The sequence below is a fragment of the Schistocerca gregaria genome, chromosome 3, assembly GCF_023897955.1.
Source record: "Schistocerca gregaria isolate iqSchGreg1 chromosome 3, iqSchGreg1.2, whole genome shotgun sequence".
Classification (NCBI taxonomy): Eukaryota; Metazoa; Arthropoda; class Insecta; order Orthoptera; family Acrididae; genus Schistocerca; species Schistocerca gregaria.
Window position 1 is genome coordinate 460,865,393 of NC_064922.1, and position 130,877 is coordinate 460,996,269.

Below are 130,877 nucleotides of genomic sequence, written 5' to 3' on the forward strand. Positions count from 1 at the left end.
GCTGCAGAGTGTAAATCCCATCCTGGAATAATGTTGATTCACTGCACCGTCGAAAAACATGAGGTGTCAACTGACACTGCAGTCCAGATCAGAAAATGTGGAGCATTATTCTTTAACTTTTCATAATAAATAATATCATGGCATACCAAAAATCAAGGGCAAAGACATACGTACTCTCCTTCATTGTTTTAAAAAAAGCATATGATTCGATTGATAGAGAAGCTCTATTTTCCGGAAGAAATCGGTCGGGATAAGAATGCAACTAATCTCCAAAAGCGACCATTACAAATACATTTCGGAGAGTTAAATTTATGGGGGAATTATCGGAACACTTTGAAATAAAATCGGAAGTGCGACAGGGGGATGGGCTCTCACCGTTGCTGTTCAATTGTGCACTTGAGAAAGTAGTCAGAGAATGGAACACAAATATTAAAAGTGGTATAAGACTGTGTTGCAAAAAGAAGAACGTTAAAGTAAATTGCATTGCTTTTGCAGATGATATGACCCTGTTTGCTGAAACAATGGAAGAAGCGCGAGAGGAAACTCTTGAACTAAAGAAAGAAGCAGCTATAATAGGTCTTCACATCTCCTTTGAAAAAATTCATATATTGACAAACATCAAGCACTCATGTAAATACCTCGAAGTTCAAGAACAAAACATTGAATAGGAAAGAATTCAAATATCTCTGACAATGGTTTAGTTGGAATGCTGGGAAAAGCAAATCAGTGGAATCCAGAAGAAATAACCTTGAATTGGCCTTCCAACTAAAAAAAATACATACAACAAAAAATCCCTTTCATGTCGGTCCAAAGTTACACATTACAAGACCGTGATTAATTCAGGAGCACTGTATTCAGCAGGAACACTAAACATGAATTTCAAAGGTCAAATGGAGAAACTTGAGCTAAAGGAAAGAAAAATTTTAAGAAAAATCATAGGACCAAAATTTCAAGACAATAAGGTTATATACATCAAAAATGAAACTCTCTACAAGAAAATTGGAAAACTTTCAGATACTATGCGAAAAAGGAGGATAAAGTTTTATGGGTCATCTTCTCAGAATGAATTTCAACAGATTAACCAAAGAAAACCTTTGACTTTTTCCGTAACCGCAAAACGAAACCCAACTTGTTTAAAGAAACTGAAAAGGACCTAGTACAATTAAAGATTCAGAAAATTGACTTATTGATCGAACAGCTAAATTAATTACTAAAGATGAAAACATAAAGCTCCAAGACAAATCTACACAACCCCTAATCTCGGAGGAAGAGAGGGAAAGAAGATCAGAAAGAATGAAGAAATACTGGGTCCTAAGAACAGAACAACGCACAAAAAAATGATTGTTCCAGCGTACCCCAAAGAGGGTGAAACAAAAGAAGAAGAAGAATATGGGTTGTTCTTGCTTCAGAAAAAATACCCTTATTCCGATAAGTCGATAAATTGCACATTCGTCTGAAAATAAAACTTTGCCCCGCTGTGGGAGTGTCATAAACACATTGAGTAATCTTGAGGAAGCTTCGTGTCTTCGCCGCATGTGCTCATCACGCAACTATTTTACGAATGTTGGCCAAAAAAGATCTTAATTACACATCTTTTTCCATGTATATCAGCGTAGTCGTTTTTGGAATTACCGATTCAGCAGATCTTTTCCGCAATAATTCTATAGGAGATCTCGTCACAGATACCGTCACTTCTGCACATGTTCGTTGTCTTGTTCATTGCCGTGCCGATCTGTTCTCTTTCCAACCAAAATGGATAAAGTTCTGAAGAGTTTCTATTTCCATTATTCGATTTTGTGGACTTATTTATGGAATCGCGCGGCAAAATCCCGTTGCACATCTCTTATGGTTTTCCCGGAATGTGGACGAACATGAACCGATGCACATGCCAGAACTAGTTCTCCTCCCCCTCCACCCCCACCCCGTAGGTATTTGTGTTTGCCAGTTGAACAGAAATGAGAGATAAATTGGGTACAAATATACAACATGGCCAAGAAAGGGGGGTGGGTGGGTGACAGGGCTTTCAGACCTTACTGTACAGGACTCCTTGATGTGGCAGCATATTCAGGTGGATGGTTACTACCAAGCAAGGGATGTGCAGGCCGGGCACCAACGTAATTCTTTAAATGGGCGCTGTAATAGTGGTTGTGCAGCAGCCCCAACGCAGTGTTTTGCCGCCGGTGGTTGACTGGGCTGCTACGTGGTTTAGCACATCGCAGCGTTACTGTACTCTATTACATGATGGCACGTTACTTCCTGTCCTAAGATACTTTCCAGATAAGAGTATAAATTTGATGTTTGAAACTTCCCCGGCATACTGATTGTTCCATAAAAACACAAAGTCTTTTGGCCATCTTTGTGCCGAAATATCGCGGCAAGATGTTACTGACTTACGGCAGTTGTCCCATGTTTTTCTGGAACAGGAGTATAAATGCTACCATTTCAGCCTGCAGCAGAGTTTGTTCGCCTAACGCAGTCTGCGCGAAGTCCATCAGAAGCTAAGCGACACCAGGTTCATCCAGCAGCATCTGGCTCTGCATCTACATCTACACGATTACTCAGCAGTTTACATGCTACTTCTCTACAGTTTCACTCCCGAGCAGAGCGCAGGAAAAACGAACAGTTACATGTTTCCCAGCGAGATATAGCTGTTTTGAGATATTTGTGACATCTGTTCGAAATCTGATTCCGTATTTCAGTGGGGTGATATGAGTTTTTAGTATGGATCTTTACAAATTCTGTATCCGACTGTTCTGAGACAGACAACTCATTATGTAGAAGACACCTTGCATGTTTTGTCTACAAATCGAAACGAACAACGTAAATGAGTCTTCGATTGCAGAAAAATTAAAGAAGAACTGCATGAAAGACGGTAATAAAAGTCATGCATTGCGATCCCTCAAAGCTATGTCATTCAGAGGGCCGTATTGAGTCGAAAGGCAACCTCTCCACTGCGAGCTAGCGGCTGGAGCCAGTCGCTGGATGTCCTTCTCTCGTGTCCTCCTGTCCCGACTCCAGAGCGTGTGCCCGCCGTTGCGCAACTCCAGAGTACACAGTGTTATAGGCGGTCGGGACCCCTGCCGCCCTCCAGTCTCCCTGGACAGAGATGGGCGTGTTGGTCGCGTGCTGTGCCGCGGTGGGCTACGCGCTGGCTGGCCTGCTGGCCTTCTGCGCCTGGCTCTGGCTGAACCGCCCGCGCACCGACATCCCGGGTCCGCATCCGCTGCCGCTGCTCGGCAACGTCCTGTACTTTCGGAAGTTGCCAGTGCTGCTGGAGCACTTCCGAGAACTGCACCGCCGCTATGGAGACGTATTCAGGTGTGTCAAGCCTCACGAGTTCTGACTCTAAGAACATGACGTCGGTAGAAGTGACGTTTTTGAGCTGTTTCTTTTCGCTGTTTTTCTGCTCGAAAATGGTGTAGGATATAAGGATACGTTAAAGAATCGATCACGCGGATAATGTGGTCAGATGCCTTGCAGAGATGATTAGTTAACTTCGTATGTGTAGTCCAGGGCCGGCCACGGCGTACCAAAATTCACGCGTGCACGGTGTGCGGGCCGCGCAAGCACCAAGGTCTGGCCTGTCTCGGATTTGCTCGGTCCTCCTCGGAAGTACCCAGAATGGAGAAACATTTCACTGAGTATTGTGCTCTTCAGTTAGGAAGAATCGTTGTGTCTGCGTTGTTCACCCTTGGCTATTTGTGTTATAGAGTACGTTCACAAATCCAATGGCTGTTTGGACAAGAGACAGGCTAGCGATCTGTCATCACAAGCCTTTGAAAATGAGTGGGATTGAGAGAAGAGAGGGGTGAGAATTCTAAGTTTAAGCGACGGGTACTGCGAATTGGTTATGAAACATTACGATGCAACTGTTGTTGAAGCTTTCGGCATGTGAGGTCCTGATCCAAGAAACTGTTCCCGTCGTTTCGTCCAGGACTGCGTTGGACATCCTCATAGGCGCTCCTCCGACTGACCGGTCGGACGTCCGAGAGCGACATAAATACCAGAAAAAAAAACAGAAAAAAAACAGCTGTAGCGTTGAATGCTCATCAATCATGAAACTACGAAGTGAAGTTTTCTGAAACATAAATTTTATCTAAAACGTCACATTATTATCCACGACTATATAGAGAAGCCATTGACTTCTAAAAGCAACAGGATAATTTTAATAGGAAAGAGGAGACAATGAAATTTAGCGACATATGGACAGTAGCTCTGCAGAGTAGATACACAGTTTTATCTTTGCCAAGACAAGACAAGACAAGACGCCAATTGATAGTTAAGGTAATGGAGGGTGAAGCTTTGACAATGACAGCCGCTCATGCTAGCGAAACGTCAGTAAAATCATCAGACGAACGTCGGCTGAAGAAGCCGAGACAGAAGCAAATAGGCAGTTTGTCAACAACGGGCCACGAAATCATCAACAATTTTGTAAGTTTTATCTCTGAAAAAGATTATCCCTGCACATCACCTGTTACTTTGACCACGTTCCCTTTTCTACAGTATTTATGTTGTTCTCGGACGATCGACCGGTCAGTCGACTAGACACAGGGCTGAAGCGCCTCTGAGGATGTCCAGGGCAGTCCTGGACGAAACGTTAGGAATAGGGGAGTTTCGTGGACCATGGCCTCATATCCCGAAAGGTTTACCAACAGCTATGCCATACAGTCGTGAAAGCCATCATTCACTGTACATTGCGATAGCACGGAGAAAAATTTAACGATATACCTGCCAACGAAAGAGCAAAATATTACAATTATTGACACATGACATTCATTGTTCTAGCCCTCAAGAAGCTCTATGTGCTAAATTTGTAGGCATGGAAAACGTGTAGGAACTGGTGGTACGAATAGTAAAATTCCTGACCCCGCACGGATTATTCTGCTGTCAGATGTAATAGATTTCGATGGAACTGAACGATGAGTATGGAGACTTCATACATTACTGCAAAACACGTTGGTCAAGTCAAAGGGCATGCCTGGAACGATTTGTTGATTTAAAAGACGATACTGTTGAATTTATCAAGGAAAAGGGAGTGCGGGAACGAACATAAGCACATTGCAGACGTTTCGTTTTAAGTGGACTTGACTGTACACTGCCCACAGTAACACATCGCAAGCAGATAAACAACTTTCTGATTTGATAGGGATGCATTTAAAAAGAAAATGGGTTTGTAGAATGGACACAGTCTGACGCACAGTCCAGTTACCTAAGATAACTGGCGTTAAGAAAAGCCGGAACTTTGAAGAATTCATTGTGACCTTCAAAGTAATACAAGGACAGATAACTAAACGTTTTGAGGACCCTGCCACTTCTTCATTTGGTTTCGAGACCGCTTGCTGTTTCCGTTGAAAGAACACCTGTGCATATACAGATTTAACTGATTGATGGGCAAGGTAAATGGCTTTTCGAAGACAAATCCCTATAGTGTTAAAACTATCCTGGACGTCTACATTGCTTTTGTCAGGTAGAGTTTCGACGTTTCCATAATGAGGTTGTAGTAGTGCTACAATATTTAGACCAACATATATGTGTGAAAGACGAATTTTTAGGTTATAAAACTAAAAATGTCACGAACACCTGGCAATCCGTGAGTGAAAATTTGTGAAATTCTCGGAGTCTGTCCATATGGCGACAGTTTATACCAGATGAAAATTATATGACTTCAGCACGCGAAAAATAGTTAAGTAATACTGGAAATATGTTTCGTTTTTAATTTATGTTGTTGAGAAATGTGAAATATAAAACCAAGTCGTAGACAGTGCGATTTCACTGCTATTCAAATGCAGCACGTCCCCAGTTTCCCTCTCCTCGCATTGAGACAGCGTAGTGTGCCCGTGGGGGAAACGGGCCCGACAGGTGCAGCGCTATGGCTCTCGTGCCGAAGCACAGCAAGCTAGCCAAATTATTGGCGGCCCCTAGTGTAGCCCATAGATCCACATGATCGTTGAGTAGTAAGCAGCGAGACAATACAATTGAGCGTTCTGACGCCGGCCAGCCAAACGGAATCGACCAACCCTCGTGTCATCCTCTGCCAGTGGCGACACTGGAAGCAGTATTGGGGGGGCCTGTGCTCAGCACACAGCTCTCCCTGCCGTTGTTGGGTGTCTTGACCTCGCAAGGGCTATTTCTCACTCCTTTATGGTCCCACGAGGCCGAATGCACTCCGTTACAGTTATCCTACCAAGGAAAAACCTCTTCCTGTACTGGGAATCGAACACGGATCCTCCGTATAGTAGCCAAACACGCTGTCCATTAAGATACGAAGGCGAACTGAAACAGTAAAGAATGAGCATAAATTCTTTCTCTGGCCACAAAATTATTTTCAGAAACTGTTCTGCATAATGGTTAGCGGTCTGTTGCAGATTATAGCCTAACTCATAAAGTTTTTCATGGATACACTTCCACATGTGCTCCGTTTTTTGCCCATAGAACGTTACAGTATATCCCTTAATACGTTTGTGTATATTGCTGTTATATGTGCGGATATACTGTACTGTAGGTGCAATTAACCATGAAAAGGAAACAATTATTGTTTGTATACTATATATATTTATATATTATAACTTGAAGGTAATAGAAATCTACCAGTGCCTGAATCTGTGTCTACTGCTCTAGGCTTGTGTCGTGAATAAATAAAAACTCTCTTGCTAAAGTTTGAAAGTCTTATTTACTAGAGCACGAAATACTGTTCTTAATGTACCTCCACAGTCTTACGGACATGGGCATATACCATTCAGTCTTCAACAAAAAATGTCCGATGATAAGATTTTAACCTAAAAAGAATATTGAATTTGTAGTGGTGAAATATCGTTGATCTCGTAGAGCAGAAGCAACTTTCGTTATCCTCCGGTCACCTGTAAAACTTTTACTGTTTATGAATAGGAAATTAGATGGGATCCTCGGATACTGATTCTGTATGACTGAGTCCACATTTGGTTATATAATGCGGAACCGTTCATAGATTTCTATTAATAACAGGAAACACTTCAAAATTCCCTTCAGTACCCCAAAAATTTGGACATTATTCGTGTTTACTCTCCCGGAGAGGGGAAAAGTTGCTTCATCGAATGCTCGATTCGTTCCAGCATGTCACTAGCAAACAGCACGTCTGCGTCTAACAATTCGATACGAAGCTAATGTAAGTTCCTCTTTGTATGCGTAGTAATGCAGCCTTTCGTCGTTTCTGTGGAAACTCGTTCCGTCGGTTTCCGCGGACTGCGCTGAAATGCAGCACCCACGTTACCAAGAGCGTCGTCGCTCGATTCAGGTCTATTGTTTTCTGCTTGTCACCAACACTGCCAGTCTTTTTAAACTTCTCTTCACCATGCTCTTCACTTCGGATGGATCTCAACCGTAGGCACTTCGGAACTGTCGTTGAACGCAAGGGGAACCATGTATCCCCAAGCCACAAAACACATTGCGCTTTCTCCCATGCAGACGCCATTCTAACTGCACCATGCCTAAATTACGCTACCGTAACAATATAGAGAGGAAAGAAATCGGATGCTGTCAAAACACATTCAGAAATATACCCATAAAATACTTCACAAGTTAAACCACCATTTGCAACAAACCGCAAACTGTATACAGTTCTCTAGAAATAAATTTTTGAAGTCAGGGAAGACTCAATGCTTACCCTGTACTTTTATACTCTGATAGTTTTTTACTTAGTCAATACGCAGATCGTGAACAGATAAAACAGAATGTGAATACCCACGACTGTATCCATCCCATCAAGCTCTCTCTCTCTCTCTCTCTCTCTCTCTCTCTCTGTCTGTCTCTCTCTCACTGTGTGTGTACGTGTAAGGTTTTCCTTTTTTCCCGTCAAGCAAGGCCATATATAAAGAGGAAAGGATAAAAGCATTACACTCATTTCATCCAAAGGTAACGGTACTCATTTGACGCTCGTGTTGGAGCATTGTGGATGTTTCATTTCTAAGTTGGTCTGATCAACTTTTATGGGTTGCAAGTATGGCAGTATCTATCAGAAGATACTATATTTTGGTCGGTCGCTATGGAACAGCGAATACATATAGATAAAATATGCAGAATGTTCTCTATAACTGTTGTCCAGCGTCCAGTATCAAAATAAACCATGGTGAAAACAATTATGAAGTCTGACTGGTTCTCTAAAAGCTTGTAACTCAGAGGAAAATGCAGTAGCTAGTTGACAGGTGACTAATAAAGAAACAGTGTGCAAATGTGAAACAGTGAGAACACGTGTGAATACCGAACACACAGTGGAGTCTGAATTCTATTAAGTCACATGGTTTCTGTTTTTGAGGCTATCACTTGGCCACTTGTGCCTTATTCTGACACGTTGGACGACGGAAGACTCTTACGAATATAACACAACGAATTGAAGTTCCACCCACAAACAAAATCTTTCAAACTTGAAGCGAACGGACAAAGAATCCCATTTACGAACTAATGAGACATTATTTCAAAGGATTCCGAATAATCCATAACTTGTTATCTCTATTCTGATGACTGATGAATTCAACTTTCTGTTGAAGAATTATTTCAATGAACCGAGTATTCTGTATTGGGTTTATGGATGATCATTAAGAAATGCACGAATATTCTGTGAGGTTGATGTACCAGGACCATTTTTTCCGACCCGAGATCGTTCGCGAAATGGAAACAACAGTGAAAATCAAAAATATTTTGCTGCCAACACTCCTTCCAGATACTTCTCTACCTCGTCGTCATTCCTACTTTGACAGCTGTAGTAGCGTGGTACCAATTTTCCAATACCCTCGTCATAGAAAGCAGCCGACTGTGTTACTTTAATTCACTACGCCGGTCTTCAGTTCGTTGTCTCTGCATCTATTTGCCTGTGTCAAAACGCTATTCTTTCAGCGGTTCATATCAATGAGCGGATGAAAATCAGAGGGAGCGAATGAATGGGCAGATGAAAATCAGAGGGAGCGAGGGCCGAGCCGTATGGGTAACACTTAACGTCGAAAATGTTACAGGTGCGCCATTGATGCACCTACAGTATTCGATTGAGCATTATCATGAAGAAGGAAACGCCTGACAGTTACTTTATGTGGATTGCATGAAACCGGGTAGAACCCCTCTAGAGGCATTACAATTGGATGGAGACTCGACTCTTCTAAGCATTTTTACGTGCTCACGTGACACAATCGATAGGCAAACTAGAGACACTGCACAATAGATCTGTGCGAAGCTTCACCGGATTTTTGCTGTGGTTTTCATTTTGCGATCAACTGGAGAATGAAAAGAAATGTAGCATTCGTATATTCAAAATGTCCAGTTGTGGCGAGGGGTGTGTACTAGGAATTTTGAGAGAATAACCAACTAGTAATCGTTAACATATACGTTCAAAAATGGTTCAAATGGCTCTGAGCACTATGGGACTTAACATCTGAGATCATCAGTCCTCTAGAACTTAGAACTACGTAAACCTAACTTACCTAAGGACATCACACACATCCATGCCCGAGGTAGGATTCGAACCTGCGACCGGTTCCGGACTACAGCTCCTAGAACCGCATGGCCACCGCGGCCGGCAACATGTACGTGATCAGTATAGTACGATACATAGATTTTAGCCGGAAAATATTGTACCAGAGTTTCAACGTAGAAAGTTGAAGCTTCACATTTTATTGTTTGAACTGTGTGTCAGCACAGAATAAGGTATTTTTCCTGAGTCGTACAGTTTATATTTTGAGGCTGTCACTTGACCACTTGTTACCCTCGAACCCTCCATCGATAATTATGTGTTATGAGACTACTTTGATCCTAAGTTTACTCAGGAAGTGGTGTTTTGGAGTCGTTATAATGTAGTTGCAGCTTTCGTATATTATAAACGGAACACATTCGTGGAATCTTCCCTCTTACGTGAAGATATTACAGTAGTCTACAAGTGGTGTTCGGTCAGTCAAGTCGGTCCTATTTTCTGTGGTACAGGTAACCATTTGAAGAGAATAAGCATGTGTAAGGAAGAATGTTGTTCTCACAGCTCATATGCGAGAATTAGCACTATAGGCATGATTGTAAAATATTAAGATACGAGTACATTCACATTCGTCCTCCCAATGCCTCCATACGGTCTATACCGTAGGGTAATTAGTATAGCATTATCGTAAGTGCACTCGCAATGGAAACATGAAATGATGGCTGCCTGCTTAAACTTAAGCTCTTATTATACTGTCATGGTAATTGCGCGGTAGGTACTAGGAGAGTGTCATATGTACTTCTCCTCCTCAGGGATGGGGGCGATATCGCAATTTTGGAAGGAAAATTTTGCTTCATGCATTAGTCTAATAATATGTTTCACTCGAACTAGTTCTAACTAAATAAATCTGTAACGAATCGTGGGGTATTTTGCACTATAACTCATGCAGTGTGGTACGGACCACAGTATGAGAAATTGATGACGAGAGTTTTGTTAGCATAATTCTTCTTGCATTAGTTTCAATTCTATTTTAATCTACTGAACCGTGGCATGGTTTTTTCCCTATAATTATACATGCCTGTTGATTTCTCCCCTGTAAGTGACACTGATAGTGTACTTTGTATACTACTGATTAACAAATGGAATTACCATGTATAATTGTTTTCCTCTTTTGATTAATTGGTCAAATATTCACCACCGCATACCCCACTGTAACCATTATAAACTGACCAAGTGTATTCAGCTGTCGTCCTCATAGCATGCACACTGAGATTTACTTCACTGTTACACTGAAAAGAAAAACCTTTTATCACCTAAAGCGTTAAGTCGCTGTTACTATCTAAATGTTATATCTTTGTTACAGCCTCGAATCACTAACCCCACATAGAGGATCGCCTTCTTGCATGCAGTACGTTTCCTCATAGCGTGAGACAGCAACCACTCAAACCGTGGCACTGTGACTGTTAATGGATTAATTCTTCCCCCATGACGGCGTTTCCGGTCATACATCATTGCCTGTCTCATAATCTTTGAGCAAATTCAAACCGAAAGAAAACAAAACATAGGTCACAGTACTTTTAGACAACGCTTATGAACTCTCAGTGAAGGTGTCACTTGATACCAGCAGTGGCATTTATGTCATTTATGTTACCACATCTATATGTCCACAAAATCGCGCCATTCAGGTTTTCGTTAACGCCATGTAATAAAACGAACAATTGCGAGATTCTAGGAGTTCAGTAGATGGTGGAAGGCGCCACTGGGATGAGGCTCTAGTAGATCTATTTAGCTACTGACACGCTCTGAGTATCCCCTCCCAAGGCGCTAGTCCCCTGCCAAGGTCCACTTGCAGTACGCAAAGAAATAGTGCGCACGGAAACGGAAGGAAATTGTTGTCCCTAACACGTGGACTGTAGTTGTGTGCCATGATTAAACTATCAGCTACTGTAATGACACAAAAGTTGCAAGTGACGTACATTTTTGGTTGTAAATTCAGTGGTTGCTATGAGCAACCAAGAATCAAATACTCATCGTGCGTATACAAACATGAAAATGTGATAATTGTGGATTTTCATGAGCATAAGGACCGGAAAAAGCTCTCATAAAATAGAGTAAACAAACCAGAAATTGTGTTAACTGCCTGCTAATTGCGAAACTGAAGTTTTGATGATAGCTGCAAAGGAAGGTTTGTGAGCAAAGAGAGATAGAACCTCTAAGAGTAAAATCATGGCCGAAAAGTCACCACACAGTGACTGGTCTATTAATCCGAACCATCGCACCTATCATCTCGCACGAACTTCGTACGCCATTTCTGCGACAATTACATCATTTGTGGGAGACGAGGCGTTGTGAGGTCGCAGGCGGGGTCAGACGCTGGCTTGGCGCGGCCGGTCTGCAAGTGAATCCTGTTCCACTCGCAGTGACGAAATCTGTTCTCTACGCCTCTCAGTGACCAAGTGTCCTCTGCTCTTCTCGACGAGAACGTCTATGTACTATGGCTCCTGGTGGAGAAGAGCGTGTGATACTTTGCCCTTCGCTCCTCCGTGCTGTGAACCCACTAAAACTGCCATTTCGACCAATCTGAAACTGCGTATTATGTTCCACCAACCTGAAACCTCATAGCAATTTTGTTCTCGAAAGTTTTGGTCACTTTTTAGAAGATTCCAAACGCCGCACGACTCACGTAGGGGAATATACATAATGACTGTACGAATACAAATTGCAGGAGCATGGTTGACGACATATGAAAGTTTGGATGTGGCCATGAGTCGTGCACGAATAGTCAAATGGTAAAGCGACCGCTTGAGATAAACGGGAACTCCGGGTTCGAGTCCCAATCCGGCACAAATTTCCCCTGTGGCATTCCACTCTACAGCTGATGGTTGTCCATATTCGCTATTGCGAATACATTTGATGTAATACGTTGGACGTCATTTAACGTGGAGCCTATTTTATTGTTCAAATTCATTTTCCAGGGCATAGTTACTGCCAGTTATTTATGTAACAGGCTGATAATGATTATGCTTCATAAGACTCATAGTCATTGGCTACAATATTTTTACGTTTCTTTAAGTGGACAGATTTTATTCCACTGGAGCAAAACTGAGTTACTTTTTGCCACTTTTAGTACTTTTCGTAAGATGACCTTATACAAATACGTACTGCAGCATTTAATTTCCAAATATATGGAATTTTATAATATTTATCCTTTTTGTCAGTAACTAATTGATTATGTCTAATGAGATGTTCAGTTTATGGAATATTAATTGCGACAAAGTTACTTCAAGCTCAGGACAGCATTGTGGCGTAAATTCTAAGATGGGGAAAGTGAAGATAAACTCCTATGTTAAAACAAAATGGGATGATCTAGTGTTTCTTTGACACACAGGTACAAATTTGTTACAAATGTGGCAAGTTTTATGATTATTGTACATACACAGAAAAGTATTATTCACAAATTTGGCATAAAACCGGTAAGAGCTATTTTTCTAATATTCTTAAAAGCCAAATAATTATAGACCCATCCTGAACATCACTGCAACAAACAAAAATGAATGAAAAGCGAAACTTCATTAAACAAGGTAACCAACGAAAGCTTTTAGATATTTGATTACACAAGGGCTCAACAGAACTAAATGAGGAAAAAAAACAGGAAACAAAAATTATATTTAACACAATGTCCTTTAAGAAAAGTAATTAGTTGGAGCATTTAGACATTTACTTACAAGTTAAGTGGTAAGAGAGAAAACAAAGTAATGACCCATTAATACAATACTTTGTGTAACTGTGTGTTATAAACTGACGGAAAAAGATCGCAACAACCAAAAGTAATTAATGGAGAGGAATTAATTTCCATATGTAAATGATTAATTCGCTTGCTCACAGGTTAAAATAAGCGACATATAAGCCATTGCAAATATGATATGCTGTTTAACCGATGTAACCTTCAGAATGTTGAATGCAAGCATGAAAACATACACGCGTTGTGTTGTACAGCTGCTGGAAGTCAGCTTGTGTGTTGGAGTTCCATGCTTCTTGCGTTTGGTCGATCAACACAGGGACGTTTAATGGTGTTCGTGGATGACGCTGGAGTTGTCGTCTCATGGTGTCCCGTACGTGCTGGATTGAAGACAGGTCTGGTGATCGAGCAGGCCAAGGCAACACGTCGACGCATTTTAGAGCATGTTGCGTTACAACAGAGGTACGTGGGCCAACGTTATCCTGTTGGAGAACAGCTCCTGGAATGCTGTTCATGAATGGCAGCACAACAGGTCGAATCACCAGACTGACGTATAAATTTGCAGTCAGAGTGCCTGTGGTAACCAAAAGAGCGCTCCTGTTGTTATACGGATTTGCACTCCAGATCGTAGCTCAAGGTGTAGGCATAGTGTGTCTAGGGCACAGACAAGTTGGTTACAGGCCCTCATCTCGCCTCCTTCTAACCAACACATGGCCATCACTGGTACCGAGACAGAAGCAGCTTTCGTCAGAAAACACAACAGACATCCACCCCGACCTCGAACGACCTCGGGACCGATGACCGTAGCAGTCTGGTCCCTTTAATCTCCCAAACCAACCAACCAAATCGAACGAGCTCTCGCTTGACACTACTGATGTCGGAAATGGCGGTGGTTTGGGCTTAGTGGAATGCACGATACAGGGGGTCTGTCTCGGAACTGTCCTTGAAATAACCGATTTGTAATAAATCGTTGTGTCACTGTAGTCTCAACTTCTGCTCAGGTTGCTGCTGCATATGTAGTACGATGCCCCAGAGCAATGCGCCGAACACGATGGTCTTCCCTCTCGGTAGCACCACGTGGTCGTCAGTACTTCATTCTGATCACCGTTATCAACAATCATGTACAATGGCTAGATTCCTACTAAGTCTTTCTCTAATGCTGTGAAAGGAACATCCAGCTTCCTGTAGCACTATTACATGACGTCGCACAAACTCAATGAGATGTTGGTAATGGCGTCTTTTTGGCCATAAAGGCACTCTTAACTAACATCAACTCACCATGTCTAGTCTCAAAAGAAACAAACGCTCAAGACCGCTACAGCGTGTATTTCCTGCAAACCGGATTTGCAACCTCATACTGACGCTACTAGCGCCACTCTTATGTGACTGGCGCGAAAGCCCAACATACAGGGTGTTTCAAAAATGACCGGTATGTTCGAAACGGCAATAAAAACTAAACGAGCAGCGATAGAAATACACCGTTTGTTGCAATATGCTTGGGACAACAGTACATTTTCAGGCGGACAAACTTTAGAAATTACAGTAGTTACAATTTTCAACAACAGATGGCGCTGCAAGTGATGTGAAAGATATAGAAGACAACGCAGTCTGTGGGTGCGCCATTCTGTACGTCGTCTTTCTGCTGTAAGCGTGTGCTGTTCGCAACGTGCAAGTGTGCTGTGGACAACATGGTTTATTCCTTAGAACAGAGGATTTTTCTGGTGTTGGAATTCCACCGCCTAGAACACAGTGTTGTTGCAACAAGACGAAGTTTTCAACGGAGGTTTAATGTAACCAAAGGACCGAAAAGCGATACAATAAAGGATCTGTTTGAAAAATTTCAACGGGCTGGGAACGTGACGGATGAACGTGCTGGAAAGGTAGGGCGACCTCGTACGGCAACCACAGAGGGCAACGCGCAGCTAGTGCAGCAGGTGATCCAACAGCGGCCTCGGGTTTCCGTTCGCCGTGTTGCAGCTGCGGTCCAAATGACGCCAACGTCCACGTATCGTCTCATGCACCAGAGTTTACACCTCTATCAATACAAAATTCAAAAGCGGCAACCCCTCAGCGCCGCTACCATTGCTGCACGAGAGACATTCGCTAACGATATAGTGCACAGGATTGATGACGGCGATATGCATGTGGGCAGCATTTGGTTTACTGACGAAGCTTATTTTTACCTGGACGGCTTCGTCAATAAACAGAACTGGCGCATATGGGGAACCGAAAAGCCCCATGTTGCAGTCCCATTGTCCCTTCATCCTAAAAAAGTACTGGTCTGGGCCGCCATTTCTTCCAAAGGAATCATTGGGCCATTTTCCAGATCCGAAACGATTACTGCATCAGGCTATCTGGACATTCTTCGTCAATTTGTGGCGGTACAAACTGCCTTAGACGACACTGCGAACATCTCGTAGTTTATGCAAGATGGTGCCCGGCCACATCGCACGGCCGACGTCTTTAATTTCCTGAACGAATATTTCGATGATCGTGTGATTGCTTTGAGCTATCCGAAACATACAGGAGGCGGCGTGGATTGGCCTCCCTATTCGCCAGACATGAACCCCTGTGACTTCTTTCTTTGGGGACACTTGAAAGACCAGGTGTACGTCCAGAATCCAGAAACAATTGAACAGCTGAAGCAGTACATCTCATCTGCATGTGAAGCCATTCCGCCAGACACGTTGTCAAAGGTTTCGGGTAATTTCATTCAGAGACTACGCCATATTATTGCTACGCATGGTGGATATGTGGAAAATATCATACTATAGAGTTTCCCAGACTGCAGCGCCATCTGTTGTTGACAATTGTAACTACTGTAATTTCGAAAGTTTGTCTGCCTGAATATGAACTGTTGTCCCAAGCATATTGCAACAAACGGTGTATTTCTATCGCTGTTCGTTTAGTTTGTATTGCCGTTTCAAATATACCGGTCATTTTTGAAACACCCTGTACATCATATGTAGAAACACGCCTACCAAATATCTTTTACGTCGCACAACTTTTTGGTCTTATGATTTTTTTCCGTCCGTGTATTTAAAAAAAATATTTTCCAAAAAATCTGCAAACAAAGTTTTTTCATCTGAAAACAAAATGGCTTGGTATGATGTGTACTTCTAGCTACCATCACTAGCGGCAGCACTATGCAGGAATGCACTCCATCAGAGGTGTGTGCTGAAAGCTTACCCGAGTTACAGTATTTGAGGGGAAAAAAGCCTGTTTTTACAGCTTATTAAGAAGGCATTGCTAAAATTTGGACTAGCTATGGGCCGATAATCTTGCATTAATGAAATCTTTCTTGCAACAACAACGTCTGTGAAAATCGAGAGCGCCGGCCGCGGTGGCCGTGCGGCTCTAGGCGCTGCAGTCCGGAGCCGCGGGACTGCTACGGTCACAAGTTCGAATCCTGCTTCGGGCACGGATGTGTGTGATCTCCTTAGGTTAGTTAGGTTTAAGTAGTTCTAAGTCCTAGGGGACTGATGACCTAAGATGTTAAGTCCCATAGTGCTCAGAGCCATTTGAACCAAAATCGAGAGCCCACAAGTCATAACATTCGCTAGGTCAGTAATAAGAGACATGCACATAAACGAATATCTCTTGTATCCCGAAAACTACTTCTATGAAAGATTCTGCATCCAGTATTATGTGCACAGTCATATTGGTCAAGGAACTCAATTGAGTAGAAAAAACTGTTCCAAAATTTCACACAAACTGGTTTCTTTGCTAGACGTTTATGTGGTATACAACCAGTTACTTTCCGAAAATCTAGAAATACCTAATCCACCTGGTCATCTGTGGATATGACAATTAGATCACGTATGAAAAATACTTTACACATGTATTGCTTTTTTTTTTTTTTTTTTTTTTTAGAATTCATGTTGATAGCTCTAAAACCTTAATTCGGTTCCAAATTTGTTATATTTGAAGTGAGGAAATGTCACAGAACTACGAAGGTCAGTGAAACAGTGTTGGCCTGAGGAGCTCAGCATTCGTTTGCAGGATATGAGGTTGGTGAGCCTAGGGTTCATGAGTTGCAAACTGGGAGGTGCTGGCACTCCTCTGTCACCGTAAGCTCTGGGCATTCTTCAGCGAGTACTGTATGGCGCGGCGGTGGATCGTTGGGTGTCGCAGTGAATGGATATCTTTGCTAGACCATCTGTATCGTGAGAAAGTTAAAACTCTCTATAAAGAATCCCTCGTGTCGAGATGAGCTGCGCGCCGATGAGATGCATGGCTGTTGACTTGGAACAGTCATTAACAGGCAACCTCTGGGAAACTGCAGAAGCTCAGTCGAACAATGCTTACCTAGGCACGCGGGGCTCTGTCTAGGTGGACCTATATTTCGTCAGTTGCTCTTGGGACCGAGATAGAAACGTCGTAATTCCTCTCCTCTGAGCAGTATGGATGGGCAGCTGGTAAGTACTAGCATCCAATCAGACAAGAGGGCTCATGTAGCCAGTTTTTCGGCCTCGGGGATTACACTGGGCTCTTGATGGAATAACACCTAACAGAGCGAAAGCTGCGTTCAAAATATGTTTTCGATTGTGAAACGGAAAGAGAGAAACTGTAAGAAATTTTCGTCTTTTTACATTAAAAAAATTGGAGGGCATAGCAGGTAGACTAAAACCATTAAAGCTACTGAGTAATAGAACACTGTTGGTTGATGCTGCTAGTTCCCAACAAACGACTAACCTCCGGAAGAATAAATGCTTTGCAGAACGTGCAACAGAACCGACGCTAAACAACTTCATGAATTGTTGCAGAGGAGTAGTGTCATGTAGAGATCTGGTCGACCCTCCTAAGGAGGAATTGAAAGACGAGTGACCTCAAGGAGGGATGGCTGGCGTGCAAAATGTAATGAAAAAGGTCGATGGGGATCTAGGAGTAGAGCCCGTGGTGTAAGGTCAGCCTGCCTTTAGCGGCCGCCCAGTGTGGGCGTGCCGTACTTCCGCCTGCGAAGCGTGCCAGCTCGTGTTAGTTTACATCGTGACTCAGCCTGCGCGCATTGAGAACATGGTAAATAAGTTCAGGAAATCAACATACCGTTTCAACTTTTTCCCAGAATATGAAAGACGGAAAGCCCTAGATGTGGAATGCTTCCTCCGTGAGGAGCCTAAGATCCCGCCATCAGCAACACCGTTTATGTTAAAATAATCAATGGCGCTGCGTGCGAGCTCGTTTTGAAAGCGACCAAACAGGGACTCCGTTACCGTCACGCTGACGGTAACGTAGGCATGGTCGAAGTCGAACATGCGGGACTAGGTGTTAGAACTATTCGCATATTCGAACCGCTATTCGAGGTATCTGCAGAGGACGTCATAGCGGCTTTCCAGCCATATGGCGCTGTTCATGATCGTAAGGCAGAACACTGGGCCCATTTACGCACGTGAACAGTTCTTAACGGGGAGCGTCGGATCACAATTGATCTACTCAACCATGTTGGGTCTTTACTGACCATTTGCTGATGTCGGGCCATAATGATGTACGACGGACCGCTGCTTATTTGTTCTGGGTATAGAAAAGAGAGAGACATCAGATCTCAGTGTCTGCAGCGAAGGATAACACAGCTACCAACTGTAGGACTGGTACTTCCTGCGTCGTCTACGGTACTTCCGATCACAGATGCGATGGCGGTTCTCAGAGTCACATGAACAGTTTTCCGAACCTTCCTGAACCGATTGCGGACTAAGTGACTGACAATGGGACTTCAGCCAAGTCCTCAGTTCAGGGGGGTTGCTCCTGCTGCGTCCGTTGCCGACGCTCATGTAGAAGGTCGACTCTCCGATTATCCCGACGGCCGCCTTTCTGTCTGAGTGGCCCAACTTTCCCCGCCTTCGGTTACGGAAGGATCATTACGTAAACAACGCTCCCATAAACGATGCAATAGTGGGCGTCGTACGAAGTCGGAACGGGACTCTTCGTCCTGTCCAGATGATACACTAACTGTTGAGGAAATCAGCGTTTCAGCATCTGAGACCGTGGACGACGGCGTCGTCAGTGCGTCTTTGAAACGGCGGCCCTCAGTGGCTCTCGTATCGACGAAACGGGATGTTCCTTTCTCTGAAGCGCGCACTGAAGGAGGAAAGCTACCAGCTGATCTGGCAGTGTCGGCAGCCCTTGAATATGTGGACACCATGGCGACGGAGTCACCAGGACGGGGAGCGAGGATTTTGAAGGAACAGCATATTCCGGTTTGCTGATGTCGGCTTCTGCCACGTGAGGGGCACCAGTAGCACCTGCCGCCCTGTTCCCGCGCATCTTCATGGCAGCGACCTGCAGGTTCCCACCCTGGTTAGAGCACACCTCCATGCACACCGTATTGCGACGCTGAATGTCATTTCTTCTGAAAGAAATGATACGGGCTTCGGAACTAGACACTGCACTGTTACAGGAGCTGCATTTAGCAGCACTATTCCGGATAGCAGGATACGGCTTCTATGCCTCTCATGGCGATTACCTTGACCGTGTAGTGGATATCTATGTACGCGGAGGCATCCTGATTGATGACGTCATGTATCTCCCGTCTGCCAAGATATGATATTGGCGATTCACTCCACACATGTTGTAGCCTTCCAACAGTAAAAATAATTATAATATTCACATTTAGTGTAATTTCCCAACAGAAAAAATCTAGTTAGTTCCCAATAGATAAATTTCTGTCCAATAATAAAATCTCAACTTTTAATGTGACCTTCCATTAAAGACTGACTGCATATCGAGAATAATGAGTTTTGACGTCAGCAGCGCTGCGCCATGGCCTTGTGAAATCACCCCGAATAAACTGAAAATTTTTTACCTCACAATGATGTCGCCGGGTAATACTATATATATCTGTGCCTATAAGAAAATTTTCGCACAGCCCAGTGAATTGCTGGCCATTAGATTTTCATTTGTAGGAAAACAACTGATTTTCTTTTGTTTAATCAACATGAGTATGCACAGGAAAAATTCGTAGTGTCTTTAAACTCAGATAAATGACTCACAAAAGTTTTCTTGAGAGCAGAAGTTATTATTAAAACATTTCTGCAAGGAATTACATGGGATTTTAACATTGCAAATGTGGTAAAATCAGTTGTGGCAATTAACATAGGCGCGCGGCAACAAAGAGCAATAATATTTTTTTTTCCTTATACTACATCGCTCAGGCACTGCCATCATTCTGAATGACCGCGCCAACACCAGTCAACCGGTGCACTGCCCTGTCCGAACTCCATAACTCAAGTGCTCTGTGCGAGCTACAAAACACGACTGCTCTCTGCGAGCTACTAAACATGGCTTACTGACAACACTGCTCTGACCTGCGATTCTATTGTAGCATAGATATTCCATATCACAGGCAGCGCGTGAGTAATCCATCGAAAATACATCTGCTCAAGTGCGCTAGCGAATAGTAATGAACACCTAATGAACCCCTTACAGTGTTTATGCATCTTCTGGTACCGGGCGTCGGGGTGAAACAGCACCATTTTATGCGGAGGAGATTCCAAACTGTTCTTAGGCCGTCTTCTTCTAGGAGGGGACTTTAAGCGCGTTCTCGGCCGGGAAGATCAATACCAGAATTTTACACCGTGCCGGGAGTTGCGCCTTATTGTTCATGATCTAGCCCTATGGAATACGTGGGAGGTACTGCGCGCAGGCGACCCGGGATTCACATCTCCTACAAGTCATTCGGCAAGTCGGTTGGACCGCGTCTATGTCTGCCGTAGACTGCTTGATGTTGTGCTCACTGTCGAGCGCTCGCCTTTGGTGTTCTCTTATTACTGCGCGTCATGCGTACATTGCTCCTTTCCCGCCAGGAGGTTTGGAGGTGACCATGGAAACTTGTCTCAGCAAGTGCACGATCCTGATTGTCGCCAACGTATCACGGAGGCGTCTCCGATCCTTACCCATCCATGAGGGACTTACAGCATGGAGGTAGCCGCTTGACACAGGCACACTACAGACCTCTTCTTCAGCGCCCTCCGTGACCTTGAAGGCCAGCCACCTTCCCCAGAAGTGAAAACTGAATGCACCATTACTAAGGCGAAGCTACTAGCGATTACTCGCCGGAAACTACATGGAGTTGTGGTGCGAGACCGCAGACTCATTGTGGTGATGCAGAAGAACGTCTCCATGCATTATATTGTCCATGATCGCAAGCACTGCAAGTGAAAGTTAGTCACCGAACTCGTAGACCACCGTGCGCAGCGGGTCACCTGCCAAGCGGACATCGTCGATAGCTTTGTCGAACGTTATCGCCGAATCTACCGTGGCGATGATGGGGCCGTCCTAGACTACGATTCTATCGCCGTGGACGTTCCGCGCACCCTCACGCTTGAGGAGAGGGTTACGTTAATTCCACCTCCGAGGAGGTCACTACCGCTACCTTCAGTGGTGCACTGTTCAAGTCTCTAGCATCGAGGGGCACCCTAATGAATTTTATCGTACGTGTTGTGGTCTCAAGTCTACACGATGGACGAAGACGTGTAATGAACTAATCACGTCTGCAACTTCGACTGCGCCAGCATATTCGAGGGTATTAGGGTTCCCGTTATAAACCGACGCTTGAAATTACTACGAGCTATTACCGCCCTATCACCTTATTAAATAATGCTTACAAGATTTTTGCGTCGATGCTGGCGGCGCGCTGCAGACCCCTCTGCCACCTATTCGCTCCACCATGCAAACTACGCCAGGTGGCACAGTTAACGTTCAGACAACAACTGGAGACTGTCGTGAGGTGATTGGGCTGGCAGAGGCGGGCAGACGTAGAGCGGAGATCGTAGCTGTAGATATTGACAGCGAGTATGACAGGGTTCTACATGTCATCCTGTATTCTGTCTTAGAACGGGTTGGCTCCCCTGGTCGCTTCAATAGCGTCCTTCGGCGCCTCTTTAGCAGCGTGCATTCATTGGTCCAGGTCAACGGGCGCGTGGCGAGTCCGGTACAGATTCAACGGTTGGACCATGTACCTTTATGCAGTGGCGATGAAGCCGCTCATAAGTCTGCTGACAACGCAGTTGTCTGGACTCTCCTTACACTTCCGATCTCATGGATTCTGCTGGTTCGTTCTCGGGAGGAGGTCTCATGGATCCTCGACACCATTGCGGTTCTTGGAAGAGAGGGTGGAAGTGTGATGAATGTGCGCAAATCCACGGCACTATTTATTGGTCGCGGGCTACTCCCGGAAAATATGGCGCCCGTGCACAACGTCCATCGTCTAAGCTATATTGGGAACACCCTTACGTCGTCAAGGCACCATACAGCGGCGGTCAGCTTTCGTCAAGTTTTGAGAATTACCTCTATGGTAATCAGTCACAGTTCACTACGCCGCCTCGATATTTTGTAGCGTTTTGTCTAACTGAATGCCTATGTGGCATCTAGATTGGTTCATATTAAGCAAATTCCACCACTGCCGAGTACGACAGGACCTTATATCAAGCGGCATTAGGGTATTGTCTGACGGTTGGGCCCATCTTCAAACTACGCAGTAACAATCTTACTCACCCCCTTCGTGCAGGAGGGCTTGGTCTTTCGAATGTCCGTTATCGTGTGGCAGCACTTCACATGGCCACGATGCGTGAACAATGGCACAATGGCGAGGCCTCCTTTACGCCTGATTTACTTGCCGTCTTTGTGCCAGTATCCCTCTCCCCAACGGTCCCTGTCGGTAGCGTCAGGCTTGCGCTGCCGCACACCGTGGCCTTCTTTCTGCAACTCAGTTATGCTCTTGCCGAACTTCCACGAAAGCACCGGCCGCTTACTGTCACCCGTGTAGTAGATCGCAACTTCTCATTGTTGTGGCGGACTGTGATTTATCGGCAGATTCATAAAAGCTTCTTTCCGACGCATATCTGATGGACTTGATATTATGCGACCTGTGGGAAGTATCGAAATAAACAGCGGGTCCATACCTTAGGGTTCACGGACTCTCCCTCTGCGCCGACTGTCGTAGTGTAGACGATGATCACTAGCGATTCAACTGTGTATCTGTTGCGGATGTCTCGCTCTTGGAAGGGCAAATGGTCGCGTGTTTTTTACGAGTGTCACCGCATGTTCTTAACCCAGAGCCCTTTCTGTACCCAGTGGTGCAATATTTTCTTTCAACAAAGTCTCGCGAGGTTCTCTGGATAAACAGCAGGACTTCGCTATATCTATACGGAAATACTCATAACTTGCTCTTTGATTTTTGGCAATACTTGCAGACTCCACATGCGAAGATTGCGCGCAGTTCACGTTATCACGCTTATATTTCCAATTATCTTAACAGCATTTTTTACCACTCCTCCACTAAGTTGGCGTATTCCCGGCGCGGCAGGTGCCCATCCGATACGGAATAAATCACGCCCCGCCTATAGCTTGGATTCTGCCCGCCTACCATCCTTCATCACTTGGCGGGATTTCAAGCGCTCCAGTTGGGTGGATTGGTTTTAATGTGTTATACATGTGCACAAAAAATTAAATAAATAAATAAGTGAAATTAATATGAGTGTGAGGGTGCAGCACGGCGGCGGGAGATGGGATGCATTGCCACGCGGAGTGGCTGCCTATTTCGAGGTGCCACGTCACGGACTGCGTGGCCGCTCCCGCCGGAGGTTCGAGTCTGGCCTCGGGCGTGGGTCTATGTGTTGTTCTTAGCATAAGTTAGTTTAAGTAGTGTGTCAGTCTAGGCACCGATGACCCCAGCAGTTTGGTCTCTTAGGAGTTCACATATAGCTGAACATTTGTGACGCATTGTGGCCAGGCTTCGGGATTCGACCCCTGTTTTCCTTGTCTCCTTCCACCTGTAGCTGACTGTGGCCCTCACAAACCGAAAGTACAAAATAAATAAGTAAACCAACAAAAACTAAGGAAAGGAAAAAGCTAATTAAAATGAAAGATGTTTTCCTTACTTCAAGTATTGAGAAATTGTAAAAAAAAAAAAGAAGAATGTCGGTAGCCTGAAAATCAAGAGGTATACGTCGCACAATGTGGCAACCAATTCGCTGGTACGAATTCACTACATTCCATTTTTTTAATTTGTCTTTCGGTTGTCTGCGAAAAAGCTGTCTGATGAAGCTCAAAAATAATTCCCTATAGAAAAAAGGGTTGCCTCTTTCATTAGTAATCGAAACGACCTCATTCCCGAGTTTGAACCCCGGTATCCTTTTAAATTTCGAATAAAAATCGACACCAATGGCGGCAGAAAACTTCGGGCATAAGGTCACACTCATTCAGCCAATGGCCTTGTCAAAGGGTGCCGAGGAGCGGACAGAGGTTCAGTGCACGCTGTTGCCCTTGGGGTGGGAAACTGCACATAAAGGCGATGATCAACGGTATGAGGATGCAGAAGGCAAAGGAAATTAATGAATTAAAGACATATAAAGTATATCCACACGACATGTGGCCTCTAAGTGAAGAAGTGTCGTGATGATCTCTCGTTTGGCAAAAGATTCTCGACTAGTTCTCCATTCGGATCTGCGGGAAGGGACTGTCAAAGGGGAGGTGACTATGAGACAAAGACTGAACAACCAACAAATGGATTACGTTCCACGAGTCGGGGCATCGAATGTCAAAAGTTTGAACCTAGTAGAGAAGATGGAAAAATCTGTAAAGGGAAATACTAAGGCTCAATCTAAGTACAGGGGGGGTCAGTGTAGTGAAATGGAAAGAAGACAGGGAATTCTGGTCAAATGAGTATAGTGTAATATCATCAGCAGCAGAAAATGACATAACGAAAGTAGGATTCGTTATGAATAGAAAGGTAGGGAGGAGGGTGGGTTAGTGTAAACATTTCAGTAATAGGGTTGTTCTCGTCAGAATCGACAGCAAACCAACACCGAAAACGATAGTTCAGGTAGACATGTCGACGTCGGAAGCCGAAGATGAAGAGATAGAGAAAGCTTATGAGGATATTGAACGGGTAATGCAGAACATAAATGGAGATGAAAATCTAGTAATCAAGGGGCTGGAATGCACCCGTAAGGGAAAGCGTAGAAGAAAGGATTACGAGAGAATATGGGCTTGGTGCTAGAAATGAGAGAGCAGAAAGACTAATTGAGTTATGCAATAAATTTCAGCTAGTAATAACGAATATTCGCTTCAAGAATTGTCCGAGGAGGAGGTACACTTAGAAAAGGACGGGAGATGCGGAAAGATTTCAGTTAGATTATATCATTGTCAGGCTGAGATTTCGGAGTCAGATATTGGACGAAATGACTACTTCTAGAACGTGAAGAAATCGTAAAAAAAATGGTTGTTGGAAGGACTAACTCCATATACCCGTAACGTCAGAACAGCCTTCGGTTAAACTGCAAGCAAAGGTGATAAAATTACGGATGCAACCGGAATTCCAGTATTAAATGAAGAGGAGAGAGCAGATGGGTTGGAAAAAATACTTTGAAGGCCTTTTCGAGGGGAAGGTTTGTCTGATGTGACAGAAGAGAAAACAGGAGTCGATTCAGAAGAGACAGGGGATCCAGTCTTTCGCTCACACTGTTCAAACTACAAATCAAGGGAAAAATGACGGGAATAAAAGGAAGGTCCAAGAGTGGGATGGAAATTCAAGTTGAAAGGAAATGAGTGATAAGACTCGCTTGTGATATTACTATACTCAGTGAAAATGAAGAAGAAATAAAGCACACGCTCAACGAAATGAACTGTCTAATGGCTACAGAACATGGATTGAGAGTGAATCGAAGAAGACGAAAGTATTAAGGAACTCTGATACCTGGCACGAAAACACGAAGGTAGCCCAAGGCCAACGGAGGAAGAGGGACATAAAAAGCAGTCTAGCACTGAAAAAAAGGACACTCCTATTAGAGAAGTCTACTAGCACCAAACATAGGTCTTAATTTGAGGGAAAAAAATCTGGAAATATACGTTTTGAGCATAGCACTGTATGGTAATGAAACAGTGGGAAAACTGTAAAAGAAGACAACGAAGCATTTAAGACCTGTTGCTACAGAAGAATGTTGAAAATTAGGTGGACTGAAAATGTATAGAATGAGGTGGGGAAAGGAAATTGTAGAAAACACTGGGAAGAAGAAGGCACAGTATGATGGGACATCTGTAAAGACACCAGGGAATAACTTCCTTGGTACTTCAGGGAGCTGAAGCGGTTAAAAATTGTAGGCAAACGCAGAGATCAGAGTGCATCCAGAAAATAACAGAGGTTAGGGGACCCAAGTTGTAAGTGCAATAGAGGAATTCATGGCGGGCCAGATCAAACCAATCAGAAGACTGATAACAAAAAGATCCTAAATAAAAAAAGGCAACGTAGTATAATCTGACTCCTTTACATTCAATAGCATGAAAATCCCAGGGCATACCAGGGCAGGTTTCCTTCGCCTAAGCATACGGCCCTATGTTCCAACCGAATGCGCTGTTTTAAATGCCAGCGCTTTGGGCACATCACCTTAGGTTAAAATGGCGAAACCACTTGCGGCAAACATGCCAAAGCCACCCACGACGGAGACGGTTGCTCATCTCAAGACTGAAACAACGAAACGCACTGTGTAGGCACGTGGTGACACCATAAGATCTATAAGACCATGCAGCTTTCCACATTCACTACATTATTTTTTTCAACTCTTAAAAAGCCTGTTTCCAGAGCCAGAGCTTCTAAATAAACAGAAGTTTCTAGTGTCAGCACTAGTACCCGCGTTTGTCAGAGGATTTGTCAAGCTGCATTTGTTTCAAAGCTCATAGCCATCCCAAAAACAACAGATATAGTCATAGTAGCACCATTACAGAGCTGCTGACACCTCCAAAGACAGAATCAGGTGAAAAATCTGGCACAGCTTCTATAGCGTCTGCAGTGGTTCCTACAAAGCCCTCCCACACAAAAAGCAAATCGAAAGCTCCCATCACAGCGAAAACAGGCGGTAGATCATCAGACTATGTCAATGTCGTTCGACATGACGATTCTGCTGCTTCTGCTACAGAGCCAATGGAATGGGAAGTTTGCTCAAGGCAGCCATCTTTCTCCAAGGCTGAACCTCCACTTGCTGCGCGCTCCTCATCACGGCGGAAAGACATGGTGAAAGCACAACCTTCGTAACAATTGGCTCACATACTACAGGGGAACATAAATGGGTTGAGGACACGTGTGGAGAAACTGAAACTGGGCACAGGCACACACCTCTGTGCTTGAGTTTGCAGGAAATTGGTTTTAATGACACTGACGCCCCTGTGTTATGGGACTATGCTCTCGACCCAAAGGATGACCTGACTGGGGAAAGGGCCAAGGAAGAGATTGCTGTGTTTGTTGATAACACACACCACTCTTCTGCTCTTTCCTTGGTTACTGACCATCAAGCAATAGTCATTGCAGTTTTTGTGAAAAAAGGATGCGATAGACTCTGAGGCTCTCACAAGTTTTATTACACAATTTCACCACCCATGCCACCGAAATCGGTGGTCAGCAGAACTAACTGGATGCTGTTCATCCAGATGGCTCTATTTGAACACCGAAACCGAGTCCAGAGTCACACGAGTGATTCATCATGGCGCTAACTTATTCATTCCAAATACTTCGGGTTATCTTGAGGGACAGTTGAGTGTCGCAGACTCGCCATACCGCACCCAGTCACTACCAAATCCGATATTGCATGTATCGACATTTACCAGCAGTGTCAGACGAAATCCTCCTTGAACGTTCGAATTTGATATGGCAGGCATGTCACTTTTCCGAACTCGTGGAGACGGGCAATTTTGAGATGTCTCCTTAAATCAAGAAAGGACAGCAAATGTCGCAGTAGTTACCGGATCGTCGCCTTAACGAACTGTGTAGATAATATCCTGGAAAGAATGAATAATGGTCGCTTGGCCTCTTTGTTAGGGACAAGGGAACTCCTTAGCTACTCACAGTGTGGATTCCGGAGATTTCGGTCCACTGCCGAGAACGTGACCCTACTAAAGGCGGCTATTCAGCAGGCTTTCTTATGTAAGCATCACCGTCTCGGTGTATTATTTGATATCTGGTGACAAGCTATCGATTCGTTTTGAGTAGGAGAGAGTTGTCGCTCAGGGTAGCATTTTTCCGTAGCCATAAACAGCATCACATATACGGTAAAGAGCCCTGTGCAGTGCTCCTTATTTGTGGACAATTTTGCTGTTTTCTGTTCCTCTTTAACTTTTGCGACAGCGACTCTTCAGCTGCAGCTTACAGTGGAGAGGTTAGATGAGTGGGCTGCAAAGAGGTATTTCAGTTTTTTGCTGATAAGTGTGTCTGTGCTCGAGTTGATCGCTCTTGTCGTATTTTTAATTTATCTGACTTGCATATGAGGGATATATTTCTACGTTTTAAAGAGCCAGTGAGATTTCTGGAACTGATTTTCGGTTCCGAATTGTCATGGTCACCACACCTGAGAGACCTAAAAGCCAGATCCAGAAGGCACAGAGTACTATAAAGTACACTACTGGTCATTAACATTGCTACACCACGAAGATGACGTGCTACAGACGTGAAATTTAACCGACAGGAAGAAGATGCTGTGATATGCAAATAATTAGCTTTTCAGAGCATTCACACAAGGTTGGCACCTACAACGTGCTGACACACACGAGGAAAGTTTCCGACCGATTTCTCATACACAAACAGCATGTGACCGGCGTTGTCTGATGAATCGTTGTTGTGATGCCTAGTGTAAGGAGGAGGAATGCGTACCATCACGTTTCCGACTCGGTCGGATTGTAGCCTATCGCGATTGCGGTTTATCGTATGGCGACATTGCTGTTCCCGTTGGTCGAGATCCAATGACTGTTAGCAGGATATGGAATTGGTGGGTTCAGGAGGGTAATACGGAACGCCTTACTGGATCCCAATGGCCTCGTATCACTAGCAGTCGAGATGACAGGCATCTTAACCGTATTTGGCGATATCGCGGTGAATGCACGTTGGAAGCCTGTATTCGTCATCGCCATACTGGCGTATTACCTGGTGTGATGGTATGGTGTGTTGCACGTCTCGGTCACATCTTGTTCGCATTGGCGGCACTTTGAACAGTAGACGTTACATTTTAGATGTGTTACGACCCGTGGCTCTACCCTTCATTCGATCGCTGCGAAACCCTACATTTCAGCAGGATAATGCACGACCGCATGTTGCAGGTCCTGTACGGGCTTTCCTGGATACAGAAAATGTTCGACTGCTGCCCTGGCCAGCACATTCTCCAGATCTCTCACGAATTGAAAACGTCTGGTCAATGGTGGCCGAGCAACTGGCTCGTCACAATACACCAGTCACTACTCTCGATGAACTGTGGTATGGTGTTGAAGGTGCATGGGCAGCTGTACCTGTACACGCCATCCAAGCTCTGTTTGACTCAATGCCCAGGCGTATCAAGGCCGTTATTACGGCCAGAGGTAGTTGTTCTGGGTACTGATTTCTCAGGATCTATGCACCCAAATTGCGTGAAAATATAATCACATGTCAGTTCGAGTGTAATATGTCTGTCCAATGAATACCTGCTTATCATCAGCATTTCTTCTTGGTGTGGCAATTTTAATGGCCAGTAGTATAGTTAGCCACAGATCTTGAGGAGTAGATATGGTAGGTCTTCTTACCTGGAGATAGTTGATGCTATCCATCATGAGGGGATGAGGCTGGACATGGATGCTTACAGGACTAGTGCTATACCCTATCTGTGTGCTGAGGCTGGGGAACAGCCGCTCACCTTCAGGCGGCAGCTCCTTATTGTGCGCCAGGCTTGCAAGTTCCTCGTAGCTCCGACTTGACCTGCATACCACACTATTACTCGCCCGCCATTGGAATGCTTTATCTTCAATCATCCACTAGCAACAGTGCCGTCTGGGACCCCATCTGCAGTGTGCACTGGGATCATTTCGTGTGAAGTGAGTATAGCCCCAAATCCAGGGCTTTAACCACCTGCCACCAAGGTTACTGCAGAGGTCCACACCAATTTTAGGTGTAGTGCACTACAGACGAGATCGCACTCCTGCATAAGTTTTTAATACTTTATATTATGACATATTAACTGAGCACCACAATTCTGCAGCTGTCTTTACGGATGACTTAAAACAGAAGGACTTCGTTTGTTGCTCTGTTGCTTCCCTTAATCGTATCCTCAAGCTCCAATCGCCCTGGGAATTTATTGTCTTAGGGAAATGTTCTTAATGTGTTAACAGGGTGACTGGCCTAACCCTTTTCTTCTGAGGGTTAGACCAGTTATTATGTTTTCACCGCAGGTGTAGAGCTTTCACTAATTTTCCTTTGTTTTACGGCGTGTGATATGGAGTGATTGTGTAGATCGACCCGAGTGAGGTTGGAGTGAGTGAGTCAGTTGATAACGTTTGCAGCCCTTTTATCCTCGTTAGTTTCTTTTAATATTTGTGAGTGCGCTGATAACCTCGACGTTTGGCGCCTGTAAACCCATAAAGCAACGAACATGATATAGGTTGTAGTTCTGTTGCTTTCTTTATATCTGAATGTGATGTCAAATATTTTTAAATTTCTGAAAACAGTTCTCAGATCAAGGAATTTGTGATGAATTGTGGTTACGAATTGAGGTGATTCACTTGAATATGCCGCAGAGAACATTACGTTATAAAAGGTAAACATTTATGCAGAGCGACGTGTATAACTGGTTAACGCAAAGAATACTGGGTAATCGCAGCTTCTTTCGCAGGTTCTATGCCGGTCCCAAACTTATTGTTGTGGTGACAAGGCCAGAAGATGCCAAGAGGCTCCTGGTAGGAGTCAAGATGCGTGGCAGGGACGCTTACGCAGTTACTCCTCTGCTCCCGTTCACAGGAAACGGACTTATCACCAGTAAAGGAAACATCTGGAAGGAACACCGCAGACTCATTGAGCCAACGTTCCACTCTGAGGTAAGCATAAAGAACTTAACCGTGACTAAAGGCAGAGAAAGGTAATTTATGTACTATGGTAAGGAGGACAGTTAGTGAGATACTATGCAACGAAAGTTTGTTTTCTGCGTTGTGCACTGCACACACTGTCTAAATTGTTGCTTCGGTCAAACAAGCCAAAAATTGAGTCAATCATAACTTCGTCTTTTGAATGGAAAGATCACATACCTATAAAAGTATTTTTTGTGAATATTACAATTGTTGAGTCAGATCTTTGTGGGTCACAGCTTTTACATATATAGAAAAAAAAGTATTCTTAATATTATTAATTATATTCATTCCAAAAAAATTCTCCTTGCGCATATAAATAGGTGTAAGTATTCCTTAAGAGTGAGAGCCGATTTAATTTTTGTAATAGCTTTTTATTACTATGAATTATCATAAATAATAAAGCACATCATCATTCTAAATATTTCCATCTTTACAAGAACACTTCCATTTTAATTGCATCCACTGTGCTTCAAATGCAATAAATATATACATACTTCTTCAATCACTCCCACACAGTGGACGCAAGATTTATTTAACTGCGCCACTTATTTGACTGCCAAATAATTTAACGATCCCGCCTGCTAACAGCAGTATTCACCTTAACAGCCCTATCAACGTCACACCGTTATTTTTTTAAGCATACCCAACCAGTGACTGCGATATCTGTTTAAGGCTCTACAAATGTGACTGAGTTGAGGTTTTGTAATCACCACTGCCCTAATTCTCATTTTACACACACCTTACGTTCATAAAGAAATGGCTCTGAGCACTATGGAACTTAACTGCTGTGGTCATCAGTCCCCTAGAACTTGGAACTACTGAAACCTAACTAACCTAAGGGCATCACACACATCCATGCCCGAGGCAGGATTCGAAGAGTGTAGGCCGGCCCTTACGTTCATAATCATAATATATAATAACTTCAATTATTTCTTCATCTGAAGTACAATCACTATAAATATACTCGGCTTCATTATATACTTTCGATACCACTGTTCTTGCTTGCCCACTCTACAGTTTCCTAACATTTTCTCTTAATCTCAGTACAGAATAAAATTAGCTGTATGGAAACATACACCACTTCTTTTCTTCCAGATACTATCTGATTATTCTGTATTCATTATGCAGTGCCTATACTGTTGATCTAACCAGTAAAGTCGTGCTCATGGCGGCTGCAGTGTAACACGTGTTAAGTTCGACTCGCGAAATTTAGTCGAATTCGAAGGTGTTCTCGCAGGTGGTGTTGTCTAGTACAAGTGGAAATCGTGTAAACAACAGTGTCCTGTGCAGTAGTGCTATTTTTTTCTGTGCTCCGCCAATATCTGCGAGAAAATGGTAAACAGAAGAATCAACAGCAGCGCGTCCAACAGCGGGGAAGCAGCAGGTGCGGCGGGCCTGCTCCTGGCGGAAGGTGCGGCCGCGGCTCCCGGTATAGCGGAGTTGGTTCGCTCTGAGGTAAACGCTGCGCTTCGCGATAAAAACAATCTCGATCTGATAGCAGGCACCATATCAGATACTGTAACGGCAGCAGTATTGGCCAAAATGCGTGAAACTGTTGAGGCCAATACTGCCGAAATTACAGCACTAAAAAAGTCTGTGTCTGAATACGAGAAAAAGGCACGAGAGTTGGAAGTGAAACTATCTGCCGCCACAGACGAGCTAGAACAGTACCAAAGGCGAAATAGTCTACGACTGTTTGGAGTAGCAGAAAATAAAGAAGAAGACACGGACAACCTGCTTATACAGGTTGCGCGTGAAAAATTAGGCGTCGAAGTGACCAAGGCAGACATTGACAGGAGCCACCGGGTGGGACGAAAACTACCAGGTGCTACCAAACCTCGTCCAATAATTATTAAATTTGTGTCGTACCGAAAAAGGGCTGAGATCTTTACCCAGAAGAAGAAGTTAGCAAGGACAGGGATTACAATAAGGGAAGATCTGACACACGAGCGGCTAAAGATTTTAAACAGTGCCATATCCCATTTCGGTCTTCAGAATGTGTGGACTCAGGATGGCAGAGTAATCATTAAGGCTGCAGCTGGAAAGAAGACAGTCACAAACATGACAGAACTAAATAGTATTAAGTGAACCTACTCGAGCCAAAAGTCAAACTTAACACCATTTTCAAATTTTAACAGTCCTATACTCAGATATAGTCTTGTAATTGTATTAACTTTTTAATTATTTGTACCTTCAACTAATTGTTTTTGTAACTTATTAACTTTTCAATTATTTGTACCTTCAACTAATTGTTTTTGTAACTGTATTAACTTTTTACTATTTTTGTGTCTTTAGCCGTAGCCATTGCTTAGTTTTAGTTACTGCTAATACTTTTTTCATTTTCTCAGTTTATTCTCTTCCATTCTGTAATAGTTCTATTGCAATTATTTGTCTCTCCTTTAGTTCATTAGTCAACCATCTCTTCGGTTTAAATTGTTCATAACAAAAATTACTATCAGTATCACTTTAGCAAATTTCAATTTAATTCTAGCTTCCTACGATACTCTATTAAATATTAAGCTTTCTTCTCTCTGCTGGCAGCATCGGCCTCTTAAATCACTCCTCTTTCCCTTATTTCCACCCTAAGCTGTTTCAAATACTCTAATTACACTTTTCCTCTTACGACATAGGATACTCAGTGACACACAGCTGTCACCATTTTGGTCATATTCTCCCTGCACCGAATACCACTAATCCATTTTCTATACTCCCGCAACATCAGGAAATCTCTTGCAGTCGCTTTTCTTTCGGCTCTCGCGGAGTCACAAACAGGGCGCGCAAAATCTCGGACACCCCTGGAATATGTCACTTGGCGGAAACACCGGTCAGTGCCCCTCGCGGCAGGTAGTGCCTAACAAAGGGACAAACCAGTCTGCCACCCTACTCCAGGCTGCTCAGCGGAACGCGTCCGAGCTTTTAGCAGCTCACTGCAACATTCAGTCTTTACCTGCGCATTACGAAGAACTTAGCCTCCTCTTCCACCAACTAAACTACCACGTAATCCTCTTATCCGAAACGTGGTTGAAACCACACATATCCTCTGCATCTATTCATCTCCCAGGGTACACATTTCTTAGGGCAGACAGATCAAAAAAGCGAGGTGGCGGGGTCGGCGCATATATACGAACAGATCTCAAAGCGAAAGTCTTATGTACGTCAAATCCTGCTGAAGAAAAAGAGGCTGAATTCATGTTCATTGAAATAAATATACAAAGTCGGAAATTCTTGACTGGCGTCGTGTACAAGCCGCCAAAAATAAGCTCAATGAGTTCCTTCCAGTCGGAATTACATTCACTTCAGTGTCAATACGAACATGTCATCGTAATGGGTGACTTGAACATAGACCTGCTAAGAGACACTCCCTCCGCAATAAACCTAAGAAGATTGTTTAGTTGCAATAGCATGAACATTCTTCCATTACAACCTACACACCATACGGCGCACAGTCATACTCTTATAGACGTGATCGCAACGAAACAGACTGACAAAGTAAGAGATGTTGGTCAATCATCGGCCCCTGGCCTCTCAGCACATGATGTAATATTCCTGGCCTACTCTGTGCAGCCCCCAAGGATCAAATCGCGTTACATAACTTGTAGAACATGAAACGTATTGACCTTGACGCTCTAACAGCCGATTGCTCAGAAATCTCATGGCATCAAATAATCAGAGAACCTACAATCGACGGCAAAATTAATGAACTTGGTGATAAACTCACTGCCCTCTATGACAAACATGCACCTGTGCGCACAGTCCGTGTAAGAAAATCTCCTGCTCCATGGCTGACAGCTGAATTACGTCAAATGATGACTAATAGGGATGCTGCCCACAGGCGTTTCAAGGCAGATCCGAAACCCGAACGTTTTGAAGAATATAGAAAGCTACGGAACAGAGTGAAACAATGCATTCGCAATGCCAAAATCAGGCACGCTCGCTCCCTCGTATGCAGCGATCTGACACCCACGACTCTATGGAAGAATCTCCGTAGCTTGGGGGTCGGAAAGGCAAAATCGGAAACTACTTTTCATGTGTCAGCTAACGAATTAAATGAATTCTTCTCTGCACCTCTGAATACCAGCACGGCTGATGATTTCCGTCCACAAGAATCCCCAAACAGGATAACTAACAACGATACCTTTCATCTAAAACATGTAACAACAAATACGGCAAGAAAAGCAATAATGAGAATCTCTTCTGATGCAATAGGCAACGACAGTATCGGTATAACCATGATTAAGAATGTTGCCGATATCTTAGTACCTGTCTTAACTGACATATTTAATTTTTCCCTCGTGAACGGAATATACCCCACCACATGGAAAAGAAGCATAATTCGACCCATCCCTAAGATCGAAAACCCGCAACTGCCTAGTGATTACCGACCAATTAGCATACTGCCTGCTGTTTCCAAAGCACTGGAATATATTGTTCATGACCAAATCACTGAACACTTGCATGAATTCAGTCTATATGACAAATTTCAATCCGGTTTCCGTAAACATCACAGCACAAACACTGCTCTAATTAAAGTAACTGATGACCTGAAATATGCCATCGACAATCGAAAGACAACAATATTGACGCTACTGGACTTCAGGAAAGCTTTTGACACTGTTAACTTTGACATATTACTCAGAAAAATGCAACAGCTTAATTTCTCTGATAGTGCAATGAGATGGTTTGAAAGCTACTTAAAAGACAGACAGCAATGTGTTGTCTGTGCAAATGCAAAATCTTCCTGGAAACATGTTTCTTCGGGAGTGCCACAAGGATCAGTCTTAGGACCACTTTTGTTTTCTTTATATGTCAACGATATTTCGTCGGTTTTGTCCTCCTGTAAACATCATTTCTATGCCGACGACCTCCAGCTCTACCTCAGCGTCAGACCTGAAGACGTAAACACTGCAATCGCTCTGATGAATGATGATCTGTCTTCAGTAGTGACATGGGCGAAAAACCTGGGGCTTAAATTAAATGCAAAAAAGACGCAAGTAATCTTAATAGCCCATCAGAAATTAAGAAGTTCAGATATCCGCTAACGGCTACCTCCTATTCTGCTCGAAGGTACTCCAATACCATATCAGAAAACAGTGAAGAACTTGGGTGTAACTTTGGACGAGCATCTCAACTGGGCGGAGAATACAGTCGCAGTGTGCCGAAAAACGTCTGCTTGTCTCTATGCTCTCAAAAAGTTTCGGAACATATTCCCACAAGACTTGAAACGCCAGCTCGTGCAAGCACTCGTTCTACCGAACCTCCACTATTGTGATGTGATTCAACAAGGCATGAGTAGTGAAAACAAAAGACGGCTAGAGCTAACCATGAATGCCTGTGTGCGTTACACCTGCAACATTCGCCGATATAATCATGTTAGTGCTTCATACTCCGAGCTAGGGTGGCTGCGGCCGGACAAACTGCGTGACTACCACACTCTATGTCTACTTCACCGACTCCTCATCGCGCAAGCACCCCAGTACCTAGCTTCAGAGATTAAAATCCTGTCATGCCATCATAATCGAAACACGAGGTCACTCTTATCTGGTATCCTAACTGTGCCCACTCACAAAACAAAAACTTTTGCAAACTCCTTCTCAGTTGCCGCTGTCCGCCTCTGGAACAAACTGCCCCTTACCTTGAGGAAAATTCAATCTCCTGTTGCTTTTAAGAAGAAGTTGAAGCATTTCCTACTATCATCCGCATAAAATTCTCCACAAAATTAATGTGCAAGGCAAATCCTCTCATCTGTCAAATAGCAAAGCTAGTGTCTCCTATCTTGCTCCTGAGATGCCTTCCTCTTCATCTATCTCTATTAGACACGCAGTCTCCTTTTCCTTTATATTTTCCTTAATTATGTTTCATCATGTCTCTCTATTCTTCTCCTCGCTTCACCATGAGTCTCCCTCATACTCCCTGCTGCCAGCACTCCTATCTTAAATCGTTCTCTTCAATAATGTATTTTTCGAGGTGTACCTTTCTAATTGTTTATCTCACTTTTTGTATTAGATGTAGTTTAACATGCCTACTGAAACATATGACTGTAAAATAAGTAGAATGCCTGGTTAGATGTAAGAGAGGGCCTGATGGCCCTAATCTTGCCAGGTTAAATAAATAAATAAATAAATAAATAAATAAATAAATAAATAAATATCTTCATCTTACATCGCGATACCAAATTACGAGAATGGGAATAAATCTTCTGTTCTGAACATATAATTCCATTACATAAGACACTTTTTTCTTAATTATGTATTATCATTTATCACTCCTCCATTGTGTAACTCATTTCAGACGGTGGTAGTGGACATAAAGCTTCCACTACATGAATTTAAGTGTGCTAATATAATTTCATTTAGATTGTCTTAAGACATAATAGACGGTTTACTCTCAAGGCAACAAGCTTCTTACAAAATGCAAAGATCATCTTTCATGCCAATCCAGCTTTTCTCGTATTTACCGTTAATATTTAATTACTTTGCTGTTCCAACATTTCGAAAGTTTCGTGCCACTTTGATATACTAAACAGTTCCACAATAGAGGCGACATGCTCCTTTATTATACACATTCATCAAAGCAACAACGAATTCATCATACTGCTATTCAAAATGTGTCTGCAAGAATTTTGCTTAAAATGATGCTTTATCACTGTTGTCCTAGACCAAGGATCCAGTTATAACAACTACGTTTATGCTACAGCAATTAAAACACAGTTAAAGACTAACAAAATTTCGTGGAATGCGTATATTTAATTTCTTTCGAAATCATTCATCTTTTTGAACAGTAAATAAATAACTGAACAGCTAAAGCTACATTACCTTAGAGAAGTTAATAAAACTTTCAAACTTAGATGCATGTTTGTCCGCCCCTACAGATGAGTGGTCAGCGGGGCGGTTTGTCACGTCCAGGGGCCCGGGTTCGATTCCTGGCTGGGCCCGAGATTTTTCCGCTCAGGGAGTGGGTGTTATGTTGTCCTCATCGTCATTTCATCATCATCAGTAGAAGGCAACGGGAAACAACTACTGGAATCACTTCCCCAGAAGCTCATGCGGTGGACCTCTCTGACGGGGCTTCCCCCATGACAAGACCTGCCGTAAGGTAGAAAACAAAGCAGAAAGTTTTTTTACATGCATGTCTGAAAGATCAGACACCGTTGACGATCCACAGCCATACGAAACACTTCGAAATTAATTCGCTGCCTGCGAATTCCTTGATATCCGCTGTATTAGGTATCGGTCCGTGCACAAAAGCGCACGGTATCAATTCGTTCCACACATCCGCGTGCGCAACTGAGATTTTCAGGGGTAATATGTTGATCACAGACCCAAGGGATCAAGTTTTTTGGTCAGTCCTTAACCTTGTGACCATTATTGTATCCATCGGAAGATCGAGAATACTGTAGTGATCCTACAATACAGGAAAACTAAACAAATCGGTTGGTGCTTTTGCATTAAGTATGGTACAGGATAGGTTCAAATGGCTCTGAGCACTATGGAACTTAACATCTATGGTCACCAGTCCCCTAGAACTTAGAACTACTTAAACCTAACTAATCTAAGGACAGCACACAACACCCAGTCATCAACAGGATAGGTCTAGGCGGCTTATGTATCAGTTATCCATGAGCGGGTCCTGGGAAAACACCGAAAAACCCTGATTTTTGGTTACTATAAATACCAATTGTGGTGATGACCATTCCATAATGTCTGTTCAAGACAAACGATCAAAAGTTTTACTATATGTCCTTAAAATGATGTTTTCGGGGAACTTCGAAACCTTTGTCGGTATCACTATCCGTTACCGAGATCTAGAGGTTCAAAGAGAACCGCAAAAGTTGGTTTCTAGTTGCTTTTGTACCATGGGCTGCACTTATCTGAATAAATAAACACAGAAAATGCCTCAAATTTTAATTTTACTACCTTCAGAAATTTAACTCGAAACACCATTTTCCCGTTTTTGAAAATCTTTGTCCATTATCAAGATACACGCAAAAAACGTGATTTTTTCAAATTTCGAAAGTACCATCTGTGGGATGACCACTTCTACATATTCATGAAAAATCGTCAAAATTTTTGCCATACATTCTTCAGATGATGTTCTCGGGGAACTTCGATTTTTTTAAATATCATTATTCATTACTATCATTATCCCTTATCGAGATACAGTGGTTGAAAATTACAGTACTTGTGCACGCAAAGTATGCAGGTACTTTTGTGGATGAGAAGTAAATGCTGTATTCGCTGATGTAGTGAACACATGGCGTGGTTCTGGGGTGATCGCAAGGGTGCTGAGGCCACCTAGCTATGTTTTTAATTGCCATTTTTGCTCTTTGTAACGGACACTTCACGTCTATCCAGGCTGTAGTAACTTGGAAATTAATCTATGATGCCACCTGACCGCGTAATCAAGTTCAAAAATTATTTTGTCATACAAAATTTTTCGTACTTACAAATCAAACACCGATTTTTTTTTGTATACTGTAGGTGTAGCCTAAAACTGTTGTCCATTTTTATGTTAAGTATAAGGTGAGCTTGCGTTCGATGGGAGATGATTTTGTGTTAATCTTGTATTATGATTTGAGTCAAAGCATGCAAATGTGTCGAAGCTGTCAAAACCTGACTGACCTACGGAATTAGTTTTATATAAGCATTACACCATGCTGTGTCAGGTAAGAGAAAGGAAGTAGCGAAAAATACTCCTGTCGGAGCACAAAAAGAATTGTTCCTGTTCAAAATACTCTGACAGAAAAATGAAAAACCAGCTGCCTCTATTTCCATGTCGCCTTCCTTAACAACAGTTTCCGTTTGCGAACATATTCACGCTTTTTTGTGTTGAAAGAGAGTAGCAGACATCAACGGTGGAAGAGAGAGGAGACAGTGCCAATGGGAGAAGAAGAGAGAGGGCACAGTGATGATAGGAGACAGAAAGTGGCAGTGCAAGAGAGATTAATGGAGATAGTAGTATGGGAGCAAAAGAGATAAGAGACAGCAGAAACGAAAAAAAAGCTGAATGGAGACAATACCTATGCTTTTGGAGTCTCGATCCCCACTCCAGATAGGCGAATTTTACCACAAAAAAATTTGTCCACTTTCCTGCATCTGCCATACACACGTGTTAATGTTTCCCGGTCTAGGGGTCAAAACGCCGAGAAAACCATCCCCAAGGACATGTTGACGAGGAGGCAATGATGGTCGAAGAAAAAGACAGCAGCAAAACAAGCGTAAAAGAAATAGATAGTGGCAACAGGCTCCATTCAGCAGCTTCATATCTTAAGTGACCAACAATGATTGTAATTATGTTAACAAGTGTTTAAAATTTAGAAAATATTCCCTCAAGCCATTTAGAAAATGCACCTGGATTTGTATTTCCTACTGGATCGTAGGTGATCAATCTACGTGACGCTGTTTCTCACTATCCCTTTATTAACCACAGATCTAACTGTTTTTTAAATACTTTAGGAACTAATTCGTTTACTGACATCATTGATAACGTTGTCCTATGTAATCTAGTATAATGAAATTTTGAACACGCACTAGTTGTCATCCAAACTTAACTATAGTCTCCTTCTTAAGGTGTTTCAGAATTTAAAACAATCCATGAAACATTTACTTTTTTATATCTAGCAGATACATCCCTCAGACGTGTTGCTTCTACTGACTGTGGTGCACCACTAACCCTCTAAAGCTCTGCGATTGTAAAAAACAAATGATTCTTACTAGTGACCTAAATTCAGGTACTTACGTACTACTGTTTCACTTACAGGTGCCCAATCTTTAAGGTTTCGTTGACAGTTCTTTGCCATCTGTTGGCTACTAGCACACAGAATTTTCCTTACTACTTGACTGTTTTCTTTTTATGACGTCTCTCAACATTTGACAGATTTGTTTCTACAAGAGCTCTTAAATTTTTTAATTTCCTAAGGCAGATTTCAGTTCCTTATTAACACAACAAAAAGATTGAATAACCAACGAAAGGATAACGTTCTATGAGTCGGAGCGTCGAATGTCAGAATATTGAAAGTGGTAGAGTAGCTAAGAGAACCCGGAAAGGGAAATACTAAGGCACATTCTAGATACAGTGGGAGTCAATAAAGTGGAATGGAAAGAACGGAAGGATTTCTAGATGAATATAGGGTAATGTCGTCAGCAGCAGAAAAGAGTATAACGGAAGAAGGATTCTTGTTAATAGGTAGATAGGGCAGAGATTGAGTTACTGTGAACAGTTCAGTGATAGGGCTGTTCTCATCTGAATCGACAACAAACCAACAGCGACAATACTTCAGGTATATTTGTCGGTCGCAAGCATACATAGAAAGTATATGAGATTATTGAACGGGTGTTCAGTACTTCAGGGGAGATGAAGCTCAAATAGTAATGGTGGACTGGAAAGAGGTTGTATGGTAAGGAGCAGAAGAGAAGGTTACAGGAGGATATGGAATTGGTGACAGGATTGAAAAAGGCAAAAGACTAGTTGTGTTCAGCAAATAATTTCAGCTTGTAATAGCGAATACTCCGTTCAAGAATCGCCAGAGGAGGAGGTGTACTTGGAAAAAGCTGGGAGATAGGGGAGGATTTCATTGATTACTTCATGGACAGGTAGAGATTCCGAAATCACATACTGCTTTGTAAGGTATACCTAGTTATACACCCAGATCACAATTTAGTAATGATAAAGATTAGGCTGAAATTCAATAGACTAGCCAGGAAGAATCAATGCGCAAAGAAGTGGGTTATGGGTATGGTAAGAAAAGAAGGAATACTCCAGAAGTTCTCCGAGGCTATAGCTACTCTTCCGGAGGCATTTTAGTTGAAGAAGAATGGACATCTCAGAAAAGAGCAATCACGGGAGTTGTAAAAATAAGACGTAATTACAAAGAAGGTAGCTACGAAGAGACCATGGTCACAGAAGAGATAGATCAGTTTATCGACGAAGGAAAGAAGTGCAAAAACGTTCAGTGAATTACAGGAGTACAGGAGTAAAGGTCTCTTACGAATAAAATACACTACTGGCCATTAAAACTGCTAAACCAAGAAGAAACGCACATGATAAACGGATATTCATTGGACACCTATATTATACTAGAACTAACATGTGATTACATTTTCACGCAATTTGGGTGCATAGATCCTGAGAAATCAGTAGCCAGAACAACCACCTCTGGCCGTAACAACGCCCTTGATACGTCTGGGCATTGGATCAAACAGAACTTGGATGGCGTGTACAGGTACAGCTGCCCATGCAGCTTCAACACGATACCACAGTTAATCAAGAGTAGTGACTGGCGTATTGTGACGAGCTAGTTGCTCGGCCACCATTTGCCAAACGTTTTCAGTTGGTCAGAGATCTGGAGAATGTGCTGTCCAGGGCAGCAGACTACCATTTTCTGTATCCAGAAAAGCCCGTACAGTACGTGCAACATGATGTCGTGCATTATCCTGCTGAAATGTAGAGTTTCGCAGGGATCGAATGAAGGGTAGAGCCACGGGTGGTAACACATTTGAAATGTAACGTCCACTGTTCAAATTGCCGCCAATGCGAACAAGAGGTGACCGAGACGTATAACCAATGGCCCCCATACCATTCCGCCGGGTGATCCGCCAGTATGGCGATGACGAATACACGCTTCCAATGTGCGTTCACCGCGATGGCGCCAAACACGGATGCGACCATCATGATGCTGTAAAAAGAACCTGGATTCATCCGAAAAAATGACGTTTTGCCATTCGTGCACCCAGGGTCGTCGTTGAGTACTCAATCACAGGTGCTCCTGTCTGTGATGCAGCGTCAAGGGTAACCGCGGCCATGGTCTCCGAGCTGAAAGTCCATGCTGCTGCATACGTCGCCGAACTGTTCGTGCAGATGGTTGTTGTGTTGCAAACGTCCCCATCTGTTGACTCATGGATCGAGAGGTGTCTGTACGATCCATTACAGCCATGCAGATAAGATGTCTGTCATCTCGACTGCTAGTGATACGAGGCCATTGGGATCCAGCATGGAGTTCCGCATTATCCTCCTGAACCCACCGATTCAATATTCTGATAACAAATTCAAAATTAACAGCCTCAGTTGCGGAGTTACCTAGATTTACCTAGGTTTCAATTAGGATATGACGACACTTGGTGTATTTGTATTTTTAGTTTGACAATGTCCATTATGGACAAACATTAGTAAGTGTAATTCTGAAGAAGGTTGGGTTATCCCAATTGAAACCTAGGTAAATCTAGGTAACTCCGCAACTGAGGCTGTTAATTTTGAATTTAATATTTATACAGTTGCTGACAGGGCCGCGAAATGCTGGAAGTATTGCAATTCTGATAACAGTCATCGGATCTCAACCAACGCGAGCAGCAATGTCGTGATACGATAAACCACAATCGCGATAGGCTACAATCCGACCTTTATCACAGTCGGAAACGTGATGGTACGCATTTCTTCTCCTTACACGAGGCATCACAACAACGTTTCACCAGGAAAAGCCGGTCAACTGCTGTTTGTGTATGAGAAATCGGTTGGAGACTTTCCTCGTGTCAGCACGTTGTAGGTGCCAACCTTGCCAACTTTGTGTGAATGCACTGAAAAGCTAATCATTTGCATATCACAGCATCTTCTTCCTGTGGGTTAAATTTCGCGTCTGTAGCACATCATCTTCGTGGTGTAGCAATTTTAATGGCCAGTAGTGTAAATAAGAAGTGCTGGGAAGCTAAAGCTAAATGGTTGCATGAAAGTGTGAAGAAATAGAAAAAGAAATGATTGTCAGGAGTGAATCAGCACATACAAAAGTCAAAATCTTCGGTGAAATTAAAAGCAAGGACAGTAACTTTAAGTACGCAATGGGAATTTCACTGTTAAATGCAGAGGGGAGAGCAGGTAGGTGCAAAGAGTGCATTGAATGACTTGTCTGATGACGCGATAGAAGAAAAAAAAGGAGGCGATAAGGAAAAGACAAATGGCTCTCAGCACTATGGGACTTAACATCTGAGGTCACCACTCCCCTATAACTCAGAACTACTTAAACCTAACTAACCTAAGGACATCACACACATCCATGCCCGAGGCACTATTCGACCCTGCGACCGTAGCGGTCGCTCGGTTCCAGACTGAAGGGCCTACAACCGCTCGGCCACTCCGGCCGGCGGGAAACGACAGGGGATCGAATAATCAAATACGGTGGAAGGAGTAGTTAACATTCCATCATAAGTTCTATAATCATTTTGGGAAATAGCAACAGAACGACTATTCAAGTCGCTGTGACTAGAACTATACCATCAAACTTCCGGAAAAAACATCATCCACACAATTCTAAAGGCTGCAAGAGCCAAGAAGTGTGTGAATTAATACACTATTATCTTAACAGTTGACAAGAATAATATACAGAACAACCGAATAAACATTGAGGATATATTAGATGACAATCGGTTTGGCTTTAGGATAGATAAAGGCAACAGAGAGGAAAAAGGGGGATAAGATATAGAGAAAGACAGGAAATGTACAATATGTACAATAAGGGTGGAAGAGCAAGAACGATGTGCTCGGATTAAAAAGGGTGAAGGAAGGGATACGGTCTTTCACCCCTTCTGTTCAGTCGAAGAAGCAATGATGGAAATAAACGAAAGTTTCAAGATTGGGATTAAAATTCAAGGTGAAAGTGTATCAATGAGAAGATTCGTTGACGATATTGTTATACTCAGTGAAGGTAAAGAAGAATTACATCTGTTGAATGGAATGAACAGTCTAATGGATACAGAATATGGATTGTGAGTAAACCGAAGGAAGACGAAAGTAATGAGAAGTAACAGCGATGACAGCAACGAGAAGCTTAACATCAGAAATGGAAATCAAGAAGCTGCCAAAGTTAAGGAATTATGCTATCTAGGAGACAAAATAAGCCAGAATGAACTGAGCAAAAAGTATATAAAAAGCTGAATACCAGTAGCAAAAATGGCATTTGTGGTCGAGAGTAGTCTACTAGTATCAAACATAGGTCCCAATCTGAGGATAAAAAATCTGAGAATGTACGTTTGGAGCACTGAAACATGGACAGTGAGAATACCGGAAAAGAAGAGAATCGAAGCATTTTAGACGTGGTGCTACAGAAGAATATTGAAAATCCGGCGGCCTGATAAGGATTGGGGAAGTTGTGCGGAGAAACGGTGAGGAAAGGAATATATAGAAAACGGTGACAAGAAGAAGGGACACCGATTGTATAACGTCTGTTAAGACATCAGGGATTAATTTCTGTGGTACTAGAGGGAGCTGTAGAGGGTAAAAACTGTAGAGGAAGACAGCGCCGGCCGCGGTGGTCTCGCGGTTGTAGTAGGCGCGCAGTCCGGAACCGTGCGACTGCTACGGTCGCAGATTCGAATCCTGCCTCGGGCATGGATGTTTGTGATGTCCTTAGGTTAGTTAGGTTTAAGTAGTTCTAAGTTCTAGGGGACTGATGACCACAGAAGTTGAGTCCCATAGTGCTCACAGCCATTTGAACCATTTTTGGAAGACAGTGAAAATAGTAAGGATGTAGGCTGCAAACGTTTACGTTGTAGAGAAGCTGCTGTGCCCATGAGCTACTAACGCTCTTGTCCGCTGCCGCTAAACACCCGCTATGTGCAGGCTGCTTCAGCGGCCACCATAAAGCACTTTGTTAAGAGGGATACGCTGCTCGCTGCCGCCGCGAGTGAAGCGTGTCGGCGACCCTCTCACTCTTGATAAGTTCTGGATATAGCACGAACTCGCTCATACTGCCACAGTGAGCTAGGGAGCTAATCTGCTCATCACCCGCCTTACGAGTATAGCAGTTGAATGGCCATAAAGACTGCGCTGTCGAACCTTAGACCTCAGTCGAAACACCCAGCATTGAGGCGCCCATCCCAAAATCGCCAAGTGCGACAGCATTAGTCGCGCAGAGATGAGTTAAGAAGCACGTAGAATCTGAAACGTTGTGCCGCCGATCATATACTCGCCTCCATTTTCTTTTCATTACCACAAATAGAAATCACAGAAAGATTTATCACACATAGAAGTGCTTACCAAGGAGGGTGGTGGGAACGAGGTTTAGAACACAACAAAGACTTGGCTCAGTCATCAGTCTTCTGACTGGTTTGATGCAGCCCTCCACGAATTCCTCTCCTGCGCCGCCCTCTAAATCTCAGGGTAGAACTTGCAACCTATGTCCTTAATTATTTGCTGGATGTGTTCCAATCTCTATCTTCCTCTACAGTGTTCAACCCCTACTGCTCCCTGTAGTACATTAGAAGTTACTCCCTGATGTCTTAAAAATGTCCTGCCATCCTCACCCTTTTGCTTGTCAGTATTTTCCATGTACTGCTTTCCTCGCCGATTCTGCGGTCAACCTCCTCATTCCGTATCTTATGAGACCAAATGATTTTCATCATTCTTCTGCAGCACCACGTCTGAAATGCTTCGATTCTCTTCTTTTTCCAGCCGGGGTGGCCTAGCGGTTCTAGGCGCTACAGTCTGGAACCGCGCGATCGCTACGGTCGCAGGTTAGAAACCTGCCTCGGGCATAGATGTGTGTGATGTCCATAGGTTAGTTAGGTTTAAGTAGTTCCAAGTTTTAGGGGACTGATGACCTTAGAAGTTAAGTCCCATAGTGCTCAGAGCCATCTGAACCAATCTCTTCTTTTCCGGTTTCCACACTGTCCATGTTTCAGTACTATATAGTACTGTACTCTAAACAACATTCTCAGACTTTCCCCTCAAATTGAGACCTACGTTTCATACTAGAAGACTAGTCCCGACCACAAATGCCATTTTTGCTACTGGTGTTCAGCTTTTTATATCCCCTTTGTTCATTTCAGCCTGGGTTATTTTTGTGCCTAGATATCAGAATTCCGTAACTTTGTCAGCTTCTTGATTACTAGTTCTGATGTTAAGCTTCTCTCTGTATTCATTGCTGCTACTTTTCATTACTTTCGTCTCTCATTCGGTTTACTGTCAATCCATATTCTGTATCCATTAGATTGTTCATTCATTTCAACAGATGTAACTCTTCTTCACTTTTACGGATGATAAGAATATAATCAGCGAATCTTGTCGTTGATGTGCTTTAATCTTGAATTTTAATCCACCTCTTGAATCTTTCGTTTATTTCCGTCATTGCTTCATCGTCTGAAGAGTAGAGGCGAAAGACTATATTCCTGTCTTACACCCTTTTTAGTCGGAGCACATCGTTTTTGCCTTTCACTATTGCTATTCCCTTTTTGCTATTTTACAGGTTGTGTATTACCGTCTTTATCTATAGCTTATCTACATTTTTCACAGAATTTCGAACACCTGGCTCCATGTACCTATGTCCAACACCTTTTCCAGCTCTTCAAATCCAATGAGCGTCTACTGATTTTTTTCAATGTTGTTTCTATTATCTACCGTAACGACAAAACTGCGTCTCTGCTGCTGCATTTACCTTTCCTAAAGCCAAACTGATCGTCATCTACGTAGTCATCAGTTTCCTTTTCCATTGTTCTATATATTATTTTTGTCCGTGACTTGGTTGCAGGAGCTGTTAAGTTGCATGTGTGATTAATTCCCGCACTTGTCAGCTCTTGCAATCTTCAGAATTGCGTCGATTATGTTTTTCCGAAAGTCAGATGCTGGTATATCGCCAGAATCATATGTTCTACACACCAACGCTAATAGCCATTTTGCTGTTACTTCCCCCAAGGGTTTGGAAATTCTGATGGAATGTTACTATCCCTTCTGACTTATTTGGTCTTAAGTCTTCCAAAGCTCATTAAAATTCTGATTCTAACACTGGACCCCCATTTGTACTGTAGTGACGCCTGTTTCTTCTTCTGTCATGCCATCAGACAAGTCCTGTCTCTTACAGAGACTTTCGATGTATTCCTCTCACCTGTCAGCTCACTCTTGTGCATTTAACAGTGGAATTCGCATTGCGCTCTTAATGTTACCTCCCTTGCTTCTAATTTCATACAAGGTTGTTTTTACTTTTCTATACACTGCATCAGACTTTCCGACAATCACTTCTTTTTCGATTTCTTCACATTTTTCATGCAGCCATTTCGTCCTAGCTTCCCTACTGCGACTCGAGTTTCTCAAAAAAATCTGTCGACTGCCAGTATAATCGTGACAGGAAGATCACCAATATGGCCTTTTTCATATCGGGAGGTGTGCAGGAATATCAAAAAACCTATCTGCTCTGTTATTCAATCTGTATATTGAGCAAGCAGTAAAGGAAACAAAAGAAAAATTCGGAGTAGGTACTAAAATTCATGGAGAAGAAATAAAAACTTTGAGGTTCGCCAATGACCTTGTAATTCTGTCAGAGACAGCAAACGACTTGGAAGAGCAGTTGAACGGAATGGACAGTGTTTTGAAAGGAGGAGGACATAAGACGAACATCAACAAAAGCAAAACGAGGATAATGGAATGTAGTCGAATTAAATCGGGTGATGCTGAGGGAATTAGATTAGGAAATGAGACACTTAAAGTAGTAAAGGAGTTTTGCTATTTAGGGAGTAAAATAACTGATGATGGTCGAAGTATTGAGGATATAAAATGTAGACTGGCATTGGAAAGGAAATCGTTTCTTAAGAAGAGAAATTTGTTAACATCGAGTATAGATTTAAGTGTCAGGAAATCGTTTCTGAAAGTATTTGTATGGAGTGTAGCCATGTATGGAAGTGAAACGTGGACGATAAATAGTTTGGACAAGAAGAGAATAGAAGCTTTCGAAATGTGGTGCTACAGAAGAATGCTGAAGATTAGATGGGTAGATCACATAACTAATGAGGAGGTATTGAATAGAATTGGGGAGAAGAGGAGTTTGTGGCACAACGTGACAAAATGAAGGGACCGGTTGGTAGGACATGTTTTGAGGCATCAAGGAATCACAAATGTAGCTTTGAAGGGCAGTGTGGAGGGTAAAAATAGTAGAGGGGCTGCCAAGAGATGAATACACTAAGCAGATTCAGAAGGATGTAGGTTGCAGTAAGTACTGGGAAAAGAAGAAGCTTGCACAGGACAGAGTAGCATGGACAACTCCATCAAACCAGTCTCAGGACTGAAGACCACAAGAACAACAACATCTGCTCACACACCATCAATCCTGATTGGCTGTAAAAATATTCATTTCTTCAACTCAGGTGAAACTATCCGCATCAGGGGCCTAATATTTAAGTACATGGAATTTGCACAATAGATTGTTAAGCCGAAATATTCATTGATATGCTCTGTCTCTGTTTTAGTTCCAAAAGCACTTCTTGATTATGCTAACGTAAAGATCAGCTTTCTCTCGGAGATGAAGCCTCTTTCTAAGAATAATTATTTTGGCGCTTCTCCTAATTATTTTCCACGTTAAAGGAAAACAGTTGGGCATATTAAACTTCAGTTCAGTAATCTCAATGCAACACCATCATCCAGATGTCTTGAAGTTACTAGCAGAAACGAAGCTAAACTGCTGTATCAGATTTTAAACACATTTTCAGACAAAAGTTACGTGATACATTTTCTAGAGGTGATGCCACACAGCTCTTATATGCTTGAAAAGTGTCATATTGCCACCTTGAGCCGCTGGTTAATTCAGTATTTTCAGTGTATTATTCATGGTTTTATTACCAGACGATAGCGGTTCTATATTTTGCCTAACATGATGCTGTCACTATGCATGGGTTGTTTCTTACATTTCCACCAGTTAACTGATTCGTGACAGTTCAAGTCTACAATGTTACTTACGTAAAATTTTATTTCAAATATATTACTGCCCCTCGTATATCCGTACCAATTTTTTAAATGATTCGCCGGCCGGAGTGGCCGAGCGATTCTAGGCGCTACAGTCTGAAACCGCGTGACCGCTACGGTCGCAGGTTCGAATCCTGCCTCGGTCATGGATGTGTGTGATGCCCTTACGTTAGATAGGTTTAAGTAGTTCTAAGTTCTGGGGGACTGATGACCTCAGCAGTTAAGTCCCATAGTGCTCAGAGACATTTTTTTTAAATGATTCATTTTTCTTCAAGATTCAATTCAATAAGACGCTTGACCTGTCCCAACATATAGCATAACGACTGCTATTCAGTTACGCAGAACAAAGACTGACGAAGTTTTTCATTATTATCAGGACTTCATAGCAACATTGACGTTGGACAATCCATAGGAGCTGGAGTATTGTTCCCCGGCTGCCACCAGACACACGATACTGGACGTGTGCTATATTTCTCCCAGCGCTTCCTGATATTACATGCCATCGGAATAATTCTTTGTACAACACATTTTAGCACGAAGTAGCACATGACACAAACTACACTCGTAACACAATTGAAGGGGCACTTTTCGTAACCCCGTATGTGTTGCTCACTTCGATATAGAAGTCTGAAATTTGGCACAAACATGTCTACGATCTTCCTCTGCAACGATGCGAAAGCGTGGCACCCTCAGACTTTACTCTCGGTCTTAGAGATGCTTCAGACAGCGGGGTGTCGACACAAGCGAGAAAAGACCAGAGCTCAGAAGTGCATGAGAAATGTAAATTTGATTAATTATGTCACACTGAGACCAAATTCACCACAGTTCTGCCCAGCGCCAGGATGGACGTGTCACACGACAGGACCCCTCTTATTCACATTTCTCCGCTCCTTTTGACCCCTCTGTGTAGTTCAGAACCACGGCGTCTAGCGTCGCTTTCTTGTGGTTTACCGAGGAAAACACTTCAGGTAAACCACTGCTCAGAAATGATACGAAAAGGCTAGAGGATTTGGCCTTTACCCTCATGTAGAGGGTGGGAAAACAAGAGAGCTTCAGAAATATTCGACAAAATTTGAACGTTATCTGAGTTAGATGCTTTTCCTCCCCACACGCTTCGCGCCCTCCTGTGGAGTGGTCATGGGGGGCGGGAGGGGTGTTGGATTGCTACATATATTTGCGAAAATGAAACGGCAAAGACTCCCTCTAAGGGCTACCAGTTCGGCAACACCCCCGTTGCCACCTGCGCAGCTTTGTTGTTCACTTGAATGATGTCCCTATACAGCGACAGCTATTCACTGATTACTGGCGCCAGCGCGATAGGCAACCATTTCGACACACCTCACGTGAGTGGCACTACGTCTTTGAGTTAGCCCTTGCCGCATGTGAAATTTAAGGGGTTTCGAAAGGGGTGCTTGTCACACCGGCGCCTAGGAATCAATGAATGACTGTTTCTAAACAGGGCCATTTTTTAAAGTGTGTAGGTGTGTTGTGTGACTAGCGCTTCCCGTCGGGTAGACCGTTCGCTGGGTGCAAGTCTTTCGATTTGATGGCACATCTGCGACTTGCGCGTCGATGGGGCTGACATTATGATGATTAGGAAATCGAACCTGGGCCCTTAGGATTGACAGTCTGTCGCGCTGACCACCCAGGTATCTGTGCGGACATTTATGAAGTGAGTAACAAATGTATGTGGGAAGCACCAAGGGTACTGCCGAACTAGCGGCTCTTAGAAGGAGCTTTGCCGTTTTTTTCACGTATGTGACCATGTAGTATGGCCACCGCTCCCCCCCCGCATCATCACGCAGCAGAAGGGTGTGAAACAGGAAGGCTGAAAAAGCATAAATACCCTTTGTTGTTTCGGATCACGTTCAAATATTATCGAATGTTTTTGAACGTTCCGTTGGGGTTCTACCCTGTACATCGGTACAGAGGTTGCTGTGGCACTACACCCCAAAGGAATGCGATCACACTCAACGGGGTTGCAGGCCCACGATGTCCTTAGAGTACGGTTGAATCATCCGGGAAGTGTCAGCAGTGTCAAATGTCTTCAAGAATGTCGTCGTGTTGCTCGTCATAATGCCGTTTTCGGTCTCAAAATGTGTGAGAATCAACGCCCCAAAAGACCGGGTGGTGTTAATGACATCCTTCCGTGCCTTCCGTGCCACGCCTTTGACGATTCTGAGCAGCGGTTTGTCTATAGTGTTTCCCTCCGCCACACGTAAGAAAACGCCATGATTTGACTTACGAGCGTCGTGGTTCTGACCTCCAACAGAGAGGCATCTAAAGAAGGGAGGAAATTTGGGTAAGAGGGGATGTTTTTGAATGTGCCGGCACCTTGCTGTTTGAAGCGTCGCCGAATCCAAGTGTGACGTCGCAGGACGCCACGCTTTAGCACTTTTGCAGAAGACTGTTGCAGGCACATTTGAGCCTAATTCCACTCTTCTTTGTTGCAGTGGATACAATCATGGGATTTCTAAAATGTGATCCGTTAAATGTGTTCCGCAGTGTACATCTACATCTTTTTCGAAACACCACAATTTTCATTATAGAACGTGTGTTCCCATTTTCTGTTCCAGTAGTTAGTAGTGCGCAAGGTAAACAATTTTTGGTGAGTGTCTGTAGCAGCTCGAAACTCCTTAATTTTTCCATGACAGTCTCTTGACGACGTAGAAAACATTCTTCTACCAGCATAACCCATCAGATTTTTAACAGCAGACAACATTGTGTTGCAGAACGCATCTGTCCTAGCGTCTGCTACTGGAGTTGCATGAGCAACTTATTGCCATTGTCTCTTACTACACATCAATGTAGTGAAAGAGACTTCTCTTGTTTGGATGTGATTTATTACCTGGCCGTGCGGTTCTAGGCACTACAGTCTGGAACCGAGCGACCGCTACGGTCGCAGGTTCGAATCCTGCCTCGGGCATGAATGTGTGCGATGTCCTTAGTTAGGTTTAATTAGTTCTAAGTTCTAGGCGACTGATGATTTCAGAAGTTAAGTCGCATAGTGCTCAGAGCCATTTGATTTATTTCCTCTGTCAATCTTATCTGGTAAGGGTCCCAGACTGATGAGCAATACTCAAATATTGGTCAAACGAGGGCATTGTAAGCTGTCTCTTTCGTAGGGGAACAATGTTTCATTAGGACTCTGCAAATGAATCACAGTCTGCCACGTTTTATGTAGTCGTTCAATTTTAAATCGCTCCATACGAGAAATGCCACACATTCGATAGATGTGGCTGCTTTTCGCGACTGTTCAGCGATCGTGTATTCGTACAATAACGTGTTTTCTCGCTTTTTTACGGACAATACATTACACTACTTTCTGTTGCGGCTCAAATGCTAATTCCGACATCAAGTGCTATTCAGTTGTAGGTCTTCCTCCAATTCCTTACAGTTTTCTAGCGCTGAAACAACTCTTGTCACCCACGAACTTCACAGATTTCCCGACGTTATCTACTAGACCATTTGCTGAAATTTTGAACAGCTTTTGCCCTACTACAGGTCTATGGGTAGGCAGGATTAACCTTTCCGACTAAGGATTACTATCATTTGGAAACGACATGCTGTGTTGCATTATGTGCTAGAAACTCTTCAAATCAGTGACGAAGATAGTCTATTATTCCTTACATTCGCATGTACATCATTAAATGACACTGCCAATCTACCTCGAAACCCTTCCAGAGAACGGCCATGCTACCGATAGCTACATCCGTCTGGGCTCGTGGACGACAGAGAGAGGTGAGTTTCACACGATCGTTGTTTCTGGAATCCATCTTGATTCCTTCAGAGGCGTTTTCCGGTCTCCAGAAAGTTCATACTCAGCAAAGGATAAAACGTGTTCTAAAATTCTTCGGCAGACAGACGTAAGTTGTTAGCGTCTGTTCGACTACTATTCTTTAAAACGAGAATGAACTGTGCATTTTTTTTAAATCGCTAGAAATGCTTTACTCCGGCAGCGACCTACGTAGGCTGGCACTAGGAGAGAATGAAGCTATTTCTCTTTAGCTTTGGAGAACCGTATTGGTACTATTTCTGTCGTCTCTCCTCTGTTGAGCGATTTTAGTTGATTTCGTATCTCGCGGTCACTGAGTCATTTATTTAGGTATGTGTACTCTAGAAAGCTCTGATGGGTTTACAAGAAGAGCACCAAGCAATAGGTCAAAGACTCCTCTTAAATTTAGAGAACCTATGTGCATAAGGAATACAAATAAAATGTGCTTCTCAATCTTGTACTTATATGTTTCTCAGTGTCTTTCGGCAGTGCGAACTGATATTAATTTTGCACACATGATCAGCAATCTAGAATAGGCTGCGTGAACGTCTCGTAAGCTCCTTCCCTTGTAGAGAAATTTCTTCAGCCCCACAACCCTCCTTATGGACGAAACATAGTATTTGCCCTGTTTCCTCCAATGTTCATGTGGTAACTTTATGAAATATGCCTCTGGACAATCACGACGTTAATAGCGACTTATTGCGAAGTGTCAATACTGTATTAGTGCCAATAAGTTTAATCGAGGAAGAGGAAAGTTGATCAAAAAACTAAGCAACCGCTGTTAAGTGACACTGAAGATATCTCCATCAGCGTAATGGAAGCGCTCAGTTGGAGAAGGGGGTCGTGTCCACATTTTTCTTTCAAATTACGATTTAGCGAAGATGACTGATCTTTGTATCTATATGCTCCGTTTGAGATAACTGGGGGCATGTCCCACCAACAGAAGTGATCGTTAAAAAGGTATTGAGTTAAAGAGCGGGCTATGACCATATAAAAAAGCCTATAGCGGACCTGTTCCAATAAAAAAAGAACAAACTAGACGATTTACAGAAAATTCTAAAATACATATGTAAAGAGCCAAAACCAGTTTATAACAGTATCTACCAGTTGCCCACGAAACATTAACAAGATAAAGATGAAGAATAATTAACATTGTCTATATTGCTGTATTTTGCTTGTGGTTGTATTTTCGGTACATTATGACTAAACCCGAGTGCTCCTAACAAAGTCCTTTGTTCCTATAAATCTGCATAACACAATCATTCCTCTACAGGTAGAATGCTAATTGCCTCATTAACATCGTCAGTTTCAAAAAGGTGTTATCTTCAGTACACTGAAACTATATTAGTGACCACATCGATGGCTAAAGTATGTTGTAATCGTGGGTATTGTTTCACTGTGGATCCAGTTGCTACTGGTAAATCCGCGATACCACGTTTAAGACCGTTGTGTATTAACACTGTTTTTTGTATCTAATGAAGAATTTTACTTTCTGGGACATGACCTCTTCTCCAACTTACCGATTCAGTTTTAGTAGCTATATGAGCAAGGAGTGATGCTAACTTTAAATAGGATCAGTAGTTCAAAGACAATGAAAAACAGCGCTTTCTGCCCATGATGTCAGTAGTTTTTCGGTTTTCCAGTTGATGAAAGACTTCATGCAACAATTCAACGAGGGTGCAGAGTTCGTGTGCAAAAATCTGGCGGCAGCGGCAGGCACTGAATACGATATCACCAGAATGCTCATCCATGCTACACTGGCTGTAGTTACCGCTTCCATTTTCGGCAAAAAGATGGATGAAATCGAGCCTGATGTGAACAAGCAAGCTGAGGTTGCTGATGTCTTTATCGAAGCCTTAAAGCTAATGCAGGTAAGAGTGTAAAATATTCCTATGCTTATAACGTTATTCCATTGATACCCTGATACAACGAAAAGAGGTATATGACCTTGGTACTGTTTACAGAACTGCATTACTTATATTGTTCTTAAATGTATTTCTATTTGTAAACACTTGTTTCGTCTACAGTATTATGATGTCTTACATAACGTATTCGTATATTATCCGATCAAATGCAGCCAGACACCTCGTTAATGAACATTAATATGGGATATTTCCACTCTTCGCTGTTATAACGGCTTTAAGGTTGGTGGGGACATTTTCAGTGAGGTATCTAGATGTCAGCGGAGGAATGGCAGCATATTGTTCCTCAAGGGCTGAAAGCCGAGAACGTAGTGATACTGGAGGTACTGGATACTGGATACTGGAGCAGAGTCGATGTTCCAGTTCATCCACAGTGTTGGGTCCAGGTCAGGACTCTGCAAAAGCCTGCCCATTTCAGGAATGTCACTCTGCACCTACCATTATCTCGCAGATGCCGCTCTTTATCAGGGTGGACTGATATACAGGTACAAACAATCATCGTCTCCGAACTGTTCCTCTAGTACTACGCAGTACACTGTGTGATAAAATGTGTTCACAGCCTTACACATTTATTGTTTTCTTGAGCACAGAGGACCACATCCTTACCACAAAAAACAACCCCATACTGTAACATCACCTCCTCCATAGTTCACTGTCGGCAGTACAGAGGATGGCACGTAACGTTCTCTAGCCATTCGCTAAACCAAAACGCTTCCATCGTCAGCCTGCGCTCGGTTTAGCGGTGGTTCTTCCTCAGCTTATCCACTTCACAGTCACATCACCAACAGCCGACATGGGCATCTATAGATGGGCTGAAAAGTCCCGGACGGATATAAAGTAATTCATCACTATAAATCATTCGTTTTCAGTCATCCTTTGTCCACTGGTGTCGCCCTTTACACAAACTCAACGGTCACTTAGTGCAATATATGAAGAGCGCCTCGACCGCTGTACCCCTTTCTCTTTAAGTCCATATGCACAGTCATTCCAAACGGTGGACTGCTGATAGCACTTAGGAAATAACGAGTGGTTCCTTCCCATGATTTCATGCTTTTAGTTACAACCACCCTCCAGAATGCTCGACAATTTCTGTCCGTGAGTACATGATTCTGCCTGATCCTGGTTTAGTTGTGACTGTTCCTTCGATATACGTTTCACACTCACATGAGCAGCGGTCAATTAGGGCTGCATTAGAAGGGTTGAAATACTACTGACGGATTTGTTGCTCAGGCGGCATCCCATGACTATTCCACGTCACCTTTCATACAGGCTTGTATGCCTCTCGTGACATGTAGTAGTTAATTCCGCGTTACGTTAGGGTATCAGGGGACTTTTTTATCAGATAGTGTATTATATTGTGCAGAGAGTATTTTGATACACTTTGGTAGCAAAGAATGGGAGGTAATACGTTACTGCATTATTTTTATTATCATTGCAATATATCCCTGTCTGAAAACAAATGTTCCATTTGTAGTTTGATTATATCTTTCTATAAAGGAATCGTAGTACTCCTAATGAGAATGGTGTATAGGGAACAGCAAAAAAAAAAAAAAAAAAAAAAAACATATCGACAGACTACGAGAGGTTGCTGAGGGCGTCATGAGAAAAAAACTAAGGATAGGAACATACATCGAAGAGCCAAAGAAACTTGTACACCTGCCTAATATCGTATAGGGCACCCGCGAGCTCCCTGAAGTGGCGCAACACGACTTGGCACGGACTCGACCAATGTCTGAAGTATTGCTGGAGGGAACTGACACCATGAATCCTGCAGGGCTGTCCATAAATCCGTAAGAGTACCAGGGGGTGGAGATCTTGTCTGAACAGCACGTTGCAAGTCATCACAGTTACGCTCAATAATATCCATGTCTGGGAAGTTGGTGGCTAGCGGAAGTGTTTAAACTCAGAAAAGTGTTCCTGGAGCCACTATGTAGCGGTTCTGAGCGTATGGGGAATCACTTTGTCCTGCTGTAAGTCCATCGGAATGTACAATGGATGCAGGTGATCAGACTGGGTGCTTACGTACGTGTCGCTTGTCAGAGTCGCATGTAGACATACCAGGGATCCAATATCACTCCAACTGCACACGCCGTACACCATTACAGAGCCCCCACCAGCTTGAACAGTCCCCTGCTGACATGCAGGCTCCATGGATTCATGAGGTTTTCTTCATACCGGAACACGTCCATCTGCTCGATACAATTTGAAATGAGACTCGTCCGACCAGGCAACATGTCATTGGCCGACCGCTCATCAACAGTCCAGTGTCGGTTTTGACGGGCTCAAGCGAGGTGTAAAACTTTGTGCCATGCAGTCATCAAGGTTACACGAGTGGGCCTTCGGCTCCGAAAGGCCACATAGATGATGTTTCGCTGAGTGGTTCACTCGCTGACATTTGTTGACGGCCCAGCATTGAAATCTGCAGCAATTTTTGGAAGGTTTGCTGTTCCATCACGTTGCACGATTTCCTTCAATCGTCGTTGGTCCCGTTCTTGAAGGATCTTTTTCCGGCCACAGCGATGCGGGAGAATCGTTGTGTTACCGGATTCCTGATATTCACGGCACCCTCTTGAAATGGTCATACGGGAAAATCCCCACTTCATCGCTACCTTGGAGATGGTGTGTTCCATCGCTCGTGCGCCGACTATAAAACCACGTTCAAACTCCCTTTAATCTTGATAACTTGCCATTGTAGCAGCAGTAACCGATCTAACGACTGAACCAGCCACTTGTCGTCTTATATAGGCGTTACTGACCGCAGCGCCGTATTCTGCCTATTTATATACCTCTGTATTTGAATACGCGCGCCTATACCAGTTTCTTTGGCGTTTTAGTTTATATCTGTAAACGTCATCCATCGACACTACAGAGCGTCTAAGTTATGGGGAAAACGCCAGCCGCTAGGCCAGCTCTTGGGCAGCAAACTGACAGACCGCATTCCCAACACGTTACAATGGACCGGACAGTATTCAGGCCGTCTGGTGGTGTCTGTGGCGTCCACCGCTGCCACAGCAGTACTACAGAGATCATAAGCGAAGTGAGAGCAGAGACGTTAGCTTTACAATTCACCCTTGTAACTCGAATTCCCCGTGGCGTCGCTGGATGACAGTTCCAGATGTGAGTGGCTATCATCAGTTTATCCTTCAAGACATTATTGAAGTAAGTCTGAGTATTTAATCTTATTTTCATTATGTATCTAGTTCACAGCTAAGATACTGAGTTCTCCTGAGATTCGGTAACTTGTTCTGCAATGTAACGGGTGATTATCAGTAAAGTGCAATTACTCATAGAGGTACAGCGTGGGCTGTAATTATCGTGTAGCACCGAAACTTGTTAAATATCTTAATCCGTTAATGAGGAACCCATTTACTCTGGAAAAAAATTAGTTCAACTTGTGGCTACCAGATGCAAATCTGGCGCTGTACACTGTTTACATGACGATATGAGATTCACTATGCCATTTGACGAGCAATTTGTGAGTGAACTATATGTCTACCGAGAAAGTAGACCGACTACTGTTAGTGAAACGGTTTTATGTGAGCGGCAGCAATTACAGTGCTGCATTGAGAGAGTATCTCAGACTGAAAGGCTTGCGATGTCATTAAATGGTTTAATGATCATAATGACAGTCGAAAACATAGGTGATTTTAGTGTGACATCCGTAAAAGGCAGGAGTCCTTATTGACGGGGTTGCTGTTGCTAGAGCTGACCAGGCAGCTCGTGCTCTGGGTAGTGCTAGCACTCGGGTGCAGTGTCACGAGAATTGTCCACCCCGTGGTCAATAGTACAGAAAGTTTTGCCGTCTATTTTACACTGGTACCCGTACAAGATCAAGACGACACAGCAACTGAAACCTCATGTTCTGCAGCAAGGTCCTGAATTAGCTCTTCGGTTTCTGGATCGGATCGACAGTGATGAGACATGGCCAAGCAGTTATATGGAGGTACGAGACACATTTTACTCCACAGAATGCAGTGAATATACAAATCTTCCAAATTTGGCGCACTGTTAAACTGTGTGTTGTGCAAGAAGAACCATTTATCTCTTTATAAGCGTCCACCCGTGGTCTAAGGGCAGCTGGCACAGTAGCTCAGCGTGTTCGGTCAGAGGGTTAGCTGCCCTCTGTAATAAAAAACTGAGTTAATCGAGCAACAACGAACATAAATGGATGTCTCGCGACGTCCGCACGGAGCAAATACAACGAACGTAAACGATCAAAATTAGATTTTTTTTTTAAAGAAAAAGGTAGCATCTTTGATTCATAGTCAAAACGTCTTCGGTTCCGTGTTCGATCCCCGCCACTGCTTAAATTTTGATAAATAATCAACATTGGCGGCCGAAGACTTCCGGCATAAGAAGTCAGCGAATTCTGCCAACGGCCTTATCAAAGAGGGCGGAGGAGCGGATAGAGGTTCAGTGCACTGTCTTGTCCTAGGGGTGGGAAATTGCCCCTTAAACGCGGAAGAATCAGCAATGATCAACGACATGAGGATGCAGAAGGCAATGGAAACCACTGCATTAAAGACACGTAACGTGCATCCACAGGACATGTGGCCTGTAGTTGAAGAAGTGTCATGATGATCTCTCCATTGGCAAAAGATTCCGGAATAGTCCCCCATTCGGATCTCTGGGAGGGGTCGGCCAAGGGGGAGGTTACCATGAGAAAAAGATTGAATAATCAACGAAAGGATAATGTTCTACGAGTCGGGGCGTGGAATGTCAAAAGCTTGAACGTAGTAGGGAAACTAGAAAATCTGAAAAGGGAAATGCAAAGGCTCAATCTAGATATAGTAGGGGTCAGTGAAGTGAAGTGGAAGGTAGACAAGGATTTCTGGTCAGATGAGTATCGGATAATATCAACAGCAGCAGAAAATGGTATAACAGGTGTAGGATTCGTTATGAATAGGAAGGTAGGGCAGAGGGTGTGTTACTGTGAACAGTTCAGTGACCGGGTTGTTCTAATCAGAATCGACAGCAGACTAGCACCGACAACGATAGTTCAGGTATACATGCCAACGTCGAAAGCTAAAGATGAACAGATAGAGAAAGTGTATGAGGATACTGTAAGGGTAATGCAGTATGTAAATGGGGACGAAAATCTAATAGTCATGGGCGACTGGAATGCAGTTGTAGGGGTAGGAGTAGAAGATAACGTTACAGGAGAATATGGGCTTGGGACAAGAAATGAAAGAGGAGAAAGATTAATTGAGTTCTGTAACAAGTTTCAGCTAGTAATAGCGAATACCCTGTTCAAGAATCACAAGAGGAGGAGGTACACCTGGAAAAGGCCGGGAGATACGGGAAGATTTCATTTAGATTACATCATGGTCAGACAGAGATTCCGAAATCAGATACTGGATTGTAAGGCGTACCCAGGAGCAGATATAGACTCAGATCGCAATATGGTAGTGATGAAGAGTAGGCTGAAGTTCAAGACATTAGTCAGGAAGAATCAATACGCAAAGAAGTGGGATACCAAAGAAGTGGGATACGGAAGTTCTAAGGAATGACGAGATATGTCTGAAGTTCTCTAAAGCTATAGATACAGCAATAAGGAATAGCGCAGTAGCCAGCACAGTTGAAGAGGAATGAACATCTCAAAAAAGGGCCATTACAGAAGTTAGGAAGGAATACATAGGTACAAAGAAGGTAGCTGCGAAGAAACCATGGGTAACAGACGAGATACTTCAGTTGATTGATGAAAGGAGGAAGTACAAACATGTTCCGGGAAAATCAGGAATACAGAAATACAAGTCGCTGAGGAATGAAATAAATAGGAAGTGCAGGGAAGCTAAGACGAAATGGCTGCAGGAAAAACGTGAAGACATCGAAAAAGATATGATTGTCGGAAGAACAGACTCAGCATACAGGAAAGTCAAAACAACCTTTGGTGACATTAAAAGCAACGGTGGTAACATTAAGAGTGCAACGGGAATTCCACTGTTAAATGCAGAGGAGAGAGCAGATAGGTGGAAAGAATACATTGAAAGCCTCTATGAGGGTGAAGATTTGTCTGATGTGATAGAAGAAGAAACAGGAGTCGATTTAGAAGAGATTGGGGATCCAGTATTAGAATCGGAATTTAAAAGAGCTTTGGAGGACTTACGGTCAAATAAGGCAGAAGGGATAGATAACATTCCATCAGAATTTCTAAGATCATCAGGGGAAGTGGCAACAAAACGACTATTCACGTTGGTGTGTAGAATATATGAGTCTCGCGACATACCATCTGACTTTCGGAAAAGCATCATCCACACAATTCCGAAGACGGCAAGAGCTGACAAGAGCGAGAATTGTCGCACTATCAGCTTAACAGCTCATGCATCGAAGCTGCTTACAAGAATAATATACAGAAGAATGAAAAAGAAAATTGATAATGCGCTAGGTGACGATCAGTTTGGCTTTAGGGAAAGTAAAGGCACGAGAGAGGCAATTCTGACGTTACGGCTAATAATGGAAGCAAGGCTAAAGAAAACTCAAGACACGTTCATAAGATTTGTCGACCTGGAAAAAGCATTCGACAATATAAAATGGTGCAAGCTGTTCGAGATTCTGAAAAAAAGTAGGGGTAAGCTATAGGGAGATACGGGTCATATACAATGTGTACAACAACCAAGAGGGAATAATAAGAGTGGACGATCAAGAACGAAGTTCTCGTATTAAGACGGGTGTAAGACAAGGCTGTAGCCCTTCTCTCCTACTCTTCAATCTGTACATCGAGGAAGCAATGATGGAAATAAAAGAAAGGTTCAGGAGTGAAATTAAAATACAAGGTGGAAGGATATCAATGATACGATTCACTGATGACATTGCTATCCTGAGTGAAAGTGGAGAAGAATTAAATGATCTGCTGAATGGAATGAACAGTCTAATGAGTACACAGTATGGTTTGAGAGTAAATCGGAGAAAGACGAAGGAAATGAGAAGTAGTAGAAATGAGAAAAGTGAGAAACTTAACATTAGGATTGATGGTCTCGAAGTCAATGAAGTTAAGGAATTCTGCTACCTAGGAAGTAAAATAACCAATGACGGACGGGGCAAGGAGGTCATCAAAAGCAGACTCGCTATGGCAAAAAAGGCATTTCTGGCCAAGAGAAGTCTACTAATATCAAATACCGGCCTTAATTTGAGGAAGAAATTTCTGAGGATGTACGTCTGGAGTACAGCATTGTATGGTAGTGAAACATGGACAGTGGGAAAACCGGAACAGAAGAGAATCGAAGCATTTGAGATGTGGTGCTATAGACGAATGTTGAAAATTAGGTGGACTGATAAGGTAAGGAATGAGGAGGTTCTACGCAGAATCGGAGAGGAAAGCAATATGTGGATAACACTGATAAGGAGAAGGGACAGGATGATAGGACCTCTGCTAAGACATGAGCGAATGACTTCCATGGTACTAGATGGAGCTGTAGAGGGCAAAAACTGTAGAGGAAGACAGAGATTGGAATACGTCAAGCAAATAATTGAGGAGGTAGGTTGCAAGTGCTACTCTGAGATGAAGAGGTTAGCACAGGAAAGGAATTCGTGGCGGGCCGCATCGCCGCATCAAACCAGTCAGTAGACTGATGACCCAAAAAAAAAAAAAATGCGTCTGTGGTAAGGATTCACAATTAGATTTATTTTCATTTTCGACGCGTTCCTCTTTGAAGGGATGATGGTGTATGCTTAATGTAACGTCACCTGGTCACCTGCCCCGACGTTTGGTCGCTCTTTGACGTCTAAAAAAAAAGAACAAAAAAATAGAAACGCTTTTACTAGGGTCACGTTCGGTCTTTACCTGATCTCAAGGCAAGGCACATATACAGGAGCACGTTGCTCAGATGCCACCGGAAATGCTGATCACGTCGTTTTAACGACTCAGTTTCTCGTCGGTGTCTCCTGAGCTCAAATTCAACAAATTGTGCAAGCAGCTGCTAATAATAAAATCAGGATTATGCCTTTCTCTCTTGTACTTTTCTATCCACGTCCCTATCCCAATCCATTAAATACGGAAACTAAAATTTTAGAAAGCGTTCTGTGACTGGAACACAGTAATCGGTTTAAATTACATTATCTCTCTCGTTTTCAGATTTTTTTAGAATTTTTTTTTTGTTAGGACCCTTTCCTCAGTCCATCTTAAGGCTTTTCACAGCCATGATGGCAGACGGAGAGAGATCCGTAGAAGTACCGTTGTACAGTGTAAAGATGTTCTCGGAAGAAATCCGAAAGGGAAGACACAAACGAATGCAGGGTGTATGAGATTTACTTTACCAACTTTTCTTTAGGAAATAGCGGAACCGAACTGTTTATGGTAAATAGTGTTCTAGGCAAGCTTTAAAAGATGAATTTCAAGGTGAATTTCACAACGCATGAAATCATAACTGCTGCAATCGGAGGAAACGCAATCACTTGCCGAAGTTCCAAATTTGCTTTTTCTGTCTGAAAAGTTTTAGGATTTCTTACCGCGATTCGATAATATTGTCATAACTTTCCTTAACTCTGAGCTGATCAGTGGTTACGGAAAGTAATGAACTTTCGACCGACACTGAAAAACCCGAAAAATAGTTTTGTTGCAGTAATGCAAAACAAGTTCCTTCAGTTCCAAATTTTAGCCGACTAAAATTTTTTCAGCTTTTTTAGAGTAAAATTCATGACTCTTAAATATAAATAATAAGTTATGATTACAAATTTTCATAAGTAACAGATTTAGCTATTAACTGCCTATTGTAGTAAGTGTTTTCGTGACTACTCATATCCACTACGCTCAGAAAGCCTTTCATTATTGCTCTTGTAGTAGGAAATTGTTTGCACACCGTGTTCTTGACGCTATGATCATGTAACAACAAATTAACTATGGGAAGTAGAAAGCTTATAGATATTTGTAGACACAAGGATCGTATATAAGGTGAGTCTTTAACGATTCCAGATATCGAAACGAGGTTTACTGCATTTGATAGTACTTCAGGAGCACGTAATGTTTTGTATGGATAATGCACTGAACTCTGGTATCAACCTAGATACTTCAACAAGTATGATTTTTTAATGGAACCGTACACATTTCATAACTGCATTCAGTAGCTCTTGTAAAGGCAATTAAGTGATATAGCGCTTGTTAGTATTGACGTTGAAGACCATTCGCAAAGTAGTCAGAGAAACGCACAAAAATTAGAAAACCATGTGGCCAGAGTCGGTTATTACGGTGTAAATACCGCCACGCAGAACTCACGTGGCAGACTGCTTCGATATGTGCAGCAAGGCAGGTCTGGCTACTAACAAGGGAAGGCCATGACATTGGTATCACAGATTTACTTTAAAATTTTTACTCTTTTAGTAGGCCACTAAAACGACATAATGTGAAAGAGGTTAGGTGCACTACTCTGGCAATTCCAAGAAAATCGCAACACATGTTTTAAGCCTTTATTATGGGGCTTACGCATCTTTGCGTAGATACTGGGCATTAGAGTTCATGGTGGTCAAGTGATTAGCAGTCGAGCATTGTCATAAGAACGCGTGTGTCGGTTCGACTCTCGCTCAAACTTAATTATTATTCTATTTTTTCATCACTTGCCATATTAATTTAATTTTCAGAATCTCTATGAGATGTATTTCCCCTCAGAAACTATAACTATTCCTTGTAAATGATGGAAAATGTCATTGATTCGATGAAGTAGATGCCAATTCAATTTATATTTTCCATGTGTGTATGACAGATACCACCTCCCAACGTGTGATGTCGAGCGCACATTCAGAGAGTAGTTGTACATTAATCTTGTGGTCTGGCACATTGTGACTTGCTATATTAGTGATTGTGAATAACGTGATTCGCATCATTATTTTTCGAGGTTTGACTTGGGCTTTCCAAGCCTGTCCGTCGTCCTTGAAAATTTAATTAATAATAGTAAATAACACATGAAATTCACCATAACTTCACGAAAATTCGCGAAGGGGTTTTTCATTATATTATCTCTTGAACATAAAAGTTAAATAATGTGACCGGTGATCAAAAAAAATTAAGAGTAAAAAATAATTTTTAGCGGGATTTGTTTTACCTTCATTTTGTTCGCTATTGTTCGTTGCGTTCGGTCGAGCCGGACGTCACATGACATCGATTCAAGTTGATTGTTGATTCTTTTGCTTTTTTTTTATTACTGATAGCAATCAGTCCTCTTTTTATTTTTTGATCGATATAGTTCGTTGCGTTTGGTCTGGGCGGACGTCACAAGACATCCGTTCAAGTTGATCGTTGATCCTTTGACTCTACCTTTTTTATTACAGAGAGCGCGCAGCCCTCGGACCGAACACGCTGATATACCATGCCAGCTGTACTGAAGCCCTCATCTCATCCATGACCTTCTGGCAGAGCGGGAACGATATCCACTCGCCCACAACGACTTCTCGCAGCCGGTACATTAGTTACATAATAAACGAGTGAAACTTCTCTTGCAATTTTCTCGGAATAGCCAGGATAGCGCACTTTACTACTTGGGAATTATGTTACATCTACATCTACATGACTACTCTGAAATTCACATTTAAGTGATTGGCAGAGGTTTCATCGAACCACAATCATACTATCTCTCTACCATTCCACGCCCGAGGAGCGCGCGGGAAAAACGAAAACCTATACCTTTCTGTTCGAGCTCTGATTTCTCTTATTTTATTTTGATGATCATTCCTACCTATGTAGGTTGGGCTCAACAAAATATTTTCGCATTCGGAAGAGAAAGTTGGTAACTGAAATTTCGTAAATAGATCTCGCCGCGACGAAAAACGTCTTTGCTTTAATGACTTCCATCCCAATTCGCGTATCATAGCTGCCACACTCTCTCCACTACTACGTGCTGCCCTTTTTTGCATCCTTTCGATGTCCTACGTCAATCCTACCTGATAAGGATCCCACCCCGCGCAGCAATATTCTAACAGTGTAGTGTAAGCTGTTTCTTTAATGGACGTGTTGCATCTTCTAAGTGTCCTCCCAATGAAACACAACCTTTGGCACGCCTTCCCCACAATATTATCTATGTGGCCTTTCCAACTGAAATTGTTCGTAATTTTAACACCCAGGTACTTATTTCAATCGACAGCCTTAAAAATTATACTATTTATCGAGTAATCGAATTGCAACGGATTTCTTTTGAAACTCATGTGGATCACCTCACACTTTTCGTTATTAAGCGTCAACTGCCACTTAGCAGATGTCCTATCATCCTGTTCCTTCTCCTTATCAGTGTTTTCCACATATTGCTTTTCTCTCCGATTCTGCGTAGAACCTCCTCATTCCTTACCTTATCAGTCCACCTAATTTTCAACATTCGTCTATAGCACCACATCTCAAATGCTTCGATTCTCTTCTGTTCCGGTTTTCCCACAGTCCATGTTTCACTACCATACAATGCTGTACTCCAGACGTACATCCTCAGAAATTTCTTCCTCAAATTAAGGCCGGTATTTGATATTAGTAGACTTCTCTTGACCAGAAATGCCTTTTTTGCCATAGCGAGTCTGCTTTTGATGTCCTCCTTGCTCCGTCCGTCATTGGTTGTTTTACTGCCTAGCTAGCAGAATTCCTTAACTTCATTGACTTCAAGACCATCAATCCTGATGTTAAGTTTCTCGCTCATTTCCTTCGTCTTTCTCCGATTTACTCTCAAACCATACTGTGTACTCATTAGACTGTTCATTCGGTTCAGCAGATCATTTAAATCTTCTTCACTTTCACTCAGGATAGCAATGTCATCAGCGAATCGTATCATTGATATCCTTTCACCTTGTATTTTAATTCCACTCCTGAACCTTTCTTTTATTTCCATCATCACTTCCTCGATACACAGATTGAAGAGTAGGGGCGAAAGGCTACAGCCTTGTCTTACATCCTTCTTAATACGAGCACTTCGTTCTTGATCGTCCACTCTTATTATTCCCTCTTGGTTGTTGTACACATTGTATATGACCCGTATCTCCCTATAGCTTACGCCTACTTTTTTCAGAATCTCGAACAGCTTGCACCATTTTATATTGTCGAACGCTTTTTCCAGGTCGACAAATCCTGTGAACGTGTCTTGAGTTTTCTTTAGCCTTGCTTCCATTATTAGCCGTAACGTCAGAATTGCCTCTCTCGTGCCTTTACTTTTCCTAAAACCAAACTGATCGTCACCTAGCCCATTATCAATTTTCTTTTTCATTCTTCTGTATATTATTCTTGTAAGCAGCTTCGATGCATGAGCTGTTAAGCTGATTGTGTGATAATTCTCGCAGTTGTCAGCTCTTGCCGTCTTCGGAATTGTGTGGATGATGCTTTTCCGAAAGTCAGATGGTATGTCGCCAGACTCATATATTCTACACACCAACGTGAATAGTCGTTTTGTTGCCTCTTCCCCTAATGAGTTTAGAAATTCTGATGGAATGTTATCTATCCCTTCTGCCTTATTTGACCGTAAGTCCTCCAAAGCTCTTTTAAATTCCGATTCTAATACTGGATCCGCTATCTCTTCTAAATCGACTCCTGTTTCTTCTTCTATCACATCAGACAAATCTTCACCCTCATAGAGGCTTTCAATGTATTCTTTCCACCTATCTGCTCTCTCCTCTGCATTTAACAGTGGAATTCCCGTTGCACTCTTAATGTTACCACCGTTGCTTTTAATGTCACCAAAGGTTGTTTTGACTTTCGTGTATGCTGAGTCTGTCCTTCCGACAATCATACCTTTTTCGATGTCTTCACATTTTTCCTGCAGGCATTTCGTCTTATCTTCCCTGCACTTCCTATTTATTTCATTCCTCAGCGACTTGTATTTCTGTATTCCTGATTTTCCCCGAACATGTTTGTACTTCCTCCTTTCATCAATCAACTGAAGTTTCTCGTCTGTTACCCATGGTTTCTTCGCAGCTACCTGCTTTGTACCTATGTTTTCTGTTCCAACTTCTGTGATGGCCCTTTTTAGAGATGTCCATTCCTCTTTAACTGTGCTACCTACTGCGCTATTCCTTATTGCTGTATCTATATAGTTAGAGAACTTCAAACGTATCTCGTCATTCCTTAGAACTTCCGTATCCAACTTCTTTGCGTATTGATTCTTCCTGACTAATGTCTTGAACTTCAGCCTACTCTTCATCACTACTATATTGTGATCTGAGTCTATATCTGCTCCTGGGTACGCCTTACAATCCAGTATCTGATTTTGGAATCTCTGTCTGACCATGATGTAATCTAATTGAAATCTTCCTGTATCTCCCGGCCTTTTACAAGTATACCTCCTCCTCTTGTGATGACCTTAGTAGACAGTAAATTACAGGGTCATCTGCAAACAACGTAAGAGAACTGCTTAGATTGTCACCTAGGTCATTTATGTAGATCAGGAACAGCAGAGTCCCAGGAAGCTTCCCTGGGGAACACCTGATATCACTTCAGTGTTATTTCAATGGCCTACTAAAAGGGTACCAAATTTGTGGTAAATTCCAGATACCAACGTCGTTCTCTCCCTTCGTAAGACAAAACTTCATTTTCTGTACAACGTGGATAAAGGGTCACTATTATTTTGGTATTTGGAACTGGGACGTATGCTGTCTTCCGGCGCATCCGATGGGGCTCATGCAACTATTTGAAATGTGCGTACGTTTCCAGATTATTTTGTCAGTGAGTTTTCATTACCATTTCCACAGTATTTGTTTGACATTCGACGTATAAATTTAGCATGTCTAGCTTCTCATCATCGGTGAGAATGTCTGCATGCAAGGAATGTCGCCGCAGTAAAGACCTACGGATACACAACACAGTTACTACTAGTTTTATAGTGCAGACAATTAAACAACTGAAAGGCGTAATTCAACGATGTAGCCTGGCCTGAGAGTGTTTACAACGCAAAAAAACCCGATTTCAGCGACTTGTTTGTCAATTTTAGAATAATTCTGGGATTCCTTTGTGAAGAGTTTCTACCTCAAGATTAACAAGGATTATATCACTTTACGAGTATTTTCAAACGCTTTGGGATGCCGTTAAAATATAGAATTCTATTTAAAAATTACACTTGTTTCATTATCTTGCTCAACAGAAAAGTTAACATTCTTTACTGCGTACAAACGTACGTGCTCCTTAGCGTACCATCATTTGCAGGGAACTTCGTTTCGACACCTGAAGCCGTTCACGAAGTGAAATGGGAATTACGTCTTAGTGTGACTCACCTTGTATGATTTAAAAAATGCAATTTAATTTAAACCGACAAATATCTTTACTCGTAATTTCTAGTACGTAAGTTCCTCCAATGCTTGCCTCTAGGATACCATTTGCAAACGAGAGCAACCAGGAATCAAATGATGTGGGCTGCGCATATGTGTAACCTACTATTACATAGCTTGCTTACGCTCTCCTAAATGGGGGAGGGGTGAGTTAGAATTTGCATAGATGGCACCACGCCTCATCATTAGCAGTCAAATGAATAAGTAATTAATCAGATGCTGCAGTCATATAAAATATAGACATATGATGCATTGAGAGAAGTGGATTGGCTAATGATACACAATGATGTATTCATATTACATGTGTGTGTGTGTGTATGTGTATGTGTGTGTGTGGCACATTTGGACAATGAAGCATTATTGTAACATGAGGTAATATTGACTGTATCTGAGATTGTGATGCAGATTAATCGATAGTAATAATTGACATTGTCAGCTGTTATTTAACTCTTTGTGTCCATTAATTTGCATACATATATTTTGCAGACATTAATCAGGCGGCAATGAATACCTTTCACTGATTTGATCTCTGTATATGGAATTTCTGTAGAATTATTCGATAATGGGTAACCTGATTTTTCTCTTACCAACAAATGGTTATTCTGACAGCTTTGTACGTTCGTAAGTTCACCAGAAACCGGGGAAATCGCTTTTAGACAGCGACTGAGAAAATCCTGGCCACAGGTGTCGCACTCCCAGCTATCCAAGGCAGCCATTCTCCTTCACCAACCCCTAGCTGCACCACACATAGTGTGTGGCTGTCTCAAACCTGCGGCTGTCAGCCTATAAATTATTTGTAAAAATGAAGTATCCCTCAGTCAAACATTAGAAGGAATTTTCAAGTAGCTACACCATACTGCAACAATTTTGTCTCATTCCTTAACTGTTCATTTCATCTGTGGAAGCTCAAACTTCCTGCTTACGAAAATAATTACTAGTTGAGATGTTTGACATATCCAGGAAATCAGCGAGCTATGAGTGAGAAATGCTAGTATAACTAATGGTATGAAAACAACCCTTTCTACACTGTAATAACAGTATAAGGTAGTAATTTTGTAAAACGCATCTCGAGATTCAATAACACACTTTCATATTTACACATCCAGTATTAGCTGGAATGATGTTTGGCTGACTCCTGTTATTGCGACACGTTATAAGGAGCACTAAAATACAAAAACTGAATAAACGTGAACATGTTAACATAAATGTCAGTTTTTGCAGCTAGGGAAACTTCAACATCAAAGCAGACATCACAACATTAGATATTAAGGAGCGGAATATCCTTGAATGTATGTGGTTATCAGGCAAAAATAACTGGTAAAAGGCATGTACAAACGAATACTTAAACTTCTAAATAAAAAAAGGATGGGGGTTGTAAGAACAACAATAACTGTAAATAGCTTGTTAAACTGCATGTTTACACAGAAATGTACCTTTAGAATAACATGTGTGCGTAATAAACACGTGTGTAGTGAAATATTAGTTTTCGGAACAAAATTTTCAATTTGCAGTAGAGTGTGCGCTGACATGAAAGTTCAGGGCAGATTAAAACTGTGTGCCGGATCGAGACTCGAACTCGGGACCTTTGCCTTTCGCGGGCAATTTTTTATGGGGGAAATGCTCTACCACCTTTTTTTCCGTGGGCAAGTGCTCTACCGTCTTTTTAATTTTCCTTCTATGTTTCTAGTTTCTATTTTCATTTCTTTTATTTTGATAACAAAAGGAACAAACACCTACTACATGAGCAAAAAGTTGCAGGTAATGAGAAAAACGAATAAAAACCTCTACTGTATGAAAACAAAAGACGACGTTCTTCACAAGGGAAGACAATTTTCCTTGAAAACGGAAAACATTAATAGATATATTTTCGCGACACCCTACTTTTATTTTATTTATTTATTTATTTGTTTTTGTAAAGGGAAATAAGTATACAGTCACACCAGCAGCAGCAACCCGACTTTTTTTAATTTTATTTTCATGGGGAAGCACAGGAGAAAGAAAACAAATAGGCTGCAGATAGAGAGCTGTGTGTGAAAAGGATAAACATGTGCAAAGGAAAAAAAAACTTAGAAGACGAGGAAAAAGGAGAAGTGAAAGAAATTAGGAATACTTTTCGCGGCTTGCTCCACTTTGGCGCGTCATCAGAACAACATCCATTCTGTCGTTGACTATTAGAAGGCGAACGTGGGATCGTCTAGTCTTCGTTGGCACGTTACGTTTAGATTCCACCTCCGAGGCGGGTTGGCGAAAATACTCTGTAAACAGTTCGCGAAAGTGGCCCGACAGTGTCGATGTCGCGAAGGGTGTGGTTATGTGCTTGAAGGCGTGTCCAAAAGTCCACCGGATCAACGATATCGTCCCGGAAGAGGTAGTTGATAGCCATGCCACTGATCCATGTGATGGCGTGCCCATTAGACGATGGAAAGCAGGTCCTGTCGGGAGATATCAACACGTTAGGAGAAACGTGATGTGGTGGTACTCAGAGGCAGAAAGCCGCAGTCGTCTGTACGAGGGTCCAAACTTCTGCTTCTGGTCCACACTCAAAACGATGTAAATCTGTATTTTCGACATTGCACTTGAGGCACAGGGGTGAGTCCACCAGGGCGATGAGATGCAGTTTCTGTCTTGAAGTACATATGCCGTTGACGAGAAGGTACATGTCGCGGTGGTGTCAGTAGTATGGTATGGTTGGTGGATCATTTTCCAAACTGTAGTCCATGAAACCTGGGAGTGACGTGCTTCGACGGGGCTTCGGCGTGGGTACGTTCGGAGAAGGCGGTAGATGTCGCGGGTGAGCGTCTTCCTGGTCTTGAGGAGCTCGGTATATGTGTAGCTGTATTCCAAAACGAAATGGCTGATGTGCGACATCGGAGGTGGGATGTGTACCAAAGACGTCGGTGGGCGTCTCGAAACAGGTGCGAGCTCGGTGGTCAACATTCCTGTAAAACTAGCATTTTGACTTTTCCATAACCAGAGCATAGTATTGGTGTAATGTGCCGTAGCCCTGGCTCTCACATTAACCAGATCGAGGCCACCATCCCGCTTCGTTAAGGTGAGAGCTTAATACTGGACTCTGAAGTTGTCTCCAGAACATATAAAATACCCGAAAGCCGCCTGTAGTCTGGCTGCCATTGTCACAGTGATGGGTAGAATCTGAGCGATATGAGGTATCCGGGCTGCCAGATGGGTATTGACGAAGGTGACTCTCTGGCACCTATTTTCAGCGGGAGTAGTAGGTAATTTGGTATGTTGGCCAAGATGTGTTGGAGTTTCGCCCGTAAACTGATAGCCGAGGTGCGGCGAATGTCTCGCGTATACACCAACTCGAGACGGCTAAGAGCGTCCACCAGTTGAAAGGGGACTACGCTATCTGCGGGAAGGCCGTGGCCGATCTTCATGGCGCATGATTTTGCGACGTTCATAGTGCTCCCGGCCCCTCCACTGTAAAGGGTAATCCACAGCATCGCAGCTTTTACGTCTGCCGCTGGACGTACGACGAGGGCCAAGTCGTCCGCGTAGGCTCGGCAGCGGAACATATGATCCCGGAGAGGAATACCTTTCAAGCGTCGCCGTTCTCCGCAAATGAGTGGTTCCATCGCAATGGCATAAAGCACCGTCGACAGAGGGAAACCCTGCCGTATTGAGCTTTCAGTCCGTGTAGTTCTGTAAGTCTGCCGTTGCCCCGCAAAGTAGCCGCATGATCACTTGTGTGAACGTCGGGGGAATCACCATCCGGTCCATCACTGGGTTGAGGAATGATTACTGACGCGGTCAAACGCTTGTTTGAAGTCGATGGAGATTAAAGCGCCTGGCAGTCGCGAGTGTGTTGCCACGGCGGTCACATTTCATTAGTCACTGAGGGGTGTCTGTATATTACGATCACCGCCTTAGGATGTTTGTTAGTGGGAAACAATGTCTCGTAAGACGTGCTTGGGTCGCGCTGTTAGAAGGCGTGTGAAAATCTTGAAGTCGGAATTGAGTAACGTGATTGGCTGATCGTAGTGTTTCTCCTGCAGGTTTCCGGAATGGTACGAGTAAGCCTTCCAGGAACAATGGTCCCGGGATTGCCGCGCCGGACAAGAGTTCCCAGTACATGTCTCTCCATCGTGGCGACATCAATTCTTGGAATGTTCTGTAAAATTCGAGAAGTAAACTATCCGGGCCGGGAGAACGATTCAGTGATCCTTTGGCCATAGCACCATGGACGTCGTCGGTGGTCACTCCGCAGTTAGGAGGTTTGCACCCGCGGCGTTTAGTGTACAATGTATCTCCTGGGCAACCTCAGCAATGGCCTCTGCACCGGTAGTACGTTGTGAAGGCATCCGCAATGGCAGCTTGCGAAGTCAGCCGTCGTCCATCAGGTAGGTCAAAAGTTGTCATTAATGCCTGTCGGCGTCGACGAACATTTTGAACTATATGATGCACAGAAGGTTCTTCACCGTTAATTCTGTCTTGGCTGCGTGCTCGTACAATGGCTCCCTCTAGATGGCACCTGTTCAAGGTTAAAATCTTTGCCTTGAAGGGTTGAGTTTCTTTTAGACGATCCGGGGATGGAGGATAATCCATCAGCTCTCATAGAACGCTATAGTAGATATCTGTTGTGTGGTGATTCCACTTGGCTTTGGCTCGGCCATAGTGTGTCAACCTGCGTCGGATGGCCGGTTTGGAGCACAGTAACCACCACTGCAGTGTGGTCTCGTAACGCATGGTGCGTTGAACACAAGTGTGCCACATGTCGGTGACCTGTTGTCGACATACAGAGTCCCGCAGTAGTGTGACGCTGAATTTCCAAGGTCCTGCACTGCGCCATATAGATTGACTAAGTAGGGTCATGGCACAGATGTAGATGTCATGATCCGAAAAGGCAGACGGCCAACGTTCCGCGTCGAGGAGAACGGATTTTAGAGCGTCAGAGGTGTATATTCTATCGAGTCGGCTGGCGGAGTGGCTCGTGATGTGTATATGCCCCGGGCAGTCGCCGTGTTCCACTCTCCAAGTTTCGAGGAGACGAAGGCGGGCGGCCGGAGTGGCCGTGCGGTTCTAGGCGCTACAGTCTGGAACCGAGCGACCGCTCCGGTCGCAGGTTCGAATTCTGCCTCGGGCATGGATGTGTGTGATGTCCTTAGGTTAGTTAGATTTAATTAGTTCTAAGTTCTAGGTGACTAATGACCTCAGAAGTTAAGTCGCATAGTACTCAGAGCCATTTGAACCATTTTTAGACGAACGCGGCGGACGAGGAAGCGAAGTTTGGGACATGTGGTGAAATCAGGGTATCGGTCTGTACGCTTGAGAACACAGTTGAAATCTCCACTTACGATGAGATGATCGTATCTGCGGAGGAATAAAGGCGTGTTATCTTCTGTGTAGAACTGGGAGCGATCCCTCCGTTTCTCAGTGCTCGATGGGGAGTGGAGATTTATGATTTTGATTCCTTCAACTGTTATGGCCACCCGTAGCGCCTTTGGGAGATATGCGACATCGGAAACTGCAATCCCTTCTCGGAGGAGGATGGCTGTGCCTGTGTGTTCCATAGCCACCCGGGCGGCGTGCGAGTCCTATCCGTAACACCCGGACCAAGTTCCTGTCCTTCTTGTAACAGGGAGATGTTGATGTCCGCTGCTCTTATCGTGTCCGTGGCAGTTGAAGTTTAACGTGGGAGACGATATTATTAATATTTGTAGTAGCTATTCGGTATGCCTGATGGGAGATCCGTGCTGTAGATGGTTTCGTAGCTGATGAAGATTGTCGTGGTGGTATTCTGGAAGTCCATAGAAGTCTCAGGAGTCGTCATAGAAACATCCCACATTTTAGAGTTGATCTAACCGAGGAAAAGATCTCATTTCCTCTTCAGATGGAGGTGTGAGATCCATGTCATCCACCCATGAAAAATGTCCGTCACTTTTAACATTGGTGACAAGTGGCAGCGCTAGCTGAGTCGGCGCATTTGTGTCGGTGACGATGGGCGTGCTATGTTCCATGGCTTCTGGGCGTGGGGCTTGCTCACCATCTTTGCTGGACGGCTCACCGTCTTCTGGATGATGCGTCTCCGTGGTAGAGGAGAAAGAGTTATCGTGTATTTCGTTAGAGGTATGTGCCATCTCTCGGTCCTGTGGAGGGGACTCAATGGTTCTGTTGTCTTGCGGCATTTTTTTCTTAGTTTTGGCGATTTTTGCTTCAGGCAATGTGTTTCGGTGTCTGACGAAGGGAGAGATTCACGCCGTTCCGCTGCTATGATGCGGTCTTCAGTCTCCATAACACTCTCACTGGTATCCTTGTAATCTTCTGAAGTGGGTGTGTCCGGCTGTAAGACATATTCGAGGGCGGCATTGCCAGTGGCAAGGTGCTAGGACGCCTCGGGGTGTATCGGTCCAGAGAGACTCTCGCGAACCGCGTCTAGTGAGGACTGGATGTACAGTGTCGCATCATAGGTGATTGGAAGGGCGCTTGTGCCATAGTTGTGTGATGCGGCTTTGCAAGTATTCATTAATGACGTGGCCATCTTTGCCACAATCAGAACATGTTAGAGGTTGTACATCGGAAATGACCACCGCATGACAACCGCCGATAAAAGTGTACGATGGGACGTGCAGTTTGAGATCTATTCGGACTTGGCTCACACCATTAACCACCGGCTACGTCGTAAGCTGTGCCCATATCTCGGCTACGTGACTCTGGACTTTTATGTACGGGCTTAACGTCGCGATGACTTCATCTTCATTCACCTCGAAACGCAGTTCGAATACACCGATCGTTCGAAGGCCAAGTCCTGCAAGGTCGACATTCACAGGCCCGACGTTGCCGTCGGAGTGTCGAAATTTTAGTCCATGTCGCGCCCGTTGAATAATCTCGTTACAGGTAGCACCGAAAGTCATCTTAACATAAGCAACGCTGCTAATGATTGATAGGTGTGTGCCAATGAGATCGTCACGGGGGATCTTCACATTTTCGCGTAGGAAGCGTTCGACGGACAGTGCTTTGGGTCGTGCGTATTCATTTGAGAAGGCGAACTTAAGAGCGTTCTTCCTGTTTGAGTGCCGGCCGCTGTGGTCAAGCGGTTCTAGGCACTTCAGTCCGGAACCACACCGGTGCTACGGTCGCAGCTTCGAACCCTGCCTCGGGCATGGATGCGAATGATGTCCTTAGGTTAGTTACGTTTACGTAGTTCTCAGTCTAGGGGACTGATTTCCTCAGATTTTATGTCCCATAGTGCTTAGAACCATTTTAGCCTGTGAGAGTTCGCAATTATAGCTTGTTCGACTGAGAAGCGCGGTGGCGGGAAACTAAACACGCCGCACTCGCGGCGACGTGGAGGGCCGGCCGTGGCCCGCACTGGTGCCCTGCCGAAGGCAGACTGCTACCAGCTGAGCTACCCAAGCACGACTCACGACTCATTCTCACAGCTTTAATCCCACTAGCACCTCCTCTCTTATCTTCCAAACTTCACAGAAGCTCTCCTGCGAACCTTCCCCGTCTAGCACTCCTGGAAGAAAGGATATTGCGGAGACTTGGCTATGCCACAGCCTGGGGAATGTTTCCAGAATGAAATTTTCACTTTGCAGCAGAGTGTGCGGTCATATGAAATTTCTTGGCATAGCACTTGCCCTCGAAAGGAAAAGGCCCCGAGTTCGAGTCTCAGTCAGGCACACAGTTTTAATCTGCCAGCAAGTTTTAATATCAGTTTTGTTACATTGGGTTCCCAAGGTAATATTAATTTGTTAAAGACGAAAATCATTAATTCGCCATGATTTTATTATTGGTTAAAAACTGTGTTTAAGATAGTCAGTTGCCTTCGCTGTATCACAGAATACACCAGTCGCTTGTTTCAAAAATTAGGAAATGTAATGACATCAGGCGATTTCTCAATTTAGACCATGAAGGCTGTTTTCAACCAATACACTTAATTAGATGTGTGCCATAATCAGTGCATAGGTGACGTCATGCGCCATTATTAGCAGTTAAATGAATAATTAGCATATTTGTCTAATATGTACACTGACACACGAGCTGAAAAACCATGGAGTTGCAAAATACATCAGCTATCAGAATTTTATTAAACAAGATGAAGCACTTACAAATTAACTCATGAAACCTATGAAAACGAAAATAAGGGCAACTGTAATAGTTTGTTCTATTTCACACATTTTTACTGATTCTTCATTTTTCCTCTTTGTACCAAGTTAAAAAACGTTTGATATAAATACACAAACGTAATACTGGTCAATTATTGTCAAACTAAAAGAGTTTACAAGCTTTACTATTAACATTATTCCGCTCAAAATGAACACTTTCAATTTCTGCCAGTATATTCATGGTGTACCGTGTTTAAGTGAGATATTTCTGTTGGTGACAGATGACAGTGGACATAATTATTTACTTCATTTACGGTCTAATAATTATATCGTTAGGAGTAGTACGTTTTTAGGCTCGTTCGTACCTTCAGGAATGTGTGACAAGAGGAAGCTGTTAATGCTTATTTCCCATGGGCAGCAGGTCAGCTGTCGATGAGTCCACATATGGACGCCGAACGGTTAGTATATAATGCCTGGCGTCATTCACTCCATGGTGAAGTAGACCTATGCAGAAAACATCGGGTCGTAAAGTTTGTGACGTGTGTGTGGACTGTTCGGCGCAGAGGAAAACCAACCATCACACTAATGTGTGTGCACCATGTATATGTACTGATGGTAATGGTAAATTTTACTCCATGAACACCTTGACAGACTGCAAACTGATACTCTATTATTTTCGTGCCCATGGAATATGTTGTTTAATCCATCCCGGTGCAAGCTCATTTTTTGCCCAGAGGAAAACTAGTCGTACTGATGAAGAATAATGTGAGCGCATGATGACTATTGCACGTGGCTAGTGTGCAACTTTTCAGGCGTATATCGTCACACAACTTAGCCATAAACGTGCACGTGCTGTTCATTGCCATCTTTTGGACTTTGAAAAAGGTGAATCATTTGTATAACGGACATGGCTGCATTATATCAGCAGATCGTATGGGCAGTGGATGCAGTATAATGAAATACCTAGAAAATTTATATCGCCACCTACAAAGTACCAAGCACTAGTTGTCACAAACAATGTCTTTTCCTTCAGGCCGCTATTTTTTTTTTTTTTTTTTTTTTTTTGGTATCGGTTATGGGCCAACGGCCTTGCCGCAGAGGTAACACCGGTTCCCATCAAATCACCGAAGTTAAGCACTGTCGGGCTGGGCTAACAGTTGGATGGGTGACCATTCGGTCTGCCGAGCGCTGTTGGTAAGTGGGGCGCACTCAGCTCTTGTGAGGCAAACTGAGGAGCTGCTTGATTGGAAAGTAGCATCTCCGGTCTCGGAAACTGACATACGGCTGGGAAAGCGGTGTGCCGACCACATGCCCCTCCATTTCCGCATCCAATGACGCCTATGAACTGAGGATGACACGGCGGCCAGTCGGTACCGTTGGGTCTTCAGGGCCTGTTCGGGAGGAGTTTAGTTTTTTGTTAATCGGTTATCATTTTAGCTATGCTTTTCAGTCAATACATATTGTGACATAATCACAGCAAAAGTTAGTGCTGACAGAAAACAGCGTTCCCTGTTGAAAGTCGGCAACATGGATCCCACTGTGCTGGGGTCGTATATGCTGAGAAGAAAACTCTTTGCCTCTGGCAACATGTCGGGGTACAACCTCAACACTTTCAGTCTCGTCATTGTCTCCTGCTCTTCTTCACATTCGGTGAAACTGGCATACTGCAATGAAAAACTTGCTACACTCATGCAACTGCTTCACACTGACCTGTGCTGAAGCGCTCTGACCAACAACACCGAGAGGTGACTCTCGTCTGTTGTCTATAGTTTGGTATTAGACAGGTCACAGTTCCGTGTAATCAGGAAGTGCATAATCAGCAAATACACTTCTTGCGATGTCTCCACGGCTCTGATTCTGTTGTGTCGGCTACTTCGTGGGAGTGAGAACCGGCACAAACAAGGAAGGATAGAATCTGCGATGGCCGGTGGCAGGAATCCAATTCATGGTACAAACCACTTGAAGATTGATGTAACTCTCCATTTCTCAAAAGAAAATACATACAACTTAATTTGAGGTGTTGCTTCTGCATCCTACAAGCAATTACTGTACACCACTACTACTCGCAGACTGCTGCCTAAGTGGCGTCTTCCTAATAGTACTGATGCTCTCGAAGACTGTGACCGAACTAGGCCGACCAGCTAGGGGCAGCTGGTAAAATCAGAGTTGAGAGGGGGCGCTGAACTCCTGTCTTCCTGGAGGCGCAGGCGTGTCGCTGACCACTCTTTCCATTGGCGAGCTGGTCAGCGCCTTCTTCATGCCCTTTTCGTGGCACTATGCCCGTCGGTGTGCAGCCGATGCTTTGCGAACGCACAGATTTTTGTGACATGCTGCTAAGTACCTGCCTGCCTGCTCTGACATTATTCCATGCTAAATTTTCTCGAAGAAGGCTTACAGTGTGACAGAATCAGTAATTTACAATGACTTACGGACATAATAAACCATTGTTTCAACTATCTTTTCAGCTAGGATTTATGAGCTGAATTAGTCCATAATTGTGGACGGCGTCTCCAAAACTTTAGCGGTTTCTCTGCGATAGCAGCATCGAGATGAATTAGGAACTCCATCCTTCTCCAACGGATCGCTGCAACTGCCATCACGTATCTCTACCACAAAGAGGGGTGAGCCTCCATGTCTGGCAACCTTATGCCTGCTTCTATCGCAGAGAACCCAGTCTCCTCCACCACTTGGTTGCCCCTAAAAAGAAACATCCTCATTGGTCGTTAAAAATTTAGATCCAAGTGTGGTTCACAGCAGTACAAAAATTTGGTAGTTTCTTTCTTTGTCTGAAATAAAGTAGTAAATACAATGGTAAAAGAGTTTACATAATTATTTGAAAAGGGTCTGTTTGAATTTGTCTCTAAGGTTTTCTGTTTCTTGGCTGACCTTAGAGACACTTCATTTGTTGCTTAAAAACTTGAAGGCATTCATCTTTGCACACCTCAACAGTATTAAGTGAGTGATCTTGTGTTACTTTTGTAATCTACTGTAAATAAGAACCTATAAAATATTCGGTCTAGAATCATGTTTCGCGTTGCAATGAGCTCGCTTTCTTACTACAACTTTTCTGGTGCATTTAGTTTTTCTGTTGCATGTCTGGATGTTCTGTTATTTATTTTCAGTGAGTATATGTACCATTCCTGACAAAAGAAGTGAAGCATTTAAGAGGAAGAAACGAAATGAAACTATTTGGGCTAGGACGGGATACAACGTTATTTCAGTGATTACAATATCGAGTCTAATTTACAAAGAACTAGGATGAATGAGCCCACTTATCAGTATGATGTTGTGCTCTTTCTTTGGATGCATGCACTGATTCGGTTGCATCCTCTCCTGATGCAAGCTGTCCTGCAAGTATTGTACTTGACCATTGATATCCTGAGTATTGGCACAGGGACCTCTGGATGTTGCTGGCCAGACAGCACTTCAGCATAATGCACGAAGTTCATTGAGACATGAACCGTGGATGGACGTGCATTGTCATGTTGAACAATGGCACTACAATATTGGTGCGATAGCGGTAGCAGTTATGAGGACATAGGATGTCAGCCACATGTCGTTGTATCATCATGTATTGTACCAGAAGTCACATGCGTTTGATCCCAGAATGATGATAACAGTAGTTGACGCCGCTCTGCTTCTCCAAAGATTGGATGAATGAGACCTCTCTCCAGCGATCCGCCATACTTGCCGACAATGATCATCATGGTCATCAAAGGTAGTGCAAAAGCATAATTCATCACTGTAAACAATATGACATCATTCGTCAGCTGTCATTGCATCTCTGCCACAGAACCATACCAGACGCAGCTATTTGTATTGCGATGTTAGTGACAGGCTGCACATGGGACGAAAATTCCATCTTCTGTCTAATATTGTTCCTTACTGGCACCTTCGTAATATTTTGATTTTGTGTGCACTACCATGCAGTAATAAGTGTGCTCAGGTTACAAGTGTGTGCTTGATGTAAAGTCGTTGTACTGTAATAAAACTGTTTAATGTTTGAGCAGAATCTGGGCTCAGTCGATTACCACTCCCAGGCTGTTGCATCCTATACCGTTTTGAGTGGTAGGAGAGTATGATTCACTGAAATGGAGTAGGATGCGGAGATCCGGTGGTGGCAAACAACTGAGGCCAGATTCGGTAGTGAAAGGAAATAACTTTGAGTGCAATTAACTTTCATCAAGAACAAACTTGTAACCGGAGTCCGTTTAATAAAATAATACAGTTACTATACAGTAATGCACCCGAAATCAAAATGTTAAAGAGGCGCCAGTAAGGAACAATACCCAAGAATTTCTTTAGCGAGCCGAAAAAGAGACAGGCTATGTATTAAAAGTTATTTTAAAAACTCCAGTAACGCATAGTGGTTCAGAGAGGCAAATAAGAACCAGAATCATGTATTATTTTAATGCTAGAGTCCATAGCACAAATTTCATATGGATAGAATACAATTAGGTTTTAAAGCTATAAAACTGAAAAGCAGCAACGTTGACAACATACAATTGCATCTAAAAATAGGTACACATAACTTAAGATAAGGCTCCAGTTCCGTCCCAATTTCCTTTTACCATTACAGAAACCACATGAATTTACCAAATAAGCTGAGTGCCAGCTGAGATAATAAAGTGCCTTAACAGCTTGGTGTAAGGTAGCGCCCTTACAGCTGCAATTACTAGAAACGCGGAAGGTGGACTATCGCCACCACTGGCACTTGGTTAGGAAAATTTAAACAAAACAAAGTCCTTAATGCTCAAGGAATCAAATTCCCACCAGCACTTTGATATCTCACAATTAGGGTAGGGATAACTTTAAGGAAAGGTGGACCCACATATTTCGTCATTTGTTGTTTCATGGAATACACTTTATGGCTTAACAACAATATTCTAACTAAAATTTAAAGAAAATCTTGTTAAAAGATTCACAATCCTTAAAAAAAACTTCACTAGTCTCAATTCATTAAAAACAAATTTTAACAATTTATACCATTAAGAGTAGGGATTGAAACTGGACGTATACAGTTTCCAAAACAAGAGAGAAGTCACACCAACTAGGAGCGGCTGCAAGAAGCTTCAACAAACCATTTGATCAGCAAAATGATTTACAGTGACAGCCATTGAATGTACGAGTACTAACAGTTTCCAAGCTTGGGTATCACGTTACACAAATGGATAACGCCCATCCGAAATATACACTGGAGAGTATAGAAACTGATACACCTGCCTAATATCGTGTAGCACCCCCGCGAACAAGCACCATGAATCCTGCGAGACTGTCCATAAATCCGTAAGAGTACGAGGGGATGGAGATCTCTTCTAAACAGCACTTTTCAAGCCATACTAGATATGCTCAATAACATTCATGTATGGGGAGTTTGGTGGCCAGCGGAAGTGTTTAAACTCAGAAGAGTATTCCTGGAGCCACTCTGTAGCAATTCTGGACTTTGGGGTGTCGTATTGTGCTACTGGAATTGCTCAAGTCCGTCGGGATGCACAATGGACATGAATGGATGCAGGTGACCAGACAGGATGCTGACGTATCTAGACATATCAGGGGTCCCACATCACTCGAAGTGCACACGTCACACACCATTACAGAGGCTCCACCAGCTTGAACAGTCTCTTGCTGTAGGTTCCATGGAGTCATGAGGCTGTCTCTATATCTGTAAATGTACATTCGCTGATACAATTTGAAACGATACTCGACCGACCAGGCAACAGGTTTCCAATCATCAACAGTCCAATTTCCCATGGTGACACTTGTAATCATTGACTGATGACCATACACACAAGCACTTGTAGGCGTGTTGATATAACAGGTCCAATTCCACATAATACAAGACACGGTTTTGCAAGTGCCTAAAAAGAAAACAACGCTTACCTATACTAAGGTGTGAAGGAGCCGTGACTTGCAGTATTCCAGACCAGGTGTTATTGGCTCCAGTCCGTACAAGCGGTCTTCGAGGTACCATAGAATTTAAGCTTGCAGAGCAGGCTGGGAACTTGCCGACCAGGTTGTATGCGATGTCCTTTGCTACCAATCCTTAAGCGAGCCGACAACGCTTGCCCACGACTTCATTATTTTGGCTCATTGACGAATTATTGAGGGCGTTCTGGTTGACCTTCAAGTTCATGTTGTTGTTGTAGTCTTCAGTCCAGAGACTGATGTAATGGAGCTCTCCATGCTACTCTATCCTGCTTCATCTCCCAGTACCTACAAAAACCTACATCCTTCTCAATCTACTTAGTGTATTCATCTCTTGCTCTCCCTCTACGATTTTTACCCTCCACACTTCCCTCAGATACGAAATTGGTGATCCCTTGATGCCTCATAACACGTCCTACCAACCGATCCCTTCTTCTAGTCAAATTGATCCACAAATTTCTTTTCTCCCCAATTCTATGTGATGTACACATCTAATCTTCATCATCCTTCTTAGCACCACATTTCGAAAGCTTCTATTCTTCTCCAAAATATTTATCATCCATGTTTCACTTCCATACATGGCTACACTCTATGCAAATACTTTCAGAAACGACTTCCTGACACTTTAATCTATACTTGATGTTAACAAATTTCTCTTCATCAGAAACACTTTCCTTGTCACCTCAGTCTACATTTTATATCCTTTCTGCTTCGAACTGCATCAGTTATTTTGCTCCCCAAATAGCAAAACTCATTTAGTACTTTAAGTGTCCATTTCCTAATCTAATTTCCTCAGCATCACCCGACTTAATTCGATTACATTCCAGTATCCTCGCTTTTCTTTTGTTGATGTTCGTGTTATATCCTCCTTTCAAGACACTGTCCATTCCGTTGAACTGCTCTTCCAAGTACTTTACTGTCTCTGACAAAAGTACAATGTCAGCGGTGAATCTCAAAGCTTTTATGTCTTCTCCTTGTGTTTTAATACCTACCCCGAATTTTTCTTTTGTTTCCTTTACTGCTTGCTCAATAAACAGATTGAATAACATCGGGGATAGGCTACAACCCTGTCTCACTCCTTTCCCAACCACTGCTTCCCTTTCATGCCACTCGACTCTTACAACTGCCACCTGGTTTCTGTACAAATTGGAAATAGCCTTTCGCTCCCTGTATTTTACCCCTGCCATCTTCAGAATTTGAAAGAGAGTATTCAAGTCAACATTGTACATGTTAAACATACAATATGCAGAAAGCTGTATTGTGTTAACTGGATTAGAAAAAAACGTGAATCGTCAACTACTTCATTCGATGCCTTTAAGCTGAACCAGCAGCATCATACTGTCAAGGACAAAATCGAAATTAAACTTTTGATCAGGAGATAATTTGCAGCAAGTACTTATAATAACTATAATGTCTTTCTCGATGATTTGGTTTCCAACACGAAAACGTTTTTAAGAGACTTTCTTTTTTGTATCTTTCACTTACTGTGGATATATTTGTAGTTTATTCAATTAAAAAGATAATATGCTGATAATAACACTAATTTCCGAACTTTCTTTTCATAATACGACTATTCAAAAGTCAAGAGCTTGCTTCTTTACAGACATGCCAGACTCACTATTACCATTGCATATATTATGATATTTTATTCCTTACTTTATGAGCAATATTGGTTAATAATATTTTTCTTCGATATCAGTTTCTATTGATTCTAATTTATCTTTTCATTTTGGGTAGTCAGATCACATATTTAAGATATTATGTTTCTGGCGATATTCTTCACGATTCACACTCCTATCTTGTAGAGTTTTCCTCACTGACTATTTTTTCAGTAGTTATTATTTCCTAACATCCTCTCAGAATATAATATACGAAATTTATTTATATCTTATTAATTTTTTAGACTCATAACGTTATCTGACATATATTAAAACAGTGTTTTGTGTTGAATATAGTGCAACTGTTGTCTTTATCATATGAGACATCTGCATTACAGAAAAACAATGAATAAAATGGCTATCTCTATCATGATCAGAAACTTTACAGAATAAGTTTTTTGTTACGATAGAAGAGGATCTACCAACCATGGCTCCATAATGAGTGGATCCTTTCAATGCTGCCCGATGGAAAGGAACTCAGACGGCAGACGAGTATTGTCAACTGCACAGTACAGAAAGCAATTGACTCCCTGAAGAAGAGAAATATTGCACACGGTAGAGCGAGAAAGAGTTTCTTAGATGTTATGACAGATTCAGAAGGAAATTTTCTCTTACCTGAAAAGGAAGTCAGTGACGAGGTGAGTACTTCCAGAACCAAACCCGCACCACTTCTGCTGGTTATCATAATTTTTATATCATAATTTTTATTTTAATGCCTTTTTCTGAAGTTTTAATTGTTCAGATGTATCATCAACTCATAATTAGAAAGAGAACGTTTAATGCCAAACGAATTCTGTACACCTGAATTTCCTTTCTTTGCTTACTTAAATTATTATGTGTAAAATTAAAGACATCATGCCTTTTATTGAAATGTTTGTAGTCATTGCTTGATTGAAATAGTGTTAACATTTAGCTGTCACATATTGAGAATATTATTAATTTTATTTAGCAGCATAGTACAAAACCTTCTTTCAGTGACGTGTAAGTCCGAATACGACATGTGTGCGCAAATGCTATTTAGAAAGGACTGACAATACACAGCCCTCATTTTCTATGTTTTTTCTTGATTACTCTGCTGCCGTTGGTAGTTTTACATGTCGTCCAACGATTTATTTGTGCAACGGAGATACATATAATCCAGTTAAAACTCCCTCAGAGAGTGGAGGCAAAGAACGAGTGATACATTTTCATCGTCTTAAATTTGTGTTGTGAGCTACTTGACGTCAATTTCTGGAGAAATTCGTCCTCTACATCTATTCATGAGCTACTTTCTTCGTCATCTGTTGTATTGGTGTCGTGTTTGTATTGACCAAAACTGTGACACCAGCGTTGCAGGTTGGCCATTTCTGCTGTGCGAATGGGATCTTCTAGCAGCGTCGCGAGCTGGTGTCAAGGAAGATGCCTCATTAAAAAATCTTTGTTATTCTAGGGTTGCCATACGTTTCAAATGATGAGAACTGGAACAGCTGAACCATAATAATTTATTACCACGACTATTTTCTTGCATAAGTGTGTATAAGATATGCCCCCTTTATTTCTGCACCAAGTTGGCTTCGTAAAGTAAGCAACAGCCATAAAGAAAATAGCCAGTGAAACGAAAGAAAGACGTGAGCCTATGAACAAAGATTGTTGAATAAGAACCGGCGTCCATAAAACTTTGGAAAGAATGCAAAACCTAGACGAGTTTACCGGACATATGTAGTACGCCTCCTCAGGTACAGTGGACAGCACCACTAGCACAACACAGGCTGAGTAAGCAGGGCCCATACTAGGCATTACACAGGGCAAGACTTGTGCAGAACCAGGGCTACTGACATAGAGGCCAATAGGTCACAAACAAACGTGAGAAGCAACGGGAAAGTGCCAAACTAAACCAATGTATAACTGCAGGTAAGCGATGGAGTATAGGGAAAACACAATAGAAAGTCTTAAGAGGTTTACAACTAACAAGAAGATACTACGATATCGTAATTCGTTATCACAACAACTTGGAAACTACGCCACAAAAAGTATGGGAAGAGAATATCTTGTTATGTGTCACGTCCCGCCCTCCTTCCTTGTCACTCGTGTGTTTTGTGTAACCAACCAAAGTTTTCCAAAAAGGAATTATGATGTAATTACATTTGCTCATTAAAAGTAAATTCAGGGATAGTTGTAAGACATCTCATTGTTTCCACCTCTTCTGAAATGTTAAGAAAATGGCCCTTAGATGGTTCAAATGGCTCTGAGCACTATGGGATTTAACCTCTGATGTCATTAGTCCCCTAGATTCAAAAATGGTTCTGAGCACTATGGGACAACATCTGTGGTCATCAGTCCCCTAGAACTTAGAGCTACTTAAACCTAACTAACCTAAGGACATCACACACATTCATGCCCGAGCCAGGATTCGAACCTGCGCCCGTAGCAGTCGTGCGGTTCCCGACTGAGCTCCTAGAACCGCTCGGCCACCGCGGCTGGCAGTCCCCTAGAACTTAGAACTACTTAAACCTAACTAACCAAAGGACATCACATATATCCATGCCCGAGGCAGGATTCGAACCTGCAACCGTAGCGGTCACGCGGCTCCAGAATGTAGCGCCTATAACCGCTCTGCCACTCCGGCCGGCTGGCCCTTAGATTCTGTTTGTAAGACTTTTAGAATTTTGAAAACATTAGTAATGCAGTGTCCCTCAGAACAAAGGTCGGCAATGAGTGCCATTTTCGCCGGCCAGTGTGGCCGAGCGGTTCTAAGCGCTTCAGCCTAGAACCGCGTGCCCGCTAGGTCGCAGGTTCGAATCCTGCCTCGGGCATGGATGTGTGTGATGTTCTTAGGTTAGTTAGGTTTAAGCACTTCTACGTTCAAGGGGACTGATGGATCTCAAATGTTAAGTTTGTGTGTGTGTGTTTGTGTGTGTGTGTGTGTGTGTGTGTGTGTGTGTGTGTGAATTCTTATGGGACTTAACTGCTAAGGTCATCAGTCCCTAACTATTTAACCTAAATTATCCAGCAATAGACCGCTCAGCTAATCCCACTCGGCTCAGATGTTAAGTCCAATAGTGCTTAGAGCCATTTGAACCAGTGCCATTTTTGAGTTAATCTCCCCAGAACGTTTTATAAATTGAAATTAAAGCTTCTCCCCACTTGACCATCACATTCCAGTGGGGTTACCTGCATTTATACATTAGCTAAGTTGGGCACTTTGCATTTGCTTTTCCCACTAGTTTGTGGCTTGCGGCACGCTATGTTACCGAGGGTTGTGGCGTTGTGGTTAGCATACTCGACTCCCATTCGGGAGAACGACGGTTCAAATCAGTCGCCTTTCGGCACGCTAGCGGCACGGACGTCTTGTTTACGTCCTCGCCGCGCAGCTCGCTCGCGGAGTTGTTTACGTGATTCTGCCGTCTTAGCGCGCTATATTTCATTCGACAGAGAATGGCTTATGCCCACCGAAAATCGACACTGAAGATTAGCTTTGCACCTGAATATGCCCGACCAAAAGCACTGGAAATCGAACAGTTATCAGAGATGAAGTCAAGATTGACTGCAACGATCTTGTTGGCATCCACCTTTCTATAGTGAGCAGTGTGGTATACGTGAAATTGGTCAACGAAGACATATGTGAAAAAATTCTAGATGCAACTCGAAGTGGTCTTAAGTTCCGTCACTCTGATGGACACATCGGTGACGTAACTGTGGAACATGCGGGACTTGGACTGCGCACGATACGTGTTTTTGAACTCCCTTTTGAGGTGCCTTCAGAGGTAGTGGTATCTGCATTCCATCCATATGGAAAAGTGATTAGCCACACAGCTGAGAAGTGGGTTCAGTTCACTACATACCCGGTTCTCAATGGAGTACGGCAGATCCGCATAGAACTAACCAAACATGTGCCGTCCTACTTATATATTGGTGGCTGCCGTGCAATTATTATTTATGATGGACAGCCGAAGACATGCTCGGGATGTGGCAAAGAAGGACACCTCCGTTCCAGCTGTCTGCAGCGCAGAATCACACAGTTACCGCCTGGGGACCTGCCGGCCACGACCGCTCCGACGTCGCTACCGCTGACGTTTGTCGAAGCTCTCCATAGCGACCCCCGACCGCGAACACCACTGGCTCCTACTACTGGTACATCGTCGTCTCCGGTACTGCCTCAGGCTGTTGCGGACGGACCGACGCCCTTGCCTCCTCCTCCCGACGTGTGCAGTGGTGAGCAATCTCAAGGACAGGGGATGGCCCTTGACTCCATGATTGTGCCTACCGATGCTTTTGTGCCTGAACATCCGGATCCCCAGGCGTCTTCGGACACTGAAGTTCACGTGCGCAAGCAACGGTCGCCGAAGAGACGTCGGAAACGGCGGATCGCCCCGTCTGACACCTGCAGGACGCAGTCTCAAGACGATGAAGATCAAAATTATCAAGTTGTTCCCCCGAAGGACGAATCCGTGGTGGAAGCACCAACTTGCACTCCGTCGGACGTACAACCATCCTTGCATGCACCAGGCGCTGTACCTATGGACGTTGAACAACAGCTGAGCCAGGACAACTCTTCCACCACCGACGTGACACTGCCTTCGGACTCTGCTGGTACTCCACTGGACGCACACCATCCACGCACCCTTGCGTGGTCTGACGATGTAGCCGACGAAACACCAACTAGTGAGACAGCCGCGAATGCCGCTGCTCCAGCCCACGACTCCTAATCGACAGGGTTACAGGATGGGGATGTGCAGCCTACTGGGACAACATTCTTGTTCGCTGCTGCTCTTCGTGCCTCCATGAGCGTCCCTGTAGTCCCAATTCTAAGACAAGCTTACAGGATTGGCTCCATCAATGTCAACACCATTGGCACCCCTGTCAAACTACAATTGCTCCGTGATATGTTGAGGGCGTCGGACCTAGATGTTGCCCTTTTGCAGGAAGTTCGCCTGGCGACGTTTCCTAATGTCTATGGCTATGTTTCCTACCTCACGCCGTGTGCCGACGGTGGCAGTGGAACAGCTATTCTTTTAAAGGAAGGCATTGATGTAGATGACGTGATTTACCTACCATCGGCTAGGGGTCTTGCTGTGACTTTCCACGGTGTTCGAGTCATCAATGTTTACGCTCCCTCGGGCACGGCCAAGCGACGGGAGCGGTCGCGATTCTATTCAGAAAAGATCGCTCCTTTGTTTGTCGGACGCTACGACCATATTGTTCTTGGCGGCGACTTCAATTGTGTGTTATCCCAAAAGGACCAACATCCCCATTTCACCACATGCCAGGAACTCAAGCTGCTTGTGCATGAACTGAAACTCACCGATACTTGGGACCGCGTGCATGGCGATCGGCCTGGGTATACGTACGTCACCAGCCATTCAGCAAGTCGTCTTGACCGTGTCTACGTGTCCCCAGGACTCGTAACTGCCACGCTTGACGCTGAGTTATGGCCTACCGCCTTTTCCGACCATATCGCCTACATTTGCACTGTTTCGCTCCAGAGGCAGAAGGTGTGGCGTGGTCGAGGCCTGTGGAAGCTGAATGTGGCCCATCTCAAGGATCCGGAATGTAGGCAGGTCGTAGAGACGACGTGGAACAACTGTGTGAGACGCCTTCCAGCGTATCCTTCAACACTTCGGTGGTGGATCGACTGCGCCAAGCCTGCTTTACGTCGTTCTATGATGAATTACGGTCGAGATAAAATGTTATGGCACCGACATACCATGGAATACTATTTCACAATTCTCCGGGAACTCTCAAACCTTGCCCCCTCAGTTCAACGACAGGTTGAAATTCAACGTATTAAGGCGAAGATAATTTCTCTTATGCGTCACCGCCTTGAAGGCACAGTAGTACGCGCAAGATGTCACGAATGTGTACCAGGAGAGCTCCCGTCCATGCATCATGTTATCCGAGAGAAGCAGCGGTGTCGTAGAAAGTTGATCAACGCCCTCGACATGCCAGATGGTCGTCGATTGACGTCCCAAAATGACATCGTAAGAGCCTTTGTGGATCACTACAACGAGTTCTATGCAGCAGAGGACCGGAACGTGGCGGTAATGTCTGATGTCCTCCGTTCCTTGACAGATACCCTGGACGAGTCTGCTGCGGAGATTCTCACGGCGACAATTACGGCTGATGACGTCGCCGATGCTCTTCATAAGGGCGCGGCAAACAAAGCCCCAGGTCCAGATGGGTTCCCGCTGGAGTTTTACCGCACATTTCATGACATCATGGGCTCACGCTGGACTGCGATGTATGAAGAACTGATGAACCCTGACTTTCCTCTCCCATCCGAATTCGTAGAAGGCTTGCTTATCCCGGTCCCCAAGCCATCGGGAGGTCGAGGAGTGGAACATTATCGGCCGCTGACCATGTTAAATTGTGACTTCAAGATTTTTACCCGGATTCTTGGCGCTCGCATTAGGCGCGTCGTCCCTCAAGTTATCTCTCTGGATCAAACGTGCTTTGGAGGTGATAGTAACATTCAGACGGCACTCAGTGATTACCGTGACGTTATAGCCCTGACCATGACCTGTCGCAGTCGTGGTGCCTTAGTGACAGTGGACTTCGACCACGCCTTTGATAGAGTGAGTCATGACTTTCTCGAAAACGTACTCCGACGGATGGCCTTTCCCCACAGGTTTATACACCTCGTCTTGCGGCTTCTCCGAGGTGCCACGTCGCGGGTGCTGGTCAATGGCCGTGTGGCGGGCCCTATTAACGTCATGCGGTCGGTCCGTCAAGGATGTCCGCTGTCGATGCTGCTTTTCGCCATTGCCTTTGAGCCACTATTACACGGTTTGAGGAGCCGGTTGACAGGCATAACAATGAGGGGGACTTCTTTCATCTGCCGCGCCTATGCAGATGACTTGGTGTTTTTGGTTCTATCGGAGGATGAAGTGCGAGAGGCACTGGCGTGGATCAACCAGTACGGGGCTGCTGCGGGCAGCCGTGTGAACCTGACGAAATCTAGTGCTATGTCCATCGGTAGAGGCCTTCCAGCTGAGAGTGTGGCACCATTGCCATTGGTGGATAAGCTCAAATGTTTGGGGATCACCTTCACGCGTGATATACAGCGCACGATCTCATTTAACTACAAACGCCTGCTTCAAGCTATCCGCACGAACGTTCGTGGCAACCTCCTGAGAGCATTGGACATGTTACAAAGGGTGGATTTTGTTAACACTCATCTAGTCTCGCGACTACCCCATTTAGCACAGATTTTACCGATGCCAAAGGCAATGGCACACAGACTTCAGGCGGCGTTCGGCTACTTTGTTAGCGCGGGTCTTATCTTCAAAGTCTGCTACGACACGCTGACACTTCCTCCTCGAGATGGCGGCCTCGGCCTTGTCAACGTCCGAGCGAGAGCAGCTGCCCTTTATGTAAGTACGATGGTTAAATCGTGGATCCGCCACCGAAACGGATTATCGGGAAGCCTGATTGATGAAGTGGCCCCTCCCTCTCGAGTGGCACCCGTTGCAGTAGCCCATATTTCTTCCCCTCTCTCACATATCCGGACCTTTTTCATCGAATACAGTTATGTCCATGCCGACTTGCCTAGTACCAGACCCCCTATGGCACGTGATATTTACCGAATCATGATGAGAAATCACACTCGGAATGTTGTGGAAAGGCGATATCCTACGATCGCATGGCCCGTGGTATGGCGTTCTGTACACCATATATACCTAGACACGAGCGCACGTGCGACCTGGTATTTGGTCGTTAATGGAAAATACATGACACAACTTCGTCTACATGCCATAAAAATGACAGATTCGCCGCTGTGTCCTCGCTGTCAAACGCTTGATACGGACGAACATCGACTGATGTGTGGATCTTCTGCAGAGGTGTGGCAGCTGATTCAGAAGATGCTTGCCTTTCTTCTACGTACGGCTCCCCATGCCATTACACCGAAATCTCTTCTGTTCCCAGATGAGACATACTTCCCAAGTACGAAGACCAACGCTGTGATCTGGATAAAAGGTCTCTCGATCTCTTATTTGTTCCATGAAGGTGATAAGAGTGTTCTTGATTTTTGGACATTCCTGCAAGATCGCTTTACTTTTCTCATGCACCATCCGCGATACCGTCAGTACTATGCCAACTTTTTGGGTAGTGCCTTCTTCGATCCCCCCTGCAGCTGGGGTGTCCCAGGTATGAGAAGATGACTTCAATGAGAGTGTGTAATACCAGGACTCAGTCCCATGTACAGGAAAATGCAATATTCTTCGTGAAGACGTGCCTGGAACATGCCTGACTGCCTTGGGATTCGGTGTGCGTCTACCCACAAGTTGGCGGGACGCGGATGCTGCTTTGTCTGTTCTGCCAGGAGGGCGTTTTCTTTAATTCCTATAATTCCCTTTCTATTTTATATGTTACTGATGGTAATTCCACATAATTTTTTTTTTTCGCCTGGAGGGCGTCCTATGTGATATGAACAAATATATGTAAAAAAAAAAAAAAAGTTGGTAGAGCACTTGCCCGCGAAAGGCAATTAAAAAAAAAAAAAAAAAAAAAACGCAGTCCGGAACCGTGCGACTGCTACGGTCGTAAAAAAAAAAAAAACAAAAAAAAAAACAGATCACCCCACATAGCAATAGTTTCTATAGTAGGCCTTATTTATCTACTGCCAAATTAAAAAAAAAAAAAAATCCGCCTCCGGCCATCCTAATTTAGGTTTTTTGTGATATCCCTAAACTGGTCCACACAAATGCTAGGATGGTTCGTTTGAAAGGGCATGCCGACCTCCTTCCCTAATCCTATGGGCCCGATGGCCTCACTGTTTACTCCCCTCCCCCAAATCAATCAACCAACCAACGCGCTGTCACTTCCAATGGTTCTACGTATGCGCTGTCGAGTATGGAGCCTGCTCCTTTAGTCTGTGTTGCACTGGTCATGCTAGCTGCTCTACATGAGAAGGCGTACCACGTATGTCTGGTAAGCTCGTTTACGTTGGACGTTCTAGATCACGAATTATGATGCCGGTTCTTACTCAACAACTATTTTTTTGTAGGGTCACGTTTTTCTCTATTTCCACTGGCTATTTTACTAATGGTAGCTGCGTACTTAACAATGCCCTTTTTGCTCAGGAAGGTAGGACTTGTCAATTGTTTACCCTTACAAAGATTTTAAGCACATCTCACTTGCTAATTGACATTATATTAATGCGGCCAATTCTATTTTAATTCAATTTAATTCCGATATTGTATCATCTTTATGTCAGCAGTTTTTTATTTAAAGGTGTGGCTTAAATTCCGTGAAACTAATAAGTCATTATGATGCAGCTGATGCTGTTTTCATCAGTTGATATGTGGAATCACAGCTGTGATTAGTTCCCTTGCGGTAGGTCTTCAGCTGCTGCCCAAGTACTGACGATGAGTGAGTCCTCCGAGCCAGTGGAATGCTGAGGCAGCAAAACAGCGTCTGGCAACGACGGCGGCTTTCCTAATGCTGAGACTGCTTTCCGCAGCGCTGCGGCGAGTGTCCGTAGTTGCTTATTACTTCGTAGTCTCTAGTTTAGAGTCCATCACTACCGACGCAATATGGCACATTCATACAGACAAACCACCATCAAGATCAGTTTTCAATCCGATCATGCACGACAGCGAGCTTTTGAAGAGGAACGTTTTCTACGTAACGACGTTAAAATTGAACCGCGGGACGTAATTGGTATCCATCTCTCTATCACGAGCAGTGTTGTCTACGTCAGGTTAGTAAGTGACGAGGGGTGCAACAGAATAGTGCGCGCAACGATCTTAAATTCAAACATTCTGATGGCCATATTGGGGCGGTCTCTATCGATCAAGCGGGGCTTGGCCTCCGTACGATACGCGTCTTCGAACTCCCTTTCGAAGTACCACGGACGTAGTCACCGCGGCTTTACAGCTTTACGGCAGAGTAGTCAGCCACATGGCCGAAAAGTGGACCACCTTTACAACGTACCCGGTTCTTAATGGGGTACGACAGATCAAAATTGAACTGACCAAACACGTACCATCCTATCTTGTCATTGGCGGATGTAGGGCGATCATTATGTATGACGATCAGCCACGCACTTGTCCCGGTTGTGGCCAAGAAAGGCACGTCCGATCGGATTGTCTCCGACTACGGCTTACTCAAATCCCGACAGGTGAGTCTATGCCTCCTTCTACTGTGACGACCTTTCCTCTCAATTATGCTGAGGTTGCACGGGCAGCAACCCTTTCCGATGCTGACCACATTCGTCCGATAGCCGCCCCCGATAGCGGGACCTTGATGGCTTCTGCAGTACCGGGTCCGGCCTCTATAACGGCGCACCCACCTGAAGATAATCACCGACCGACCTTGCAAGAAAGCATGGATGCCAGGACGGACATTGACCCACGGGTTGTGCCGACAGCGGCTTTTCTTCCAGACACGAGAGCAGCTGAAGAAATCCACCCACATTCGGATACTGAAACACACGTCCGTAAACAGAGTTCCCCGCGGAAACACAAGAGACGGCGACGTGTTCCATCGGACGAGTATTTGCAGCGATCGTCTGACATGGACTGTGGACACTCCGACGACGGTACCGGCAGTACAGAGGCTGCAGTAACATCCCATCCAACAGATCGCTATGGTGACGGCTTCAGTCCGTCCGACCCCACGGAACAGCAGGATCACAAGCAGACAGCCGCTGCCGATTCCCAGCCAGTAGGGCCGATGGAGTCAGCGCCGAGTGCTGCAGCAACCACAAACAGCCACCAACAGCCGAAGGTATTTAATGGCGACTGGGCGGACGACAGTGAGGAAAATTCCTTACCGTTCGTATCGGACGACACGTGGAGGAATTTACCCCATCAGTGTTGATCCTTTTCCGCCATAAGATACAGTGATGAGACAGCCTTACAAGGGTACTGATGGCCAACACGGGTGCTATGGATAGACCTCAAACTTATCGCGTTGTGACTATAAATATCAACACTATACTCACGCGCGCTAAGTCATCCTTGCTTCAAGATATGTTGAATTCTGCTTCCATCGATATAGCCCTTCTCCAGGAAGTGTACGTCGACTACTTCCCAGGCGTGTACGGTTACGATGCTTGCGTCTCTCCAGCTTCCTGCCACAGGCAGCGGTGTAGCTGTACTTCTTCTGGAAGTGGCGGACGATATCCTCTTTCTGCCTGGGGCAAGAGGAATGACACTCACAGTACTAGGTGTCCGCCTTATCAATATCTACACACCTTCCGGACGGACAAACGTCGCGAAAGTTCACGATTCTTTGTGGTAGACGTTGCCCCGCTCTTCCAAGGTCGCCACGACCATCTGGTGTCTGGAGGTGACTACAATTGCGTACTGGCACCCAGAGACCAAGTCCCACGACGTCATTCGTGCCCAGAACTCGAGACGCTAATTCGAGACCTGCAGAAGGTGGACACTTGGGAATAGCTTCACGGCCACTGACCGGGATTCATACACTTCACGAGTCACTCTTCCACCTTTCTCGGACCACTCAGCTTACATTTGTGCCGTCACCCTACGTTGGCAACAAGTGTGGAGAAGCCGCAGCCCGTGGAAATGAAACATCGCTCCACTGTCGTACCCGGACTGCTGCCAAGCCGTTGAGGATATTTGGCATTTGTGTAAAAATCGTCTCCGTGCATATTCCACAACGATCCGCTGGTGGTTGGACTGCGCCAAACCGGCACTGAGGCGAGCATTGATAATCTATGGTTGCGACCACGCTGCTTGACGTAGACATACACTCGACTTTTACTTCAGGGTACTGCGCGACTGCGATGCTATGGCGCCGTCTCCGTAACGACAAACGGCGGTCCACCGTGCTAAGGCTCAGATCATCGCCAATATGCGACGCCACCTAGAGGGAGTGGTAATCCGCTCGAGGACGCAGGATCAGATACCGAGCGAACGCCCGTCGATGTTCTACGTACTTCGTGAACGTAAACGACGCCAACGAGTTCTGATACGCTTCATCGACACGGAGGACGGTCGTCGCATCACCCTCCAACAAGACATAAACACAGCGTTCTACGATTATTATTCCCAGCTCTCTTCCGCTCAGACCCTAATCCGGCAGCACTGGAGAACGTCTCTCAGACGATTTACGGCACCGTCACCCCAGCAATGGAAGCGGCCTTGATGGAAGAAATTAAGGAAGAAGATGTGATCGACGCCATTACAAAAGGAGCTGTCAACAAGTCTCCGGGTCCTAATGGCCTCCTCTTGGAATTTTACATGACTTCTCAATATTTATTAGCCACCCGATGGACGGACATCTGTCGCGAACTACTATCCCCGGCAGTGCCGTTTCCTGCGGCCCTTGTGGATGGGATGAATATTCCTACTCACAAACCGTCCAGTGGCTCACGGCTGCAGGACTACCACCCGTTTACGCTATTGAACTGCGACTTAAAGATCTTTTCTAGACTGTTGGCTGCACGGATACACCAGACCTTACGAAACGTCATCTCACCCTGTCAAACGTCACTAGGAGGCGACCATAATATTCAAACAGCAGTCAGTGAATATCGTGACTTGATCTCACTAGCGAGGGCATGTCGTCTGAAGGGTGCACTGGAGGCAATCGACTTCAGTCAAGCTTTGGACCGTGTGGACCACGACTATTTGGAAACGGTCCTCCAACATATGCGTTACCCACAGTCATTCGTCACTGTCGTCATGCGACTGCTCCGTGACGCGACATCCAAGGTGATCGTCCACGGCCTTCCTACGCAGCCCTTCACCATTTCTCGATCGATACGCCAAGGCTGCCCTCTGTCCACTTTACTTTACGCTGTTGCCATGGAACCACTCCTATGCGGTCTGCGCGAACGACTAACGGGTATGACGTTACGAGGCCACACTTTCCGATGTAAAGCGTACGACGACGACCCGGTGATTGTCATCCGCAACGGCGACGACACCGCTAGCACACTGATTTGGATAGCGACATATAGCATGACCATTGACAACCGTATCAACGTCGCAAAATCGGTGGCGATGAACATCGGGGTCGGATTGTCTGAGGTCAGCCTCACCACCTTACAGTTCAGAGATACTTTGGAATGTCTCGGCATTGATTTTACAGACGATATACGACGAATCGCTGCTCACAACTTTCGACGGCTTTTACGAAATGTTCGGACTGAGATAGCCAACAACTGCCTACGAGCCCTGGAGATCGTCCAACTGACCCAGTATGTCAACACACATTTAGCATCACGCATTGCGCGCATCGCCCACATATTACCTATACCGGTGATGTTAGCTCGCCGCATACTGGCGGCTTTTGGGTCCTTCGTGAGTTCAGGAATGCTTTTCAAGATCAGATGATGAGCAGAGGGATCCAATCCTTGAAAACTGATTTTTTTTATATAAATAAACTATGTACCCTCTGCTAGGTAGTTGAATTTCCTATCGTGAGATCCCTACTCTCGAGCACAGACCCGCCGATTTTTAGATGGAGGAGGGGAGAGAGAGAGTTAGTGTATTTCCCAGAGGTGAAGGGTTTAGTTATTTTATCGATTTAAGTAATTAGTCAATGAAAATGATAGAGTGGGAGGGGGCTATTCGAGTAACTCAGGCATGAAAGTGTACTTGTATCAGCGAGGGGAAGGAGGAGGGGGGATTTGGAGGTTCCCAGAGGGGTAAGCTGTGGAGGAGGAGGGGGAGCAGGGTGAGCATGTGATTAATTAATTTGATATAAATTTGTTATAAAGTGGTGTACAGCAGTAGATTAGGGACCTGTCAATTCAAAAAGAACCATAGGGAGAATATGGAATAGAACAATAGGTTTGCCCCTGAATGTATTCCTGCCCCTTACGTAGCAACCCACACTAACACACTGTGCTCATAGCCCCCTTATCCCACTACCAGCTGACCGCTAGTTGCTTTATGCCTAAGCACGTAGCACGGTAGACCAGTAGCATTACTGTAGTGTCGGACTCCAATAAACTGCGCAGGAGACTGACCTATGTACCGTATGGCAGGCTGCAGTGGTCTGCCTGAGACAAGTTCTGCAACACTGCACATATGAACTGTTTATTTCCATTTTGAATAAAAGCGATCTCAGTTGAAATAGTTATTGTTTAATCATGCATTTTGAATTTTTAGAGCATCATCAGATATACCATAAACACAGAAGAAAGGAAAAAGTAAGTAACCAGAGGTATGGTGCTATCATCCAAAGCTCGTAACTAAAATATATAAGAAGCGGTAGATTCTTCCTTTTTAAAACTACATTTGATTGCCTTTAAAGCCTGTGTCCTTCTTATATGTTTTTAATTAATTTACTTTTTTGTGGGCTTTCATCTGCTACTCGAGCCCTAGAAGTGACTCTATCTTTGGAGTTAGCACTTGTACATTATTTTATTTGCTTAGATTCTCATAGTTTGAGCTGTCCACTTTTTAGTGTAATATTATTAAGGCCCAGATCAACTGCCATTACGCACTATTTCTGGTGCGACATACTGGTGCTTTACGAAAGTGTTCTGCTTCAAATGTTTTATGTAGCATGTCACATCAGGTCTATTTATTATTTTAATATATATTGGTTCTTTAGAAAGTCTTATTTGGTTCTCTAAATTTCTATTGTATGTATTTAATTAAAAATTTTGTTTCAAATTTACTTGTGCACACCTGTACAGTTTCCGAAACTATGCTCTACGGAGTGATTAGTCTAATTTTTTATATGCTGCGTTTAAATGTTTAAATGTTCGCAGTTTTATAAGTGAGATACTATCACTATACCGCCGTGCCAGCCAATATGTATGTATCGAAGGTAAGTTTTGCACATTCATTTTGCCTCTTCTATTGCATTTCTCCTTCATCTTTCAACGTTTTTTTAAATTACTTAGTATCTTTTTGTATAGCTATACGCCTTGTCTAGCGGGATTTTGGAGTATTCTGGTATTATACAGCATAAGAGCAAACGTAAGATGTCCTTGTAATATTTCGTACACACTGCTTTGATGTTTTTATTCGAGCTGTAGGTGATAGTACCAAAACTTTCGCTACTTATTTTTTCTTTCTTCTCTATTTATGAAAAATCTGTTGATGTCTTAAAAAGAGGAAACGCATTATTGATATGGTTGCTCTAACAGCCAGTCTGATGGAGTGGGAAAACTTTTACATTTATTTTCGTTGTACAATATTATGATGACATGTGCCATTTGGTTTCAGTTGATGCCTACGTGCGCATATAAATAAATAACTTTAGTTTCACTTTCATTAACCCAAAGCATCTCTTATACTTCAGCCTATTCCCGATCTGATTCTTTATTGTTTCTAATACCATTCAGGGTCCTCGTTTTAATGCCACATGTCAATACTAGAAACTAAAACCTACTGGAAACTTTTTTCAGCACAATAAACACTCCTTAAAGACACAGAGGAATTAAAGACTTTAGCTACCAGTGGCCATTGATTTATATCAATTTGGAAAATTGGAAAGGTGTGCCGTATCGAGATTGGAACCCAAGTTTCCTGCTTACTAGGCCGATATGATAACCGCTAAACCACACGAACACAGTGGTCACCACTATTGCACTAACTATCCAAGCATGTCTCCCATCATACTCAAATTCTCAACTCACACCACACATTACTGAAGCAGTGCCTCGCTCATTAGCATCATTACTCATGCTGTCTCTCCGATACCCATTAGAGTTAGAACTTTGCGTGCACCTGCACTGGAGGAATGATTGGTTGTGTTCACCTTAATAATACATTGTACATCTTTCGAACATCTCTAAAAGGACAGACAGCATTTTGATCATGCACCCACTATCAATCAAGACACAAATGAATTAAAGGTATTTGCTGCCAGTGGGCACTGGTTTATATCAATGGGTCACGTCGAAAATTTGTGCCGGAATGGGATTGGAATTCGTGTCTTCCCCTTACTAGGGAGATGCGCTGACCACTATACCATCCACGCAGAGTGGTTGCCACAACCACATTTATTACTATGACATATCTCCCGGATGCCTTCGGATATGTCTGAAAGAAAAGACACCACATCATATAGTTTAGGCCAAGACAGTCAATGATGCTTTCAGTGTGGATGAAACCAAGCTCTAACTCTTATGGGACTTGGCGAGATGTCATACATAATTGGGGTAATAAGCGGAATACTGCGTCAGTAGTGTATGGTATAGGTTGAGAACTTGGGTGTGATGGGAGGCATGCGTGGGTAGTCCATGTGGTTGCGGTGACCACTGTGTCTGGATGATGTAGTGGTCAGTTCATCTGCCTTGCAAGCAGGAGGCTTGGGTTCAAATCTCATACTGGCACAAATTTTAACATGTCTCACTGATGTAAATCAATGGCCACTGGCAGCTAATGTCTTTAATTCTTTTGTGTCTTAATTTATAGTGGCTGCGGAATGAAAATGATATCTGTCCTTTTGGACATGTCTGAAAGAACAGACACTGTATATAATAATTATTGATTTGGAGCCTACTTTCAGGATTACTCTATTAAATGCTTCTGTTGGTTGTTCACAACTTATCTGCACTAGAAGGAAACAGCAGAATTTCATCCAAAAATGTTGGTGAAGGTATATTACTCACATACGATATTCTTCTTCAATTTCATAGTTTAAGAATCTAAAAAGTTCTCTAGGACTGCTCAGAATATTTTTGGTGACATGCAATCTTCTTGGCTGAATCTTTCCTTTGGGAATTTCCTAGTTTTATGTAACAATAAAGCCTGATAGATTCTGTTTCATCGGTGTATGCTTTGCTGATATTTGCATTTAACCTAAAATATGTATCTCTATTTCTTAATCATGATTTGCAATCATAGCGTGACGCAGTGTAGCCTGTACCATTATCGATCAAGAGCTACTCCATTACGTATCAGCATACGAATTTTGAATAACCTCTGCAAAAACACTTTATAAAAGCGATGCAATAAAAAACACTTGATATGAAAAGTTCACATAATTAATTAAAAATAAAATGCTGGCCACTGGACGGAATTTGTTAAGTTATAGTTATGGAATTATTATTTATTGTGTATAATGGTAGTATCGTATGTATGAACAAATTGGTCATCAGTTCTATTAAATTAATGTTTCACCTTGTAATTCAGAATTGCTAGTTAAAAAATTTTCTGTTTAAAATTTTACAGGGAAATTCAAGAACATTACATTGATTCTCATATTTCGATCCCAAAATTAGCTACTTCACTGAGGAATGTGTCGTGAAGAATTATATTATATTAATTTCACAGAACATAGCCTTATTAAAACACAGCACAATCGGTTATTATACATGTTTCTTATGGATAACCCTTAAAGTAAAGTATTTTGGTTTTCCTTAATAAGTAATATGAGACATAGTATACGTAACTGCACTACAGCAGAATCTCAAATGAACATCTAAGATTTATATTAAAATTTTATCAACCTGATGAGTGGTTTTTCTCCTTTTCAGAGCCTTAGCTATATTCTGAATTTCACTAGAGATACAAGATCTGCATCAAGTAACCAATATGTTTATGAGCCTGCTTCGTTCATCCAATGTAATACTTACAGACGTAACCATCTTACGTCATTTATCTGTATGTATTATGTTAAAAAAGTGATTTTTTCAAGGAGTGGATGTTAAACATTAACACTTACCAGCAGTTAATACATAATTTTAATTTCTCAACTAATAGCACATTTACACAAACGGTGAGATAAGATGCAGATTAAAGAAGAAACGATCTAAATGACGAATCAACTATTTTATTCCGAATATGAATCAGTTTACTGTGAATAATAAACAGAAACAAACAATCTGGTGATCTTGCTTTAGCTTTCTCTTTCAGGTGAACTTTATACAGCGTCAACCACCTAAAATTTGCACACCAAATATTGCAGACATTTAAAGTGCTATAGATGTTCGGTTTCCACAGAATGGACTAGTAGTAAGAGGTTCGTATTGTTAACCAACCAACAGGTTGCAATAATTCTTAGAAAGTGTGTTTTCTGTGCAAAGAATAACTTTTTTAATGGATCAGTACCTACTGATATTAACAAACTAAAGGTGGAATAAATTACAATGTCAGTGGCGTTCATGTTCAAATGGCTCTAAGCACTATGGGACTTCACATATGAGGTCATCAGTCACCTAGACTTAGAACTACTTAAACGAATCTAACCTAAGAACATCACACGCATCCAAATCCGAGGCAGGATTCGAACCTGTGATCGTAGCAGCGGCGAGGTTCCGGACTGATGCGCGTGGAATCTCTCGGCCACAGCGGACGACTGGCATTCAGGATTATAGTGTGAATCATTACGAGATTCCATATTTTGAAAAGTTCCCACATAGATATTTGTACAGCACAACTAAGGAACAACAAAAGTACATACCTTTGTTATGTGGCTTCCGACTAATAACAAGATAATTAACCATCACAGAATGTCTTCAAAATGACCGCCTGCAGTGGCAGTCCACGCTTCCAGTCTGGTATGGAACTACTGCTGCACACGAGCTAGCATTTCATTGGAGATGTTTAAGAGGACTGCAGTAATATATCTTTGCATATTATCGGGCGTAGTTCATGTGTCTTTGTAGACAGCGTCTTTCAGTATTCCCCACAGTAAAAAGTCTACATGTGTCATATGAGGAGAAGCCAGCGATGAATCCCACGATTTCGAAACAATTCGTGGAGACATGCTACATTACTTCGTTCACTCCGGGCTGGTCAGCCATCATGTTGGTACCACAGATTCTTCCTAGTTTGCAGAGGAACTTCTTCAAGCATCTGTGGTAGATTCTCTGTTAGGATGCTGCGATACTCGTGCGCCTTCAGTGTTCCGTCTATGGAAAACGGGTGTATGAACTGATAGTTCATGAGCTCACACTACACATTTGCACTCCACAGGCGCTGAAGTTCTGCCTGCCGAAACCAGCAGGTATTGGCAACATACCAGTAGTGCGTCTTTCGGTGGTTTACCTGGTCACGACTGATAAATGTGGCATTGTCACTAAACAAGATATATTTGGACTATATGGTCTTAATGCCCATCTACAGAGGTTAACACGATTGCCATTATCATTTCTATGCAGCTCGTAATGGAGAAAGATGTGACAGGAATGGAACCTACGCGCTTCAGTCTGGAACCACGCGGTTGCTACGGTCGCAGGTTCCAATCGTGTCTCTGGCATGGATGTGTGTGATGTCCTTAGGTTAGTCAGGTTTACGTAAGTTCTAAGTCTATGGGACTGGTGACCTCAGATGTTAAGTCCCATAGTGCTTAGAGCCATTTGAACGATTTGAATGGAACCTAGGTCGATGGACAATGTGTAGGACAATTTCCTGACTCATTCCACTTTCTTGTGCGATTGTGGGGAGATAACATGTGGACAACAGCAATAGCAGCACGGACATGAATTACCCATGGTCTTTCATCATTTCCTTCTGTTATTTTGTTTAGGTGTTACACTACCACTTTCAGGTAAGTGGTTGAAGAGGCTGATGAATAATTAAGTTTTGACATGGTTGACTTGTATCGGCATATCTTGCCGCATGCACCGTACAAGAACGAACAGCTTTCTTCCTACACTCTCCACACATCATGAGCATGTTGGCTTTTTCTGCATTAGTAATTCTTTGCTTCCATTCTCCACTTATTGCTTGGACTGTCACAAGCTAAGGAACTAGCAAGTCGCAGTGCACTCAAGGAACACACAAGCACACTGTAAAGAAACACAACATTATTGTACATAGCAACTACACAGGTTGAGTGGCACATAGAAGTGTCGATGTGGAAACTTTCCAAAAAACGCCATCTCATAAAATACACACACTATGATCCTGTAACAAACACCACTGACACTCTTTCATAGCCTACTTTCACTTTGTTAAAGTCAGTAGGTATTGTGTTTGCACAAAAAGTAAATTACAAGCTTCTGACTTCAATACATTGTGTGAAAAACGCATACCATTAACCCTTTCCATTTCCGCAATATCAGTTTGGGTGATTACATTCTTCATTCTTCCTTTTCTGAGGTTTGCAATAATGCAATCGTTTCAAAATATTGAATTTAACCGTAAATAATATTTTTAAGTGACTGGCTGCCCTTTCTATCCACATTAGCGTTACTTTCAATGTACTTTGCAGTATCTGGTAGGATGTACGAAAAGTTTTTAAACAGCTTGCAGGATACTGGTAGTACTTCTAATTTTCTCCAGGCGCGCTCCTTAGCCATTGCGGGCACTGAGACAGCAGCAACCACACTGGGGAACGCACTCGTCCTGCTGGGTCTGCACCCCGAGTGGCAGGAGGCTGTGTGGAAGGAGGTGGACGATGTCTTCAGGCGGGGAGGTGCCTATCTGAGGACGAGCACCGAGAACGATCTTTCCAAGTTCAGAATAATGGATGCCGTTCTTAAGGTGAGTATTACTCCCATCACGCTTGTATATCAGCTATTTACTACGTGAGCATACAATTAAAAGGAATAGCTTGTGAACATTTGAATGTAAGATTGAATAATATAAGTTCGTTATGCTGCTAGTTTTGTGCAATATTGTGCCAGCAATTCTACATGACGGTAATTTACAGGGTCGCTTGCAATAGATATGTTTCTAAATCGCGACGGTCATAGCGCCTTATAACGATTTTGTTTACTGCTTTGGTAACTGCAACGACAAAGATGAAAGATATACAATTTTTTTACGCTGTTGGCAACCACAACGGCAAACCTTCAGTATCCTCCAGTAACAAAACGTTAAATCTAATTTAACCTACCTTACTCGTCATCGATATTTCAACCTGAGCAGTTCCGCTAATGCCGTAGTCAGCCAGTAGCAATCGTTTCTTTCCATAACCAGGATCCACTCTAGTAGCTACATCTGTCAACAGAGTTAGCAACGTGTGGCAAGGTATTCTGGCAGGCGTCTCTTTTTATGAACGATTTCAAGGACTTCCACTAGCACTCGATGGGCAGCGTCTGAACCGACAGATCTTCTGTAGACACGAAATCCACAAAATAGTTAAAAAATAATAAATTCATGGACAGTTCCTTCTTCATTCAAAGTGTTTCACGATTTTCTGCCGTCGGTAATGACTATTATTCCAAGCAAGTGCTTAATAAGAGGAACTGAAGTTAGTTTACTCCTATAATATACTTTCACGAGGAAACACTTTCGAGATTCCCCTTTCTATACCTCCATACATCCAGAGTTGCTATGTTTCGTTCTTAAACATCGCCCTTTCCGGTATTTTCGAGATGGGATGAGAGATTCGTCTATTTCCACAGTTTTGTTTTCGCCACATACAGGAACACTATCATTAGTCAAAATTATATACCACACCTCACGGCAAAGCCGTCATACACGCAAACAGTGTTAGTTGATAATCCAGTTTCTGAAGCTGTGTTTCCCAGTGTATATTCCGTAATCCATCAAGAAAACAAAATGTTACTTTGCTGGACGGTTAGTTTACATGAATTGAAACCCTGTTTCTTTTCCTTATCATCGTTCTCTTGCGACAATTTGGCGGAATATATCTGGAATGGGAAGTCAACAGCGTTCGTTGTTGCATCCAGTTTGACACACTCCTCCCCCTTAGAATTGACGCAATTCCTAATGTCATCAGTCGTCAGCAGACGGTATTTCCAGCAGTACTGTAAATAATTTTTAACAGTGCATAGTCTTGGAATTAATTCACGCCTTGCAAGAGTATTAAAAGTCCGCACGATATCATCTTTATAAGACAACTGAAATTAGACGTTCATTTGCCAATGAAAATCTATCTGAAACAGTCGCAAAACTCTTGCAGTTTTTTTGCAGACGCTGTTGCAACACTCCCAAGTGGTGGTATGTACGAACAAAATAGATATCTGTCGCCGTGTTAATCCTGTTGTCGATGTATATCGCTTACAAGCGATCTTAGACGTAACCCATTGAATACGATCCTGAGAATTAGGTACAGGGTAAATTGGAGATAGATAGGTATGAAGCGATTGTGTTTAAAGATCTTTAAAGAAACGAAATTATATTGTCCATTAAATTTCGGGTATGCAGCCGCGCAAATAAAATTTCCTCCACTGATATTTCGGCCGCGTGTCGTCCGGCCATCCATTTAAAAATGCTCTTGTGGTATGTGAGCTCTCCTTGCAAATTGTCTTTATCGGATGTACAGTGCGCCCGATGCACTAAGGTCTTAAGGACACCTATGATCTGTGAAGGGTGATGGCAGCTACTGGCATTAGGATACAGATTTGTGTGTGTTGATTAAATCGAATGAATTTTCTTCGCAACAAATTCGTAGAGCATTCGATGCAAAACCTAAAATGCAGGTATGTGGTGGGGAAGAAGATAGTAATTCCTTCAGATCTTGTGCGTTTTTGCTCTATGTGGGTGCTCTTTCGGGCTGCAATCCCCCAGCGTCGTCGGTTCACCCAGTTGTGACGGCAGGTGCACGAGGCCTAGGCCCCGCACGATCTCGACGACGGATCGTTGATGTGGTCAGCATTGGCGGCGAGCGAGTCTGCCGCAATGTCTGCTAATCCTGGGTTGATGATTGACAGCAGCAGCAGAGAGGACCAGAGCTGGTACTGTCCCCTCACGTCTGCTGCTGGATGGGCCGCCCTTACTGCAACATCTCCTTAATGAAGATTAACATGTCGATCACCGAAGTGAGCGCTACGCAGCGACCCAGTACACATCTAACTGCGAGTGCCTGGTTGATATCAAAGCAGGCGTATTTGAAGGAAGCACGGGCGACGTCCTGACGTCATGCTCGTTTGTAATGAAGGCATTCGTTCCACTTATACTGCTGATTTATCTGTCATACTCGCCCCTTAGGTGTTCTTGTGACAGAGTTACGTGCTGTTACGGCAGACTTACGCAAAGTTATGAAAAGCAGTACAGCTGACGCTATACCTCTGTCTTACACTCTACGAAAGTCTCCGTCTAACACAAACCCTCTCAGTCCTGTTGTGTGTAAACAGGCCATAGCCCCTGTGTGACGACACATTCCGATACATGTAAAATCCTCCTACCTCTTGTCTAACCTACTGCCTCTGGCTCTCGGCATAGGCAACGAACCTTTGACAATATTCCACGTTTACAGCTCTTTACTATTCCGCGACACTACAGGAGGCATTGATTTTATTCCCACTCTTTCTTACGAGACCGACTGTCCCAGATGAAGAAGGGAAATTTGGTATATCCTGACTGTTGTCACAAAAACAGACCCAGCATCTCCAAATTACCACGCACCAACCAGTTGTAATCCTCATAATGAACATCAGTAAGATGCACCTTCATGTTGTCATACGTTTTTTTCAGGTGCAGTTATTGAGGCATACATGTCACCACTGTGAAGCAGATCTTTCTTCAGGATTCTCTTAGATGATTCTATAAACAATCTCCTGTCATTTGGCACATACGGAATGTGTAACTCACGTATCAAACGTTGTACATCACTGGAGTATACTGACAAGTCGTTTCGAGCAAAATATTGTCTGAATATCAAGTCTCTTTTTCTGTAAATTTTAATCGAACGTACCAGCTGCTCAAAAATGTCTTTCATGCAGTCTTAACACTGGGAGCTCGTCTTTGTTCTTCGTCAGTCCTAAATCACAGACTAATTATTTAGGTATGGCTTAGTGAACAGAAGAAGGTTCTCATCTGTGCGTACTTCAAAATCAGTATCATCTGTGTAATGCACAGAATCTCCTTCTTCACTGTCGCCTGCATTTAGTGTCTGTGGACGCTGTGGTATAAGTATATCCAGGCAACGAATGCAGATATGCGATTTGCATAAAATGTGTTTCAGTATTATTTTCGAATATAGGTGGTGAAAATTTATAAAGAGCCCCTACATTTCCGTAAAATGTTTTTGCGATCTCACAGTCTGTTGCAGTGTGTCGACACTGTGTTCCACACATTTCGAAAAGTGGTTTCAGTGACAGGTAGTATTCCTGTCTGTCAGGAAACTGATCGCACGTGAAAGACTCATAGCACAGGTAATTAAGTGTAAGACCAATGTATGGTGCACTGAAAGTATACTCATATTTGAAATTTCATCATATTCTTTACTTTTTATGGTGTAGTACTTGATTCAGTTTCATCTTTGCGGCTCTGTAGCAGCATGTGATGTAGATATCCTGTAACATGAGCATTCTGCAGATTTAACATGTCGGCAATTGACAGGAACTGAGACTTAAATATTTTGCACAACTCTAGTGGACCACTAACAGTCCCATTTTCACAAAACAGAGCTGTAATATGTAGGGCACTTATTTTCTGCTCTGATAGCTCTTTCACAACTTACAATATGGTTTTAATTTTGGTATGAGAAATTTCTGTGATGTATTGGCTTAGTATGTCTGATGACACATTACTGTTATTTTCAATAATATCTGTAGTAAAATTCTGTCTGTCCTTTATATTGTCATGGAACTTCTGTTCCCTCCTACATCGTATTCTAATGCCATTAGTTGTACAAAACATATGCTTAATGGTACTGCATATGTACTTATGTTTTGTAATCGGAAAGAGCCACTAATGATGTACCAGCAAATAAATTAGGTAGAGTCAATCGTCTATTATCTGTCACCGAATAGATTCCTGTATTAACATTTGAATAAATGCGTTAGTATTGTCGTTGAAGGCGTCAATGTTGTAGACTTCTTGCCAGGTTAGCTCTTCGAGAGTGGTTTATATGTTTGTATTTAAAGATTACTGTTATCTTTAAATCTTTTGATTATCACTTTGGGATACGGCTCTGCCTTTATTCATTTGCACATTCATCCACCCAGAGATCATCTTACAATGATATAGGATTATACATTGTGAAACAATGAAAATAAATAGCTAAGCATATAATACACACAGAACATATAAGTTTGCTTTAAGAGGATAGATATGTGCTCGGCATAGCTTTCATGAAGGAACATTGCCGGCATTTGCCTCAAGTGACTGAGAAAAATCACCAAAACCGAAGTCGGCATGAAAGGACAGAGTAAGCTCTATCCTCTCGAATATGAGGTCGGTGTCTTCACAACAGCACTGCCTAATTCGGTTGGTCTGTATTGTAATGTTTTTTGATATAAACACAGTTTCAGTCTTAACTGCTTCCCAAGTCAAGGACTCCCGCTGATGACTCCAAAACCACGAACTTGCCGTTGTACTCATTGCACTTACTCCAGTCCGTTCGAAAACCTGACTCTAGTCTGTTCGGCAAAATGGCCCTAGTTCATCCGAAAAACTAATTCTAGGGCAATAAACATTCCCCTCAGTCCACCTGAGAAACTGACCTCTCCTGCCATGATGAATGAAATACAACTCAAGAGAATGAAAAGTCATTGCTGTCATATAGACTTTGGTGGGCGATTTTCGTGCAGAAGCTTCACAGTATGGGACAAGGGGATCTAGTTATCCTCTTTCATTAGCAAAGCAATGCTAAATCAGTGTGTGCGCGATTGATCGGCCTCTTCACACCAAGCACAGAGGATTGTGATACATTTAAATTGGATGACCAAAATGAGCAAAAGCAACCAGCTGTCTCACACTTAACTGGCGGTGTCATAGCGTCTCTATCTTTGGTGTTCCTTCATGAAAGGCAGAAATGTGACACTCAGCCGGCCGTTGTGACCGAGCGGTTCTAGGCGCTTCAGACCGGAACCGCACTGCTGCTATGGTAGCAGTTTAGAATCCTGCCTCGGGCACGGATGTGTGTGATGTCCTCAGGTTAGATAGGTTTAAGTAGTTCTAAGTTCTAGGGAACTGATGACCTCAGATGTTAGGTCCCATAGTGCTTAGAGCCATTTGAATCATTTTTTGTGACACTCAATTACCCTCAGGGGATGGCAGCGGTGGCCCCTCATCGCCTGTCCTCTGCTAGACTACGCCCCCTCTCTCCTCACAGAAGCATGAAGCAGGCCGCAGACGCACACACCGAGTGTGCCATCAGCTGTCAGTTCAGAAATACCAATCCATACGCTGAGATCGAAATGTATTTTATCGAGAATGATATTTTCACATGCTAATCCATGTCCTCGCAATATCCTTTTTTTCCACGAGTTCTAGTTCTGGAAGGTTATCAGAAGAGCTTCGGTGAAGTTTGGAAGGTAGGAGACGAAGTACTGGCAGAATTAAAGCGGTAAGGACGGGTCGTGAGTCGTGCTTGGGTGACTCAGTTGGTAGTACGCTTGCCGGCAAAATATCCCGAGTTCTAGTCTCGGTCCGGCACATAGGTTTAATCTGCCAGGAAGTTTCAAAATGTATTTTATCAGAAACTTTTGTTATTGTTCACCAAAAGTTTGGTTTTATTATATATGACGTTACACTGGTGCGTCCTCTTCGATGAATGTCTGCCTCATATTTTCATGACTGCATGATAGTACACTATACGGAGTGGCACAATGGTTGATGTACGTAGATGATCTGAAGATGCCAATTTGAATTGTTGAAACTAATAGTCTATAATTCTGATTATTACGATCTGTACAAATAAGACTTCGCTAGCAAGAAGACCACATTTTTCAGCCTGGTAGTTATGAGTAGCGAGATGTATAGTAAAATGTGAGCAAATAAAGAATGTATGAAAACATTGTATTGCGACGATGTGAATTAATAATATCACCTTGGACTTCCAGCGATTAAAATTCCACGAGCTTCAGACCGAGCTCTCTTTGGCCATTGCTGCTGCGGGAAAGATGAAAGCGGAACGAAAACATTACCATATTTGTCGAAGAAGCGATCAACAGTGACGTTACAGTGAGCGAGCGTGGCAATACCCCGATCAGCCAAAACATTATGACCACTGCCCACCGAACGCCTGGTTGCGCTGCGGGCACGTGATGCGATAACGAAGGTGTATAAGCGGATCAGACACGATCGGGGAATCAGCCTAGCGTAGATGTGGGCTGAAAATATGGAAATTCATTGAGATAAGCGATTTTGACAAAGGGAAGATTATTATTACGTAGATCCAGTGAACGAGTATCTCGAAAACGGGTCGAATGTTCACGTGCTACTCTCATGACCATCCACGGATAGGTGTAGAAGGACAGTGGACCTACTATTAGGCGCTAAATGGCTGGACATCCACGGTCTCCAAGAAAGTGGTATCGATTCCCGGCGGGGTCAGGGATTTTCTCGGCCTCGTGATGACCGGGTGTTGAGTGATGTCCTTAGGTTAGTTAAGTTTAATTAGTTCTAAGTTCTAGGGGACTGATGAACATAGATGTTAAGTCCCATAGTGCTCAGAGCCATTTGAACCATTTTGAACCAACGTGGTATCGGAGGCTTGTCTGCTCTGTAAAGTAAGATAAATGGTGATGTGAGGCATCTCTGCCGAAAGAGCACAATACTCGTACACGCATGACTGTTTCAGAGCACACCGTTCATCGTGCATTGTTGAACATGTCGCTCTACCACCCCTACGTATTCACATGTTGACCCAACGAATTCGTCAATTAAGATTGTGCTGGGCATGGAACCATAGTGATTCGACCGATGATTAGTGGAAATGCGTTGACCCTTTGGGTGAATTGCATTTTCGCTACACTAGGTAGCTGGTCGTCTCCACAAACGCCGTCATCGAGGTGAACGGCGACCCGAAATGTGCAGCGCACCACGGGCACAGGCTATTGGGAGAAATATTATACTGTGTGAGACATTCTCACGCCCTTGCATGGGACCTGTAGTAGTAATCGAAGATATGCCGACAGATGCGAACCACCTGCACCCTTTCATGCTTGATGTCTGCCCCGAGGGCGATGTCATCTTTCAGCAGCATAATTGTCCGTGTCTCGGAAACGTGCTGCAGTTGTTTGAGGGCCATTAAACTGAACTCACGTTGCTGTCTTGGTGACAAAACTTGCCTGACGTAAATCCTATGAAACCCATCTGGGGTGCTATCAGGTGCAATCACAGCGTACGTAAATTAGTGACCCTTTCTTTATGCGAATTGCATGACATGTACGTAGACATCTAATGCCGCCTATCTCCACAAACCTACAAACAAACTGTCGGATCCCTACAAGCCGAATCAGTGATGTATTTCGTTCCAAAGACGGACAAACAAGCTATTAAGCAGGTGGTCATTATGTTTTGACCTGTGTATAACGGCGAAGCTACGGCGACGTGACAATGGTCAAGGGGAGCTCGGTCTAAAGCTCGTACGATTTTGACCACCTGACGCTGCGGGAAGCCTAAGAAGTTTTTATTAAAGTAACGAATGTAATATTTGCTCCAGGAGACGCTGCGTCTGTATCCTGCAATTCCAAATCCGCCGGTGAGCACCGAGGAAGACATCCAGCTGGAAGGCACTGGGTACGTGATTCCACGTGACAGCCTCGTGCTCGTGTCCCTCATCCTGCTACACCGCCGGCCGGACAACTTCCCCGATCCTGACAAGTTCGATCCGGGCCGCTTCCTCGAAGGGGGCAGCGCTCGCTCGCTACCACCCGGAAGCTACCTACCGTTCGGCGCCGGCTCCCGCAAGTGCGTTGGCGGCCGCTATGCCTTCCTGGAAATGAAGACTGTGCTCGCGGCTGTCCTCCGTCGGTTCCGGATATTTCCTGGTTCCAGCAGGGAGGAGCTGGAACAAGTGGAGCTCTCCGTAAGTGGGTCGCCAGTCACTGGATTCCGTATCATCTGCATCCCGCGGAGCGACCAACCACCGAATTCTGTTCCACACGTTCCACACGCAGTAAATACATGACATTGTGTCATACAGAATGCTGTGTACAGTAATAATAATTACAAGTGATATCTGGCTTTCTCGGCATAATCTAATAATGAAATCTTCTCAGGTGATCATCCTAGAGGTGGAGTCGTCTTATCGCAACGTTTCGCTGAGTTTCGTAACCATCGTCTTTGCTTGTAGATGATAGGTACGAAACACATCTAAAAGTTGTGAGAAGGCCATGCCACCGCTCAACTGATCACCGTAGAAGATTTCACAATAACAATGGTTATGATGTGGGGATATGAGCTAATTCTGTCACACTGATTTATGGAATCCGATTTAAAGTAGTTGGCATCTGACAGCTTGTGGACTGGACTGTTACCGCCAGTAATATACCGATAGAGTAATATACCGATAGGACGCTGGCACGGTAGGCTCATACTATGTTGTCACTTCAAATGCCCAAAGAGTTGTGCCTTCCAGTACTGAAGTAGGAAACTTTTTGGGAAACGAAAGTAACACCAAATTTTTTTTAAAATATAGCTCCGACCATAAGAAACTTAAGAACAGATTTCGAAATGTCTAGAGGCACTATAAGGATGTATACCATATGCGACTTTTTAAGTAATTTTTGTAAGACATCGAGGCTTAGGCTTCCTACCTAGTAGGAGTTGACAAAAGAGCGAAAAGAAATACTGTTTTACGAACGCTATAAATAGCAAATGGGAAAACACTACCCAACTTCTTAAAATCTGTTGGTGAACGAGGTAGTTTGGTAATCAATGAAAACAACTAAATCAGTGAGTTCAGTAGTTTTACATGTACGTCCTGGTAAGTTTCATATTGTCTCCCGGACAGTAAAATTTCATCCGTTTCGAAAAAAGTATTTATCTCTGCTCCTAATTACACTAAAGAAAAAATTATGACATGGTTAGACGCACTGTGGAGACCCATCTGTGAATTTTAAAAATTTTGAAGCGATTTTTGTAGTATATTTTAAAGTAGTTTTCGATCAGTGCAAAGAGCGGAGAACTCTGATGACAGTTGGCAGATAGTACTACTCGCGATAACGCTCTAACTTCCTGCCGCCAGCTTCATATGCTAACTAATTAAAATAAGACTTTTGTATCTACTGTACCTTTAAATCGTTTCGAAAATGTTTAGTTATTTTACTTAAGTTCATACTTGATTCATTAGTCATTCTTCTTCGAACATTGTACACAGCATATACGTCTGTAATGACATTCAGGGCACATATAATATGTCTTGTTAAGAAAAATTCCTATACATAGGTCACTTTCAGGAACTTGCTTCATAAATATTGCGGGAATTGAAAGTATTATTGATGTACGGTTTTCATAGAATGGATTGGTAGTTAGAGGCTCTTATTTTTAGGCAGTCAACAGATTGTAATAGTACTTAGAAAAACTATTTATATGCAAACATACATTTTGTTCAGACGGAACAACGCCTATTAACGTAAACAAACTAAAAGTAGGGCAAATAAGACTGTAGGAGGTGTCTGTTGCAGGATCGTTTGCGAGATGTAGTATTTGGAAGGTTCCCACATTGACTCTGGTGCAATAGCTGTGGTAGCACACACTAAAATTCGGATCAGTAACGAGACAATTGATAATGACAAATGAGCACCGGCAGTGTCAACACACGATTCCCCTTTAGTATGGAACGACTGCTGCACAAGAATTTCAGCAGAGATGTCGGAGCAGGTTGCAGTAATACGTCGTTACATATCATCGGGTGTGGTTGGTACATTCTTATAGATTGCAACTTTCAGTTTTCTTCACAGATCCCGAGATCGGGCTGGCTAAGGCACTAGTTCTCTGCGTCTAATACAACGATTTGGCTCAAATGGTTCAAATGACTCTGAGCACTATGGGACTCAACTGCTGTGGTCATCATTCCCCTAGAACTTAGAACTACTTAAACCTAACCAACCTAAGGACATCACACACATCCATGCCCCAGGCAGGATTCGAACCTGCGACCGTAGCAGTCGCACGGTTCAGGACTGCGCGCCTAGAACCCCGAGACCACCGCGGCCGGCACAACGATTTGGAAGCAATTCGTGAAGACATGCTATAGTACCACGTGCACTAATGGATGGGCAGCCATAATGTTGGTACCGGAAGTAGCTCCTAGTCCACAAGGGAACATGTTCTAGTATCCGAGGCCGTGCTGGGTAGCCGATCGGTCCAGGGCGTCTTGTCACGTTCCGCGCTGCTTCCCCCGTCGGAGGTTTCAATCCTTCCTCGGGCATGGGTGTGTGTGTGCCGTCATTAGCGTAAGCTAGTTAGAGGTAAATTAAGTAGTGTGTAAGCTTAGGGACCGATGACCTCAGCCGTTTGGTCCCATAAGACCTTACCACAAATGTCCATTTTCTAGCATCTATGGAAGACGGCCTGTTAGGAGGCTGCGATAGTTGTGCGCTTTCTGTGCTCCGTCCATGAAAAATGGACATATTAGCTAATGGGCCACTATTCCACAACACGCGTTTACACACTACGGGCACTGATGTAACATCTGACGAAGGCAATGGGTATTGTCAACAGACCAATAATGTATGTTTCGGCCGTTTACATGGCCATGATTGGAAAATGTGGCTTCATCACTAAACAAGATATGTAGCACATTTGGAGTATTCTCTCTTAATGCCCATGTACGGAAGTTAACACGATTATCATAACTGTTCCCATGCAGTTTTTAATCAACTGCAGCAGCAGCAATAACATTCATTTCTCCTTCTTCTGTTGTCACTTGTTTCCTTCTATTACGTCGTCTAGGTGTTACACTGCCACTTTCACATAACTGGTCGAAGAAGTTGCTAAATAATTCCGAGATGGGTGACTTCTAGTGGAATATCTTGCCACCTACAACTTACAAGAACGAACTGCATTCTTCTTACGCTCTCCGTGCGCTATAAACACGTCGAGTTTTTTTGCGTTGGTAAATCCCAACGTCCACTCACGACTTCTACTTGGACTATCACACACTAACTGATTAGCAAGTTGCAATGCACAAGTACACTGTAAGCAAATATAACAACATCCTACCTACGAACTACACAGGTGGCTAGCGAAGCTGAGTGTTGATGTGGAAGCGATTGGCACTAGAATTCTTCAACAAACACCGCTGATATTCTCATTTTTTCCCTACTTTTAGTTTATCAACGTCAAAGGGGGTTGTTCAATTTAGAAAAGTGTATGTCTGCACAAAAATAGACTTTCTACGTGTTATTACAATATCTTGATTTTGTGACAGTAAAAGCCCCTTACTCCCAAACCATTATCTGAAATATGTACGTCAGTAGGACTTCCATTTCCGCAATATTTACGGTGCTAGTTTTAGGTGATTCTCTCTTCATTTTCTTCAGTTAATAAATTACAAATGTCACTCCCTGAAGACGGTAAAGTGAATGAGAAAACTATACAGTACTTAATGATACTTTTATTGAAAATAAACAACAAAACATTATCACCTCTCGTGATTTCCTGTCATTTGTTTCACTGCTGCCTCAATACATGTATCTGTTTCCATATTTTCTTTTTACTTCTTAAGATGAATTAAATACTGATAACAAGACCGCTTCAGTGGGATTACCCAACGGCGGCCAAGCCAAGACTGAGCGCCTCAGCGCGTGAAGCGCTCTTCATTACAGTGTCACCAACTGCCACACAAAGAGAGTTCTATACTTATAAATAAATAGGAGACCTTACTTTTGGGATTACCCTTTTAGAGAGCACTGAATCTCAAATCCTGTAGGTACGGGAAGTTGGCTAATGCCGGAAATAAGTTCGGCCGGAATGTTTACAAAGGACCTAACCGTGTTCAGAAATAGGTTACATACAGTGGGTGTTGGAGTGTTTATTGCTGTCAGTAGTAGTTTACTTTGTAGTGAAAGTGAAGTAGATAGTTCCTGTGAATTAATATGAATAGAGATTATACTTAACAACCAGAATAAATTAATAATTGGTTCCTTTAACCGACACCTGGACTCAGACGATACGGTGGCTGAATAGTTTAAAGAAAACTTGAGTCTCATTTCAAATAGGTACCCCACTTATGCAACTAGGTGTTGATTTCAATCTGCCTTCGATATAGTGGTGAAAATAGACGTCGTAGGTATGAATCGTCGTCCGAAATAGTGCTCAATGCTTTCCCACAAAAATACTTAGAGCATTTAGCTCAGGAACTGACTGGAAGTATAAATGGTTGCAAAAACATACTTGATCTCTTAGCAACAAATAATCCTGATCAGATATGGAGCATCATGACGGATACAGGGATTAGTGACCACCAGGTTGTTGTAGCGAGAGTGAATATTGTAACATTCGAACCCACCAAAAACGAACGCAAAATACATCTATTCAAACAGCCGATGAAAATTAAGTTGACATCTTCTTAAGAGACAGTATCCACTCTTTCCTATTTAAGTATGTAAGTGTAAAGCAGATCAATTTGCAAAATTTTAATTTAATACGGTTGAAACCCTTTATGTAAAATTTAAAAGTGAATGAATTAATACATGGCTAAAGGCCTCGCACAATACTTCAAACTAAAATGAGAATCACAATCTAAAACAAACAGAAAAAGTGGTGCTCAAGGGTTCCAAGGTTCGATCTGAGAAGGTAGCTCGAACGTAAGGTGAGGTGAGACAGGCAGCCAAGAGCTGAAGTTAAATAATCGGATGGCAACCCAAACTAGGGATGGCCCAAGAAGCGACCAACAATTTAACCAACTCCCTTCCGTCCGACTAACGGCACAACGATGGAAAATATCGGCAGAGGACGAGGATACGAACAGCAGTACGTCTTCAGAAATTGGCGTTTAAAAACAGCCAAGCGAACAATAATCACCCTAAGCAAATATGAACCAAATAACTTAAAAAGCTGACGAACTACACGCCTTGCTGGACAGCATCAACACGACGAGAAAAGGCACATTGCCGGAAAAGTACGCTAACGACCAGGGCAGGTAACTGGGGCGTTAACGGGCACAGGACAGAAAATACCGCTGGTGCACTTCACTGGTAAGTAACAGTCAATGTAATAATTAATCACAATGTAGGAAGACTTCTGCAAGATTTCGCCGATCCCAACACATGTTGCTCCTAGCCCGAACGGCCCAGGGAGCAACAACCCACAAATGAACGAAGACATGTCACAATAGTTGAGGCTTCGTGACAGGTTAACTGATGACTCACCTTTAGCGTCCAGGTTCGGTGGGCAACGAACTTTGTCGCTCTCGCAGCTAGCGCCACCAGCAGTCCCATACTGGCCTCGAGTTGCGGAGAGTTCCTCGCTGCTCTGTCACAACCGACTACCAAACACACCACCACCACCACCCTGAAAAACTATCAGTCACACCAAAGATAGTACGACAGTACTAGTATCGATAAGCACTGATGCTGTAACTCAAGGAGGCAAGCCAGTAACTTCGTTACGCCAGTAAGTAAGGAAGAAACAATACTCCACTCGATGTGACAAAATGCCAAAGAACAAATGGCAAGGACGCTAGCCACACACGGCTCAGTCTTATCCTTTCGATCCCTAAGTGAGCGATACACGTGGGGTTGTAGTTTATCCCTGGAGTAATCATTTAAAGCTGGTTCTTGAAACTTTGTTAATAGACTTTCTCGGGGTAGTTTACATCTGCCTTGCAAGAGTCTTCCAGTTCAGTTCCTTTGTATCTCTGTGACACTCTACCACGGATTAAACAAACCTGTGACGATTGGTGTTGTGCTTCACTGCATACGTTCAACATCCCCTGTTAATTCTATGAGGTACAGGTCCCACACACTTGAGCAATATTTTAGGATGGGTCGCACGAGTGATTTGTAAATAATCTCTTTGGTAGACCGATTGTACTTTCCTAGTATTCTACCAATAAACCGAAGTCTGACACGACTGAACCTATATGATCATTCCATTTCATATCCCTACATAGTGTCATACTCAGGTGCCTGTACGAAATGGCAGATTCCAACAGTGACTCTTTCATATTATAGTCATAGGATACTACGGTTTTTTCTTTTTGCGAACTGTATAATTTTACATTTCTGGACATTTACAGCAAGTTACCAACCTCTGCACCACATTGAAATTTTATCAAGATTTTACTGAATATTTATGCAGCTTCTCTCAGATAATACTTCTTAATAGATAACTGCATCACCTGCGAATAGCCTGATTTTGCTATTAATATTGTCAGCAAGGTCATTGACATACAATATGAACTCCAAAGGTCCAAACACACTTCCATGGGGCACAGCGGATGTTATGCCTACATCAGACTATGACTCTCCATCCAAGATAACACGCTGTGTCCTCCCTATCAAAAAGTCCTCAATGCAGTCATATAGTTTACTTGATACCGCATATGATAGTACTTTTAACGGTAAGAATAGGTGCGGTACTGAGTCAAATGCTTTACAGAAATCAAGAAACACTGCATCTACCTGGTTGCCTTGATGCAAAGCTTGCAGTATGTCATGTGGGAAAAATCCGAGTTGGATTTCACATGATCGATGTTTTCGAAATCCATGCTGGTTGGCACTGAGGAGGTCACATTCAGGCAGCGCCAACTGTTCTTTGAAATTGTAATCGTTTGTTTGTCTGTGCGCATAAGTCATATATACTGATTTCCGTCCCATTCAGACAATTCCATGCGCCAACGACGGGGATTTATAAGACAAAGCTCAGCGAAAGAGAGCCATCAGGATGCCCTGAAGATGGCATCACGTCAGTTTTCCGAAATACCGCAACAATAGGACGACGCCACCCAGCCAAATACCATTGAATCATTCTAAAACTGGCAGTTTTCCTCCGGCTTCATAGTTTACAACTATATCTGCATTTGGCAAGTCACTTCAATGTATGTACCGGAGCTTGGTTCGCGTGCAACTCCAACTCACCTGGGAATGATGCGTTGGATGACGACTGTTGGTAAGCCACAGTATGAGGTCGCATTTCTCTGATTCTGTACCTTCTTGGAGTTTTTGCGATATGTATGTAAAAAGTATCAATTTGTTACCGTTATCTTCTAGTAACGTGCACTCTCGGAAAACTAACAGCGTCTCCCTTTGGATTTCGATGAATACCTTCCTGATGCTTCCGCACATATTGCACGAACTCTTGATAAAACGTGCCTGCCTCCTTTACGTGTATTCTATTTATCGATCCTACCTCAACCGCACGTATCCTTTTTCGTAATGCAGTTTCCGAAAACGTTAGTATTGTTCGTACTTCTACAGTGACTGAGTAGTGCGGTGCAGTAGTAGCTTAAGAATGAAAGGGGGCAGTTTCATATTCCGGATGAGTAATGCATGCTCATTACAGCAGCTGTCGAGAGTCTGTGTCGTACCATGTAGAATTATTAGGTGGGAAAATCCGACTCGTGCTGTTAGCGGGTTTCGAAACAAGTGCAGCAAAGAAAGTAACAGACGAGGCAAGGCCGCCAACGGCTATAGATCTCTAGTGAGCAGCGTCTCCCACTATTACGTAAAAGTCCTAGTACAACTTCTTGCTTACGATGTGAGGGTCAACAAGATGCACCAAGGAGAGCTACTTAGCTGTCACTTGAATGAAGCGGGTATGGCCGGATATGATCCAGACTTTAACTATGTTGCACCTATTAAAGTTAATCAGGTTACTTGGTCACAAAAAGGCAGCGGGGCAGATTGCCCATGTGAGACGACGTGGCTGCAGGAACACACAAACACTGTGTTCGAGCGCTGATCATTTATAGGTTTGTTCCTTTAATGCCAGCACAAGCATGTGCAGTTTGGTACAAGAGTAACGACGTAAGGTACAAGCTAGAGCTCGACAACTATGGGATCTCTAAAGAGACGAAATGTTTATTTTTGCAGTCTCCGTCGTTATCGTTTCTGTCACCAAGTGAAGTAAAAGAAATACGACATTTTCCTCATTTGCTGCTCATATTTAACTTGAATATTGTGAATAGTTTCCAAGGATGTTTACATAATTTACGAAACGTGATAGCATATCATCGGTTAATACATATACGGTGGCGTTATTTAGGGGAACCGGGGCACGATGGCCGGCTGGTATTGATAATTCGTTCAACTGCTATTAGAATACACCATTCACCGTCGAGGATGGTGGCAACAATATCGTCGTCATTTTACAAACGCTTCAGTGCACCTATATTGTCGAATAAGGAGGGACGCGCATTGTATGTTTATGAATACTGAATAAATTTTCTGTGGCAAGATCACTGAAATCATTTATTCATACAAACGACCAGTTTTGACAATTCTTTGTTGCCATCTGCGGATCTATTTAATAATGTAAACATAGAGAATTGCCGAAACTGGTCATCTATATGAACAAATGATTTTTGCGATCTTGGCAGCTGAACGTTTATTCGGTACTCAATACAATACCTGTCACTCTCACGCTAATGACGTCAGAAGTGCACAAGAATTTCATGTTTTTTTGTTAATGGAAGTAAATTTTGTTTGTTGAAGATACACTCCTGGAAATGGAAAAAAGAACACATTGACACCGGTGTGTCAGAAGCACCATACCTGCTCCGGACACTGCGAGAGGGCTGTACAAGCAATGATCACACGCACGGCACAGCAGACACACCAGGAACCGCGGTGTTGGCCGTCGAATGGCGCTAGCTGCGCAGCATTTGTGCACCGCCGCCGTCAGTGTCAGCCAGTTTGCCGTGGCATACGGAGCTCCATCGCAGTCTTTAACACTGGTAGCATGCCGCGACAGCGTGGACGTGAACCGTATGTGCAGTTGACGGACTTTGAGCGAAGGCGTATAGTGGGCATGCGGGAGGCCAGGTGGACGTACCGCCGAATTGCTCAACACGTGGGGCGTGAGGTCTCCACAGTACATCGATGTTGTCGCCAGTGGTCGGCGGAAGGTGCACGTGTCCGTCGACCTGGGACCGGACCGCAGCGACGCACGGATGCACGCCAAGACCGTAGGATCCTACTCAGTGCCGTAGGGGACCGCACCGCCACTTCCCAGCAAATTAGGGACATTGTTGCTCCTGGGGTATCGGCGATTACCATTCGCAACCGTCTCCATGAAGCTGGGCTACGGTCCCGCACACCGTTAGGCCGTCTTCCGCTCACGCCCCAACATCGTGCAGCCCGCCTCCAGTGGTGTCGCGACAGGCGTGAATGGAGGGACGAATGGAGACGTGTCGTCTTCAGCAATGAGAGTTGCTTCTGCCTGTTCGGAAATGATAGAACATTTGATGATGACCAATTTTTCTCTCTGAGAAAATTCCTGACTTATACGGTAAGTGGGGCAATAAACTTGAAAAATTGGATAGCCCAATACAGAGATAGCCTACAGAATTCATAAACAATCGGGAGAAATTTAGAACTAATTAGTAGCCACATGAGAGGCGAAGTTATTGCAGAGCTATTGTCAATAATGAGAAACTGCGTAAGCTTTAAATCCGATATCATGATATTATATTGGTCTCTATCTGAGTGAAACAGAATGCACCTGGGTGCGATAAAGGCTCCGCCACTTGCAGCAATACCATTTCAATCATAAGCGATGCGCTCCGATAAAATTCCGATGTGCAGTCAACACCTTGATTGTCCATATAGCCTAACAGAGGCGATCTCCTCCAGTTGTTCATCAATACTATGGTGACAGAGCGTAAGAGATTCCTCATTTATTTTGAGAATAATGACTTAATGACACTCCCATTAATTTTAATCGATCTGGATTAAAGTGAGAAGAGGAGGTTGTGGTGTTGTGTTCGAAGGAAAACAACGCGCAAGCTCATTGAATCTTGAACGTGCGATTGGAAATGTAGTAGGAAGTGGTAACACCAGCCGGAGCCAAAATCCGAAAAAAAAGGTTGACGCAGCCCAAAAAAAGAGGTATTTCAAGGACGAGATGCCACAAGAAAGCCCGGCCCCCCTCCCCAAGTACTGCCACAGTGAAGTTTACTCCTCACTAGTGGTGGGCAGGAAATCGCGTATCTGTTAGAAATCACAGTGATTGAAAAGTCACAGATATCACAGTAACAACTTTACAAAGTCTAACAGCGATTTCAGTCACAGTTAGCAGTCGCAAGTAGCATTTCACAATGAACGCCGTGAGCCATCTGTTGGCCGAATTCCATACTGCTTTCTGCGATTTCAGTGACAAATCGCAACTAACAGTCGCAAGTAGCAACTAAAAAGCGCAGTTAACAGTGCCGTCTGTTGGCCAAAGTTTGTACTACGCTCATCTCTGCGACACGCTATCGAGTCTAACTGCGATTTCCGTGACAAGTCGCAACTAAGAGTCGTAAGTAGCAACTAAAAAGCGCAGTTAGCAGTGCCATCTGTTGAGCAAAGCTCATACTATGCTATTCGCTACCGAGTCAAACTGCGACTTCCGTGACAAATCGCAACTAAGAGTCACAAGTAGCAACTAAAAAGCGCAGTTAGCATTCTTTTCCTAGTGCCATCTGTTGAACGACGTACGTATTTCGTTATGAGAGCTTTGTGCCTCACGAGATCGGTGTGCCGTGTGTGCGTATGAAGGACTTATTTCATTAGTGGTACAAGTCCATTTTTGTTAATTTTGAGATGTGGAGTCGTAAAGTTAAATGAGCGCTGAAAAATCTACAGTTGAGATACCAGAAATATTCAAGCATATGGCTACTTGCTAGAAATGAACCTTTATTAATGTTTGTTTGGATCATTAATTTCAGAAGCATTATAGACAGAAAAGTGGAGGTAATGGACTTGCACCACTATTGAAATAAGCCCTTCACATTATATGACGACATGCACATTCAGCATCAGTTATGATTGGTCAAACACAGCTGTGACTCTGAATGTATTATATTAATAAGAAGCAACATTGCCTTTTTCTCCTGAAAATATCAAGTAACGTAACAAATGTGATTCTGCTTCCAATATGACAATTTTGGTTAATACTCCACATGTCTACAGGACTTTGCAATGTTAACACAGCAGAACTCAGACATCTGTATAAGTGTAGTGAAATGAAAACAGCATTATTGAGTCATATGAATGCCTCACTTTTATTCCGGCCCAGTTCAAGACTCGGGATAAAAGTTTTGCCCCTGGTGTTCTACATGGCAACTTCACACACACGAACTTTTTGCCGACATTACAACCACCTACATAAGTAAGCTTTTCCTGTGTTACTTTCAAGTACTGCACTTAAGCTATTCCTGATTTAACTGGAAGATCTGTACTTCCCCACTTTCATATCAACAGCCTCAAGATGCATATTCTATACCTCGGGCTATGTTACAGGTCAGTGTCACACCAAGATTGTGGTGAGGGGGGGGGGGGGGGCAAGTCACTCTTCAACTAGTGTTTACCAGTAAATATGTGGCGGAAAATTACGGGTTAGGAAGGCTCAAACATATGAAAAATGAGATTCTCATTATTCAATCACTGTATTTAACATTTATTATTCCTTTAAAATCGCATAACAACTTAAATAAAACACAGTTTAATCACTCATCTGCACACTTATTCCACAATTATGTCACTTTTAAACTGCAAATCCTCTAAGAGCAGTCTTGAATCTTCACTAGTCTCTCTCAATAGCCTTGAAGTGGATAGATACGTACAGCAAGCAGTAATCAAGAGTCAGAACTGTGTCTGCAAAATCACAAGGATTATTAAACAATTTTTGCTGTCACTAATTACAAGCAATATAATTGACAAAGTAGATTGCTAATATTTGCTGTAATGAAAGCCACTCAATGGAGTATATTTCACATGTGCAAGAACGATCTCACTGAAGTAATTAAGTCCATCGAAACACTTAGAAACTAACCTCTCGTCTGACGAAAACGGTCTAAAGTCGCAGTGGCAATTTCTCCAGATCTGTTGACAATGATATTTTGAGTTATCAATTTACTGAGTGACAGAAATGTAGTTCGGGTACCTGCGAACATAACAATATGTTAGAATTCATTTTCTAAACACGAACTATTACTCTACTGTATGCCTACTTACATATTATTTACACTATTAATATTTTCACAGTTGTTTCTTTAATACATAATTAAAGCCATCGGAAGAACAAACGTAAAACTTACTAACCAATGACAGATTTGTCGAGATGCAATTTTCTGTGTGGGCAGATGTAACTTTTTCATACGGTGGTAAGTCGCAGAAATCGCAGAAGTCACAGAAATTGCAGAAGTAGCAGAAATCGCAGAAGCAGCGGAAGTCACAAAAATCGCAGAAGTAGCAGAAGTCACAGAAATCGCAGAAGTAGCAGAAATCGCAGAAATAGCAGTGGCGGAGGGATACGCGACCTACGTTCCTTAACTGCGACTCTTAACTGCGACAAATCACAGTTAAGAATAGCAGATACTGAAAAGTAGCATTCACAGAAATCACTGACATCGGATAATCGCAGTTTAGCCCATCACTACTCCTCACATGTAGTCGAGTGGGAGATCACTCTGAGGAGAGGCAAGCAGCAAAAGGCTTACCAGTGGGGCTAACACAGGGACATCAGGGTTCATTTGACGAACAGGTTTCTGGCGCCATCTGTCATTGAGGAAGGCCCTGAGCCAGAGGAAGCCATTTGTCCTGTCCCACAAGAAGTCCCTTGGCCAGCAAAGTCTGGGAATTCGCACAGGGTGGGATTTCTGGAGGCTAGTAGCTCCAACGTTAGGCGCGTAATGGAGCGTTTAAGGATGTGGTTGCCAAGAAGGGTAAGGAATCCAGTGTGCACTTTGTCTGTATATCGGGAAGAATCATTCCAGATGTGGAAAGGGTACTTCCGCGTGCCATGAAGAGCACATGGTGGCCAGCGTTGACGTCGGATATTTCCCCAATGGAGCTCGGACTTTGACGGCGTAACGTGCGATTTGGACATAAATGGCGTGATATCTCCCAGGAGGAAATCCAACAACTCTGTCAATCAATTCCAAGCCATATAACTGCGAGTATACGGGCTGAAGTGGAACAACGCGTTGTTCACTTGCTCAATTTGTGAAGCTATTTCTCTTGAATAAATCAGCCACTTTTTTGACACTGTAATCATTTGGTTGTTTGTACTGGTAGACCACATTTACCGATTTCCACCTCATTTGGATAATTCCTCCATTCTGCCTCGTTTTTGGCTTAGAGTGTTTTGTTTTGTAATTTATTCTGTTAAATTACTTTATTTCATTTTTTGCACACTATCAAGTCATAGTGACACTGGTGTATTAATTAATATTTTGTGGAGAAATACGCATGCTCCCTTATCGTTGGGGACATCTGACACATTATTGTAAATGTTTCATCATATGTAATCTCCAGTGAGGGACAATAACTGCAATATTCTATTTTTATGAAAGTATGGCAGTTTATACGTCAATATTTTTTTGCATTTCGCACTTGCAGTTTGGTTAAAATACTATATAAGTTTTTTTGTGTTGTGTAAAATTACAAATACGCTAGTAGATGTAGGCCTTTTTTTCTTTTTTTTTACTCAAAAATTTAAATCAAACAGTCTGGAATGAAAGACATTTAATTCTATGAGCACGGGATAGCTGTGGCAGCACTTTCTTACATCTGGTTACGAGGGAGAGACTTTAGTCATGCTCAAGGGTTCTCTTGGGAGAGAGGAGATGACTGAAAATTTGATAGTAGATTCCCATACAAGGAAAGACAGCTATCTGGTCCAGTTTCACTTTGTGAAGTTCCGAGTGAGTTTCACTATGTGCATTTGGACAAACCGGTTTCTGAGCAGCTCGCAATTTGCGTCGTTGGCTACAACACTTGAGTTACCTCATTGATCGTATTGTATCATGGACCTTGAATCTGTTCACTCGGCAACTGCAAGCTGCACAGATTAGTAGAGCTTACAGTCTGTGACGCCTTCCCATTTCCGTTTCCTGTTAGAAAGTTGGTTCTTCGATTTCTATTTCTTGTTTGAAGTATTTTTTCAACAACTGTTGAAGATTGCTCTATTCTTTTCAAAAAGAAAGCGAATGGGGGATGCTGCGACGTTACAGTCACATACCGCTATGGGATGTTTGATCATTTTCCGTCTCCTTATTTTTCTTAATTATGCTGGAGGAGAGTTTGTGGGGTATTGGGTCGGGAATAAAGCTCCGGACAGTACTGAAGGAGAAGAACAAATGCGAGCATGCATTTCTGCTCTTGGCGGATAGTTGCAGAGTTTCTTTGTACGGAAACTAGCTTCCCAAGGGACTGCGGTTTGCGGAAGTCGGCGAAGCCAGGCCAGGTGCGTGCTTTTGTCAAGCACAGTCTGCGTTCGCTTTTATAGACTACTAAGCCACCGCGGGTCCCTAGAGAATCACTGAGCATGTATGAAGCCCCTTCCTGTAGCCACATGCAAGAAAGTGCTGGCACAGCTGTCCCGTGCATAGTTAGAGAATTAGGTGTTCTTCATTCCAGACAATGATGCGAAGGACACGAGAAATCAGTAGGATGTTGCTACCAGTTATAACCAACCTCTTGCATTTTAAGTCTCTTTCTGCATTTTACGTCAGGTTGTATAAGCTATGAGTGGGAAATTTCGGTAGAGTTCCCAAGTACACTCCTGGAAATGGAAAAAAGAACACATTGACACCGGTGTGTCAGACCCACCATACTTGCTCCGGACACTGCGAGTGGGCTGTACAAGCAATGATCACACGCACGGCACAGCGGACACACCAGGAACCGCGGTGTTGGCAAACGAATGGCGCTAGCTGCGCAGCATTTGTGCATCGCCGCCGTCAGTGTCAGCCAGTTTGCCGTGGCATACGGAGCTCTATCGCACTCTTTAACACTGGTAGCATGCCGCGACAGCGTGGACGTGAACCGTATGTGCAGTTGACGGAGTTTGAGCGAGGGCGTATAGTGGGCATGCGGGAGGCCGGGTGGACGTACCGCCGAATTGCTCAACACGTGGGGCGTGAGGTCTCCACAGTACATCGATGTTGTCGCCAGTGGTCGGCGGAAGGTGCACGTGCCCGTCGACCTGGGACCGGACCGCAGCGACGCACGGATGCACGCCAAAACCGTAGGATCCTACGCAGTGCCGTAGGGGACCGCACCACCACTTCCCACCAAATTAGGGACACTTTTGCTCCTGGGGTATCGGCGAGGACCATTCGCAACCGTCTCCATGAAGCTGGGCTACGGTCCCGCACACCGTTAGGCCGTCTTCCGCTCACGCCCCAACATCGTGCAGCCCGCCTCCAGTGGTGTCGCGACAGGCGTGAATGGAGGGACGAATGGAGACGTGTCGTCTTCAGCGATGAGAGTCGCTTCTGCCTTGGTGCCAATGATGGTCGTATGCGTGTTTGGCGCCGTGCAGGTGAGCGCCACAATCAGGACTGCATACGACCGAGGCACACAGGGCCAACACCCGGCATCATGGTGTGGGGAGCGATCTCCTACACTGGCCGTACACCTCTGGTGATCGTCGAGGGGACACTGAATAGTGCACGGTACATCCAAACCGTCATCGAATCCATCGTCCTACCATTCCTAGACCGGCAAGGGACCTTGCTGTTCCAACAGGACAATGCACGTCCGCATGTATCCCGTGCCACCCAACATGCTCTAGAAGGTGTAAGTCAACTACCCTGGCCAGCAAGATCTCCGGATCTGTCCCCCATTGAGCATGTTTGGGACTGGATGAAGCGTCGTCTCACGCGGTCTGCACGTCCAGCACGAACGCTGGTCCAGCTGAAGCGCCAGGTGGAAATGGCATGGCAAGCCGTTCCACAGGACTACATCCAGCATCTCTACGATCGTCTCCATGGGAGAATAGCAGCCTGCATTGCTGCGAAAGGTGGATATACACTGTACTAGTGCCGACATTGTGCATGCTCTGTTGCCTGTGTTTATGTGCCTGTGGTTCTGTCAGTGTGATCATGTGATATATCTGACCCAAGGAATGTGTCAATAAAGTTTCCCCTTCCTGGGACAATGAATTCACGGTGTTCTTATTTCAATTTCCAGGAGTGTATTAATGTGAATTTAGCATAATTCTCTCTGCTCTTTTTGAGAGAGGAGACGACTGAAGATTTGAGAGCAGATTCCCAGACAAGGAAAGACAGATGGGTTCAGTTTCTGTCCATCTTCACTTTCTGAATTTTTGAGTAAGTTTCACTATTTGCATCTGCGCTAACCGATTTCTGAGTAGCTCGAGATTTGCGTCATCGGCTACATCACTTGAGTTACCTCACTGATTGTATTGTTTCATTTACCTTGAATCTGTTTACTTGGCAACTGCGAATTGCACAGATTAGTAGAACATACAGCATTTTCCAAGTACCCTTCCCATTAGTTGTGGGATATTCTCCGAAGTGTTAGCGGTACATCCACTACGCATTTGAGCTTCTAGTGTGCCACAATATCCTGTACATTTAACGAGAATTAATGTTCTTTCTCTTTCAATCATTTTCACTGTGTTCATGTCGATCTTTGAATCAATATATCAATAGCGTTAAATGCAGACCTTCTTTGCATTTCCAAACCTAACTGTCCCACAGCTGGTACTGATAAGGTTACCCTAAAGTGTTCTTGTTGTCTTCAGCCCTGAGACTGGTTTGATGCAGCTCTCCATGCTACTCTATCCTGTGCAAGCTTCTTCATCTCCCAGTACTTACTGCAACCTACATCCTTCTGAATCTGCTTAGTGTATTACTCTCTTGGCAACCCCTCTACTATTTTTACCCTCCACACTGCCCTCCAAAACTAAATTTGTGATTCCTTGATGCCTCAGAACATGTCCTACCACCTGATCCCTTCTTCTAGTCAAGTTGTGATACAAACTTCTCTTCTCCCCATTCCTATTCAATACTTCCTCATTAGTTGTGTGATCTACCCATCTAATCTTCAGCATTCTTCTGAAGCACCACATTTCAAAAGCTTGTATTCTCTTCTTGTCCAAATTATTTATCGTCCATGTTTCACTTCCATACATGGCTACACTGCGTACAAATACTTTCAGAAATGACTTCCTGATATTTAAATCTATGCT

At 43.4% G+C, this 130,877-nt stretch overlaps 1 protein-coding gene and 1 pseudogene across 1 annotated transcript; both read left to right on the forward strand.

Annotated features, from left to right (window-relative positions):
* The first annotated feature begins 3,106 nt into the window (after nucleotides 1–3,106).
* On the forward strand, nucleotides 3,107–117,359 carry LOC126355419 (cytochrome P450 4C1-like). Its single transcript, XM_050005723.1, has 6 exons — nucleotides 3,107–3,318; nucleotides 30,779–30,980; nucleotides 55,137–55,364; nucleotides 85,692–85,919; nucleotides 105,426–105,626; nucleotides 113,446–117,359. The coding sequence occupies exons 1-6, from the start codon at nucleotides 3,107–3,109 to the stop codon at nucleotides 113,911–113,913; spliced, it is 1,539 nt and encodes a 512-aa protein (XP_049861680.1). The 3' UTR covers nucleotides 113,914–117,359.
* LOC126357202 (5S ribosomal RNA) lies at nucleotides 78,778–78,895 on the forward strand (annotated as a pseudogene).
* Nucleotides 117,360–130,877: the final 13,518 nt, after the last annotated feature.

Coding starts and splice junctions, on each gene's coding strand:
- LOC126355419 (XM_050005723.1), top strand. CDS start 3,107: ATGGGCGTGTTGGTCGCGTGCTGTGCCGCGGTGGGCTACGCGCTGGCT. Junction 55,365..85,691: donor AAGCCTTAAAGCTAATGCAG/GTAAGAGTGTAA, acceptor TTGTTACGATAG/AAGAGGATCTACCAACCATG. Junction 85,920..105,425: donor AAAAGGAAGTCAGTGACGAG/GTGAGTACTTCC, acceptor AATTTTCTCCAG/GCGCGCTCCTTAGCCATTGC.